Consider the following 144,179-nt stretch of genomic DNA (forward strand, 5'->3'; position numbering starts at 1 on the left):
GTTCTTTTTATCACTTCACGCTCGAACTAGAGGTAAGAAAACTGGACCATTTATGTGACATGCATAGTTATTGATGAAGCATGTTTAGTGCTCTATATATGGGCATTTATTGCATAGTAAATGCATAACAACTTTGCTTATATGTGTATGGTACTAACTTATTAGTCAGAAAACGACAATGGTGTTTAGTATTGATCGTGAAGCTGTGACTTATCAGTCAAGTTCAACGGTGATATGAGCACTGGTCGTACGGTATTGGCTTAAGATTCAAGAACGACATTAATGTGTTTAACACAGGCTGAAATGATTAGATCTAATCACCATGAGCATGAAATGCTTGACCGACCCCATGTTCGATGAAAACTAAAAGCGTTTGTCTAGCCTAAAGGCTAGTTATGTAGAGCCAGGGCTAAAAGGCTCAAGTGACTAAACATCACATGGCTTAGGGTGCAGATCCCTAGAGATAGACTTATTAGTCATCTATCCAAAGATAGATTTATTAGTCATCTATTCAGAGTATGACTTAATAATCGCTTATCTGATTAGGGTGCAGATCCCAAAGTGTGAATCACTATCTGATTAGGGCTGCAAGCCCCATAATGATTAGCAGAATCATTTATTGATATTACATATATGCAGTAATAAGTTTTCTTGTTGAGCCTTGGCTCACGGGTGCTATGTGGTGCAGGTAAAGGGAAAGAAAAGCTCACCCAGCCTTGAGTGGAGAGCTTAGGTGGTGATGTGTACATATGCGGCCGCTTGACCACCACGGCCAAGGTGTTTCTCAGAGGAACTAGGGATTAACCCTATTTTTGCCGCTTAGGTCGGCTAGTTGTAGCTTTTACACTGTAATTACCATTTTGGATTGTAAATAAATTTGTAAACGCCTTCTTTATGGACCCATGTACAGTTTTATGTTTTAAATAAAATATATCAATTCTTTTTTATCAAGATTTTTCACCTTAGCCTATTAATGATACCTAGATGCACGTTTATAACCAAATGACTCGTTTAGTGAGTTAAAGCAATGTTTAAAGTCCACAGTAACGGTCTTGGAGTAACCAGGGCGTTACAATTTCATTCAAAGTGCTATGATGATCAACTGTAATGATCAATGGATCTAATGGATTCTAATCTTTATCAAACTACTATGATGATCAAGGATTGGGTGGTAGATATTCTATTGAGGTACTACTATGATGATTATCTTTATAGTATTGGAATAACACTTTATCATGTAGAATTAGATCTTAATTATACCTTTTTGACAATCAGTCGTGAGTTTCGAAAATTTGCCTAAACATTTCAACAGGTAGTCTCAAATTTCGACAGCATGTCTAAACATTTTCACAGACTGTCCAAAAAGTTTGAAATGGACAAAAATGCTCCAATAACTATATAACGATATATATTAATTATAATATCCTAATTAACATTTTATAAAGTTAAACAAAACTTAATCTTTATGATATTATGATGATTACAGATTAAGTGGTATATATTTCAATCAAACTACTATGATGATCAATGATTGGGTGGTAGATATCATATTGAGGTACTATTATGATGATTATCTTCATAGTATTAGAACAACAATTTATCATGTAGAACTGAATCTTAATTATACCTTTTTGACAATTAGTCGTGAATTTTGACAACTTGTTTCAAATTTCGACAGATAGTCTCAAATTTCGACAGGTAGTCTTAAATTTCGACAGCATGTCTAAACATTTTCACAGGTTGTCCAAAAAGTTTGAAATGTACAAAAAAGCTCCAATAACTATATAACGATATATATTAATTATAATATCCCAATTAACATGTTATAAAGTTAAACAAACTTAATATTTATGAGATTATGATGATTACAGATTGAGTGATACATATTTCAATCAAACTACTATGATGATCAAGGATTGGGGGGTAGATATGCTATTGAGGTACTGATATCTTCATAGTATTAGAACAACAATTTATCATGTAGAATTGGATCTTAATTATACCTTTTTGGCAATTAGTCGTGAGTTTCGACAACTTGTCTAAATATTTTCGACCACCTGTCTATATATATCGATATGTTGTCTTATAATTCAACAACCTATCTAAAATTTTTGACCACTTGTTTGTATATTTCAATAGGTTGTGTTATGTTTCGACAATCTATCTAAAATTTTCGACCACCATTTAAAAATTTCGATATGTAGTCTAAGATTATCAACAACCAGTTTCAATATTCAAACAACCTAGTTAAAAACATTACATATCAAACCAAGTCCAAAATATGAAATCACACAATATTATCAAAACATTACATATCAAACCAAGTCCAAAATAAATATAAAAATAATCATTTCTTGCATGTGGTTTTGTTGTGTCCATAACATCCATAATTGGAACACTTCAGTTGCTTTTTTCCCCCATCAACATCAGAAACCTTACCCTTTACTTTCCTTGATGACGATTCAGGTGCAGAATTAGTCTTCTCCTTTGGAAACTCTCATCTCGAAGGAATTCGTTTATTCTTTGGTCTCCCTGGGGGAATTAACTTCATTGGTTTGATAACAACTTGAGACTTAACCTCTTTTGGAAGATGTCGTTCTATTGCAGGTGGTAAAGGGTAAATAGATATTGCATAAGCCATCCTCCAAAATTCGGTCGTGTATTTTGAGCATAGACTATATACATCTACTCCACGATACATTGTCGCAGCGACGCCGTGAGCACATGGAATCTTATCAATGGAAAACTCTCGACATGTACAAGAATGTTGCGATCATTGTCGTTATCTTGCAATTGCCATGTAAATAAACTAGCAATGTCTCTACTATTTTTTTATTGCAATTGGTTCAATTTCCACCATTGTCGTTATCTTGTAAGTTAATTTTATATCGAAGAGGTTGCAATCGATTTCTGTAACTTCATAAATGTGTTCAACTAACTCCTCATAAGTTAGGTTAGTTTGTACCAAACTTGATCTTAATCATGAGCCATTTGAAATCCATTTCCATGAGTCTTCATTCTTTTTCCACAATCCATCACATAATATTACAATATTTTTTAACGACATCTGAAAAAAAAAACAATAAACAAATATAAATTATTGGTATTACTTTGATTGAAAAGTTATATAAAAAAAATGAAAATCAAATTGAAAATCTAAAAATTTGACAACCTGTCTAAGAATTAGACAAGTTGTCTGATAATTAGACAACCTGTCTAAAAATTCGACTGGTGGTTGAAAATATGCGACGATCTATCTAAAAATTAGACTACTTGTCTAAATTCGACAGATGGTCTAAAATTTAGACAAGTGGTCGAAAAAATACGACTATTGGTCTGAAATTTAGAAAACTGGTCTAAAATATCAGACTCCTTGTCGAAAAATTTGACAAACTGTCAAAAAATTATGGGTTTCTCTATCACAATTCACGAAAATGGCCAAAACCACTATTAAATTTTTCAGATTTTCAAGTTTTAACCTCTATAAAACTCCAGAAATAAACCAAAACCCTTACTTATACTTTCAATATACTAAAACAATCATTTTTCATTTTAAATATACAAAAACAATATAAAAATTCTCATTTTTCATAAAAATATAAACCAACCTTGGGTGGTGGCCGGATTTGTGGAGAGACGGTGGCAGCCAACCGATGATGAGCAGTGTTCGCTGACGGTGGTGGCAGCAAGGGGCAATGGTCACCTGTAACATCCCAAATTTCCTAATAAGGCTTAGGGCCTTGATGAGGGGGCAGATTGGCAAATTACAGGTTTTATATGATTAAATGTGAATTAATTGTTATTTATGTGTATATGTGATATATATATGTATATCATTACTTGATTATGTGAGTTATATTATAATATGACTAGTTATGCATGCTTATGGGTATTAAATATTGTTGACCCTCGAAATGGTCAACGACACGGAGTCAGATAAAACGATAGAAAATAAGATGAAAATGAGATGAATTCAAGACGAAAAGATAAATAACACAAAATATTTATAGTGGTTCGACCCCAATAAAATGGTAATGACCTACATCCACTTAGTGTTCTTATTGATGTAGAATTCCAAGAACAGTGATCAATGAACTAGGGTTCACGAGTTTCACACACTCTCAGATGAATACAATTGTGATGGATCACAACACTCTTTTTCTCCCTTAGAATCTCTAAGCTCATGCGTACCAAAGCCAAAAGTCCAAAAGTCTCCTCTCTTGAGCCCTTCCATTCTTATTTATAGGCTCAAGGAGTTCAACATGGCCCAATGGGCCTTAATTACACTTAATGTAAACGTATCTAAATAATAATGGAAATTACAATAAATACGTAATTACAAGATCACATATCTTAATGAAATAAATGAATATATGCGACCAGGCTGGTCGTTTACAATTATGATGCCTGATAAGCCAATGATCTTCTGGTCGAGGGTCGAGCAGATTATACTCACTTAAAACTGCCACGTGCATCCCACGTGTAGACCAATCCTGCCACGTCATCAGGTAGTCCGTTTTTGGGTAAACATTTGCCCCCCAAGTTTATTTTACTGTGACCAGCATAAAGTAAACTTAACCGACTAACCCTCCGTGTGACTTGTCAGTGCCTTTTCAAAAAAGTTAACCAATCATGTCGTTGCATTTTCCCAAAAAGCATTTTGATGGCTAACACATTTCCCCATGTTTTGAAAACTCATCCCCCATCATTACCTTTTTATCCGTGCCTCGATCAATATAAATAATCCCTCATTTCACTTTTTACTTTTTACTCTTCCTTTTTTCCTCAAGAACACTGAAGAACGAAACACAAAGAACCCAGAAAACTCAGACAAGTTTGGTGATCCGGGGAGTATTTGTCCAGCCGACGCATCAACGCCTGTGAATTCGCTTCAACTTTTTTTTATCCAAGTAAGTTTCCTGAGCTTCGTTGTTTCTAATATGCCATGCAATAATTATCTCTTGAGTTTTATGGTATTTTGGTATCTGAGTTTCCGAATGTTCTTGAGAAAATTTGATTTAGGGTAATTGGGCTCGTAGGTAGTAGCATGATAGGATAGGAAAAAACACTAAATGAGGCTTAGGAATTGGCTTGTGAGTTAGGATTATTGATTTAGGGCGCAAAATCGAAGTAAAAATTCGATTTTTAGGTACTCGGAAAAATTTGGGTTTTTCTCGCCCTTTCTCATAGTCGAAAAGTTTTCCTTAAAAAAACTTTTCACTTCTGCTTTTTAATCATTTTTTCCAAACTGTTCGCAAAATTTAAGTGTTTTCGTTAGAATGCTACTGGTCGTATAAAAGCTTAACTTTTATACACGAGCAACGTTATCCCAACATCTCCACTTCTTTTGTCTGTTGGCCGTAGATTCTCATCTCCCCTTCTCTATTCGCAGATTTTCATGCACGACCCGTGGGGAGGTGATAGGCCGATTGACGACGACTTGCTCGCACTATTGTTCAAGGATCAAGAACAGCCGTCGTTGCCATTCTAAGAAGTTCATTTTTCTCAACACAACCCCATAAACAAACCTTCAACTAGCCCAACAAATATGGGTCGCGTAAAGTCCATTTCTCAAAGGAAAAAGAAAACAGCCAAGCTTTCTGCTAATCAGCCTGCCTCTCACACTGAAGCTCCTCCTACCAACCCTCAACCTGTAAACACTTCACCACTAGAATTTCAACCTAAAGCCCGACCTCGCGATGGCCTTAGGTCAGAGGTCGAATGGTATGTAGCGCCTTCTAGCAATATTTCAACTAGGATGGTAAACAACTATCTCAGGAAGTATGGCCTTCCTATGATAACCCTCATCAAACCCTCATCCAACCAGCAGGAAAATGTGCCTGGGGGCGCCTTCAACGCCTGGTCGAGGTATAACATCGAGGCAGGGGCAACCTTGCCTCTGCATTCATTCTTCCAGGGTGTGGCCAATTATTTCGAGGTCGCCCATTTTCAAATCACCCCAAACGAATATAGAGTACTTTATGCACTCTATATCCTCTATAACCATAAGAAGTGGCTCGTTCTTACGCCACATGAGATCAACTACTTGTTCGATCTCCAGTCTAACCCCAATCACAACAACACGGGGTTCTTCCACTTCTACCACCAGGAGTCTGCTCGCACCTTCCTGAGCGACATCACCCACAAGTCCAACGTAGGGAAGTGCTTCCAGGAGTGCTTTCTTACAATAGATCTGGTCGTTAATAACCTGGCATTCACTCAAGGAGGTAAATCTTTTATTCACTGGTTGCTTGATTTCTTTCAGCTTTTCCATACATTCTTTAGAACTTCGGTGTTGTTCAGTTCCATGGTATTGACCAGACCCTACTCCATAAATGGAGATAAGGGCAGCAGCCCTGGCTAGCATGACAAACATTGAGCAGAGTGTCAAAGAGCTGGTCACAGAGAACAACCTAAGGCTGGTCGGCCTTCTTGCACCTCACCCGGATGTGAGGGAGTCAACAGCGGGAAGTGCTACTGGGGGAGAGATCCCTGAGCAGTACCGGGATGTGTCCCAGCCCCCGAGGAGGCGGGCTACTTGAGTGACCATCAGGGAACCTTCCAACACTCCGCGAGTAGCTGCTATCCCTGCTCAACATGGGAAGGGCAGGCAAAAGCTTCCTGAACACCTCGAGCCCATACTTGAGTCCTCGGATGAGAACGGTACTGACTTCTCACTTTTAGACAGTTTGCCCATTCCCTGTCATTTATTTGACGGGGACGGCAACTTTAAATACGCGACTAGTTTAAATTCAGACTTCTTCAAGGCAGAGAGTGAGTGTAGCAAGTATAGATAATGTATCGACCAGTAATAAGGGCTCGAGTATATTACTTAGAATTTTCCCTACTCTTATTTCCTTGCTTTAGTAAGTGCCTCAATTTATATGGCCTGATTGTTTGTTTCTATCCTGCAGTCATGTCTGCCGAAGACCCATTTGATCTGTATAGCTAGCCCAAAACGACTGCTCCTGTGAGCAGAAAGAATGTGAGCAGGCAACATCCTAAGGAAAGCAGCAGCAATCCCTCAAGGAAAAGGACTCGGACTGAGAATCCTCATGTACCTGTTCTTTCCAAGGAAATGACACCTCCTCTAGCTCCCGTCGACCAAACTTCTCCACCAACACCCATCGACCAGACTCCTCCCCCAGTTCCTGCCGACCAGACTCTTCCTGATCAGACAAGAGATACTCAAGGAGAGGCCCTCATGAACATAACTTTCAACTCGGCCAATGATAAGCTGAAGAAGCTATCAAGGCACCGGCGCAGCCGAGAAGCCATCATCAATACTGGCTCCGTGAAAGTCGACCAGATCTTCAGCCGCACGCTGAACGAAGTACTCAACGTAAGTTGACATTTTTGTTGTGCTTTATTTGTTTACCTTGTCCTTTTATTTCCACTAACATCTTTATCTTTTTTCTGATCACAGGGAGTTCTAACCATGAGTACTGGTTGGCGCTGCTCGGAGGCGATGGCAACTGAATACGCCAAAGAGTTTAAGGAGATACTTAGTGAGCAGCTGAGGCCAAACATGCCGAGCAGCTCAAGGCAGTCGAGGAGAAAAATTTCGAACAACTAAGAGCTGCTGAGGAGAAGATTGCCAAGTTGGGCGAGGAACTAAAACAACATAAGGAAACCCTAGTCAAAGTTACGGAGTCTAAAGAGAGGTACAATGAGCCTTCATTGTTGAACTACAAAGAGGCCTCCAAACTCCAAGACGAGTTGATTATCAGCAGGAAAGAAACTGCTGAGTTGGAGGAGCGAGTTAAATCACTCGAAGAAACCAACGCCAGTGACTTGGAGAGGTTCAGGGGAGCAACATTTAACTGCTTTTATATGTTCTGGAAACACAACCGCAAGGCAAACTTTGACTATTTACCAGAGCGTATGAAATAGTTTGAGCTGACCAGGTGTGCTACTCGCCTTGAAGAGGAGGAGAAAGCTCAGGCATCCCCCGAAATCTCTTTGGCAACGGGTATTGACGACGTTGACGAGGAAGTTGGGGCCTCCATCGACCAGCAGGTCCAACAAGATCCTCCGGTTGCTCCATAATTTTAACTATTTTATTTTGTAACTTAGGACATATGAACCACGGTTCGTGATGTCAAGACAATTTTTTGTTGCGCGGGCAGCTTTTCCTTTTAATTAACAATTACATCTGAGCATAAACTGCTCGCGGTGTAAAAGATTTTACTTTTGATATTATAATATTTGCACTTTATTATAACATATGTTCGCATGACCGAAGTTAGCATAGTACTTTGTTTTGATTTAACAAAATTTAAACAAAATTTTGAAAAATACTCTAAGTACCGTAGTATGCTTTCCCTTATTTTGCTCGTGTATTTACATATACTTCTTGATACGCTTTGCTTACTTAGTACCTTATATGCCCCCCCCCCCCCCCCCCAAGTGATTGAGGAGCTTAAGGTCCTCGGTCACTTGCCTTGACCAAGATCTGTTCGAACATTACTGCTCGTCATAAATACTTATAAAAATGATAATATAGCAAAACAACACACGTGATGAGAAAATACTTGTAATAAATACAATAATTGGCAAGAATAACTGGCTGCGCACAGTTCCTTTTATTTCTCGTTATAAATGGACAATCGTGTCTGTACGAGTGATCAAAAATTTGATCTTACACTTATAAGCGATTAGTCATATGACTGACTAACCTCTTGTTCATAAACTTGTAAAAAGTAAAATTAATACAAGCTAATTCTTTAAAAAGAACTATTTATTGATAATACTTGCGCAGGTGTTCTCCATTCCAATAGTGAGGAATGAGATCTCCATTTAAGTGAGCAAGTTTATAGGTGCCTGGTTGAAGGACTTCTTCGATTTGGTACGGATCTTCCCAGTTAGGTACAAGCACTCCAGCAGCTTGATCGAGGGTGTTAAGAAAAACTCTTCTAAGTACCAAATCTCCCACATTAAAATTTCTTTCAAGTACTTTAGAGTTGAAATATCGAGCGACCTTTTGCTGATAAGCTCCTACTCGGAGTTGGGCCTGCTCGCGCCTTTCATCGACCAAATCCTGAGATTCCATCACTAACTGACTATTAACACTTTGATTGTATGCCAACCTTCGATGCAATGGTGGATCCAATTCAACAGGCAACATGGCTTCATATCCATAAGCCAAAGAAAATGGAGTATGGTCTGTTGTTGTTTGATTTGATGTTCTGTACGACCAAAGGACTTCAGGTAACTGCTCCGGCCATGCCCCCTTCGCTTCTTCAAGCCTTTTCTTCAGGGTATCTTTCAGTGTCTTGTTGACAGCTTCAAGGTGGCCAGAAATATTTTGCAGCGAGCATCATCTGACACCTTCTGGATATCCATTTGTATCTCGAATTTATTCAGATGAGATATTGGGTCTCCAAATCCATCAAAGTTGGGTAATACTGGCATCTTAAATTTGCTTGGCGTTTCGGCCACCGCTATTCTTTGTACGAACGGAGTGCCTCTTCTCCGATCATATTCAATGTGGGATTTTCGGCTCCCCACTAACTGATGGATTGCCTAATTTAGTGCATCGATCTGGGCCTGTACAGCGTCTGGCATCGTTGGGGTGACCGGTGCTGGAGGAGTGTAATCGTCGTGCCTTTCTCGCCTATCGTTGAGCATGTCCCTCAGGTCGTCATCCCTACGCCTTTGCTCGCTAGCGCCCAGTCGATCAAAGACGTTAGGTTGCCTAGGCTGCCCCCCAGCATTCTAGCTCGTCGGCCTATTTTCCCTTGGTGGGGGATTTTATTCTCCACCCCTCTCTCCTTGCCTTCGACCAGCATTTCCCCTGCCGGAATCAGCTTTATTGTAGTCATGGGCGTCCCTAAAATGCGATCAGCTATGACGCAACCAACTGATCGCACTGTTTCCTTTTCTTGCCCAGTCCCGAAGGCCTAGCCCCTCTCCTCCTCTCTTCGCGCGCCAGGTGGCTTGCCCATAGTGTGCCACACGGCACCCAAGCCAGCAGTTCCAGCCGTGTGACCCGCTTCCGACCCGGTTCGGCCCCCCTTCTCTTCCCCCAGCCAGCGCCTATGTGGCACGCTCCCATTGGCTGGGAATCGGTCAAACTTCCAGCTGCCAAAACCCTTTTCAGCCCAACCTTTGATGCACTTTGGGCCATGGACCTCCTATTTTGAGCTTCAAAACTCTTTTTCTTTTGGTGTTTTATAAAAATAGAAAATTGACCATTCAACAAAATAGATAGGTTAATATTAATAATAAGATTTGATTTTTTAAAATAATATTTTATTATTAATATTTGAGATTTATTGTGTAACCCCCCATTTGTTGTTTAATTTCCTTTTAGTCATTTATCTCTCTATAAATAGGGACTCTTTCTTTCACATAGAATGGAATTTTGAGAGTAAAGAAACTATAGCAAAATTTATACTCACTTTCTTCTTAGAATTTTATGAGAATCATGAACATAATGGCCTAATCTTCGTAGGAAGGTTAGGGATGATTCCATATGCTAGTGATGTTATTTTGCTACTTTGATTTACTATGTTCTTAATGTAATGTATTTGAGTTATTTATGTTCTTTCATCCTCATCTCTATTTTTTTATCTTTATTTACTTGTGCTAATAGTATATATGATTAGTCATGCTCTTTCTATGTGCTTCTAATTAGTAAAAGTTGTTGACGCCATTTTTTGTCAACTTGAAAAGGAGAGCAATTAAACTAGAATATATCAGAGGAAATAAAAGAAGATGAAAACATAAGGTTTTTACGTGGTTCAGTAGTTAAATCTGCCTAGTCCACGAGTCTGTGTTATTAGCATATTTCATAATTCCTTAAAAGAATAGTTGCCCAGAGTTTTTCCCTCAAGATCTCAGAATTTCGATCATTTACAAATGGAGCTTCCTTCTCTATTTATAGAGAAGGTTTCAGAATTCCTTCCCACATATTTCGGGAAAATATTATGCAAATTCAATAATATAATGCCACTTAATGCATTATTTGTTACGTACATGAAAATATCCCATTAAATGTGGGATTGGATAACAAATTATATAATATCCCTTAAACATGGGGATTTTACAACAATAAATACATTCACATTAACTATAACGCCCTGGTTACCCCAGAACAGTTACAGTGAACCGGAAATTTGACCCTCTACCCGAGTCCTTTGGTTAAAAACGTGCTTCTAAGTGTTATTAACAGGTTAAGGTGGAAAACCAATCAAAAGGAAATGATATAATTTATTAAATACATAAATCTGTTCATGGGCCCATAAAAACATTTACAAGTTGTTTACAACTCAAAAAGGTCACTACTGTTTCAAAATTACAAACCCGCCGACCTAAGCGGCAAAAATAGGGTAAACCCCCTAGTTCCTCTGAGAACTCCTTGGCCATGGTGGTCAAGCGGCCACATATGTACACATCACCACCTAAGCTCTCCACTCAAGGCTGGGTGAGCTTTTCTTTCCCTTTACCTGCACCACATAGCACCCATGAGCCAAGGCTCAGCAAGAAAAAACAATATAACATGATATAATATCAACAATGATCATAATAATCATTCAGGACTTTCAGTCCAAGACAGGTAAGTGATAGTCGCAAAAGTCACTAAGGTGGGTACAACTCCCTTTAGTCATGTAACGATAGGGTCACCGAGGCTTAACAGATAAGTGACTAGCTTAAACAGGATAGGTGCATGGTGACTAGTCACCAACATAACCTTCCTCATGACCATAGAGTCATAACCCTGGAACATCATTCCCTAGCCATGTGACAAACGGTCACCTATGCCTTAGGCCCTTACTCGTTGGACGTGGCGAGTCTGGCTAAGGCATCTGCATTTGAGTTTTGCTCTCGGGGAACCTGCTCTATCATATAGAACTCGAAATGTTCGAACGTCGCTTTCGCTTTTTCTAAATATGCGGTCATATTTGTGCCATGAGCCTGATATTCCCCTAGGATTTGGTTAACCACCAACTGCGAATCACTATAGTAATGTATTGCTTTGGCCTTGAGCTCTTTGGCTATTCAGAGTCCTGCCAATAGAGCTTCGTACTCAGCCTCATTGTTAGATGCTTCGAAGCTAAACCTTAAGGAAGAGTGAAATCTACTTCTAGTTGGAGTGATCAATATAATCCCTGCCCCCGATCCATTTTCGTTGGAAGACCCATCGACATAAAGTTTCCACAGCTCGCAGGCTGGGGTTACAACTTTGTCATCAGACAATCCCGTACATTCCACAATGAAGTCTGTCAGGTCCTGCCCTTTTATGGTCATTCTTGGATGATACGTGATCTCGAACTGCCCGAGCTCAACAGCCCATTTTAACAATCTGCCTGAGGCCTCTGGTTTGGACAAGACTTGCCGTAGTGGTTGGTCAGTCAGCACATGGATGGGGTGTGCTTGGAAGTAAGGTCGGAGCTTTAGAGATGAGTGGATCAGGCTAAGAGCCAATTTTTCCTTTATTGGGTATCTCGATTCTGCCCCCAGTAACCTCTTGCTGACATAGTACACTGGTTTTTGCACTTTTTGGCCTTCTCGGACGAGCACAACACTGATGGCGTGCTCGGTCGTAGCTAGATACAAGTATAAGACTTATCCTGTGATAGGTTTTGACAAGATCGGAGGTTCCACGAGGTGTTTCTTTAGGTCTTGGAATGCGTGCTCGCATTCTTCTGTCCACTCGAATTTTTTTCCTCCTCTCAAAAGATTGAAGAATGGAAGACAGCGGTCTGTAGATTTAGAAACAAACCTACTTAATGTCGCCATCCGTCCAGTTAAACTCTGGGCATCTTTATGCTTTCGAGGTGAGGGCATGTCAATTAATGCCTAGATCTTGTCAGGATTAACCGTTGTTCCTCGCGTGTTTACTATGAAGCCTAGGAACTTCCCCGACGATACTCCAAAAAAGCATTTTTTGGGGTTGAGCTTCATGTTGTACTTCCGTAGCACGACAAAGCATTCTTCGAGGTCGTCCACATGGTTATCGTTATGTTTAGATTTGACTAACATATCGTTAACATATACGCCCATGTTATTACCTATCTGCTTGGAGGACATCCTGTTAACAAGCCTTTGGTACGTTGCTCTAGCATTTTTAAGCCCGAAGGGCATAACATTGTAACAGTACAACCCTTTATCGGTTACAAAGCTCGTATGTTCTTGGTCAGGTGCACGCATGGCGATGTGGTTATATCGAGAATAAGTGTCCATGAATGACATATGACCGTGCCCAGCTGTGGCTTCTACAAGCTGATCGATTCGCGTTAGGGGAAAGTAATCCTTTTGGGCATGCCTTGTTAAGGTCGGAATAATCGATACAAGTTTGCCACATTCCGTTAGGTTTCGGGACCAATACCGGATTGGCAATCCAATCAGGATAAAAGGCATCTCGTATAAACCGATTTGCCTTTAACATATCAACCTCTTGCTTCAAGCCTTTCTTTTGATCATCGTCCAGGAGTGTAACACCCTCACTTATTTTAGTTAAAACCATATCTGAGGTGTTACGTTTTAAAACTATATCATAATTTCTTACTGCGGAAGTCTGGACATTTTTTTTTTTAAACTTGAAAACTTATTTCACATTATTTATATTAAACATAAAGTATGTCTCAAACATATTATACATAAGTATTAAATAACCCAATTTGTTTTCAAAACATAACTTCACACTTTATTATAAACATCACACTGATAACTGAAATAACCCACAAAAAGGTCGATATGTTCATATGTACAAATCAGGGTCAGGACCATGCTTCAGTTCTCCTCATGTCATTCACACATTTCTTTCTCTACCTGCAACACAAGACAACTGTGAGCCTAAAGCTCAGTAAGCAAAGTAATGCATGCAATGCTAATGATTTCCCAATATCAATGGACATACACAACTTCTTTTTAAATTTTGGGCCCCTTAATATTGTGCACACTGTTTGAATTGGTCAATGCCTGCAGGGCTTGTTCCACATATAATACAAAATCCCATGGGTTCTCCTCCGGCTAGCCATCACCACAGTAGGGCACATTAAAAACCTTATTCCATCGTTGCCCCGTCGGGCTCAAGAGTTAAGGCGGCCACACACTGTGGTGTCAATAGATATAACAATAACTCATATGGAGGAGAAATAAAAACGGAAACATTGCAAACAATATAATTGGCTCACTAAAACCTAGCCCAAATTATTGGGCAGCCACTATAAGCCTACTATAGGCCTCCGTTTACACTTATTAACACTTTCATTTGCCTTTTCAAAACAGTGGCACTGAACTTAAACTTCTTATTACAACTTTCTTTTATGTTGCACAAAACTTGCAAATGCATCATATAATTAATCATCATAATATCATGCATGGTCTTATATCATATAATAATTTACCACATCACTATTATGCCATGCATACAAATTTATGATGAAGTGTCAATGTATGTTAATACCACTTACTCACAAAATATTCATATAATGCATACTTTCACATAACATGTAACTCTTGTGTTGCAGTTGAGTACTTTACTTACCTTTTGTCCAAAATATATTTCACCGTGTGACAAGTGATGTCTTAGGTGTTGATATGCTTATCCTGACAATGGCATGGATTTCTCATCACAATGAAGGCAGTAAGATATTGAACTATCATTTAAAAATACTCATAAAACATCATATCAACTTTCATATCCAAATCATGCCTAAAATGCCTTAAACCACCTAGATCGAGCGTTAGATTTATCTTAAACACTTAGAGAAATTTTGACAGAGTTTCCCCTTAATTTTAGCTATCCTCAAATATCAAAATCATCCAATAATCAACATCAAATAGCCTGCCATAACCATATATCCCAAATACCAACATAATTCATCATAAAGTTATCATATACCGATTTTGATAAAATTCTAATTTCCTAGATCATCACCCAAATTAAATGAGTCTCCACGTCTATTCAAACATTTATAAACATATCTACCCTCTTATAAACTCAATAAAATAACCAAAAATCAGCTTGTACTCCAAGAACCCCAAAAACCTCATAAAACACAAAATTTCACTTACCGAGCAACTTTGCGGCGAAAACAATCTCTTCAAGCTTTTCTAAACCTCAAACCACTTGGAAACCACCAAGAAATATCTTAAAAAGGATAAAACACCATATATAAGCTCTCAGCAAAATTAAAAAACATAGTTTAACTTCCAAGTACAAGAACTTACCATAAAAAGACCAAAACTAAGCTTAATTCACTTCTTTGGCTTTGATTTCACTTGGATCTCCTTAGAATTTCTTCAAACCAGCCAAGAAATGGTTTTTGGTTTTCTTTTCTCTCTGTTTTTCAGAGTAATGGTTGTGCAAAGTGATAAGGTGGATGAAAATTCTTTATTTTCAATGATTTAGCCTTATTGTATCAAAATTTGACACCTTTCATCTCATCATTTCACCTTTTGACTTATGAAAAACCTTATCACTTCAATAATTTCGACTTAATCATCTGCTAGGCCTATTATCCTTATGTGTAAAACACTCACACCAAACCTTAGGTCCATATGACTTCATACCCAATAGTTATGCTTACCCGATCGAGCGTAGCGCACTTATGCTAAGCTCGTTTTGACTTTGCATCAATACCACTGATTATGTATACCTCCCATCAAGAATTGATCTAATGGTTCTAAAACCATTTTTACATCATCAATGAGACCTTAATCATACCTCGATTACATTTGGTAAATCCATAAATACTCAATTTTACACCGAAATACTAGTAATCGACATTGTACTATTTTTCACTACTTAGCCTATTTTGCCTTCTATATCTCACTTTCATCACTTAATTCCATGCCTTGTCCATATTTTTCATACTTTCTTATATCTTGAGCACATCAAACACCCATAAAAGACAACTCAAATGCCACAAGGTTAATAATATTGAGCATACATATAGACATCACATACACAACTTTTATACTTATACATGAAAACACTTATAAGAATATGCATATGCTCAAATTATACATATTGTATGATATGTAATGCAATGCAATCATGTGATTATTGGCTATATTATATCAAAATAATGTGGGTGCTACAAGGAGTCTTCATTTTTGTTGTTTTGGGGGGAAGCTTTTGTCGATATTAAGTGCGTGGCTCATTACATTTAGGCTTATCCCTACCATGTCTGAATGTGACCAAGCGAAAACATCCTGATTTCTCCTTAGGAAGCAAATTAATTACTACTTTGCTTTTTCAGGAAGGTTTCTTCCTACCTTCACAGTCTTTGGAGGGCCGGCTTCTTCGAGCTTGACCTCTTCGAGCTCTTCCAATGGCTTGAGGTCAGCCCTCTCCTCTACTCTAGGATCGATCACTTCGTCTATTTCAAAGATTGTCCCATCCTTATTCTGAACTACAACAAGTGCTTGTGCACTTGTTTTCTTTTTCCCTCTAACGAAAATGCTATAGAATTCCCTCCCTGCGAGCTCGTCCCCATTTAGAGTCCCGATGCCACTAGAAGTCAGGAACTTGATGGCCAGATGACTAACAGATGAAACTGCCCCCAGCCCTACTAGGGCGGGTCTCCCGAGCAGTACGATGGGAGATCCACTATGACGAACTCCATCATCTTGGTTATAGAGACTGGATAATCTCCCAAGGTTACAGGGAGTTTGATGCACTCCATATAGGAAATCCCTTCTCCTGAAAAGTCGTACAACGTAGTTGCACAAGCTTTTAGGACGCAAAGCGCGAGTCCCATATTTTCTAAAGTAGCCTTATAGAGGATATTCACTGAGCTCCTGTTGTCAATTAGGACTTGGTGCACCCTCTTGTTTGTGAGCTGAAGGGTGATGACCAGAGGGTCATTATGAAGGAAATGTACATGAGACGCGTCGTCCTCAGTGAAAGTTATGGGTTGAATTTCAACCCTTTGTTGTTTCGAAGCTCTAGGTTTGGGTTCGTAGGGAGACTCGTTGTAACACCCTACTTCCTTAGAGCCGTTACTAAGTGAGTTTAAAACGTGCTTTTAACTCGCTAATTGAGGTTTTAAGGCAAACGTGTAATCAAACCATAAACAGAGTCATAAACTTTGAAAATAATTCAATTTACTGAAAATCATAAAACGTTTAACATTTGGGATCCCAAAATACTGTTTATAAATATTTACAACTCAAAATATACTTAAAGTCGACTATACGACAAAATAGGGTTCTTTACAAGCAACTTCCAAAAATACCCCTGGCCGTGGCAACCAGGCAGACCAGACATGTACGCGTCACCTCACGCTCTCCATATTCATGGTCGGTTGGCTTTCTCCTTGCCCTTACCTGCACCACAGAGCACCCGTGAACCGAAGCCCAGCAAGAAAACTCCACATAAATAGATAACATACGCATATGAACCACTTAGCATATAACCAATTCGCCAACAAGCTAAACACATACAACCAAGTCGTCCCAGGCACTTTACCAGGCCCTGGGTTGCGGTCTACACAGTAAGGATATCCCAGGTATCCTTTAGGGTCTTACCCTGGCAACTCGCACTCCGCGTGCTAAACGCTGCTCCCGGCCCCTTGCCGTTCTCGGCTTTCGCCGTTCCCGGCCCTTGCTGATCATTCACATATATGCATACACAACATAATTAAACATAACTTAAGCATATACTAACATAATCAATGGGCTACACCCAACACATAATCATATAGGGCCGTGCCCTACAACACAACTAAGGGGCCTCACCCTGCTCTATGGGTACAACAACTTTCTTACCTGTGTCCCGAGCTTCTTGAGCACTGAACCCTCGAGCACGGTCCTCTAATTCGAGCCTCACTGAGAACCTAGTCACAACACATAAATAGCACTCCCATTACTAACCAATTCAAAAACATCTCCCAGAACCAATCCCGAGCTCTCGGGACCTCCCGGATCCCCACACAAGGTGGCGGAAGCGTCCCCCGAGCGCTCTGGGCAAAAGCCTAAAACCTGAAATTTTCCTCTGCCCAGAAATGGCCTAGCACCGCGGCACTAGCCCTTAAGGGCCGCGGCGCCCAGCGTGGCTCCCTTCCCCTGATGCAATCTAGCGCCGCGGCACGGAAGAACAGGGCCATGGTGCCCCTTCGCAAACCCAGAAATCTGGGTTTCTCCAAATGTTTTCCTCGAGCCAAAACACTCCCGAATCAATACCGATGCATACCTAAGTCCCAAATCCAATCCAAAACCCCATATAAACCATCTAACAACTCAAAAACATCAACAACAAGCCTAGACTCACAATCAAACCCATGATTCACAAATTGGTTTAAAACTTTATAAAACTTAAACCATAAACCAGAAACTTAAACCACAGCAACTCATACATATCAGAGATGCATCAAACCCTTACCTCAAGTAGAAATTCGTCCCTGAGCCTCCTCCAAATCCAACTCCAAGCTAATCCCTCTTGATTCCCAAGCTGAATTCCCACAATTATTAAACCAAAACCCAAATTTCAGTATTCAACCCAAACTCTAAAAAAAACTTGCAAGAACACCAAAATTCAGAGATGAAGCTTACCTCTGGATTAACCTTAACCTATGCTTGATTTTAGTTGCCCCCATTCAGCCTTGATTCTCCTCCTTAGCCTCAAAGATACCCAGCTCTCTCTTCCTCCTTTCTCTCTAGCTTCTTGGTTCCTATAGTCTTCCCAACACAAACATTCAGATTATGCCTAAGTAAAATAACATGAATGACTTTTCCCTCAGCCAAAGCTATCTTCTCCCAAGGCAAAATGACCCAATTGCCCCCCCTTCTAACCTATATTCTAACTAATCGTCAAGGGCAACCTAGACTTTTCCCTATCCTTTTGCAAGAATACCACTTCCACACCTAAAGTAACTATCCTCAAAAGTTACCTATAGTTGCCCAAGTTACCAAAGTGCCATTAACCATTACCCAAAAATTCCCAAACTCAAGTTATAATATTCCCGAGATACCCCTAGGCTTCTCCCGAGCCGGGTATCTGACCCTGTTGTGACTTTCTAGCTAATCAACTCCCTAGGACCGCCTCGGAACGTGCGTCACAAATATATCACCATTATATCACATATATCGCATTTATGCCCTCAACGGGCTAAAATTACAAATATGCCCCCTGACAACCAAATGGGGCCCACACGCATATTTAATCACCTAAACATGCATTCTAACCACATATTTGTTAAATTCACATATATTAATACAGTATAACAACTATTTCCTTCCAGGCACACTAATCAAGGCCCCAAGCCTTATTAGAAAATTTGGGTCGCTACACCCGTCACCAGTTTTTAGCTCATTCACATATCTTTTCTAGGCATTCCTGCCCGATCCTACGATATGGGGTCCCCCTGAGATGGTTATGACATCTTCTCTATCAATCGGAGGGGGTCGTTCATCCTCTCGAGCTCGGGAGTTACTGTTCTGGGCAGGTGGTGCAATTGCTGCCCTTTGGCTAGTGGAAGCCTGATTGGGGTATCAGTTTCTTACATACTGCCCGAAGTATCCTCTCGAGATCAATCCTTTGATCTCATCTTTTAATTGTCTTCATTCATCGGATGTCTGTCCGACATCTCTGTGGAATCTATAGTATCTGCTATAATCTCTTTTCGCCTTTTGGTTCCTCATGAGATCAGGTCGTCTGAAAAGGACCTGGTTTTCATTAGCCAGGTAGATATTCTCCCAAGACTCATTGAGCTCGGTATACACCTTGTATATGGAGAAGTATCTTTCCCCTTTCTTCTTCTTTCCCCAATCAGCCTCGAGATTATTCCCTTCATTTTTCTTTCTCTTGGACGAGTTGTCCCCAGGGGTTTTTGAAGTTGTAGGATCCGCCGAGCTCGAGGTAGAGTTAACGTTCGTTGTTGTAGTCGTAGGCTGAGGGGTCATATTCAATGCTAACCTTGCCTCTTCTACATTAACAAACCTCTGAGCTCTTCAATTGAACTCGGTTAATGTAACGCCCCAACTCCAGGGACCGTTACAGTGCACATTGCAAACAGTGCTAAACTCGCTAATCGAGTCATTTGTCCAAAATAGTGTAACTAAGTATGATTAGCGGTTTAGGGATTAAAAATTTTGGTTAAGATATAACGTTTCATTAGAACGTTTATTGTATACATTGGGATCCCAAAAATATAATTTAAAGGTCTATTACAAGAAAATATTTACAACCGGCCGATCTAAGCGACAAAACAGGGTTTAGCCCTAGTTCCTCTTTCAAACCTCGGCCAGGTATTGGTCGAGCAGCTGCATATGTACACGTCATCACCTAAGCTCTCCAACTCAAGGATTGTCCAGCTTTCTTTTGCCTTTACCTGCACCACATAGCACCCGTGAGCCGAAGCCCAGCAAGAAAACTCAATATGCTCATGAACAGTCATATCGTGATATCAAATCATAACTGGCATGCCTAGCAAACATAACTTTATTCAAGCATGCAAATAAGTTCAAACAATGCTGGGGTATCCAGGATAAGGAATCCTGCCCTTCTGATTGGATGGCTATCAAGTCAATCCTAATCAGATAAGTGTTTCAACACTTGAGGTTCTGGTAAACCATACTGAGTGACCAACAAGCAAGTCGCTACGGGGCTCAGCACCCAAAGCCATGCATATGATGATCAAAATGATCATACAGAGCTTATAGCTCTGAACAGATGAGTGAATATCACTTTGAGGTTCTGTTAACCATAATGAGTGACTGTCAAGCAAGTCACTATGGGGCTCGGTGCCCATAGCCGTGTAACAAAACCGTTACCTGGGATTTCCTGCAATGGCTCTAATCAGATGAGTGACTAATGGGTAGTCACTAGCTTAAACAAGTGAGAGACTGATGGGTAAGTCTCTAACTTAACAGATGAGTGACTGATGGGTAAGTCACACAAGCGCTTATAATATTCATCTAACTTGAGGTCGGTCCGGCATTAATGCTCTTTGAGTCATCCAATGCAGATTGTCGATTAGATCTAATCTTTGTTGGCTTGCGTTGAACACGCTAAGGCCATCCTGATTTATGAGTCAGCACTGTGTGACCAGTGCCCAGTACCACTGCCGAACATGACTAATGAGTCACAGCTTCACAGTTGATACTGACACCTTTGCTAATTCTGACTAATGAGTCAGTACCATGCACAAGTAAGCAATGCTACCAAGCATATGTCATATGTTGAATATTCAAACGTAGGGCATTCAGCATGCTTACTTAATAGTTGCTAGCATAATAATGATCATGCACAAACACAGAGACTCAAGCTCTGATCAATCTCATATTCGTCATCCATGGCATGCCCTAATCACATGTTTCTCGTGCATCACATGCACCACACTTAATCATCCAGTATGCCTCAATAACAATCATATGCAAATGAGCAAGATTGCTAAGCATTCATTATGCTATCAGTGTTTACATTTAAACATCCAACATGCATCAAACATAACCATGCATGTCACATATGGGGTGCAGTTTTCTTACCTTTGGTCCAAGCACAGGTTACCAACAAACGAGCCACAAGAACGATCCCGATTCCAAGCCTCTAGAGGTAATCTAGTCACAACCATAATATAAAACCTCATCAAAGTGAGTAAATAAATACTTCCAAACCCAACCCAAGCCTCCGGAACATCGAATCCCACTCAACTAAGTAGTAGGATCGATCCTAGGCCCTTAGAGTTAAGTTTCCATCACAAAAAACACACTTTTGGGCAACTTTTCCCTTAAGGGCCACGACCCTACAAGGACCATGCCGCGGCCCACCCCCCTGGCAAAGCCTCCTCTACCTTCTTCAAGCTAGGGCCGCGGCCCAACTTTGCACCAGCCACTTTTCTTCGTTTTTCCACTTTTAAAACCTTCCAAAAACCTATCCAAACATCTCCAAATCATCAAATCAAAGTTCCCAAACTTCCCAATGGTCCAAAACCACCAAAACCTGAAGCTCAAACAAACTAAAAGCTCAACGATTCACAAAGTCCAATTCAAGCTTAAAAACTTGTAAAACTTAAAACTTAAACTTGAATTACCTCCAATTGAGTTGTTTCTAACTAAATCCTTCGGTTAATAAGCTTCTAATCTTTCCTAGGATCTCTATGCCTCAATCCTCGCTTGAATCTGAGTCCTAGAACTCCAGATATCTTCGAAAACGCGATCGGGAGACGAAAAGGGAACTTTTTGGGAGAGAGAGCGTACATAACATTCTTTTATTCTTTTAAAAGGTTACTTCGAGCTTAAGTAGCTTCCAATAAAACCTAGTGCTCGGGGTCCCGAAAACACCCCCGGGGACATTATAGTCAAAACTTCCAGAATTTCCCCCTGATCTTACTAACTCCCAATTTATCACCAAATATTAATTCCCATTACCCAATAACCTGGTAATGCTCTAAATACCCCTTGACTTACTCCAAGTCAAGCTTAAATCCCATTGTGACTTTCCCACTAGCTTACCTCCTAGGATCGTCTTGTACTGGGTAACCCTGGCATAACCAAACAATAATAAAGCACCACACACATTTCACATATATGCCAAAAATGCCCGAAATGACCAAAATATGGAAATCACCCAATTAATCACAAATGGGTTCACATGTATATTTAATACACCTAAACATGCATATTATCATTTAATAACACAATAAATCAATTATGGCCCTCCCGACCTCCTAATCAAGGTCCTAAACCTTATTAGGAAATTTGGGGCATTACAGTTAAGGACCTTACAAGATTTCTTTGCAAGTCTTCCCAGAGAGAACTCCCAGGCATTACACCGGCTCGAACGACCATTAAGTGGCCACTGTCGCCGACATCACACGCTCGAGCGACTTCCAAGTTAAACCTTGTGAGATAACCTTTCAGAGACTCATTTGGTTGTTGTCGGACATTGGTCAAGGCCGAAGCCTCGGGCCTGATGCCGACCATGGCTTTGAATTGTTTTTTGAAATCTTTCGACAATTGATCCCAGGAGGCGATCGAATGTCTCTTGTATTTTTCAAACCAGTTTTTTGCTGGTCCCGTGAGAGAGGCTGGGAACATCATACACCTGAGCTCGTAGCCCACATTGCTGTCTCGCATAATTGTGTTGAATATGCTTAAATGGCTGTACAAATATGAATTTCCATCGAATGGCGGGACATGAGGAATCCTAAATCCTTGAGGAAATGGGGTGTTAGAGATATGCGGGGCAAAGGGCTCAAGTTCCTCGATGAACTTTTCGTCCCATTCCCAACGACGTTCGTTCTGCAAGAGCCTGAATGATCTTTCCAATTGCTCAATTCTTTCTTGGATTGGATCTACGGGAGGCCTGGCCTGAACCGGGGGGTACTGATTATCGTTGATTACAACTCCAGTTCCCCATCTTGGCGTGGGATTGTAAATCGTTTGCTTGCACCCGTTGAGATGATCTCTCAGATCTGGATTCGGGGATTATCACGTCCTCGATTATGGTTTAAATGCTTTCGTAAATCTGGGTGATCTCCTCGATTTCCGGTGTTCCTGGGCTCCGGGTTGTATATACTCACGGACCTAGAGTCACCCGAGCCTTCGCTGACATGGCTCGTTCCATGATTATTACGAGATAGGTTTCTTGCTGGTCTCCTTGTCTCAATAGTTTGAGATCGAGACATTTGGATTCTCGTGGGATGGGGACCCCTACGCTCCCTAGCAGTTTCTTCATTCCCATGTCTTCGTCCAACTTGCCTTTCCCTATCACGATGGGCCAGTTGTGCATCCCTCCGAACTGGCGAGGGGTGCCTTATTGTCGATGGTGGTTGCCGTCCATTATGGGGCCTAGATGGCCCTGAATTCGCTCGGTCAGGCTCTGGTACATTCTGTGTGGCACTAGGATTTCGGGTCCGAGCCTCTGAGGGGGCTCAGTTATTCCCTATTCCTGCTGGTGCCTCTACAGTTGGGTTGGCAGCACCATCAGCCTGGTTACCTCTCCGGGGTCTCGGTGGGATAAGCTGCTTTGCTGGTGGCGGAGGTTGCTCCGCTCTTTTGGTGGCCGCGTTTTTATGCGGTCGCCCCTGAGGCCTACGAGGTGGGACACGAACATCCCGCGGAGGCGGGGCCTGAGCCGCCTGTGCTTCAGCAGCTAGTCTGGCTAGCTCTTCGTTGCATTTTTTAGCTTCTACCAACTGTTTACGCAGTTGGCGATTCTCGAGTTCCATGATCGGGACATATCTCTCGGGATTGTAGTACATATCCTCGTCGGCCTTGGGAGCAGGTGGCCCCTGAGAGTTGGACGAATCACTCCTCTCATCAGGATCAGAATTCACCATAGGCTGCTTTCCAGGGCGTCGGGGGTACTCTTCTTCATCTAGAATTTCCTCCTCAGAAATATTGGGATCATTTGCAGCCATTGCTAATTTGAGAGGCTTTCTGACTAAACAGATTCACGCACGCACTATTTAATGGCTCTCAATGAAAGCACCAAACTGTTGACGTCGTTTTTCGTCAACTTGAAAAGGAGAGCAATTAAACTAGAATATATCAGAGGAAATAAAAGAAGATGAAAACATGAGGTTTTTACTTGGCTCAGCAGTTAAATCTGCCTAGTCCACGAGTCTGTGTTATTAGCACTTTGGAGTTTTTTGGAAAACCCTTAAAAGAATAGTTGCCCAGAGTTTTTCCCTCAAGATCTCAGAATTTCGGTCCTTTACAAATGGAGTTTCATTCTCTATTTATAGAGAATGTTTTAGAATTTGTTCCCACATATTTCGGGAAAATATTATGCAAATCCAATAATATAATGCCACTTAATGCATTATTTGTTACGTACACGTAAATATGCCATTAAATGTGGGATTGCATAACAAATTATATTATATCCCTTAAACATAGGGATTTTACAACAATAAATACATTCACATTAACTAACTATCTCAGATACGAAGTTGACTACATCTCCGAGACCATTTGCCAGTCGTGAGCTCGCCGTCTCACTTCGTCTACGCTGAGAACAAGTAACCATTGACGAAGTCACCACAGTCGAACTCACACACTTCGAGCTCGAACCATTACTGAAGGCAAGAGATGGTTCAGGGAAGTGTCAAACCATGCTATTGTGAGCTCAGAGCATATTCGAGGCTCCATACTTCTCGAGCCTTCGAGGTCGTTATTTACAACAAAGTGATCTGACTGAAGGATCATATGACGACAGCGCATATTTTGAGCTTACACCTAACGAGCCTAGATTTCAGGATCATAACTTCTCATGTTCAAAATCTGGGTGTAACAAACGTAATATTGATACATAATTTTATGTCTAATCTTCTATTGCATTATTACCCTTGGGTATTTTGTCATTTTTAGATTTTTCATAAGATTAACATCGTGCTTTCAAAGTAAAGAACTAGATAACTCAAATGGACCTTTGTTAGAAAAAATATGGACTTTAATGTTAGATTTTCCAAGTAAATATTGGGATGCGAATTATTTACTTGTGCATTTTTGTAAATCAAGTAACTAAGTAACTAAACAAGCATATGGATGATTCTTGAAACTTTTCTATTTCTCAAACTCTTGATTACCCTTACTTTTATTTCACTTATCTCATTTTATCATTTGATCAAAAAAACAATACCAAAATCTCAAACCCCTTTTCATTTACAATTTTATTTATTTCTTGTTACTAACTTTTTGTGTTACTTTCTACTAAATTTTTGATTTTAGGTTACCTCCTTGTGGATCGACTGCCCGATTATACTACAACCACCGCTTAGTGGTTGTCACGATTTGGGCGTTAAACAGCTGTCCTCGTGCTAACTGAATGGCTGCCTCTAGGGCGGCAGTGGCGTATCTATGTCGGCGGTCCATGTCGGCCTGCCGCTCATTCAACTCCTGACGTTGCCGATCAATTTCTCTCTGCTGCAACGCCATTTTTCAGCCACATTCTCTTGATTAACCCTTAGATTGGCTAACTCCTCCTGCAACACAATTAGTGTTGTCCTCAAGGTCTCAGAATCCATTTCCTCCTCTTCAAACTCCACTTGTGGCTCATCCTCAGCCACGTTTGGTGGAAGAGGCTGGGGTGGTGCTGCGCCAGAAGTTTGTCCCGTCTTTCTGGATGTTTTCGCCATTTGATCTTGTTGGAAGTCTTGAGTTCAACTCTCAATGAAAGCACCAAAATGTTGACCATTGAAATGGTCAACGACACGGAGTCAGATAAAACAATATAAAATAAGATGAAAATGAGATGAAATCAATACGAAAAGATAAATAACACAAAAGATTTATAGTGGTCCGGCCCCAATAAAATGGTAATGATCTATGTCCACTTAGTATTCTTATTGATGTACAATTCCAAGAACAGTGATCAATGAACTAAGGTTCATGAGTTTCACACGCTCTCAGATGAATACAATTGTGATGGATCACAACACTCTTTTTCTCCCTTAGAATCTCTAAGCTCAAGCGTGCTAAAGCCAAAAGTCCCATCTCTTGAGCCCTTCCATTCTTATTTATAGGCTCAAGGAGTTCAACATGGGCCAATGGGCCTTAATTACATTTAATGCAGACATATCTAAATAATAATGGAAAATACAATCAATACGTAATTACAAGATCACATATATGAAGGAAATAAATGAATATATGCGACCACGCTGGTTGTTTACAATTATGATGCCTGATAAGCCAATGATCTTCTGGTCGAGGGTTGAGCAGATTATACTCACTTAAAACTGTCACGTGCATCCCACGAGTAGACCAATCTTGCCACGTCATCAGGTAGTCTGTTTTTGGGTAAAAAAATATGCATGTAGGCCCGTTTCTTATTAGAAAGGCATTTCCGTAATTTTCTTTATCAAAATCGGGTTTAATGTTCTATTTTAACCATTTATAAAACATAGGGTCCCAAAAATAATTTGTCAAAATACATAGTCCAAACAATTAATGAGACAAAACACATAGTCCAAAAAAATATTGAAATTAAGCTAAAGTACAAATTGCACTATAAAAAAAAAAAAAATTGCCAAGGAGCCCTTTTTCTTAATACCCAACCAAAAGTACCGTGTGAGTTATCTCGAAAAGAAAGTCGCTTCATTTAGTTAACACATTAGCCGCCTGATTGGCATTTCGAGGAATCCACAGTCTCACATCAAAAACTAGAGAGTAATAAAATGAGAATTGAGTTAATTACTTTCTTGGTATTGCTTTGGTTGACAACTTTAGAAGGCTCCAATATTAATGTAGCACAGCACAAATTTGGGAATCTGATGACTTTTAATTTCTTGGAATATTCAAATTAAATATTTTGTATTATATAATGAGCATTAACAAACTTTCTACTTTGGTAAATTTCCCAAAGTACGTTTTTAATTTCTTGTGAAAAAGATGGTAACGATATAGAGCTATACCATTTTGGATATGGTATTGGTGTTGCCAGTTTATTAGATCAGGTTGGTTCATATTATTTGCTAAAATGAAATATTAATTGTATTCCATCAGAAGGCTCATTCTGTAATATTAATTAAAACAAAACAGTACTATTTTACGAAAACACGCGCATAAAAAAAATAAAACAAGTTGACTCGATCAAATCCAAATTAATTTGGAACTAATACATATATATATATATATATTGATGAGAATTTTACATTTTATGCTGGTTTTGCAAAAATCACTCACAAATTTTTATTTATAAACAAACCTTACCACATTATTAAAAAAATTCTGGACAAGATAATATACCTGTTAATTATTTTTTCAATTAATTATTTTTTCATAAATAGCTTCATTTTTTAACAATATTATTTCATATATATATATTTTAGTTACTTCCAAAATTTATTTGTAGAAAATTTATTATCTTAAGTATGGATTAATTATTTTTAAGTTATATTATAGTACATTTAAGTTGCATTTAAACACATTCTAGAAACTAATGATGAGTTACAATAAAGTATAACAAATACTTTTTAGTATGATTAACAAAAATTAATATTAAGAGACCAAAATATGTATTTTTTTTATAATTCAAAAATAATTTTTAACTTTTTTTTTATTAATAAAATACTACTATATTACTCCTATGTAGTATACTAAAATTAAAGTTTGCTGATAAGGTATATGTTAATTTGTTATAATTTATTGTGTATGCATACATATAGAAGTAAAATATTAAGTTTGTAAGTAATAATCGTTTTCAGGAGTATCTTAGGCGCACGGTCTCCGTTTCAATTTCTTTTAGCATTTATAGTCGAGCTATGCACAAGTTGGCCTGGACACCTATGGTTAAATGTATAAATATATTTATATATATTTATACATAAATATTTATATAAATGTTGTTATTGGTTTTAAAAATATAAATTCAAAAAAAAAGTTAAAGTTTAGTGTAAATGGGATACTCAGAAATTGCCAAGTACTTGTCACGTTGAATAACTTTAGTCCAAAATGAATAGTGTGTTTTTTAATAAACGGAGGAATATTCATTAGTTGGCTAAACAATCAGCCAAAATAGCAGACGCAATAGGACTAGGCATCCAAAAAGAGTAGCGATAATAGTCTCCCAACATAACAAATTAATAATATTTTAGAATGTACTGTAGAACTATGTGGTGACACCTTATAATTAGTTAGTGATATTTTATAATATTTATTAAATTCAAATGAATGAGACTCAATATTAGATAATACCAATAACGTAGGCCAGTTATTTTGTTGGACACCAATAATACCTCTTAATAATTCTAGACTCAAAGTCTCCAATAAGATATATCATATGCATTGAAAAACACTCTCGTCACTTTCCATGTTCATTCATGTCACTCCAAATATGTTAATTATAACTAGGGGTGGCAATTTGAGTCACGACACGACACGACATGATTAAGGTAAACACGAACACAACACATTTAATAATCGTGTCGTGTTCGTGTTTGAGTTTTTGACACGTTTAATAATCGTGTCGTGTTTGTGTTTACCTTAATCGTGTCGTGTCATAATCGTATTGACCCATTTAATAATCGCGTCATGTCATAATCGTGTCAGACACGATAACACGAATAATTTACATAGGTTTTATGATTTTTTTTCATATAGTTATGATTAATCGTGTTCGTGTCGTATTGACCCGTTTAATAATCATGTCGTGTTCGTATTCGTATTTTTGACATATTTAATAATCGTGTCATATTCGTATTTACCTAATCGTGTTATCGTATCGTAATCACGTGGACACGAATATGACAAGTTTACCCCAGCCCTAATTATAACCAAATGAAGCCGCTTAGATTGACTAAGTGGTGTATAGATATAGAAGAGTCAAGACAACTAGTACTGTAGCAGAAGAAGCCGCGCGCTTGGTTTGACTGACCTATCATATTCATAATCCATGTCCTATAAATATTAATATTAATGTATACATACAGAAGAACATAACATCATAATACCACAGAGAAAAGAAAATGGAGGCTAATAAGCTCTCCTTCCGATTACTGGTACCTTTATTCACAATCATCTTCATCATCATTCTGAAATCAACGGCGGCAGATGATCATGATCAGCTCGCTTTACCCGGCTGCCGGAGTAGATGCGGAGACGTGGACATCCCATACCCGTTTGGTCTCTCTGAAGATTGTTACCTCAACAGAAAGTTCAGAATCAAATGCGAAAATAACACTACTCCGATCAACGGCAAAAACGCCGTGGTCACCAACATTTCCGTCAAATTCAACGAGATAACCATCAACTTGCTCGCCGCCCGAAGCTGCTACAATGAGTCGGGCGACCAAGTGGACTATCACATATCCGGACTCAGAGCCAAGACCCTAACCATCTCCGGCTCCAAGAACAACTTCATCGTCCTGGGCTGCGACTCCTACGCCTTTCTCAACGGTTTCGAGAACGGAACCAAATACTCTATGGGCTGCATGTCCACATGCAACGCCCTCGGTGACGTGCCGGACGACGGTGGTTGCTCGGGAATCGGGTGCTGTCAGATAGATTTGCCTAAGGGACGACTCAAAAGGCTGATTATAAGACCTAAAAGCTTCTTCAATCATACGCGCGTGATGAGCTTTAACCCTTGTACGTATGCTTTTATCGTCCAAAAAAATGGTTTCAACTTTTCTCGGGAGTTTCTGGGCAATTTCCCGGCGAAAAAGCTACCTGTGGTGGCTGATTGGACGATCGAGAAGGACACGTCCTGTTCGACCACCAAAGCTAGAAACGATTCGTTTTGTGCTTGTGGCGGAAACAGCACTGTGGTTGAGCTCTCCGCCGTAAATGGGAGTGAGACTCAGTACAAATGTAGGTGTAAGGATGGTTACGAGGGCAACCCGTACCTCCCTACCGGTTGCAGAGGTACATACTTATAACTCATTATTTATATTACTGGATTTGAACTTTCCCTCGTCTCAGGCACTTACACCCCCCATATACTACTTTAACTAGCCCAAATAGAACACATTACAAAAAAAAAATGAAAATTAAACTAAATGAAATATGATCTTTTTATTAAAATAAATTTGATAAATTTCAACTTTGTGTATTTTTTATGACTTTTTATGGGTATTTTTCCATAAGCTTTTTTTTGTGGTAACAGATTAGTGTCGTATCAATTTTTAAAATGACTAACTCGACAATAGTAACCGTCTAAAAAATTTGATAGTAGAAACTGGTTACTTTTACATTAATTTTTAAAGAGTAATTGGTGAAAATAGCGTTATTTTGTACTTTTGCTTAGTTTTGATATTTTTTTCCAAAATGATCTCTGTCTAAAATTTCAACAAGCTGCCAACAAATTTAGACCAGCTGTCTACATTTTTTTTACGAGATGTCGACTGTCAAAAGTGTTGGAGGCATTTTGTAAAAATTTATCAAAACTAGGCCAAATGTTAAATTACTTCAAAATATATGTCATTTTTCCAAAAGTCTCATTTTTAAAATAACCAATTTTGACACTAGTAACTAGTTACGGTAAAAAATATATATAGGTAAACAAAAATAATATTACCAAAATATAAGAAAAAAAACTCATAATTTTTTTTAAAACATTAAAAGAAAAGTCGTATTTTAGTGGCATTATTATTTTGTACATATTTTGTAAATTTCTCCAAAAACAAATTTAGCCAGCCAAAAAATTGAATAATTATTTTCAAATATACACAAAATAAAAAATATGTATATATATAATAATAAGAAATCATCTAAAAAATATTCTTATCAATATGTAAATGAGAAACAAAACATAAAAATTATAAGAGGAATTTTCTTATAGGGGCTTCACTTTAAGCCTTACCGGTAAGGCTTTCAGTGTTTACAATCCGTGAACAGTTTTCGGTGCGATTTTTTTTATGACCGTGTATATTGTAGCTATTTAGAGCATCCTGCAAATTTTCAGAAAATTCCAAATAATTTACAGTACCGAAAATTAGGTTCAAACATGTTGTTGCACGCGTGACTAATTTTTTTTATGCGCGTGGAAAACAACATATTTCAACCTAGTTTTCGGTACTGTAAACTATTCGGAATTTTCTGAAATTTTGCAGGATACTCTAAATAGCTACAATATACACGGTCATAAAAAAAAATCGCACCGAAAACTGTACACGGGTCGAGAAACACTGAAAGCCTTACCAGTAGGGCTTAAAGTGAAGTCCTTATAGAAGAATTGTCCAAAAATTATATATCTAAAACATACTTGAAAAAAATTAACATAATGGTAAATTTATCCAAAAAAAAAACTTAAATCTAAGCACTTAAATTTTATAAAAAAAAATCTAAACACTAACATTGTAACATTAAAAAGATAGAACAATATTTTAATACTAAAATGCAATTAAGTACCAAGAAAAAAGAGTTTTAATTTCATATTATATTTTACATTTGTTTATTGAACAGATTCTGTCTCTCACTTCACACACCAAACTACTTGAGCTTACATTTTTTAATGATTTATATTTGAATAATTTGAGTTTTTTTATTTATTTAAAACTTTTTTTATGATAAAATATTATCTTTAAATTTTGCAGATATTGATGAATGCCTGAGCCTAGGACCAACTAATTGCACCAAAACTCAGCATTGCGTTAATAAACCAGAAGGAAGTTATACTTGCGTGGAACGAAGTCAATTCCCACTCATTAAAATTTGCATTGGTATGTTATTATGTTGAGATTAATTTAAATTTACTACCTAAAATAATACTAATATATGCGAGTCTATATTATTAGTACCTATTTTTTCTTTCCACACCTCGTAATTATTTAATTATTTTTAAATATATTATTTTAGAACATTAGCATAAATATCCTATTTAAATATTAAAAAGTAAAAATTGATTAATTAGCACATCCAAAATATATAATATATCACTTATATTTTAATTAATATTTATCATTTTTTATTTAAAAAATAATTGTTAGTATTAAATCTTTACAATTATAAAAATTTAATGTTGTAATTTTCTAAATGATTTTGATTCTAATAAGATCGTTTTTTTTAATTTGACTAATTTATATTTATATTTGTTTTTATTTTTAATTATAAAATTAAGAAAAATATTTATTTGGCTTTTCTTATCTTAAAAATATATTTTATTTAATTGAGTGTAAAAAATATTTTAAATAATAAATATTTATAGAAATATAATTTTTTACTATACATTTTTTAGGTGGTGTGTAAAAAACTAAGGGGAGCTATATTTGTACCTCAAAAACTTAGATTTACAACCCGAAACTAAGTTCACCCCATCTTATTTTATAAAATATTATTATTTATAATCACACCCTTCTATTTTTTCCAAATTAGGTGTTAAAATTTATAATTCTTTAAAAAGAAATAATATATTTACATTTTATGATTATATATATATACTGTATATGAACAAAACAACATGATGTGTAAAGGGGGTTTAATTTTAAAGATTTTATTTAGTTTATAATTATATTTTAATTTTGGTAGGTGAGGTATACATATTGAAAGTACAAATGGAATTAAAATTTTAAAAAATGGTGTGTTTATATTAATTACCGGTGTAAATATCACTCCCCAAAACTAAATAATTTTTTTTTTGTGAACAATGAAACAATTTATTGAAAATAATTAGAGTGTAATACATCAAGTTGGATGAAAAATTATCTAACAATGCAAGTTCATTGTACACCCTGAGTGCATACACAACTAATTCATGAGTACAAACATGAATTAGGGATGACTCGAGAAAGCTGGATGATTGGCTTACCATATCCTCTCATAACAAAACTAAATAAATCTTGAAACACTCATTTTCTAAATATTTTTACTTTTGTCTAGATTTCTGTTTCTAATGTTGCTTTATTAATTTTGGAATAAATAGGTGTAGCAATCGGCTTTGTTGCCTTGTTCATCAGCAGCTCTTGGCTCTACTTAGTTCTAAAGCAAAGAAAGCTAATGCAACTCAAAGAAAAGTTTTTCAAACAAAATGGTGGTTTGATTTTAAAGCAAAAGCTCTCTGGACAAGAAGGTAACTCATCATCAACGGCTAAAATCTTCACAGAAGAAGAGCTCATCAAAGCAACGCTTAACTATGACGAGAGCACGATCATTGACCGAGGTGGTTTCGGTACGGTCTACAAGGGTTTTTTACCGGACGAAAGAATAATAGCCATAAAAAAGTCAAAGCTCATTGACCAAAACCAAACCGAACAATTCATCAACGAGGTAGTTGTTCTCTCTCAAATCAACCACAAAAATATTGTCAAACTCTTGGGATGTTGTTTGGAGACCCAAGTTCCTTTACTTGTGTATGAATTTGTCCCAAATGGGACTCTCTCCGAACACATACATGATAGAGAAAAATCCATCAAGTTGAGTTGGGAAACTCGTTTGGGAATAGCAGCCGAAGCAGCTGAAGCTTTGGCTTATCTTCACTCGGCAGCCTCAACACCGATCATTCATAGAGATGTGAAGCCTTCGAACATACTTCTAGACAATTTCACTGCAAAAGTGTCTGATTTCGGAGCGTCGAAGTTGGTTCCCCAAGATCAAGTGGAGTTGGCCACCATGGTGCAAGGCACTCTCGGATACTTGGATCCCGAATACTTGCAGACAAACCAGCTGACTGAAAAGAGTGATGTTTATAGCTTTGGAGTTGTTCTTGTCGAGTTGTTAACGGCAAAGAAAGCAATCTCTTTCGATAGATTGGAAGAGGAGAGGAGTTTGGCTATGCATTTCTTGTGTTCATTGAAAAGGGATAGATTGTTTGAAATAGTTGAGGTTGAGGGTGATAGTGCAAATAATTATAAAGAGCAAGTTTTGAAAGTGGCTATGATTGCTAAGGGGTGCTTGAGTGTTAATGGTGAAGATAGGCCTTCGATGAAAGAAGTGGCAGTTGAATTGGAAGGGTTAAGAAAAGTGGAAAAGCATCCTTGGGCTAGTGAGGATGATCGATCGATTGATCATTTGGAAGAGACTGTATCTTTGCTTGCTCGTGAAGACAATGACAATGGAGGTAGCAATGCCAATTCTGTTTATGATAGTATAAGAGATCAAGTGTTACTAGATTTCAGTGGAAGGTGAAGGTACGTAGTATCAATATATATATATTTATGTACTATAGGTGAGAGGAGTGTGTAGTGCATATTTCCTTTTTTAAATATTTTTTGTTATATGAATAACTCTATAGTGTTTGTATAATTTTTAAACATTTAAACTATTTCATACATCATAAATAATATAGGGTCTGGTGCACCCTCCTCCAATTTTCGGTACCTAGAAGATTTTCCGGCGATTTTTTTATCAACGTGTATATTTTAATTTTTTAAAGACACCATCCATGCCTATGGTCGAAGTTACATTTTTGTGAGTGCTTGCACACTGAAAATAAAATAATTAAGTTTGCATTCACATCACAAAGCTCATTACAAAGCAGAGGGCAAGTCCGGAAAGGAGGAAACTCCATTTCACTCAAATAATAATTAAGTCCTATCCTAGGCATGTTAGCTAGACACATCAAACAATAAAAACAATTGACTATGTATTTGTTCACCAAACCAAACAAAACAAAACAAAGATGTGACTCTCCATCCTCCAAGTTAGGGATCCAAAGTGAGAAGATAAAGGAGCTACCAGGAAAAAAGAAATAACTTGGATTGGTTAAATATATAGTGAAATTAGCTAAGCACAAATAAGTGAAAAAATCATAACAATTTCACTAAAGTCAACCGATCGACTTATGGTATAGATATCTATAATTCTTTTTTTTTTGTTCAAAGTATTTCTTTCGAGTATATAAGAGTACCCAAATTTTTTTGATGCATTTGAAGACACTTTGGTGAGATATCTGAAGCAGCATTACAGATGTATCTGCTTTGCGTCGCATATGGCAGGTTATGTTCTCCTAATAATGAACAATAAATAGCAAGTATTTGAATCAATTTATACATGCTAGAATCTCACATTCAACCAGTAAAATCCATTATTCCATAAGATTGCAAACTTACTATTCTACTAATATGGATAAAACATACTCAAGAATCAAAAAGACTTTCAAAGTTTATAATGGAGGTAAAGGTAGATGATGACAAAGAATATTTTAAACTCAATTATCCTATGAGAACTCTGAGCCAAGAATTATTTTTTAATAGTTTTAATCAATTAAAATTTATTATTTTTAAAATTAATAAAATATAATTTAGAAATCAATCTTCAATAAAAAATAAGGGAATTTTAGTTATTTTAAAATAAATTGACCAAACTTATTTTTAAGGGGTTATTTTGAACTATTTGGTTAAACACAAAGCCAAAAATATATATTTAAAAAAAAATGGTATAAATAGATACCAAATGATATAAATAAATGAGGTTTATACTTTTTTAGACCATATGTTTTGTCTCATTACTTATTTGGACTCTATATTTTGATTAATTACTTTTAGGACCCTGTGTTTTGTAAACTATTTCAAATAGTGACACTTAAATATAAATTCAATTATTTTTTATTTTTATATTTATTTAATTTTTATTAGTTATTTATATGCTTTTATAAATTAAAATTTATTTTATATATTTTTTCCGAATAATTTAAGAAATATTTACAACAATAATACTAAATCTCTACTAGTATTTACCCTTAAATATAAATTCAATTTTTTTAATTCTTTCTATTTTTTCCATTTAATTTTTAGATTTTAATAATTTAAAATTGATTTTATAGATTTTAAATGTTATTCAAGGAATATTTGAAATAATTATTGTTACACCCAGATTTCGAGACAAGAGGTTATGGCCCTGAAAACTGGGCTCGTCGGGTGTGAGCTCGAAACGTATGAAAACATCATTTAGTCCAGCTATAAAATCTCTGAAGTAAAACTACGACCTCGAAGATGTATTGCCTCGGGATATTTTCTGAGTTCGAATGGCACGACACTGGGATACATCTGTTACCGTTTGTCTTCGGATAAAACAGTCTGAGCTTGGGAAGTGCAAGCTCGAGTGTGATAGCTTCGATAGTATCTATCTATTCCGAGCATGTTCCGAAGTTGGGTGACAAGTTCGTAACATTTCAATAATTCTTGACAGTTACAATGCCGATTGCTGATCTCGAAGACCTGATGAGTCACCTAGGATAACCCCTTACGTGTGAACATATTTAGTGTTGTGTAATCCCAATATTTAAGGGATACCATTTAATCTGTTATCCGTTCCTGATCCTTAGGGGACGTTTCCATGTATATAGGAGATATTGCATTTAATGTCATTATTTGAATTAATGTACATAATATCTTCCCGAAATATGTGGGAATGAACTCTATAACCTTCCCTATAAATAGATGAGGAATGACCACTTGTAGATGAGGGATTTTCTGATTGCTTGAGAGAAAGCTCTAGGTAATTCATCTCTAAAGAATTTCTAGAAAACTCTAAGTCTTAATAACATAAACTTGTGGACTAGGCAGAATTAACTGCTGAACTACCTAAAAAACTTCTTGTTTTTCTTTATTATTCATTCGCTTCATAGTTTATGTTGTTTAATTGCTCTACAATTTAAGTTGATGAAAAACGACGTCAACAGTTTGGTGCTTTCATTGCGAGCATTAAACAGTACGTGCGTAAGTTTATTCAATCGAAGAAGCCTCCCTGAATCAACTATGGTCGCGAATGATCCCAATGTTCCTGAGGAGAAAATCTTAAAGGAAGTTGACTACCCCCGACGTGCTGGAAAGCAGCCCATGATGAATTCGGACCCTGATGAGAGGAGTGGGTCCTCTGACTCTCGAGGACCACTGGCACCACCGGCCCCCAGGGACGATGAGGACATGTATTATAATCTAGAACGGTATGCCACTATTGTGGAGCTTGAAAATCTTCAACTGCGAAAGCAGTTGGCGGAGGCCAAGAAACGTAACGAGGAGCTGGCCAGATTGGCTGCCGAGGCGCAGGCGGCTCAGCCCCCACCTCCGCCAGAGGCCCAAGCTCCACCTCCACGAGATGTTCATGTTCCACCACACAGGCCTCGTGGGCGACCTCGCAAAAATGCTGCCACCCGAAGGACGGAGCAACCTCCGCCACCTGCGGAACAACCTGCTCCCTCAAGGCCCCGGAGAAGTACCCGGGCTGGAGCTCCTGCCAACTCAACAGTAGAGGTACCAGCCGAGATAGGGAATAACCGAGTCCCCACGGAGGCTCGGACCCAAAATCCTAGTAATACGCAGAACGTTCCTGAACCAGCTCAGGCAAACTCGGGACCTTCTATGCCCCGTAATGGATGGCAGCCACCATCACCCATAAGGCACCCACCATCACCGATAAGGTATCCCTCACCAACTCGGAGAAACACGCAACAGACTCCGGGTGATAGGGAAAGGCGAGCTGGGCACAAACATGGGAATGTGGAGACTGCTAGGGAGCATAGAGGTACTGTAATGACCCAACTACTCTAGACTTTTGGACCATTAACGAAAACTATTCATACTAATCCTTAATAAAACTTACAAGTGAAAATACCATAACTTTATTAAGAAACTTGTAAAAATAAGAGTTAAACTTACATAAAATCTCAAGTAGGATATGGGATCCCATTGTTTAAAAACAAAACATAACATTATTTAAAATAAAAAGGGATTACATAATAAGTGCGGAAAAATACATGTAAAACCATAAAAAAAAAAACAAGACTACATCCTCGAATCGTAGCGCTCGGCTCTTGAATCCATTCCGCCTCAATACACATTCTCCAAGCTTCCAAGAACCTTTCCCGCCAATAAGACTTTTTTCCTGCACATATAAACAAAAAGGAATGAGCCTAATGCCCAGCAAGGAAAATCTAGCACATAGTTCATATACATAAATTTCATAAGAAACATAAAAACTTAACTTAACACTTATATCATACACATACTATAATGGCCATTATTACTTGGGGTCCCATAGACTAAACAAGTCATATGCCCATTAGATTAGTGGGGTCCTACTAGCTAAGCAGGTCATATGCCCATAATCTATTTGGGGCTTGTTAGTCATATGGGTCATATGCCCAAGCCTACAAACATACATAACATAACATATTTCATAACATAAGAAAACATGAGATAACATATAAAAGCATATAACATATAAATTCTATCCTATTTTCCTTACCAAAAATACCGGGATAAGAGGACAGAGTTGGGACTTTGGAACACTCCTAAGAACCATTTGAAAAAGAGTGAGTATAGTGAAGAAGAGAAATGAAAGGAATGGAAGAACTAAACCATTGAGAAAATACTTACCAAAAACTTATGTGCAAGTTCTTAGATTTCCTAACCAAAATAAGAATAAGGTTAGAATGAGTAGAAGGCTACGAGAACTTTTAAAGAAAAGTACAGAAACGAACTAGAGTTTGGGTTACCTTGAAGACTTGTAAGACCAATCTAAACCTTGAACCGAAATGCTATAAAATCTTACTTCCCAAGTGTTTGATAGGCTTCTGATTTCCAACCCAAGTGTTTACACTCTCACACTCACCTAGCAACTTGCAGCCTCTGAACTTAGAGTACTAGGTCCTATTTATAGAGTTTAGGAATGAAAGGATCTTAATTTAACTTGAATAAAAATAATGGCTTTTTAAGTGAAAATAATTTGAATTATCGTTCAGCAGAGGCTGAAGACTCGTTCAAAAAGATGCTGGACTTATCAAGAGGTTGAAGGGTTGAATGGAAAACGATTTTGAAAACATTCAAAATATGCTGAAGGAGGCGATATATCGCCCCCTATAGGCGATATATCACCTGGACCATTATGCCCGAGGCAAACGTGCATCGTTTTGTGTTTTCCGTATCTACGTGCTGCGATATATCGGCATACGCTGATTATTTAAACACGAAATTACACATTTTTAGCTTAATTCAAATTGAGTAAACAGCCTTGACTAAGCCCTCAAACGTTTTCAAAGCTGCTGACTGACCTTAGAGCATTCAAACTTTACCCTTAATAAATTTAATCCTCAAAATACTTAATCATTAATCACCCATACATAACATGTGCTTAAAATCCTATTGGTTCTTATCTAAACCTTATAGTATAATAAATATTATCCTCAATATCAGTCATATTAATCAAACCTTAGGTTAAAATTAATATTCTTAAACTATAGGTTAAACTTAGAAAATCTACAAGTACTACTATGAGTGTCCAAATAAATCCCGGTCTGAACCAAAAATCCACAGTTATAAAGATAATACCATAATTACTATAATACTACTATCTAACTTAGCTAAGTAAAGTTCTTGGACTCTACAATTCTCCCCTACTAAAAAGAATTTCGTCCTCAAAATTTACTTACCAAATAATTCCGGATACCGGCCTTGCATGTCCTCCTCCAACTCCCACGTTGCCTCTCGTTCAGAACTATTACTCCATAGGACTTTTACTATAGGAAAGCTCTTGGACCGTAACTGCTTCATCCCCCTATCTAGGATGCTAACCGGTCATTCCTCGTAACTTAAGTCTTTCTGGAGTGCTAATGTATCGTACTTGAGGACGTGAGATGGGTCTGACACATATTTGCGTAACATCGAGATGTGGAACACGTTGTGACTATCGGCTAGTGCTAGCGGTAGGGCTAGTCTATACGCAACTGGTCCCACTTTGTCCAATATCTCAAAAGGACCTATGAATCAGGGACTAAGCTTGCCTTTCTTCCCGAACCGCTTGACACCTTTCATAGGAGATATCTTCAGGAAGACTTGATCTCCAACTTGGAATTCCACATCGCGTCGCTTGGCATCCGCATAGCTTTTCTGATGGCTTTGAGCAGCAAGCATACGCTGTCTAATAAGCGCTACTGCTTCTTGAGCTTGTCTAACAGCTTCGGGGCCTAGAAGCTGCCTTTCTCCTACCTCGTCCCAGTGCAACGGTGATCGGCACCTTCTTCCATATAACAACTCATAAGGTGCCATCCCGATCGTTGACTGGTAGCTGTTGTTGTAGGAAATCGCTATTAACAGCAATCACACAAACACATATTTGCATTTATACCCCAAATGGGTGAAATTACAAGAATACCCTTCTTATAAGAAACAAGCCCACATACACATACTTAATATTTCTAACATGCAAGCATAATTATAATACAATATAATATAATATAATATAATATAATTCATATAATAGCTCAACTATTGCCTCCCGGCCCCCTAATCCAGGCACTAAGCCACATTAGGAAATTTGGGATGTTACAAAAATCTTTTAACCTTAGTTCAACTGTGGTTTCAGTAACACGTTTCTAACTAATTGACTTGATTAGCAAGTGTTGCACCTTTATAAACACACAGTGTAACGATCTTGGCCATCCAGGGCATTACAAATCTACTCATCTCGGAAGCTCCGACCTTACTTCCAGGCGCACCCCATCCATGTGTTAAACGATCAACCACTAAGACAAGTCTTATCCAAGCCAGAAGCCTCGGGTCGGTTACTAAAATGGGCCGTTGAACTCAGACAATTCGAGATTACCTAGCAATAAGAGGACAGGCCTTAGCAGACTTCATATTGGAATGCACTGGAATGACTAACGATGAAGCAATAACCCCAGCTCGCGAGCTATGAAAATTTTATGTTGATGGGTCTTCCAATGAAAATGGGTCGGGGGCAGGAATAATACTGATCACCCCAACAGGAAGTCGGTTTCACTTCGCTTTGAGATTTGACTTCGAAGCGTCAAATAACGAGGCTAAATACGAAGCTCTACTGGCAGGACTTCGAATAGCCAAGGAACTATAGGCTAAGGCAATACATTGCTACAGTGACTCCTAGTTGGTGATCAACCAAATCTTAGGGGAATACCAGGCTCGTGGGACGAGAATGGTCGCATATTTAGAAAAAGCAAAGGCAGCACTCGAGCATTTCGAATTTTACACGATAGAACAGGTTCCCCGAGAGCAAAATTCAAATGCAGACGCCTTAGCCAGGCTCGCCACATCCACTGAGGTCGACGAGCTGAATGTCATGCCAATCGAACATCTATCGACACCCAGTATAAGCGAGCATGAGCAGGAAGATGTCATCCTGATTAACTCCGAGCCAACTTGGATGGCACCGATAATTGAGTACCTTGAAACCGGCATTCTCCCAGAAGAACGGACCAAGGCTCAAAAACTGATGTATCAGATTCCTAGATACACCATTGTGGATGGAAGGCTATATAGAAGAGGATACTCTATGCCATTACTCCGATGTGTGACTCCACCCAAGGCTAAGAAGGTCATAGAAGAAATTCATGAAGGATTTTGTGGAGACCACACTGGGGGGCATAGCCTATCCAAGAAAATCATATGCCAAGGGTACTTCTGGCCTACCATCAAAGCAGATTCATTTGATTACATACAGAAATGCGATAAGTGTCAACAGTTTGCCACAATCCCTCAAGCTCCACCTTCCGAGCTAACTATGATGACCTCTCCATGGCCATTTGCAGTCTGGGGAATCGACCTCATAGGCTCGTTGCCAACTGGCAAAGGCGGAGTCAAGTACGCAATAGTCCCAGCAGATTACTTTACAAAGTGGACAGAGGCTGAGCCTCTGGCAACAATTACCTCGAAAAAAGTCTTGGACTTCATGGAAAAGAGCATCATCTGCTGATATGGGATGCCAAGGAAGATAGTGTCCAATAACGGTACTCAATTCGATAGCGACTTGTTTACCAACTTTTGTGAGAAAAATGGGATAATAAAAAGCCTCTCTTCCGTGGCCCATCCCCAAGAAAATGGCCAAGTCGAGGCTGTAAATAAAACCCTTAAGAGTTCTCTGAAGAAAAAGTTGGAAGAAGCTAAAGGGAAATGGTCCGAAGAGTTGGCCCAAGTTTTGTGGGCATATCGAACCACAGCCCGTACTTCAACAGGACATACCTATTTTTCTCTGGCATATGGATGCGAGGCAATGCTGCCAATCGAGGTCGAAATACCCACCATCCGAACCCACGCTTATGATCAAGCCTCGAACCAATCCCAGCTCGAAGTAAGTCTAGACCTGATTGAAGAAAGAATGGACGAGGCTCAGCTAAAAAATGCTGAATACCAGCAGCGAGCTACCCGGTATTTCAATAAGAGGGTTCGACATAAAACATTCGGTGTGGGCGATTTGGTGTTGAGGCGTGTGTTCTTGGCTACCCGGGACCCAGCTGCTGGCGTGCTCGGGCCCAATTAGGAAGGACCTCATCAGATCGAATCGGTTATCTGACCTGGCATCTACAAGTTGGCAAGATTGAATGGGAATTTGGTACCACGAGCATGGAATGGCGAACATTTGCGACTTTACTATCAATAGTATAGGAACAATGACACCTGTAACCATGTTTGTTTATCTTTGCTATGTTTTTGTTGATAAATTGTTCAATTCGAATAAACCTTGTTTTTGTTTGATTATACTGTTGTTGACCCTGATTTTGGCCAACTGACACGGAGTCAAATATGCTTGAGGTGGACAAATGCGTTGAAATGAATGTGATGACAAAAACAATAAAGCACACAAGAGTTTATAGTGGTTCGGCCCCAGAATCTGGTAACAACCTACGTCCACTTGAACTGTTATTGATATAGAATTCAAAGGAGGGATCAAAGAACTAGGGTTCAATGAGTTTCACCAACCTCTGAAGAACCAAACAATATATCAGAATATGATAACTCTAATCTCAGATAATTCGAAAGCCAAAAGCCCCTTCCTTGAGCTATCTTTCTCTATTTATAGGCTCAAGGGGGATTACATTAATTTGTTACAGATATTATTTCCTAAATAATCGGATACTCAGGAAATCATGGGAGTCAATCTCGAGATTGACTAAGATCTTTATAAAATTATCGTGAGACACGCGGAATGTGCGACCATATTGTTCGCAGGTAAACCTCAACCGCCTTTTTCTTGCTATATCTTAACTGGTCGATACCCTAGCAGAATTCCGCCAGGTGTCAGCCACGTGTCCAGAAATCACTTGCCACGTCATCCGTGCCTGTTTTTTGGATAACAGCTGTATTTTTTGCAAACTCTCTTGATCTAATAACCTATGGATACACTCAAAGGATATTAAGGGGGCATTAGTGGTATATATACCGTCGACTTGATAAAATAAAATAGCATATACGAAAAGCATAAAAGTGTTTGGATATAACCAAATACGCAAGCTAAGATAGTTTGGACATAACCAAATTATTAAATATAAGATAATTTGGATATAACCAAATGCGCGAGCCAAGATAATTTGGATATAACCAAATACGTGATCTAGAAATAACTAGATCAAGAATATAAGTGTATGGATTACAAACCAAACATGACCTGAATAGGTTTGGAACAAACTAGCTAAAACTAATCGACAGTAAGTTGGAACATAACCTACTTCAAGCTAAGTCGAGATCGAGGCTGGAATATCTTGCAAGAAGATAGTTTCGACCTCATAACCTTAGGAAGCTACCCAAGGACGAGGAAAAGTGACTAAAAAAGCAAGATATAACTAAACCACCTACGTTACACGCCATATAAGTACTTTCGGGTGCATGGTAAAAGTAACTTTCGACCTTGAAAAATAACGAGATTGGACACGGATACGTCGAGTAAACTATGCATGAATGCATCAAACCTTGAGCTTTAAATCCACTACATGTTTGTATGAACAAAGAGACATAAGGACACTTAATATGAATTGCTTGAAATTTTTCGACTTAAGAAATAAAAAGCAAAAATATTAAAGTAAAGTCAAACACGAATATCATAAATAAAAGAAAAAATAGCTCTTAAGCAAGCTATAAATTGTCTTGGCCCCAGGGGCATAAAAAACAAAGGATAAAAGTTATTACAAAAGATTCAAAGGGACGCAGCCCCGGGTCAAGATTTAGGAGGGAGGAGCATCCTCCTTAGCCTTCTCAGCATCCTCCTTGGCTCTCTCTGCCTCGTCCCGAGCAGCGTCCTCCGCGTCGAGCCGAGCCTGCCACTTGGCCACGAGTTCTGCCTCGAAGGAGACTAGGAAGCTGGTATCGAGATCGACATTACTGGCCCAGATCCTATACATGGCCAGGTCGACCGCCCGATTCTTCTTCTCCTTAAACTCTGCAAAGAGATGAGCCTTTTCGCCCTCCATTATCTCGAAATTGGCCACCTTCTCCTCCTCAAGCTTGGCATTGATCCTCTCAAGTTCTGCGAGCAGGCATTCACCTTCTTGAGCTCCACTGTCTTGGCCTTTATTTGTTTAGCTTCAGCCTCCATCTTTGCCTTTGCGGCCTTGAGCTTGTCAGTAAGCTTGAGTTGGAGATCCTTCAACTCTTGGGCATAGGACATGCTCGAATGGACCTCATTGTTCAACTTATAATTAAGCTAAGCAGAGACAGCAAGAGCCTGACACACAAAGAAATCAAATTAGAACATACACTAAGTAAAAGTACAACTAATAATAAGATGAGGGAAATTACCGCAGCAGTGAGCTCGATACTCTTGTCATAAAGTGTATTGCAGTCCCAAGCATTGTTCAAAAACTGCCACTGAGGGGCGTCAAAGCCACCAAAGCTCTGGCCCACTCGGGACAGAATGTCCGAGCCAAGTGTAGCCCCATGGGGCCCGGCAGCATTGTCGATTACAAACTCATCGACGTGAGTAGAAATCGACAACATGCGTTTTGTGGAGGCTGAGGGTTTTTTCGGGGGTGGGCCAAGTGTTGAGTGAACCATTATCGGAGGAGGCTGGAGCTCGACCGTAGTGGACGCTTCGACCTGAGGAGTCAGATCCACAGCTAGGCTCATAACAGTTGGAGTTGATGGAGGAGAAGTCTTCTCAGTCCTCTTAAGGACCTTGGCAGGTCAGTCTGACTTTCGCGAGCCTCTCGGGCACTTACTCCTATGGGCGCCTCGCCATTGGCGAGCACGGTGTCAAGGTCGGAGTCCATAGCACTTGCACAAATACACCACATTATAAGATATTCCAAGACAAAAAAGTTAGCATGATGCAGACAGGCAAGGAATAAAAAGACAAGTAGAGAGAAACCTAACTGGAACTCTCCCCCGAGCTCGTGCTCGGCGACCACGTAATTCCCCCATCTTCAGAGGAGGCGGGGGGAGTAACTTCCTTATACGTGGAAGTCAACCTCGAAAGGTCTCTATAATCGTTTGTCCCGTATTGAACGACTATTCCGTTCCATACCTTGTTCAGACTATACATAGTGTCATACTTCCAAAGCCAACTATCGAACCTATGAACCCTCTCATCTACCCAGGACCATACATAAAAATGGTCCCTATCATCCTTACACAAGACTAATCTATCGGGCTTATGTTTAAGTAGTGAGGGAGACCATAAGTCCAAGCTAAGGATGACCATACCTCTGTCGCTTGAGCTCGAGGCCTCATCATTGGCCACGTTCCTCGATTGCGGACTCCTGTGACGTCGAGCTGGGGATTGTGGCTTAGCAATTTGCCTCGGAGGAAGGCTGCCAGTTGGGAGAGGCACGAACTCCAACTTGGTATATTTTTTGCTGGACTAGTCAAACATGGACTGATCCTTCTCTAGGAGGCCACAGGCTCGAAGCCTATCTTCATGAAAAAGATAGGAAAGGGAGCGACTGTCGTAGGGAAGTTGGAGCAAAGTCTCCTTATGCTCTTTCATCGTCTTGGTGGGAGTAATTCGACGGTAGTTGGCTGGAAAAATGAACATATTATGACTAGTACGAGCCTAAGCAAAAACTCGAGCACAAAAATAAGAAATTTTTTATGTACTTACGGATTCGCCTGAACGAGTAGTGTCTGGAAGGAGCCAGGCCATCCGTCCAAAAGAAAGCCTTCTTGAAATCCGGGGAATGGTTGGGTAGATCCTTAAAGATTTTATTCTCCTTGGGATAGCTCTAAAGGTAATAGAAGTCGTCTTCTCCTCGAGCTCGGGAGGGATTGCTTTTCAAGCAAAAGAGATACAAGATCTCCTTTGGCGAAGGTCCTACCCACTTTAGCTCGTGGAAAAGCGACCTCAGGGCAGACAAAACCCTGTACGAATTGGTGTTGAGCTGGAAAGGGGTGAGCCCAACAAAGTCTAAAAAGTCCTTGAAAAAGGACTTCAAGGGCAGTAGAGCCCCTGCCCTCATGTGTTCATGGCTCCAAGCCGCGTACTTCAACTTGTTGTCGGGGTTCTCATCTCCCAGGGCGAATGAATAATGAAGAAAGATAAAAGGGTTTTTACGTGGTTCAGCAGTTAACTCTGCCTAGTCCACGAGTCTATGTTATTAAGGCTTAAAGATTTCTGGAAATTCTTCAGAGATGAATTACCCAGAGCTTATTCTCCAGCCAAAAGAAATTGATCCCTTACAAGTGGTCATTCCTCCTCTATTTATAGGAGAGGTGACAGAGCTCATTCCCATATATCTCGGGAAGATATTCTGTATATCAATTTAAATAATGATATTAAATCCAATATCTCCTACATATATGGAAACGTCCCATAAGAATCAGGAACGGATAACAGACTAAATAATATCCCTTAAATGGTGGGATTATACAACAATAAATATGTTCATACGTAACGGGCTATCCCAGATGACTCATCGGGTCTTTGAGATCAGCAATCGACCCTGTGGCTGTCAAGACTTATGGTACTGCTACGAGCTTGCCACCCTACTTCAGGACATGCCCGGAGTAGATTGACACTATCGAAGCTATCATACTCGAGCCTGCACTTCCCAAGCTCGGACTATTTCATTCGAAGACAATCAATAATGGATGTATCCCGACGTCATGTCATTTCGAACTCAGAAAGCATCCCTAGGTTACACATCTTCGAGGTCGTTGTTTTACTTCCGAGATTTTACAGCTGGACCATACAATGTTTTTATACATTTCGAGCTCACACTTAACGAGTCCAGTTTTCGAGATCATAACCTATTGTATCGAAATCTGGGTGTAACAGTTTGCCCCCTCAAAAGTATTAGTTCAAATCCTATGAGAATGAAACTTTTGAACTGCTCCTCTTGGAAACTGTACCATAAAAAACACTCGAGTGTGGACACGCGTCAATCGGGTATTGATCAATCAAAGTACTTGAGTACCTTGGAAACCTGCCCACGTCCATCTGCCTGCCACTCTTTATGGTACTATCAACTCATAGGTCCCTGGCCGTTAGATCTGATACAAAATCTGACCAATGGCCCAGATTAATTCGGCCTTTTACACTCCCATGGGTTTATAAATATGTCTCCATTCGTCATCCCCATTTTATGTTCACGTTCAAGCCTTTGCAGAGAGAAAAGAAGAAAAAACCAGAGAATATCGCCCAGTTCTTGCATGTTCTCCAAGCCACGAAAACAAAGCAACGTTCACCTTTTCGACTCTGTGAGATCGTTTTTGCAACCACTTATTCGATCATCAATCTCTCTGTTTCCGCCAACCACATTGTGTAAGTTACTGTTCATAGCTTCGTATGCCCGTATATTTTTCATACATGTTTACATTGCTGCTGTAACGCCCTAAACTCCAGGGACCGTTACGGTGAGCATTTTAAACAATGCTAAACTCGCTAATCGAGTCATTTGGCCATAATCGTGTAACTAAGTATGATTAGCGGTTTAGGGATTAAAATTTTTGGTTAAGATATAACGTTTCACTAGAACGTTTACTATATACATTGGGATCCCAAAAATATAATTTAAAGGTTTATTACAACAAAATATTTATAACCAGTCGATCTAAGCGGCAAAATAGGGTTTAACCCTAGTTCCTCTCCTTCAAACCTTGGCCGTGGCAGTCGAGCAGCTGCATATGTACACATCGTCACCTAAGCTCTCCAACTCAAGGATGGTCCATCTTTCTTTTGCCTTTACCTGCACCACATAGCATCGTGAGCCGAAGCCCAGCAAGAAAACTCAATATGCTCATGAACAGTCATATCATGATATCAAATCATATCTGGCATGCCTAGCAAACATATCTTTATTCAAGCATGCAAGTAAATTCAAATAATGTTGGGGAATCTAGGATAAGAAATCCTGCCCTCCTGATTGGATGACTATCAAGTCAATCCTAATCAGATGAGTGATTTAACACTTGAGGTTCTGGTAAACCATACTGAGTGACCGACAAGCAAGTCACTACGGGGCTCAGTACCCAAAGCCATGCAAATGATGATCAGAATGATCATACAGAGCTTATAGCCCTGAACAGATGAGTGAATATCACTTTGAGGTTTTGTTAAACCATAATGAGTGACTGACAAGCAAGTCACTATGGGGCTCGGTGCCCATAGCCATGTAACGAAACCGTTACCTGGGCTTTCCTACAATGGCTCTAATCAGATGAGTGACTGATGGGTAGTCACTAGCTTAAATAGATAAGTGACTGATGGGTAAGTCACACAAGCGCTTTTAGTTTTCGTCGAACTTGAGGTCGGTTCGGCATTAATGATCTTGTTGAGTCATCTAATGTTAGGGCTGCCCATAAATCACTGTGGGCCGACAACCCAACCCAACCCACATCGAAAATGGGCCGATTTGGGCCGACCCCTATTAGGCCGAAGTCCATTTGGTGGTATATATACTAAACCGAATTAATTCGGCTCAGCCACAGGCCCATACAATGATAGCCCAACCCAACCCAATATACCTGTGTATATATATATATAAGGTAGCTGTTATATATACATATATATATTATATTATATTATTTACTTTTTTGTTTTTATTATTACACACTAAAAATTAAAACCCTACAGAGTACATATAAAACCTAAATATCTAAATCTCTCTCTCACGCAGTCATGGTCTCACCTTCTTCCTCCGCCGCACCCCTTCATCACTTCACTTCACTCTACTCAGTGAGAGTCACTCTAAAATACACCACCAGCAATACAATAGCAAGCATTTGCCCCCTCATTCTCTCTCAGTCACTCACGGCAGTTCATAGCAGCTCACCTTCTTCCTCTGTCGCACCCCAGCTCACAGAAGCTCACTCACTGCAGCGCCAGCGACAGCACCAGCCACTGCCCACCAGTTCACAGCAGCTCACTCACGGCAGTGCCAGCAACGGCACCAGCCACCGCCCACCAGCTCACAGCAGCGACGAAACCAACCAACCTCTCCACTCTCAGGTATATATATATATTATATGATCAATACGTATATATATATATGCTAATATATTTATCATAAAGAAAGAAAGTCATATAGATAATATGTGTATATATCTGCTACCTGCTATTGCTAATATGTCACTCACCTTCTTCCTCTGTCGCACCCCAGCTCACACAAGCTCACTCACGGCAGCGCCAGCGACGGCACCAGCCACTGCCCACCAGCTCACAGCAGCCACGGAACCAGCTTATCTCCACTCTCAGGTATATATATATATTATCTAATCAATATGTATATATATATCATATAGGAAGTTATTGATTGTGATCATATTCATATGTGTATATATATGCTAATATATGTATATATGTATCTTCTAATATATATGCTAATATGTGTGTATATATATACATATTTATCGTATAATATATATATGTGTACGCCCTGATTTTCCTACGGGCTGATTAGCAGGCCGAGCTTCGGACTAATCGTGGTTAGTCCATAAGCATCCTCTAGGTCGGAGCTCCTGTCTTGAGGTCGTCCCCCCTTATCTCGAGGAATCCTCAAGGACTCGCCAAGATTCCCAAGACAGGGGGCAAGGAATCGGAAGGCCGAAGGTCAGGTCAGGTGCACAGCTCATGGTACGAGCTGGATATGGAGGCTACGACCCCTTGTAAAGTCAACACACGCAAGATAAACGTGCATATATCTGACATCACGTGTTCGATATCTCCCTGACTTCTCGGACACGCTGCAGGAACATGCGTGTTCAGACACCCACGGCTAGGTTGGGCCGTGCGGCCCATTATCTCCTTACCTATCGATTTGACCATACTTATGTGTCAGGTTTAGGAATTAATCATGAATGTCACAGAGTTGATATGATAAATAAGAAGGTCACCGCATGACCCCCTTTACCAACTTCCAGGTGCCTTCTCCTATAAATATGGAGACCCTAGGAGTTGATAAGGGTTGGAACAAATAGTCCCTGGAGAGATACTTTGTAACCAAATACCCAGAATATATCAATAATATTGACTAGTGGAGTAGAAGGATTTTAACCTTTGAACCACTTAAAAACATGTCTCGAGTCACCTATTTCATTCACTAAGATCTTATATCTATTACGGTTCTATATTTGGCACTAATCCTCTTCTCCCTTTCTCTTAATTACCTGTTGGCGAAGAACTGCGTCAACAGTTTGGTGCTTTCATTGAGAGCAAGTTCGATTAGTGCTGCTACAAACATCCAACTATGGTGACTACTCGATCCAGGCATGGCAACGAGACAGAACAACATGATGGACAGGAGGCTCATCACACCGCCATCCCTGATGAATAAATTCCTGAAGTCCAGCAGCGGCCAGGAAAGCAGCTGGCGGGCCAAGACGATACTGGTAGTTCGGCGCCCCGGCCACCTAATCCGAACCCGTATTATTATACTGCGGTGGAGATGGAGAACGCTCAGCTGAGGATCCAGTTAGCAACTGCTAGTCAGCAAATCCAGGATATCCTGTCCCGACTACCCCCTCTCACAACCAACGTTAACGTTGGAGAGAGGCACGGTGAGGCTCCTAAGTCTCGCCGGGATAATCGGTCCAGGCATAGCCGTTCGGATAGACTTCCAGTAGCCAACTCCACCCCTTCATCGTACCATCGAGACGCAAACTTCGAGGAAATGCCTGGGAACGGACAACGGCAGTACAGCTATTCGGTTAGGACGTCAACTCCTAGCTCTCAACCATCCTCGAGGACGCCCAGGAGAGTTCGAGGAAATTACCGGAGGAGATCCGGGGAGGGCCCACGACGTCAACCCGTCCCCGAAGACCGTCCTGCGCCTCATCCAGATCGCCCGGCGCGGGACGAGCAAATTGGCAGGGCCGAAAGGCCCCCACCAAATTTGATCCGTCCAGACGGAACCAGGATCGCTTCTCCAGTCAGGCATCCTCCATCTCCGATCAGATATCCGTCTCCTCCTCGGCCCGTCCGAGACATCCCAGCTTTCGGGAGTAGTAGGAGAAACCCACCATCAGCGGGACCTTCCCGGTGTAGCAGGGCGCCGAAAGAAAGCTCAGGTCCTCGCCACCAAAGACGGACTCCAAGCCTATCCAGCAGGAGTCATTGGACCGGCAGTCGCCGGAGTGATCTCTCTGGAGGAGACCTACGTCAGCGACTAAGTTCGGCACAAAGTCACCAGACCACCCAGGGAGGCGACCTTCGAGATCGCCTCAACTCTCACAGAGAGGATCGGGCCAGGGATGGTAGTCAGGCTCGCTCGGGGGGGGGGGGGGGGGGGGGGGTCCGATCCGAAGTACGTAACGGAGGGAATGTCCCAAACAACCTATCTCAAGATAGGAGGGGCAATAACCCACCTAATATGTACAACGGATCCGGAGCTGTTGAGCAGCCCCGGAATAACCAAGGATCTCAGGACCAAACCCTCGAGCGCCTAACTCAAATGGAGGAACTAATGAGGAAGCTCCTGTTAGAAAAAGAAAAAGACGAATATGATTCGGGAGACGAGATGGAAATCTTCACCCCCAACATAGCAGTGACGGCATACCCATCTGGCTTCCGTATGCCTCACTTGTCGAAGTTCAACAGGGACGGAGATCCGTCGGACCATTTAGGGATGTTCAACACCCTAATGATGGCCCATAATATTGGCCCAGAGCTGAGATGCTTGATCTTCCCCTCCACACTGACCGGACCTACCAGACAGTGGTTCAAGCAAAGTAAAAGACAGTCAATCAGCTCCTGGAAGACCTTCTCAGCTGACTTCAAAAGGGCATTCCGCGCCTCCCACGCCGCCCGTGTTCAGGCTGACTCCCTGGCCAATGTGAGACAGCAGCCCAGTGAGACGCTGAAGGCCTACCTGAGCAGATTTGCGAACTTCGCTGCCCGAGCTAGGGACGCGGATGAAAGCTCCAAGCTCATGGCCATGAGAACCGGAATCCTTGTTGGAGGAGATCTCTTGAAGGATATACAAAAGAAGGGAGTCAGTTCAGTCAACGAATTCCTTAATAGGGCCAAAGAATGGATAAACTTGGAAGAAGCTGAAGCCTCAGCCGCGGGAACCAGCCAGGTTCCCAAGCAGCCCGCTGGAGTGGGGACGGAGGTCATGGTAGCGACCCCAGACGTCACACAGAACAACCAGCCCGGTGGAGGCAAAAGAAAGGGGAATGGCGAAAACAATCAGCACGGCCAAAAGAAGAATAAGTCTGTAGACAAGTTCAAGCCCGTGTTTACGACATATACCGAACTCACCCAATCCAGGGAAAGTATCTTCCTGGCCAACTCTACTCGGGTCCCCTGGAAGAGGCCGGAACCATTGAAACACCACAAGGGAAAGAGAGACTTCCAAATTCTGTCGTTTTCATAACGACGTCGGACACAATACCGACGATTGCAGGCATCTCAAAGATGAGATAGAGACTCTCATCCGACCAGGCCCCTTGGCTCAATACTCACGAAACAGGGTCCCAGCGAGTCGGCCTGCCCCAGACGCCCCAGCCAGTCAGCCCGGGACTCGGGTAGATCAAGACGTCCATCGTCCCGTGGTCGGAGGAGAGATATCTACCATCTCTGGAGGCCCGCACATGGCTGGCATGAGCAGAGGCGCCCAGAAAAGATACGTGAATGAACTAAAAGCTCACAACAGAGTGGAGTTCGTCCCGGAGCAGCGTCAGTCAAAACAGCAACGATTAAAGAAGCAACCGATCACTTTTACGGAGGAAGATACAGGCCATGTCTAGTTCCCTCACAATGATCCCTTGGTTGTAGTAGTCCAGCTCGCCAACCGGAAAGTAAGAAGGGTGCTGATAAACAACGGGAGTTCGGTGAACCTTTTATTCCGATCCACCTTAGAGAAGATGGGTCTGACTGTCGCCGATCTAAAGGCAACCTCCATGACGCTGTATGGTTTTTCGGGGGAAGGATCGGCAGCGATAGGGACGATCGAGCTGGTGATCACCCTAGGAGAAGAGTCTCGGACAGTCTCTAAACTACTTGAGTTCGTGGTCATTGACTGCCTACAATGCCATTTTGGGCAGACCTACGCTCATAGCTTTCAAGGCTATCACTTCCATTCGACACCTCGCCATGAAATTCCTTACTTCAACAAGGATCTACACCATCAAGGGAGATCAGCTCGCTGCCAGGGAATGCTACATCATTTCCATGAAGGGAAAATCTAAAGTCGGGCAGCTGGCTATGGCCATTCTGAGTGAAGAGGAATCCCAGGAACCCTTGGCGGCTCCTGAGGTTGAAAAACCTCAAATCGCCAAAGGGGAAAGTGTCGCCCTTAGTGAGGACATTGACCCCCGAATAGGCGAAGACAAGTCCGAGCTCCAGGCTATTGAGGAGCTCGAGGAGGTGAACCTTGATCCACAAAATCCATCACGGATGGTCAAGCTCGGGAAAAACCTCGATAGCAAGAGGAAGACGGAGCTGATTACATTTCTCCGGGCTAATTTAGATGTATTCGCATGGTCGCACGAGGACATGGTAGGGATCAGCCCGAGTGTCATCATGCACACGCTCCACCTGGATAAAAGCGTTCCTGCCAAGTCTCAGAAACAAAGACGTTTAGGAACAACCCGAGCTGAAGCCCTAGAAGAAGAAGTGACCCGACTAAAAAAATGTGGCTTTATCCATGAAGCCAAGTTTCAAATTTGGGTCGCCAATCCCGTGCTAGTTCCAAAGCCCAACGGGAAATGGCGGACCTGCATTGACTTCTCTGACCTGAATAAGGCCTACCCCAAGGATTGTTTTCCATTGCCAAGGATCGATCAGCTGGTAGATGCCACGGTGGGGCACGAGCTCATGTCCTTTATGGACGCGTACTCAGGCTACAACCAGATCGCGATGAATCCGGCGGACAAGGAACACACCAGCTTCATGACCCCGACTAATGTCTATTGCTACAAGGTCATGCCGTTCGGTCTGAAGAACGCCGGAGCTACCTACCAAAGGCTAGTAAATAGAATGTTTGCGGACCAGATCGGAAAAAACATGGAAGTGTACGTTGATGACATGCTTGTTAAGTCAAAGACTGTCAACAACCATGTTTCCGACCTGGAAGAATGTTTTAACATACTACAAGAATATGGCATAAGGCTCAATCCCCAGAAATGCACTTTTGGTGTTGCATCCGGGAAATTCCTGGGGTTCATAGTTAATGCCCGAGGAATCGAAGCAAACCCCGACAAGATCAAGTCACTGCTCGAGCTTCCTTCGCCTAGGTCGCGGAAAGATGTCCAGGGCTTGACAGGGAGAGTGGCCGCACTGAACTAGTTTATTTCCAAGTCAACCGATAAGTGTTTGCCCTTCTACAACCTTCTCCGAGGAAACAAGAAGTTTGACTGGACAGTAGAGTGCGAAAGCGCATTCCTCGACCTGAAGGTGCATCTGGCTGAACCGCCTGTGCTATCCAAGCCCAAGGCCGGCGAGCCCCTTTTTCTCTACCTAGCTGTCACTCAAGATGCAGCTAGCACCGTACTGGTACGAGAAGAGGACCAAGCTCAGAAGCCAGTCTACTACATTAGCAAGAGACTCCTCGGGGCAGAATCACGATACCCGCTGATGGAAAAACTGGCATTCTGCCTAATTACGGCCTCGCGAAAGCTCAGGCCGTATTTCCAATCTCACTCGGTACACGTCATGACCGATCAACCTCTAAGGCAGGTTTTGCAAAAGCCTGAAGCATCGGGACGTTTGTTAAAGTGGGTGGTCGAACTTAGTCAGTTCGAGATTTTCTATACTCCACGAACTGCCATAAAGAGTCAGGCCTTGGCCGACTTTGTGGCAGAATGCACGGGATTCCAGGAGAATCCAGCGGAGGACTCATCTCAGCTCACCTCGCCCCAATCGTTATGGAAGATCTTTGTAGATGGTTCATCCAACGAAAATGGCTCCGGGGCCGGAATCATTCTGATATCCCCCGAGGGACATAGGTTCCACTCGGCGCTAAGGTTCGGGTTCAAGGCCTCCAACAACGAGGCGGAATACAAAGCTTTGCTGGCCGGCCTAAGGATAGCCAGGGAGTTAAAGGCGAGCTCCGTCCAGAGCTTCAGTGACTCCCAGCTCGTGGTTAACCAGGTCTTGGGCGAATACCAGGCGCGGGGACCCAAAATGGCCGCCTATTTGGCGAAGGTAAAAGCCGAGCTATCCGCATTTGAGCGAGGATCGATCGAACAGATACCTCGAGAGCAGAACGCCAATGCAGATGCTCTTGCCAAGCTTGCCACCTCGGGAGAGACAGAGACCCTGGGGTTGGTGCCAATAGAATTCTTGGAGAAACCAAATATAGAATGAGATCGGGTAGAGGTCGAGATGATTGACGCTAGGCCGACCTGGATAACCCCCATTCTTGAATATCTCGTCGAGGGCAAGCTGCCTGAGGGACGTAATGACGCGCGACGAGTCCTATATCAAGCTCCGAGATATACGATAGTCGATGGAGTGTTGTACCGACGTGGGCACTCTTTACCTCTCCTCCGGTGCGTTCTTCCAAGTGAAGCGAAGGCCATCCTGCAGGAAATTCACGAAGGATTCTGCGGAGACCACACAGGGGGGCAAAGCTTGGCCTTAAAGGTTCTCAGGCAAGGTTATTATTGGTCGACTCTGTCCAAAGACTCAATCTCATATGTGAAAAAGTGCGACAAGTGCCAGCGATTCGCTGCAGTTGCCCGAGCTCCTCCAGTCGAGCTAAAAATGATCTCGGCCCCTTGGCCGTTTTCCGTTTGGGGAATAGACTTAGTGGGCGCCCTGCCCACTGGAAAGGGCGGGGTCCGTTACGCCGTGGTCGCCATCGAATACTTCACTAATTGGGCCGAGGCAGAGCCGTTGGCAACGATCACGTCTAAAAAGGTGCTTGACTTCGTGATTAAAAGCATCATCTGTCGCTTCGGCCTGCCCAAGAAGATCGTCTCCGATAACGGCACTCAGTTCGACAGCGACCTGTTCACCGAGTTCTGTGATAGGCATGGAATTGTGAAGAGCTTCTCTTCCGTGGCCTATCCTCAGGCGAACGGCCAGGTCGAGGCTGTCAACAAGACTCTAAAGGCGAGCCTTAAGAAAAGATTAGACGAAGCAAAGGGAGTCTGGCCGGAACAGCTCCCCAAGGTCCTATGGGCATACCGGACCTCGCATCGGACTCTTACGGGTCATACTCCTTTCTCCCTAACCTTCGGGAGTGAAGCAGTCCTCCCCGTGGAAGTTAAGGTTCTGTCGCATAGAGTCCACTCCTATGACCAAGGTCGGAACCATGAGCTCCTATGCCATTCCCTAGACCTAGTTGATGAAAAGTGAGAGGATTCGCAACTCCAGCTCGCCCATTATCAGCAGAAGATCACTCGCTACTTTAACACCAAGGTCAGAAAACGCGTCTTTGGCGTTGGCGACTTGGTCCTAAGGAGAGTTTTCCTGGTCGAAAAAGATCCCAAAGATGGAGTCTTGGGACCGAGCTGGGAAGGACCATACCAGGTCATCGAAGTCATCAAGGAGGGAACTTATAAGTTATCTCGACTTGATGGAGGGACCGTCCCACGGACTTGGAACGCCATCCACTTGAAGAAATATTATCAATGATCCACTTGTAAGGCCTGGAAAACCACTTTCTATGTATTAATAAAAATCAGCTTTTTACGCATATTTGCAATTGTAATCTTAAAGTAACCACGAAATACCCTTTCCCAGTTACTTGGGGGGCATATGGTACCTGGATATAACCAGGTCTCCTTAACGACTTAGATGTTGATCCTTATCTATGGATCGTTGCTCTTCTTAAAGAGCTCGAGATATGGATAAGGGTTAACGCTGACTAAGTCCTAGCCTGGTTTTAACTGGGTCATAAAACTTAGAAGTTGATTTAAATCCATGTTTCGTTGTTCTTCTTAAAGAGCTCGAGATACGGATAAAAGTTAACACGAACTAAGTTTTCCAAATAAGTTCCTGGTTTTAACTGGGCCATAAAACTTAGAAGTTGATTTAAATCTATTTCTCCTTGTTCTTCTTAAAGAGCTTGAGATATGGATAAAAGTTAACACGAACTAAGTTTTCCAAATAAGTTCCTAGTTTTAACTGGGTCATAAAACTTAGGCGTTAATATAAATCCAGGTTTCGTTGCTCTTCTTAAAGAGCTCGAGATACGGATAAAAGTTAACACGAACTAAGTTTTCCAAATAAGTTCCTGGTTTTAACTGGGTCATAAAACTTAGGCGTTGATGTAAATCTATTTATCGCTCGCTGTCCTTTTCAAAGAGCTCGAGATATAAATAGCGGTTAACACGAACTAAGTTTATCAAAAAGATATATATATATATTGCAGCCAAAAGCATGAAAAATATAAGTTAAAGGTGTAAGGCAAATTGTCTCGAGGTGAAAACACCTCATGCAAAGGTTACATAAAATACTTCAAAATATTCAAAGGCAAGAAAAGAAAAAGAAGAGAAAAAGCGCCCTAAGCTCCGTCAGTCGGCCCTTTGGAGGTCGCCGTTTCACCCTGCTCCGCCGCACCAGAGGCTTCCCCAGTCTCCGAAGGCGGCGCCTCTTTGTCGAGGCGAGCTTGGAACTTCACCAGCAAGCGCGCCCAGAGACCCGATGGCATGAAAGAGAAGTTAGCCTCCGGATTGTAGGCCCAACAGTGATAGAACAGATCCTGCATGGACTGCTCCGAGATGGTCCGTTCGGCCTCCAGGGCGGCCTGAGCGGCCTGGATCTCCGTCTTCGCTGCCTCGAGGTCTGCCTGTGAGGTGGCAAAGGAGGTCTCGAGCTCCTGGACCTTCAGGCGGGTCTTCTCCAAGCCGACCTGAGTCTTCTCCAACTCGACCTTCGAGGTCGCCAAGGCATCCTTAGCCACCTTAACCTCCTGAAGGGTGGCCTGGTGCTCGGTCCTCATGTCATCGAGTTGAGTTCTGGCCCTGATGATGCTTCGGTGAAGGGCGACGACACCCTGCGAGGAATGAAAGATAAACTGGTTCAGAGGAAAAATAAGGCAGAGCGTAATGGTAAAAGCTTTAAAAGAATAGGGCAGCTTACCGTTAGGGTCATGCTCATGGAAGAGTCCATAACGTCAACCGGGCTCATTGTCTCAATAGTCTGGAGTTCCTTCTCGGTGAACTTATAGATATGGCTAACGGCGTAGTTCGCCAATTCGTACACCGTTCCCCGGAAGGCCTCTGGGATCTTCTCCAGGTCCTGGGGATTGACCGGGATGCGTACATCGGAGGCCGCCGTAGACGGAGTCCCGATCTCCATTCCCACGTCCTGGGCGGCAGGCGGAACTCGCTGAGACGGTGGAGGCATTCGTCCTGCTCCGGCAGCAGGAAGGATCGCCCCCGCGACCTGGGCTGACGGGGTTTTATTCTTCTCCTTTGCCGGAGATTTGGTGGAGACCCCAGCAGTGCTCTTGGAACCCTGGAGCCTTTTCTGTCTTGGCCCGGCTGAGGGTTCCCCCCGAAGACCACACCCCGCAAGCTATCTTCGGGCTGAGACATCTCTTCTGTCAAACAAAAAAAAACATGGTTATTACAAGTTAGCAATCATACAGAGATAAAGACAAAGGGTTAACGCTAAAAAGTATACGAATACTAAGGGAGCCCTACCCCCCGAGCTGGAAGAGCCTAAGACGATTATTTCCCGAACTGGCGCAAGTTCTGGGTCCGGTTCTGACTCGGGGCTAGATTCTTCTACATACTGCCTAAGCCCCGGAGCATAGGTACCCCTCTGGAGTGATGGCCATGTGCGTAGGTTGGTCCCATACTCCTCGAATAGGATCAACCTAAAAGCTAGGGTATTATCTACTACTACGGTACCCATAGGCCGGCTCTCTTGGTGATCCAGCACGAGCCGGTCGACACAATCGAGCAGAAGTGTGTTCAAGTCCGGATCGCTCCTGTGACGATGGACGAGCTGCCTAGGATTGAACCTAGCCAGCCGGGGGTCTGCAGGGGCCCTATCTAGACTCCTAAACAAGTAAGGGTTACCTTGGCCAGAAGGACCCGCGGCTGCTCCGAATTGGATCCTCTCCTCGCCCGTCCCCTGGGCGACCTCCAAAGTCCTCTTCCTGTTCCTCACAAGCGGAACTTCCTCGCCCTCGTCCTCCTCGTCTTCATCTTCCGCGACCTCCACCATGTTGATAGGTCTGGTGTCCCGAGCTGGAGGCGGCCCCCGGGACCTCTTTAGGTTCAGTGTTTGGTTCGGAAAAACCAATTTGCAGGCCACCATCGTCTCGTCCGTCACGAGCACGCGATAATCCTTCTCACTGGGGGCAAGCCCGCCAGTGTTTCATACTGTGCCCCGAGGGTCACAGATTTCTCTGTCCTCGCGAAGATGGTTGCGTAATGAGTTTAAGTCAGAAAGGGGTGCAGGAGGAGCTAAAGTGATATTTAAACACACGGGCTAGGGTCAGAAAGCACTTACGAGGACGAGTGAAGTAGTGGTGCTCATAGTTCCGGAACCCAGTTGACATGAAGAACTGGTCCTTGAAATCATTAGGGTGGCTAGGCAGTTCGATGACCGCCGCCGTGTTGGGAAATCGGGTTAGATAGTAAAACCCGTCGCCTCGCCCCCGCTGGTCCGGGCTGGCTTTGAGGCAAAAGAAATATAAAATATTCGCAGGAGTGGGGACCTCCCACTCATGCTTCTGGAATAAGTACCTCAATCCTGCCAGCAGACGGTAGGAGTTGGGGGGGAGCTAAAATGGGGCCAACCCCACGAAGTTCAGGAAATCAGCAAAGTACTGATCCAGGGGAAGGAAGGCCCCTGCCTTAAAGTGTTCACCGCTCCAGGCCGCGAACGTTCATCGAGCGGTGCGCAGCTCCGCTCGTCGTCGAAGGCAGGTCGGGCAATGACGGAGGCTTTCCCCAGCGCGATGTTGTGAGTGAGGAAGAGTTTGTTGATCTTTGTCTGATCGGTTATCTTCGAGACGATTCTCTCCGCCTCAAAGAATGCGTCAGGGGCCACCTCGACCTCCTTCTCCACTGCCGGCCCGAAACGGGGGATTGGGGAGCTAGGCATCACCGCCTTTCCTTTTTCCTGCTGGGAGGCCGAGCTTCCAACGATCTTCTGGGGGAGATTCTTTTTTGGAGCCATCTGGTCGCCTAGCAAACAAAATAAAACACTTTAGAAAAGGCGACCCAAGCAGGAGGAAGAAGCAATTATTATTTGCACGAGCTGAGGTAAGCCCAGCTCGTGGAGAGTGGAACCACGCGGTTCAGCGAACACGCGCATATACTCCCAACAGATCCCAGATTACTCGGAATTCGTGTGTCAGGGGGTTCAGAATAGAATTTTCCTTGGGGGGAAAGTTTCAATAGGCAGAAAATTACAAAACCGCTTATGAGGCGTGTTCCCTAAGCTACCCGGTTTTGCACCCAAAATTCCCAAAACTCCTACCCAGAAATTTTCCCCAGAAAAAGTATCCTGAAATCCATACTCTAAAGCGATTTCCTACAACAAATATACCCTAACCTAAAAAAAGGGCTGTCACCCTCCATATCCACAAAACCCTGAAAACCCTTGCATGCGGCTACAGTAAATTTTTTTACCTAAGCTACAGTAGCATGTTTTCAAAGTGCGCAGGGTCAGGAAACTTACTGTGTATGACTGGGAGATAGACGGGAGTGTTGCGTTGGTAGGAGCTTCATCGATGTAGTAGCTTCCAAAGCTTCGGAGAAATCCGTGCGCCTAAGCTTCTTGAACGATGAAAATGGCAGCAACAGAATCAAGGGTTTCGTTCTTCTGGAATATGGAGAGGAAAGAGGAAAAGAGGTTTGAAAAAATTCGAATGAAAGGGTGGCCCGTGCGTAGAGTAGCCACCCCCTTTTATATGCGTGAAGGATCACGTGTAGAAGGCTCTTGGATGGCCCTGATGAGGGATCCGAGGCCTTCCACTCAAAATACGAAACGACGGCTGGGCATAGGCTAGGCCATTAAACGCAGTTCTCGTAAAACGTACCGTCACCACCCACGATGTGCCACGTATCAGGCGCCTACATAATGTGTATACATTGGATGATGTATTTTACCAACAAAAATGTAAAAAATAGCTAAAACTAACAAAAATGTGTATACATTGGATGATGTATTTTACAAATATTTTTACATAAAGCTACAGTACCAAGCTATATTTAATGTATACTATTCATCCTTTAACCCAATATTATAATATTAAAATATATTATGATATTATTGATAGTTATAAAAAATATTTGAAATGAATAAAAAATGTTTGAAAATATAATATTTAAATGATATAGAGAAAAAAATAGAGAATCTGATGTATGGTAAAATGTAAAACTTAGAGGTAAAATAGAAAAATGTGTGTTTTTGGGAGGTATTTTAAAAGTTGAAGTAGAGCACCGAATGAGAGTGCTCTTACACCCCCCCATATACTACTTTAGCTAGCCCAAATTAAATAGAACTCATTACAAAAAACAAAAATTAAACTAAATGAAATATGATATTTTTTAAAAATAAATTTGGTAAATATGGGGATTTCAACTTTGTGTATTTTTTATGACTTTTTATGGGTTTTTTCATAAGTTTTTTTTTTGTGGTAATAGTTTACTGTTACATTAATTTTTAAAATGACTAATTCGACACAAGTAATTGGTTAAACATTTTGACAGTAGGAATCGGTTACTGTTACATTAATTTTTAAAGAGTAATTGGTGAAAATAGCTTAATCTTTTTAAGTTATTTTTGTACTTTGGCATAGTTTTGATAATCTTTTGCAAAATGACATTTGTCTAAAATTTCGACGAGCTGACAAATTTTTTTAACTAGTTGTCTGAATTTTTTGACAAGATATCTGAAAATTTTCCATCGGCTGTCAGAAGTGTTGGATGTCATTTTAAAAACACTTATCAAAATTAGATCAGAGTTAAATGACTTCAAAAAATATGTCATTTTTCCAAAAGACCAATTTTTAAAATAACCAATTTTGACACTAGTAACCGGTTACAACGTAAAAAAAACTATGGGTAAACAAAAATAATATTACCAAAATATGAGAAGAAAAAAAACAAAAATAATATTACAAAAATATGAGAAAAATAACTCATAAAAATATTAAAAACACTAAAAGAAAAAAGTCATATTTTAGTGGCATTATTATTTTGTACATATTTTGTAAATTTCTCCAAAAACAAATTTAGCCAGCCAAAAAATTGAATAATTATTTTCAAATATACACAAAATAAAAAATATGTATATATATAATAATAAGAAATCATCTAAAAAATATTCTTATCAAATATGTAAATGAGAAACAAAACATAAAAATTATATATCTAAAACATACTTGAAAAAAATTAACATAATGGTAAATTTATCCAAAAAAAAAAACTTAAATCTAAACACTAACATAATAACATTAAAAAGATAGAACAATATTTTAATACTAAAATGCAATTAAGTACCAAGAAAAAAGAGTTTTAATTTCATATTATTTTTACATTTGTTTGTTGAACAGAGTCTGTCTCGCACTTCACACACCAAACTACTTGAGCTTACATTTTTTAATGATTTATATTTGTATAATTTGAGTTTTTAATTTATTTAAATTTTTTTATAATAAAATATTATATATCTTTAAATTTTGCAGATATTGATGAATGCCTGAGCCTAGGACCAACTAATTGCACCAAAACTCAGCACTGCGAAAATAAACCAGAAGGAAGTTATACTTGCGTGGAACGAAGTCAATTCCCACTCATTAAAATTTGCATTGGTATGTTATTATGTTGAGATTAATAATTTACTACCTAAAATAATACTAATTTATGCGAGTCTATTACTAGTACCTATTTTTTCTTTCCACTCCTCGTAATTATTTAATTATTTTTAAATATATTATTTTAGAACATTAGCATAAATATCCTATTTAAATATTAAAAAAATAAAAATTGATTAATTAGCACATCCAAAATATATAACATATATCACTTATATTTTAATTAATTTTTTATTTTTTATTTAAAAAATAATTGTTATTATTATAATCTTTACAAATATAAAAATTTAATGTTGTAATTTTCTAAATGGTTTTGATTCTAATTAATAAGATAGTTTTTTTTATTTGACTAATTTATATTTATATTTGTTTTTATTTTTAATTATAAATTAAGAAAAATATTTATTTGGCTTTTCTTATTCTTAAAAATATATATTTTATTTAATTGAGTGTAAAAAATATTTTAAACTATTTTAAATAATAAATATTTATAGAAATATAATTTTTTACTATACATTTTTTAGGTGGTGTGTAAAAAACTAAGGGGAGCTATATTTGTACCTCAAAAACTTAGATTATTCTTAAAAATATATATTTTATTTAATTGAGTGTAAAAAATATTTTAAACTATTTTAAATAATAAATATTTATAGAAATATAATTTTTTACTATACATTTTTTAGGTGGTGTGTAAAAAACTAAGGGGAGCTATATTTGTACCTCAAAAACTTAGATTTACAACCCGAAACTAAGTTCACCCCATCTTATTTTATAAAAATATTGTTATTTATAATTACACCTTTCTATTTTTTCCAAATTAGGTGTTAAAATTTATAATTCTTTAAAAAGAAATAATATATATACATTTTATGATTATATATATATATACTGTATATGAACAAAACAACATGATGTGTAAAGGGGCCTAATTTTAAAGATTTTATTTAGTTTATAATTATATTTTAATTTTGGTAGGTGAGGTATACATATTGAAAGTACAAATGGAATTAAAATTTAAAATATATTTTAATCATTATACATAAAGATAAATTTGTAATTTAGCTTTGTAAGAAAAAATATAGCGTGTTTATATTAATTACGGGTGTAAATATCACTCCCCAAAACTAAATAAATCTTTTTTTTAACACATTTATTGAAAATATTTAGAGTGTAATACATCATACAAGAATAATGGAAAATTATTTAACTATGCAAGTTCACCGTCTACCTTGAGTGCATGCGCAATTAATTCATAAGTACGAACATGAATTACGGATGCTATATACTCTAATAACAAAACTAAATAAATCTTGAAACACTCATTTTCTAAATAATTTTACTTTTGTCTAGATTTCTAATGTTGCTTAATTAATTTTGGAATAAATAGGTGTAGCAATCGGCTTTGTTGCCTTGTTCATCAGCAGCTCTTGGCTCTACTTAGTTCTAAAGCAAAGAAAGCTAATGCAACTTAAAGAAAAGTTTTTCAAACAAAATGATGGTTTGATTTTAAAGCAAAAGCTCTCTGGACAAGAAGGTAACTCATCATCAACGGCTAAAATCTTCACAGAAGAAGAGCTCATCAAAGCAACGCTTAACTATGACGAGAGCACGATCATTGGCCAAGGTGGTTTCGGTACGGTCTACAAGGGTTTTTTACCGGACGATAGAATAATAGCCATAAAAAAGTCAAAGCTCATTGACCAAAACCAAACCGAACAATTCATCAACGAGGTAGTTGTTCTCTCCCAAATCAACCACAAAAATATTGTCAAACTCTTGGGATGTTGTTTGGAGACCCAAGTTCCTTTACTTGTGTATGAATTTGTCCCAAATGGGACTCTCTCCGAACACATACACGATAGAGAAAAATCCATCAAGTTGAGTTGGGAAACTCGTTTGGGAATAGCCGCCGAAACAGCTGAAGCTTTGGCTTATCTTCACTCGGCAGCCTCAACACCGATCATTCATAGAGATGTGAAGCCTTCGAACACACTTCTAGACAATTTCACTGCAAAAGTGTCTGATTTCGGAGCGTCGAAGTTGGTTCCCCAAGATCAAGTAGAGTTGGCCACCATGGTGCAAGGCACTCTCGGATACTTGGATCCCGAATACTTGCAGACAAACCAGCTGACTGAAAAGAGTGATGTTTAAAGCTTTGGAGTTGTTCTTGTCGAGTTGTTAACGGCAAAGAAAGCAATCTCTTTCGATAGATTGGAAGAGGAGAGGAGTTTGGCTATGCATTTCTTGTGTTCATTGAAAAGGGATAGATTGTTTGAAATAGTTGAGGTTGAGGGTGATAGTGCAAATAATTATAAAGAGCAAGTTTTGAAAGTGGCTATGATTGCTAAGAGTTGCTTGAGTGTTAATGGTGAAGATAGGCCTTCGATGAAAGAAGTGGCAGTTGAATTGGAAGGGTTAAGAAAAGTGGAAAAGCATCCTTGGGCTAGTGAGGATGATCGATTGATTGATCATTTGGAAGAGACTCTATCTTTGCTTGCTTGTGAAGACAATGACAATGGAGGTAGCAATGCCAATTCTGTTTATGATAGTATAAGAGATCAAGTGTTACTAGATTTCAGTGGAAGGTGAAGGTATGTAGTATATATATTTATAGGGGAATTCTCCTATAGGGTTTCACTCTAAGTTTTAACGGTGGGGTTTTCAGTGTTCTCGACCTGTGATAGTTTTCAGCGCGAATTTTTTTTATGATCGTGTATATTGTAGCTATTTAGAGTATCCTGCAAATTTTCAGAAAATTCTGAATAATTTACAGTACCGAAAACTAAGTTCAAACATGTTGCACGTATGACTAATTTTTATTATGCACGTGAAAAGCAACATGTTTGAAACTAGTTTTCGGTACTGTAAATTATTCGGAATTTTCTGAAAATTTGCAGGATGTTTTAAATAGCTACAATATACACAGTCACAAAAAAAAAATTCGCGTCGAAAACTATTCACGGGTCGAGAAACACTGAGCCCCACCGATAGAACTTAAAATGAAGCCCCATAAACAAAATTATCCTATATTTATTTATATACTATAAGAGGAGTGTGTAGTGCATATTTCCTTTTTTAAATATTTTTCGTTATATGAATAACTCTATAGTGTTTGTATAAATTTTTAATATTTAAACTATTTCATACATCATAAATAATATAGGGTGCTTTTTTGGTGCACCTCCTTCTCTTTTCTCTTTTCGGTACCTAGATAATTTTTCGGCGATTTTTTTATCAGCGAGTATATTTTAATTTTTTAAAGATACCATCCATGCCTATGGTCGAAGTTACAAAATGGTTCAAATTCAAGTTACATTTTTGTGAGTGCTTGCACACTGAAAATAAAATAATTAAGTTTGCATTCAAATCACAAAGGCCATTACAAAGCAGAGGGCAAGTCCGGAAAGGAGGAAACTCCATTTCACTCAAATAATAATTAAGTCCTATCCTAGGCATGTTAGCTAGACATCAAACAATAAAAACAGTTGACTATGTATTTGTTCACCAAACCAAACAAAACAAAACAAAGATGTGACTCTCCATCCTCCTAGTTAGCGATCCAAAGTGAGAAGATAATGGGGCTAGCAGGAAAATAGAAATCATTAACTAGGATTGGTTTAATATATAGTAAAATTGGCTAGGCAGAAATAGGTAAAAACATCATAATGATTTTACTAAAGTCAACATGAGCGGTTTGACTTGTGATATATGCATCTATAATTCTTCTTTTTGGGTTTAAAGTATTTCTTTCGAGTATATAAGATTACTAAAAAAGTTTTAAGGCATTTGGAGACATTTTGGGGTGATATCCGGGGCAAATATTACATATGTATATGCTTTGTATCGCTTGTGGCAGGTTATGTTCTCCTAATAATGAACAATAAATAACAAGCATTTGAATCAATTTATACCTGCTAGAATCTCACCTTCAACTAATAAAATCTATTATTCCATAAGCTTGCTAACTTACAACTCTTTACTAATATAGAATAAAACTTGCTCTCATCTAAGAGATAAGGTAGAAGACTTTCGAAGCTTATAATGAACGACTTAGATAAAGGTAGATGATGACAAATAATATTTCAAGCTTGATTATCCTATTGAAACTCTGAGCCGAGAATTATTTTTTAATAGTTTTAATCAATTAATATTTATTATTTTTTAAATTAATAAAATATAATTTAGAATTCAATCTTTAATCAAAATTAAGGGAATTTTAGTTATATTAAAAAAAATTGACCAAAATTATTTTTAAGGGATTATTTTGAACTATTTGGTTAAACAAAAAGTAAAAAAGAATATATATATTTTTTAAAATGGTATAAATAGATACCAAATGATATAAATAAATAGAGTTTAAATTTTTTTTAGACCATGTGTTTTGTCTCATTACTTATTTGGACTTTATATTTTGACAAATTACTTTTATGACCTTGTGTTTTGTAAAATGGATCAAATAGTGGCACTTAAATATAAATTCAATTATTTTTATTTTTATATTTATTTAATTTTTATTAGTTATTTATATGCTTTTATAAATTAAAATTGATTTTATATATTTTTTCAAAATAATTTAAGAAAAATTTACAACAATAATACTAAATCTCTAATAATATTTACCCTTAAATATAAATTCAATTTTTTTTATTTTTTCCATTTAATTTGTTTAGATTTTAATAATTTAAAATTGATTTTATAGATTTTAAAAGTTATTCAAGGAATATTTTAAATAATTATGTTTTAAAATTAGCAAATATTTGGTATTATTGCCATGACAAAAAAAAAAGAATTAATACTTAAGTGCAACTATTAATAAAGATTTTGTATTATTGTTGCCAAAATAAAAAAATTGATACTTAAGTAAATTATTAATAAAAATTTGGTATTTTCGCCACTCACCAAAAAACATTTTGTATTTTTCCCCCTACCGCGTATATATAAATATATATATATTTACGAGAACAACATGTAATAATTTAACCAAATTTAAACTTAAGAAGTATTTTTATACTATTTTGTCAAACGTGTGTGGGTCCAAATGTCCTAAACAAGTACTATAGTTTCAAAGTAAAACAATATGTCCCTTTAAAAAAAAAATAGCTTCCAAATGTCCGTACAAATTGGTATATAATAGGCATAGTGAAGTGTGATGCCACTATTGTCTTTTTTTATTTTATCAAATGTGATTCTTTTGCTGTTGAATTCTATGGATTATAATTTGTGTCATATTCTATTTGACACACTTGCTACTTCTTTTTAGGAAATTATTTAAAACTTTCCCATATTCTTTTAAATTGGGTACCATTATTTCCATTTTGGAGTAGATAACTTGTGAGCACTCGCTATAGGTATTGTATAACTAAAATTTTAAAAAAAATTCCAAAAGTTGTTTACCCTTCTATTAGAAGAGCTAAAGCAATGCTCTATTTTACCTCAACACATTGATTTCTATGTCTACAAATAGAGATAGTTCACTTCTACTTTAAACAATTTGATTTATTTTTTTATTTCTTGAATTTTTTTTCTCTAAATCAATTATTTTTTATATTATTTTAATTAATAAAAATATAATATTTAAAAAATATAGAGTAGCTAATGTATAGTATTATACAAAAATTTGAGGTAAAATAAAAAAAAGAGTAAAATTTTAATGAATTAATTTGAATGATGAAAAGTGTTCTCAGACTTTAAATAAAACTACTGTAAGAAATTAACTCAACCCATTTCTTCCAATCCCAATCCAATTATTGATATTATATGTTGTCTTGTAATCTTAATCAAATCTGGATCTATATAGTATATATACTTACTATTATATGCCATATGAGACCCATTTTTATTGGATTTTGTTGGTGTAAAATTTTCCTTTTTAGTATATTGGTATTCTTTCACCATCAAACAATTGTAAATAAATAATACTTAGTACCAACAAATTTTTTTAATAATTTTTTCAGAGTAATGTCAATCATTAGACTAGGGGTACTTTTTTACATATTGATCACGTTGAATAGTGAAACTGAATAAGATTGAATTAAAACATATAAAACAAAAATATAATAGATTGAATAAATTAAAATAAAATAGGTTAGAGGCAAAGTAACAAGTTTTTTTTTTTTACCATGAAAATACATAAGGATGAGAATTTGATAGGATAAAACTATTTCAAATTTTTTAATGGGGATTAAGTTAATCCTAAACTAGAGGATTATTTAAGTTGTTGAATTAATGTTTTCAATACTCTTTCTAATTTAATAACAAGATAATATATCTAATTATATTCAATCTAATCCCACTCTCAAAACGTGAGTACTACTAATATTAATCACTTTTTTTTAATCAAGAACAAAAAAAAAATTATTAGATTACATAAAGGAGTTTGATAACCATGGATATGTTCTATTTCCATTCAATTAATTTATTTGGTTGTTTTATAATGGATTGGAATACGACTTAATGGTAGGACAAAAGGGGCCTGGCCCACAGCTCCAAAATTTAGTCCAATTTTTTCCTTATAAAAAGCCTTATTCTTTGAAAAAAATGCATTTTTTTGTGATTGGGCTGGCCCAAATTATTTTTTAAAAAAGTCCTATTTTGCCTAAGGCCTCTAAAATGGTTGCAATGACTCTAATTGGATTGTTATTCCAATGAAACGACTTTTCCAATCATGCACAAATAAAATATTTATTTTTTTTACTTATATTAAATTTATTCCATTTAACTCCTATTCTCTTCACCATCTCCAATTTTTTAATATTCCCAACCAAGATACCATCAGAGTTATCTCCCAAAGAAAGTATGCTAGAAGACTAGAAAAGAAAAAGTAAAATTCCCATAATACACTTAATTTTGCTAAAAATTACATTTTTACGGACTAACAAAGTTTTTTTTTTTCAATTTTATGTTTTTAAGGCAATTTTTACATTTTAGCCTGCATGTTTTTTTTATTTTGTATTATTTTTTAGTTGTTTAGGGTTTATGTATAGTTGTTTTTGTGTTGTTGCTTAGTTGTTTAGATATATGTATAGTTGTTTTGTTATTGTGTTGATGTCTGTTGAAAATAATGGAATTGCTCAAAAGGAATCTGATGATGACCACTACCATGAGAGCTAGCAATGATTAGGCATAGTACATTTCTGTTGTAACCGTTTGCACAAAATCAGGAATTTCGTACCCTGAATATTTCTTAGTTATTCCCTCTGTCTCCTTACCAATTGTATATAAATACCAATTGATATCAGTCTAATGAATGTAACAGTGGAGCAATCAATACAGTCAATATACATTCAATATTTCAGTCATTTTTTTTCTCTGTTTTTATCCTTTTTATCTTGGTATCAGAGCAGCTGACCTCTGTCCATGACGACTCCTGGTGAATCCACCCCAGTCACAAGTGCAACCTCTGCTGTTGCTGATGCTCCTGTTCCGACCGCTTCAGTCGCTGCTCCTGCTGCCACCAACCCTGTATCAATCTTCCAAAGCCTTGCTCCCCCGACATTGAAGCTTGACAGAGGGAACTACTCACTCTAGAAATCTCAGATTCTTCCAGCCCTTCGTACACACGATTTAGAAGGCTTCATTCTCGGCATCAAAGTCTGTCCTCCTCAGTTCGTAGACAACACCACTGGCGGACCTGTTCCTGATGAACCACGCCAACTAAACGTTGGTTATGTTTTATGGCGGCGCACGGACCAATCTATTCTCTCCTGGATGCTCAACTCCATTTCAGAGACCATGTTTGGTCATGTTGTAAGGTGTACAACTTCCTTTGAGGTTTGACACACCCTTGAACTTCTTTTTACTACACAGTCAAAAGCTAGGACTCTCCAGCTTCGATTCCAACTTCAGTCCCTCAAGAAAGGAAATTTGTCTATTCATGATTACATGTTAAAGATGACTATCATTGCTGAAAATCTCTCTGCTGCAGGGCAAACTATATCTGATGAAGATCTAATTCTGTACATCTTAGGTGGTCTTGGACACGATTATGACCCTGTTGTAATTACTCTTACCTCTCGACATGATACTATAACCCTGCAGGAAGTTCAGTTCCTTTTACAAAGTCAGGAGATGCGACTTGAGTAGCTCAACACCCTGTTTCTGGAGATCTCACCTCTCCTAGTGCTAACCTTGCTGCACAGTTCAAGAAATCTGTTAACTTCAATGGTAATGCAGGACCGAATGGCATTCAAGGAAGAGGATACTCTCCCCGTGGTCGTGGTCGTGGCCGTGGTCGAGGAAGAAGCAATCGCCCTGTGTGCCAGCTTTGCAACCGTGTTGGTCATGTTGTGTCCAAATGCTATCATCGCTTTGACATCAACTTCCAAGCTGCTCCCACACCAGGCTCAAATCAGCCCAGTTCAAATGCCTATGCAAACCAGCAATCCCTTGGTCAAGGTCAATATGCCTTTTACTCTTCCTCCTCCAATGGTGCTCATCTTGACAACTCATGGTACATAGATAGTGGAGCAAAAACCTGCAATACAAGGTTGAAAACAAAGGTATCACTCAACTTCTCATTGGTAATGGGCACCCCCTTTTGATAACTGAGATTGGCACTAATACCTTGCATCTGCATAAGTCATCCTCTCATTTGCAGCTCAATAATATACTTTATGTCCCTCAAATAACCAAAAATTTATTATCAATATCCCAACTAACCAATGATAACCTTGTTTATATTGAGTTTTATTCTGACTATTGTGTGATAAAGGATCTGGCTACGAGGAATGAGCTAGCTCAGGGAATGCTTAGCAATGGCCTTTATCAACTTCAACTTACTAAGTCATCTTTTCAATCCAGTCCCTCAAGAAATCAACACTCGTGTTTCTCTGTTATGTCTCTAAATTCCAAGAAGAGTTCAGTCTCAGTGTCATGTTGTGAGAGTCAATCAAATGAACATGTTAGTCCAGTCCTGTAATGCCCCGGATTCCCTATTATGGTTAATGGCTGGATTAGTAGGCCGGGAGGGCCATAACTGTTTAATTATGCTATTAAATGTGTTTATGAGAATTATATTATAATATGATGTTAACTGCATGCATGTGAGTCCACATTTGTTTACAGGGGTGTTTTGGTAATTTGGCCCGTTGAGGGTATAATTGAATATTTGTTTGCATGCTTATGATATATTGTGAGACCACATTATAATGTGGATTGGTTCGGGTATTTCGACATGAGACGATCTTTAAACATGATTTATCGGTTTGGTCATAACAGGTTTGAGCTCGGGGCTCGGGGTGAGTCTCGGGGTGGTATTGATGATTATAGCGTTATCGGGGATTTTAGGGTAACGGGATATGAAATATTGGTGTTTGAGGATATTGAGATTAGCGGGAATTGGGAAGTGTTAATTATGATTAACGGGATAAGTGGAATGTGCCAAAATTACCCTTGAAGTGGTTTTAGAAGCTTTAAAAGACCTAGGGGTATTTTAGTCTTTTGGCTTGGATATATATGATGTTTGAAGGCTGTAGAATAAACAGAGTAAAACAGAGGCATTTCCTTCTTCTTCCCGTACCTTCTCTTTCCTTCATCTTCCTTGTGAGATTTTGTGATCTTGTTGAGGATTTGAGCTTGGGAGCTAGGCCTTGGTACTTTGGGAGAGTGTTCCACTGTTGAAGAGCACCATAACCTGAACTTGAGGTAAGCTTTTAGCCACTAGTTTCCATGTATGCTCTGTTTTCCCTTTTAGTTTTCAGTTCATGATTTTGATGTGGGAAGTGAGAATCAAAGGGAGTTTTTGTGTTGGTTTGATTGGGATTTGATGAGGGTAAGCTATGGGTGTTGTCTAGAGGTTAAATTGAGTGTTTGGAGGAGGTTTGGAGTTAGTTCGAAGGGTTGGTTCCAAGGGGAAACGCAGGGGAGAGTTGGCTGGTGCGTGCTGGTTTCTTGGCTGGTTTGCGAAATGAGCCGCGGCCTGTCTATGGTGTGCCGCGGCCTGTGTTGGCTGTAAAGGTGAAAATGGCTCTGTCAGGAGGGTGAGTCGCGGCCCATCAGGGAAAATTTAGCCAAAAACATGTTTTTAGCTTGGGGATTCAAACCTTAGGCCTCGGGGTTGAACCTAGTACCTAGTTGAGTTATGTTTGATGTCCCGGAGGCTAGATCTTGGTTTGGGAATCCTCAGTTATCATTTTTATTGATGAATCCTATATTTTGGTTATGACCAGGTGACTGTCAAGGAATTTAAAGGTTGATCGTTCTCAGGGGTCGTTCATATAATAATTCTCACTCGAACCAGAGGTAAGAAAACAGTGTATGAACACAGTTGCACCCTGTATAGGTATATGACATGCATGGTTTGATATTGAGGCATGTTGGTTGATTTATGTGGACATGGATTGCATATTAAATGCTAGTGAACGCTGATTACCTGTTTGAGACACTGACTAGTGAGGGACCGACTCTAAAGTCGATGATCACGCATTGAATGGCTCTATGGCATTAATGCGGGACCGACCCTAAGGTCGAAGAACTTATAAGTGCTTGCCTGGTCTACGACCAGATGTCTATAGCCAAGGTATATGACCCCGGTGACCGTTAGTCACGTGGCTAAGGGACGTTGTCCATAGTTTCGACTCTAGAGTCGTGAGGAAGGTTATGTTGGTGACCAATCACCATGCACCTGTCCTGAACAAACTTATGAAAGAATCACTTATCAGTTAAGCCCTGGTGACCCTATCGTCACATGGCTAGAGGAAGCGATGCTCATTATTGTGAATTTTGGCTATTGTCACCTATTTGTTTGGACTGATAGCCCTGAATGGTTATTATGATCGTTGTTGATATTATATCATGTCTTATTGTGTTTTCTTGTTGGGCCTTGGCTCATGGGTGCTATGTGGTGCAGGTAAAGGAAAGGAGAAGCTTAACCAACCCTGAGTGGAGAGCTTGGGCGATGTTGTGTACATACAGGGCCGCTTGACCGCCACGGTCAAGGAGTTCTCAGAGGGACTAGGGGTTTACCCTATTTTTGCCGCTTAGGCCGGCGGGGACTGTAAATTTGAAACAATAGCGACTCTTTTGTTTTACGAACTACTTGTAAACATTTTGAAAGGCTCATGAGCAGTTTATTTACGTAATGAAATGTACCCTTTCCTTTTTACTGGTTTTTCACCTTAACCTGATAATTGCACTTAGATCACGTCTTTAACCAAAGGACTCGGGTAGCGAGTCAAATTTCCGGTTCACTGTTCACTGTAACTGTTCTGGGGTAACCATGGCGTTACAAGTCCAAACCTTGTTTGTTCAATCTGCTAATACCAGCAGCCTCAATGCTTGGCATATGAGACTTGGTCATCCAAATCTAAATGTAATGAAAAACATGTTGCAAAAAGAAAAAATTTGTTTCAAAAATCTTCCCACTTTTTGTGATGCCTGTCATATTGGCAAATCTAAGCATAAGCACTATCAATCCTCTACAAAATCTACCAGCAGACCACTTGAACTCATCCATTCGGATGTATGGGGACCCTCACCAATATTGTCTAAAGATGGATATAGATATTATGTCCACTTTATAGATGATTTCAGCAATTTCACTTGGATATATCCACTAAAATTAAAATATGATGTTAGAGAAACTTTCATAAATTTCCAAAAATTTGTTGAAAGAAAGTTTGATCATAAAATAAAAACTCTCCACTCCGATTGGGGTGGTGAGTATAGAAGTCTTGTGTCATTCTTAAACTGCTTAGGAATACATTTCAGTCATCCTTGTCCCCATACTCATCCACAAAATGGCAAATCGGAAAGGAAACATCGCCACATAGTTGAAATAGGATTAACATTACTCACACAAGCCTCCATGCCTCTTCATTACTGGTGGGACTCATTCAGTACTGCCACCTTCCTCATTAATCACTTGTCTACTCCAACTCTTATTCAAAAATCTCCCATTGAAGTTTTGTTCAAAGTAAAACCAAATTTGAATTTTCTGCATGTGTTTGGATGTGCTGCATTTCCTCATCTCAGAGATTATAACCAACACAAATTAGACTTTAGATCTACAAAATGTGTTTTCCTTGGCTACAGTCACAATCATAAGGGATACAGATGCCTACATCCCTCCGGACGTATTTATATTGTTCAAAGTGTCAAAATTAATGAATTAGACTTCCCTTTTGCAGTTGGTTTTACTGTCTCTAACTTCAAAAATTCTGAAATAAATACCTGCTCTAACCAAATTAAATACAATCAATGGCTTCCATTTGTATCTCAGTCTATGCAGGAAAATGATGGCTTAGTAAACACTGATGTTGATAGTGGCCAATGCTCACCAGTCCCCAACTTATCTCCTGCTGCATCAACTTCAAGTTCAGCACCTTCACTCAGTCATGGTAAAACTCAAAATTCCTCTTCATCTCTCTCACATTTTTCATCAGATACAGATCACTCTTACTCGACCTTGCCACTCGAAATTAATCTGCCTATCTCTGCCTCTCCACTCCCACAGCCTATTCAACCCTCAGCAGCACCAGAAACTGTACCTAAACCCATCCAACACATCGGCCATTCCATGACAACTCGCTCTAAAGCCGGTATATTCAAACCAAAAACCTTTCTCACCACTTCCTTTCAGTCCCAAATTGGCTCCACCTCTGAAGACACTGTACCAACCTCAGTAGCTCAAGCTTTAAACTCTCCAAAATGGCACGCTGCAATGGAAAATGAAAACACAGTTCTTGTGAAAAATCAAACTTGGCATCTTGTACCTCGACAGTCTCATATGCACATAGTTGACAATAAATGGGTTTTTCGAATCAAATATAATGCAGATGGTACTGTCAATCGTTACAAAGCTCGTCTTGTTGCCAAGGGCTTTCAACAACAATCCAGTATTGACTTCTGTGAAACATTCAGCCCGGTTGTCAAGCCTTTCACTATTCGTGTCATCCTTTCTTTGGCTGTTACCAACAGCTGGGATATCCAACATATCGACATAGACAATGCTTTTTTGAATGGCACTATTCAGGAGGAAGTTTTCATGGACCAACCTGCTGGTTTTATTGATCCCAAGAATCCAACAGCTGTGTGTAAGTTAAACAAAGCTCTATATGGCTTAAAACAGGCACCCCGGGCATGGTTTGATAAACTCAAAGGTTCCCTTGCTGCTCTTGGTTTTAAAAACTCCGTGGCTGATACTTATTTGTTTTTCTACAATGATGGTGAAACTGTTGTTTATGTGCTAGTGTACGTTGATGACATTTTGCTTACAGGAAATAATGCAACTCATGTCTCCACTATAATCTCAAAACTTCAGTTCTTATTTGCTCTCAAAACTCTCGGCTCTATCACATACTTTCTTGGTTTTGAGATAACTAGGGGGCATCATGGTCTCCACTTATCTCAAACCAAATACACAATTGATCTCCTTCAAAAGACCAACATGATTAGTGCCAAGCCTTGCCCCACTCCCATGAATCAATTATATTTTGAATTTTTTTTTTTTAACGTATTAGTATGTAATGAGTTGACTTTTAGTTATTGTCCAATTATTGCTTTTGAACGTATTAATATACAGTGAGTTGCTATTTAATTGTTGTTTAATTATTATTTTTTAATATATTACTTTTTTATACTGTATTTTTTAAAATAAAAAATTTTGAAAATAGTAATTTTTAAAACATAAGCTAATATTTTTCTAAAAAAAAATCAGTGGTAGTAAAAAAAAAAACAAATAGAAAATCCCCATTTAGCTAATACATTAGCCGCATCATTGGCATTTGGAGGAATCCACATAATCTGACAACAAAAGTTAGAAACAGTAACAAAAAGAGAATTGAGTCAGTTACTTTTCTTGGTATTGCCTGGTTGAAAACTTTAGAAAGTTCCAATATGCAGCAGTAGCACATCACAAATTTGGGAACCTGATGACTTTTAATTTCTTGTAATATTCAAATTAAACATTTTATATTATAATGAGCATTACAAAACTTTCTACTTTGGCAAAATTCCCAAAGTTTTTAATCCTGGAGTGAAAAAGATGGTATTTCGAGTAACGTATATAGAGCTATACCATTTTGGATATGCAATGACACGTACTAACAATAAATTAGGCATAATTAATCTGATCTTTGCTAATATATACGACATGTGTTGCCAGTTTATAAGACCAGGTTGGTTCATATTATTTGCTAAATGAAATATTAATCATATCTTATATATGCATGACCTTTCCATCAGAAAAGAAAAGAATTTGACTCGATCAAACACTCTAGTTATCAATAACTTTTCAAATGTATCTCTCTCCGGCTTCATTTATATATATATATATATACACACACACGAGAAATCGGTAAAAATTGTAATTTTTTAAGTAATTTTTTACTTTGTCTACTTTTGATTATTTTTTACCAAATAATTTCGGTCTAAAATTCTATCAATTTTCTAAATTTTTCTATTGACTCTTTGAATGTTTTAGACCACTTCTCTAAATTTTAACAGGAAAATGAATTGAATATATATATAAACCCGATCAACTAAGTTGTTGTGTGTGTATATATATATATATATATTATATATATAGTTATATACAAGACAAGACAAGTAGTAGTACTGTAGCAGAAGAAGCCACGTAATTTGACCGATCGACCATATCCATGTCCTATAAATATTGATATTGTATACAGAAGAGAAGAAGAACATAACACACAACGAAAATGGACGCTAATTATAAGCTCTCCTTCTTCCGATCGGTACCTTATTTATTCACAGTCATATGCATCTTCATTGCCATCGTAAAATCAACGGCGGCAGATGATGATCAGCTCGCTTTGCCCGGTTGCCGGAGTAGATGCGGAGATGTGGACATCCCATACCCGTTTGGTCTCTCTGAAGATTGTTATCTCAACAGAAACTTCAGTATCAGATGTGAAAATGATAACTCCACCGGACGACCTACTCCGATCTACGGCAGAAACCTCGTCGTCACCAACATTTCCGTCCAACTCCACGAGATAACCATCAACTGGTTCGTCGCCCGAAAATGCTTCAACGAGTCGGGTCATCAGGTCCGGTCAAACACTCCCAGCCTCAACGTCTCGACCCTCACCGTCTCCGGCTCCAAGAACAACTTCGTCGTCCTGGGCTGCGACTCCTACGCCTTTCTCAACGGCTTTGAGAACGGAACCAACTACTCCATGGGCTGCATGTCCATATGCAACAACCGCCGTGACGTGACGGACGACGATGGTTGCTCGGGAATCGGGTGCTGTCAGACAGATTTGCCTAAGGGACGACTCAAAAGGCTGACTATAAATCCTAAAAGCTTCAACAGACATCAAAGCGTTATGAGCTTTAACCCTTGTACGTATGCCTTTGTTGTAAAGCGAAATCATTTCAAGTTTTCTCGGGCTTTTTTGGACGATTTCCCGGAGAAACAGCTGCCGGTGGTTGCTGATTGGACGATCCAGAAGGACGCGCCCTGTCGAACCGAAGCTCGAAACGAGTCGTTTTGTGCTTGTGGTGGAAACAACACTGTCTTCGAGCCCACCGCCGTTGATGGCAGTGAGACTCAGTACCAGTGTAGGTGTGCGGAGGGTTACGACGGCAACCCCTATCTCCCTACCGGTTGCAAAGGTACACATTTTTAACTAGCCGGCTGAAAAGTTAAATAATTATTTTACAATATATTTATTTATTAAAAAAATATCTAAAAATTATACAAAATAGTGTCTAGCAATTTAAATACTTATTGGATCGAAAAATTCAAATAACTAGTAGAACTTTTAGACGAAGTTTATTTTTAAAAAAAAAATAATTAAAATTAGGTAAGTGAGAGTACAAAATTATTTAAGTAGTTTCCACTAATTTTTCATAAGTACCAAAATATAAAAATTATATTTAAAAAATAACATAATTATAAATTGATAACAAAAAGTTAGGGGAGAAGTAGAAAAAAATAAGTTTTGATATAAGAAATTAAGAATATATTACTGGTGTTTCCAAAAAATTCGTCTGCAATTAATTATTCATATATACAAAATTTTAAATAAAAAGTTCTATAGGATAAATATTTCAATATCAATCATTGATCATCCTTCACTTTCTTATGGTTGAATTGAATCTAATGGAAAAAGATATATAAATTGGTAAAGAAATAAATTATAAATGATTCTAAAATACTTTAATTTAAACACGGCCAATTCAAAGCAAAGATATATAACATTTCTCTTTTGAAAAAAGAAAAGGTTTTACTTTCATATCATATTATATAGCTTGCAAATTTATTTAATATATAAGAATTTGACAACTCATATAATTTATTGGTATACTAGGAAAAGTAACCTATATGATTTTAATTGGTTATTTATTTCTTTAGAAAACTATCCTATAATAAATATTATTTTTACATATCAAAAGGAAAAATATATATGAAGAAATAAATTATAAAAGATGCTAAAATTATTAAATCTAAACACTAATTATTCGAAACAAATAGAACAATACTTTAATAGTAAAATACAATAAATTACCAAGGAAAAAAATATTTACTCTCATATTTATACAGAGCAACGAGCGAAATAGCCCGCAAAACAATCATTATTTAGATAAATGTCTCAGTTTTTAAAAAGATCAACAAACGACCCAATACAATAAATTAGTATAGCAAAATTCAACATTTACCCTTACCATCTTTAACATTTTTAGCTTGCTGTGCAAAAAATCCAAAACACCGAATAAACCGCTCAAACCGACTGTCCAAACACTGAAAAAACAGATTCTGACGGAACCGAAAACCGCTGAAACTATCTTGGCGAAAACCGACATTAAGCGGTCGGTTTATAAGTTGGTCGCAAACTGACCGTACAAACCGAAACCAACCGAATATAGTTAGGTTCCGAATTTGTAGATATAACATTGTAACCATGTATTTAGGTTTTCAAATCATAAAGTTAAAATCTTTAAGTTAACAAATTAAATGAATCAAATTCATATTAAAAATAAAAGCTAAAAAATGGATTCCAAATAATCTACATTTTTTAACTTAAATTTCCTTAAAAATTATTTAAAAAATAAATAAAAAAAATCAAGTTCGGTTTGGGCGGTTTTAACCGACCGAACCACGATCTAAATCGGTCGGTTTTTTTTTTGTAAACCTTAATATTCACTTGGGGCATGACATTAGCTTTTTTATACCATTATTTTTTGTCATTCACTATAATTCCTCTATTTTTTTATATTAATGATTATTTACTTAAAAAATTGTAAATTATTTGTACAATACCATTTACTTTTTTAAGGGGTTATTTATATTTATTTAGAACATTATATATTAATCGTATTAATTTTTTAATTTTATTTTTATTGAATTTGCAGAAACAAATGAATGCCTAGGCCCAGGACCAATTAATTGTACCAAAAGTCAGTACTGCGAGAATATACCAGGAGCTTATATTTGCAAGGAACGAAGCCGAAGCCAATTTCCACTCATTAAAATTTGCATTGGTACGCTATTAATTACATATTAACATTAATTTAGTACATAAATAAAATTAATATATATATAAATGATTTTACTTTTAACTAGATTTCTAATGTTGCTTATAGTTAATTTTGGAATATATAGGTGTAGCAATTGGCTTTATTGCCTTGTTCATCAGTAGCTCTTGGTTCTACTTAGTCCTAAAGAAAAGAAAGCTAATGCAACTCAAAGAAAAGTTTTTTCAACAAAACGGTGGTTTGATTCTAAAGCAAAAACTGTCTGGACAAGAAGATAACTCATCATCAACGGCTAAAATCTTCACAGAAAAAGAGCTCATCAAAGCAACAAATAACTATGATGAGACCACAATCATTGGCCGAGGTGGTTTCGGCACAGTCTACAAGGGTTTTTTACCAGACAATAGAATAGTAGCTATAAAAAAGTCAAAGCTCATTGACCAGAACCAAACCGAACAATTCATCAACGAGGTAGTTGTTCTATCCCAAATCAACCACAAAAATATTGTCAAACTCTTGGGATGTTGTTTGGAGACCCAAGTTCCTTTACTTGTGTATGAATTTGTCCCAAATGGGACTCTCTCCGAACACATACACGAAAGAGAAAAATCCATCAAGTTGAGTTGGGAAACTCGTTTGGGAATAGCAGCCGAAGCAGCTGAAGCTTTGGCTTATCTTCACTCGGCGGCCTCAACACCAATCATTCATAGAGATGTGAAGCCTTCGAACATACTTCTAGACAATTTCACTGCAAAAGTGTCTGATTTCGGAGCTTCAAAGTTGGTTCCCCAAGATCAAGTGGAGTTGGCCACCATGGTGCAAGGTACTCTCGGATACTTAGATCCAGAGTACTTGCACACAAACCAACTGACTGAAAAGAGTGATGTTTATAGCTTTGGAGTTGTTCTTGTCGAATTGTTAACGGCAAAGAAAGCAATCTCTTTTGATAGATTGGAAGAGGAGAGGAGTTTGGCTATGCATTTCTTGTGTTCATTGAAAAGGGATAGATTGTTTGAAATAGTTGTGGTTGAGGGTGATATTGCAAATAATTATAAAGAGCAAGTTATGGGAGTGGCTATGATTGCTAAGATGTGCTTGAGTGTTAATGGTGAAGATAGGCCTTCGATGAAAGAAGTGGCAGTTGAATTGGAAGGGCTAAGGAAAATGGGAAAGCATCCTTGGGCTAATGAGGATGATCCATTGATTGACCATTTGGAAGAGACTGAATATTTGATTGCTCGTAAAGACAATGACAGTGGAGGTAGTAATGCCAATTCTGCTTATGATAGTATAAGAGACCATGTATTACTAGATTTTAGTGGAAGGTGAAGGTATGTAGTATATATATTTATAGGGGAGTTCTCCTATAACGGACTTCACTTTAAGCCTTATTGGTGGGGCTCTCAGTGTTCTCGACCCGTGAACAGTTTTCGGCGCGAATTTTTTTTATGACCGTGTATATTGTAGCTATTTAGAGCATCCTGCAAATTTTCAGAAAATTCTGAATAATTTACAGTACTGAAAACTAAGTTCAAACATGCTGTTGCACGTGTGACTACTTTTTTTTATGCGTGTGGAAAGCAACATGTTTGAATCTAGTTTTCGGTACTGTAAATTATTTGAAATTTTCTGAAAATTTGCAGGATGCACTAAATAGCTACAATATACACGGTCATAAAAAAAATTCGTGCCGAAAACTGTTCACGGGTTGATAAATATGAGAGCCCCACCGATAGGACTTAAAGTGAAGCCAGTGTAGAATAATTGTCCTATATTTATATACTATAGGTGAGAGGAGTGTGTAGTGCATATTTCCTTTTTTTAAATATTTTTGGTTATATGAATAACTCTATAGTGTGTGTACAATTTTAAAGAGGAAATTACATGAATTATGGGATTTTTTTTAAAACTTTGATAAATATGGCATTTTTTTTCTCTTAAGTTTTGTATGGCATAATTTATTTATTTACATTTTTATGGGATTCTTTTCCCATATTTTTGTAATTTTATTAAAATATACCATATAATTTCAATATTGATTTTTTTTAATTGTGGGATATTTTTATTACTATATTTTTTTAATCATATTTAAGTTAATAATATATATACATATATATATACAATTAGTCGTATACATTAAACTATATAATTTTTTCCATTATATATATACATATATTATTGCTATTATTATTTTTATATGTATATATACAAGATTATAAAATAGTACACATTTATATATATATGGATGTATTATTATTGTTATTATATTAATTTTATATATACATTCAAATATGAGGTGATGAGAATGACTTTTAGTGGTGATGATGATGATGATGCCTGGGATATGTCATTATACATATGTATGTTTTGGATTATTGTTGGAGATGTATATATGTCATTTAATTTCATTTTAAATAATAACTGGTTACCACTATAAAAATAAATTTAGATTTTTTAGTAATGTGGCAGTAAACGGTTACTACTATCAATTTTAACTGTCATGGCAACAAGTACTCGAGTGAATTGTAACTAGTTACTGACAGATTTGGAAGAAAAAAAAACAGATCAGAATACATTCAGTAAAGAAGAAGAAGGTAACCGGTTACCCCTATTAAAATAACTGATTGATAACTAGTTACTGAGCCAAACCTAGGAAAAAAAAAACTCAGAAAATAAAAAATTAATCTGAGAAGTAGTAGTAGAAGAAGAAGAAGAAGGTGGTAACTGGTTACCCCTATCAAAATAACAATTAATTAGTAACTAGTTACTTAGCCAAATCTTTAAAACAAAAAAAAAACAACTACATCTGAAAAACAAAATTAGATATGAAAATAACCAAGAAGAAGAAGATCGAAGAAGGAAACTGGTTACTTAGGTAGTTTTATAAAGAAAACCAAATCTGAAAAATAAAATCATATTTAAAAATAACACAAAGAATGAGATTAAATAAGGTAATGGTTACTACTAGGTCCACAAAAAAACTCAGATCCGAAAAATAAAATAAAATCGTGACAGTAACTGGTTACTTAAACCAGATCTAAAAAACAAAATCATATTTAAAAACAACCATGAAGAAGGAAATTAAATAAGGTAACTGGTTACAGCTAACTCTACAAAAAACTCAGATCTGAAAAACAAAACAGAATTATGACAGTAACTAGTTACTTAGACAGATTTAGAAGAAAAAAAACCAGATTTGTAAAAGAAAACCAGATCTGAAAAGAAAAGAAAAAACAGATCTAAAACAACAAAGAAGATGCAGAAGAACGTAAAAAAGAAGAAGAAGAAGAAGAAGAAGAAAACGAAGAAGAATGCGAAGAGGAATACGAATCGGAGATGGCGTCGGCGGTGACTGGAGAAACGTCGTCCATTTGCTGGTGTGAGAGAGCTCCTATTGTTGTGAGAGAAAATGGCTGGCTGTCATGGTTGGCTGCCATTGTTGTGAGAAAAATGGAGAGAGCAAGTGAAGAATACGTGAGGGATGGAGAGAAAGAGGAAAGTAAGAGAGAGAGTGTGTGTATTTTTTTATTATTTTGTTCATAGTATTTTGTGGGATTCCCATATTTATTTTTTTTTTTGTTGGAATTACCATATTTTGTGGCATAACTTTAATGCCCACAAATATAAAAAGTAATGTATTTTTTCCCATATTTTTGTAAAGTTCTCAATTTTAAAATATTTAAACTATTTCATACATCATAAATAATATATGCTTCTTGGTGCACCCAGTACTTTGATGAATTTTCGGCAATTTTTTTTATCAACGAGTATATTTGAATTTTTTAAAGACATCATCCATGCCCAGGGCCGACCCTGAAAAAAAGTGGGCCTAAGACGGTTTTAATAAATTTGAAAAAAATAGGCCCTTTTGTATATGTAATTTTTTTTATGTAATTTTAAATAAAATTAAACTAATATTTAGTAATATAAATACATTCCAAACCAATAATTCATTACATAAACTTATAAATTTCAATATAAGGAAAGGCTGCTGGGCCTTATTTAAATTTTTTTTTTCTTGAACACCAGCTGGGAAGGGGAAAGGCTGCTGGGCGGACCTTATTTAATATTTTTTTTTCTTTGAACACACTTAAGAGTTTACATGATATTTTTGGGCCCTGGGTAGGGGTGGGTGTTAGAAAAACTTTAATCTGTATTTAGCCCTAATTAATTCAAGAGAATCAAACAATAAATAGCCAAAGATTAGCGGAAGCGTACCAGAGTCCATAGAATCGATTTTAGAGTGGTATGATCTTCCAATTTTGCATCAAAACTTTCTCTGAAACTTTTGTCTCTTGATGATGGGGATTCAAGAGTGAAAAGATACGATGCAAATTGGGGACCATTACTTCTTTATTAATAACTGACAAATCAGTAACTAATCTTTATTTACTATTTCTAATTTGACCCCTCATTAAATCAGAAATTGCCTTTATGGTATCCACATATTAAAATCATGACAATCATGCCCTTAAGTCATAAACTTTATTCCAAAATAGACCACATAAATTTGACTCATTTATATGATGACCCAACACACATTTATATATACAATTGTGGCCCTAAATAAATTCCCAACAATCTCCCACTGGGCCACATATGTATACATATAAATGTGTTAACCTTATTGAGCTCATAACTTTATCATCATAACCATAGGCATGTGCAATCTCGTCCATTAACTATATCAACATAGGATCAAAGCGATTTTCGTTGTATCAATCACAACTAAACCCATCAATGGTCACATATATCGATACAGTTAAATGACATAGATCAATCATGATAATGCGGTATGAAAATTACATGCATGGTGATCTATTCATGTCAATTTTCAATTGGTCCTACTTTACTTTATAGAGATCAAAACTTTAGCTTAATGTACAAAGTGAAATAAACTGAATAACATAATTTCTGATCAGAAAAATATCCAATTATACAAGTTTCATGAAACACATAAAAAACACAAAGGATAATAAAGACAAACTCCCACTGAATCTAGATATCCTCATACTCTAAAACACCCATACGAGCAGTATGCTCATGAAAGACCTTGGGCGGCAAACCCTTAGTAAGGGGGTCTGCAATCATGGAGTTTGTACCTAAGTGTTCTATACAAATCTGTCCACTCTGTACCCTTTCTTTTACAACAAGGAACTTGATGTCAATATGTTTTGACTTTGTCGAGCTCCTGTTGTTGTTTGAATACAATACAGCTGACTTATTGTCACAATACAACTTAAGTGGTCTTTCAATTCCATCCACAATGCGCAGCCCGGTGACAAAGTTTCTCAGCCATATACCTTGGTTGGATGCCTCATAACATGCAACAAACTCTGCTGCCATGGTGGATGAAGCTATGAGTGTTTGTTTTGCACTCCTCCATGATATAGCTCCACCACCTAACAGATATATGTAGCCCGAAGTGGATCTCCTACTATCTTGGCATCCCGCAAAGTCGAAGTCAGAATATCCAATGATCTCAAAGTGATCTGACCTCCTATATGTGAGCATGTAATCTCTTGTTTTCTTCAAATATCTCATAACCTTTTTGGTTGCTTTCCAGTGATCAATTCCTGGATTGCTTAAGTATCTGCCTAACACTCCAACAATGTACGCTATATCCGGACGCGTACAAACTTGAGCATACATTAGACTCCCAACAGCTGAAGCGTAGGGAATCTTTTGCATTTCTTGAATTTCAAGGCTTGCTTTAGGGCATTGCTTAAGACTAAATTTGTCTCCTTTAACGACAGGGGTATCACCTGGTCTACAATCTTGCATGCCAAACCTTTTGAGTACTTTATCGATATAGCTCTTTTGTGATAATCCAAGAATACCCCGAGAACGGTCTCGATGTATTTGAATTCCTAAAACAAAAGAGGCGTCACCAAGATCTTTCATCTCAAAATTTATTGACAGAAATCTCTTGGTTTCGTGCAACATGCCTATATCATTTGTGGCAAGCAGTATGTCATCAACATACAAAACCAGGAAAACGTGTTTACTCCCACTGAACTTGTGATACACACAATCATCAACAACATTGATCTCAAAACCAAACGAGAGAATCACTTGATGAAATTTGTGGTACCATTGATGGGAAGCTTGTTTGAGCCCATAAATGGATTTGGTCAATTTGCAAACCATCTTCTTTGGGTCTCCTGACACAAAGTTTTCAGGCTGCATCATATATATTGTTTCATCAATGTTTCCATTGAGAAATGCTGTTTTCACATCCATTTGATGAAGCTCTAAATCATAATGTGTAACAAGTGCCATGATTGTCCTAAAAGAGTCCTTTGATGAAACTGGAGAAAAGGTCTCCTTAAAGTCAATCCCTTCCTTTTGAGTATATCCTTTTGCTACAAGACGAGCTTTATACCTTTCCACATTACCTTTTGAATCCCGTTTTGTCTTAAAAATCCATTTGCAACCAATCGGTTTCTTTCCTTCTGGTAATAGGACAAGCTCCCAAACTTTATTGTCTTGCATAGACTTATACTCTTCATTCATTGCTTCATTCCACTTTTGAGAGTTAGAACTTTTCATGGCCTGATGAAAGTTGATTGGATCATCTTCCATCATTCCAATGTCATCCTCATGTTCTTGAAGATACACTATGTATTCATCTGGATTAATAGTATTTCTTCTTTCTCTAGTGGATCGTCGCAAAGGCACTTGTTATTGAGGTTGTTGAGTTTGTACCTCTGGGGTTTGATTGACTATGTTTGGTTGCTCTTGATCTAAAACTTGATCAATATCAGGATTGGAATCCTGAACATTGTCAAAAGCAACTAATGGAATAGAAATCAACTCATCTTCAAGAAGAGTGGTTGATTCTAAATCCTCCTCAAAAACAAAGTCCTTAACCGTATTTCTCCCCCCAAACTCAATATCCTCAAAAAACTTTGTAGTTCCCGTTTCAAATATATTCCTTACTATGGGATCATAAAACTTGAAACCCCTAGATCGCTTAGAATATCCAATAAAGTAGCTGCTCACAGTTTTGGGTTCCAGCTTCTTTTCATTTGGCCTATAAGGCCTAGCTTCAGCTGGACATTCCCAAACATGAAAGAGCTTAAGGCTAGGCTTTCGCCCCGTCCAAAGCTCATAAGGTGTTTTTGCAGCTGCTTTAGTTGGTACCCTATTCAAAATGTAGGCTGCTGTCTTAAGTGCCTCTCCCCAGAGTGATTCTGGTAAGGTTGAATGACTGATCATACTCCTTACCATATCTTTAAGAGTACGATTTCGTCTTTCAGAAACACCATTCATGCTAGGAGATCCCGGCATAGTGTACTGTGGGACAATTCCACACTCCTCTAGATATCTGGAAAAAGGTCCTGGACGTTGTTCACCTGATCCGTCATATCTACCATAGTACTCACCACCACGGTCAGACCTGACTTGCTTTATTCTTTTGCTAAGTTGATTCTCAACTTCAGCCTTAAAAGATTTGAACACGTCCAAGACTTGAGACTTTTCATGAAGTAGAAATAGGTACGCATATCTCGAGTAATCATCTATGAATGATACAAAATATTGTTGACCATTCCAAGAAGGTGTAGGAAATGGCCCACAAATGTCCGTATGTATCAACTCTAAGACGTCCATAGCTCTTTTCGCACCTAATTTCTTTGTTTTGATCTGTTTGCCTTTGATGCATTCAATGCAAACATCAAAGTCTGAAAAATCAATTGAATCCAAAATTCCATCAGACACAAGTCGCTCAACTCTATTTCTAGAGATGTGACCTAACCGTTTGTGCCATAAGGAACTTGATTTTTCATTATCTATTTTACGCTTAGTACCACGTGATTCCACATTTAAGGTTTCATTATAAGAAGCAACGGTGTCAAGCAAATATAAGTTGTCATAAACCATAAGAGAACCGGTTCCAACAGTATTTGAATTAATAGATAAACTAAAGCAGTTGTTTCCAAATGAACAACAATAACCTAATTTGTCCAAACAAGAAACAGAAACCAAATTCCGCCTAAATGACGGTACAACAAAAGTATCTATTAAGTCCAAATAGTAACCAGTACTTAACAACGACCTAAAATGCCCTATTGCTTCCACATTCACCGACTTGTCGTCTCCCACATAAATGCTTCTTTCAGCATCACTTGGCTTTCGGTAACTCAGGCAACCCTACATTGAAACACTGATGTTAGTAGTAGCACCAGAATCTAACCACCAAGTGTTTCTTGGTACTGAAGCTAAATTTACCTCAGAACAGACCAAAGTAAGAAATGTACCTTTCTTTGCATGCCATGCGTGATACTTGGTACAATTTTTCTTCACATGTCCAGGCTTGTTACAAAAGAAACAACCATCTGAATCCTTCTATTGTTTCTTTTGGGTTGGACCCTTAGCAGCTTCATTCTCAGATTTCCTTTTCTTGCCCTTATCTGTAGAGGTGCTTGCCAAATGAGCACTTTCAGTCTTCTCTTGCTTCAATCTTTCTTCCTCTTGAACACAAAATGAAATGAGCTCATTAAGAGTCCACTTCTCCCTTTGACAGTTGTAACTGACCTTGAATTGACTGAATTGTGGAGGAAGAGAGATAAGCACTAAATGCACAAGCAAGTCATCCGAAAGCTCAAGCTTTAGTGCCTTCAACTTTGAAGCAAGGTGAGACATTTCCACAATGTACTCCCTTATGTTTTCCTTGCCCTTAAACCTCATGGAAATAAGTTTCTTTAAAAGAGTACTTGTTTCCGCCTTATCGCTTTTTGCAAAGCGTTTCTCAATTTCAGCAAGGAAAGTTGTGGCATCGGTGACCTCCTCAGACACCGCACCCCTAAAAGCCTCAGGTATGCCGCGCTTGATGATCATAAGACTCATGCGGTTTGAACGATCCCACTTCTCATAAATCCTCCTTTGCTCGGAGGTACTAGCATCTGTAAGAGAAGCAGGTCGATCCATCCTTAATGCAAGGTCAAGATCCATGCAGCCAAGAACAATAAAAATGTTCTCCTTCCAGTCCTTAAAGTTACTACCATTAAGGACCGGCACTGAATTAAGATTAGCAGATACAGTAGCAACAGCTGAAAATAGAACAATACAATTACATAAATAACATGCTCATATAAGAATCCAAATAAAACAATAAATTCAAATTATGGTTAATCCCATCTCAAGATACCAAACACATCATTAATATCAAGTCTTTGGACAATAATATTAATTGTAAGCGGTACTCTTGTTATAGCGATCAAACATTGACAATAAATTATGTCAAATAATATGCAATCTTTGGACTAACATATTATTCACACAAAAAATACCTTATAATTGTCACACATTTATCACCATATGTATGTATGAAACTCTGTCAAATATTAACTTACCTTTGGGTCAATTAATAAACACATGAATTACATACATACAATTATCTTGATATTTTTATTAAATTAATCTACACAAAAGAGATCACTTTGGTGATATTTTGTTTCAATTAATTGAACTAAATATTAGATATCTTTAATAAATTCTTAAAACCAAAATTTGAATTCAATTATTACTGTATTATTATTATTATTAAAATAATAATAATAATGAAAACCCAATAAAAAAATATATATATCCATATACAAAACAAAAAAAAACAAAACAAAATAAACTGTAGTTGGTATTTTGTTTTATTCTTTTTATATATATATATTTATATAAAAAACAAAAAACGTAATCTGTTTTGTAAACAGATTAAAGCATATCCATATAAGAACAAAACAAAGCCATTGATTAACCACAATATAGTACACCAATACTGATTTCCATGAAGTTATGCAATCAACAATAATATACTGAATCGTAATGGGTATTCATATATATGTATATGCCCTTGATTTATGAATACATATATGCCACAGAACATAATTGCCAAACGTAAGTATATATATAAGAACTTCATTCCAGTAATCGCACGCATAATCGCACAAAGAACCATAATCGCACGCATATATTCCTAACAATGCCGATTCAAAGTCTGATATATCGCACGCATAGTAATGGAATGAATAACTCATTGACAAATTTAATCTCAAATAAAAATATACATATGCACAACTGCAAAAAGAATTTCATGGAAGACCAATAATACCATAAATTCTCAAGAACTAATTTAGGGATGCTCTTGATACCACATGTTAGAAAAACTTTAATCTGTATTTAGCCCTAATTAATTCAAGAGAATCAAACAATAAATAGCCAAAGATTAGCGGAAGCGTACCGAAGTCCATAGAATCGATTTTAGAGTGGTATGATCTTCCAATTTTGCATCAAAACTTTCTCTGAAACTTTTGTCTCTTGATGATGGGGATTCAAGAGTGAAAAGATACGATGCAAATTGGGGACCATTACCTCTTTATTAATAACTGACAAATCAGTAACTAATCTTTATTTACTATTTCTAATTTGGCCCCTCATTAAATCAGAAATTGCTTTTATGGTATCCACATATTAAAATCATGACAATCATGCCCTTAAGTCATAAACTTTATTCCAAAATAGACCACATAAATTTGACTCATTTATATGATGACCCAACACACATTTATATATACAATTGTGGCCCTAAATAAATTCCCAACAGTGGGCCCTAGGCACGGGCCTAGCCCGCCTATGCCCAGGGCCAGCCCTGTCCATGCCTATGGTCGAAGTTACAAAATGGTTAAAATTCAAGTTACATTTTTGTGAATGCTTGCACACTGAAAATAAAATAATTAAGTTTGCATTCACATCACAAAGCTCATTGCAAAGCAGAGGGCAATTCCGGAAAGGAGGAAACTCCATTTCACTCAAATAATAATTAAGTCCTATCCTAGGCATGTTAGCTAGACGCATCAAACAATAAGAACAGTTGACTATGTATTTGTTCACCAAACCAAACAAAACAAAACAAAGATGTGACTCTCCATCCTCCAAGTTAGTGATCCAAAGTGAGAAGATAATGGAGCTAGGAGGAGAAAAGAAATCCATAACTAGAATTGGTTAAATATATAGTGAAATTAACTAGGCACGAAAACATAATAATTTCACTAAAGTCAACCGGTTGACTTATGGTATAAACATCTATAATTTTTTTTTTTTTTGTTCAAAGTATTTATTTCAAGTATATAAGAGTACCCAAAAAGTTTTGAGGCATATGAAGACACTTTTGTGAGTTATCCGGAGCAATATTACAAGTGTATCTGCTTTGCGTAGCATATGGCAGGTTATGTTCTCCTAATAATGAACAATAAATAACAAGCATTTTAATCAATTTATACATGCTAGAATCTCACATTCAACCAGTAAAATCTATTATTCCATAAGCTTGCTAATTACTATTCTTTACTAATATAGATAAAACATGCTCAAAAATAAAAAAGACTTTCAAAGCTTATAATAAACGGCTTAGATAAAGGTAGATGATGACAAATAATATTTTAAGCTTGATTATCCTATGGGAACTCTAAGCCAAGAATTATTTTTTAATAGTTTTAAGCAATTAATATTTATTATTTTTTAAATTAATAAAATATAATTTAGAATTCAATCTTTAATAAAAATAAAAAAAAAATTAGCTATATTAAAAAAAAATTGGTCAAAATTATTTTTAAGGGATTATTTTGAACTATTTGGTTAAACACAAAGTCAAAAAGAATATATATATATATATATTTTTTAAAATGGTATAAATAGATATCAAATGATATAAATAAATAGGGTTTATACTTTTTAGACTATGTGTTTTGTCTTATTATTTATTTGGACACTGTATTTTGACAAATTATTTTTAAGATCCCGTGTTTTGTAAAATGGTTCAAATAGTGGCACTTAAATATAAATTCAATTATTTTTATTTTTATATTTATTTAATTTTTATTAGTTATTTATATGCTTTTATAAATTAAAATTGATTTTATATATTTTTTCATAATAATTTAAGGAATATTTACCCTTAAATATAAATTCAAATTTTTTTTATTCTTTCTATTTTTCCATATAATTTTTTAGATTTTAATAATTTAAAATTGATTTTATAGATTTTAAAAGTTATTCAAGGAATATTTGAAATAATTATCTTTTAAAATGAACAAATATTTGGTATTATTGCCGTGCCAAAAAAAAGAATTAATACTTAAGTGTAACTATTAATAAATATTTTGTATTATTGTTGCCAAAATAAAAGAATTGACACTTAAGTAAATGATAACTCTATAAAATAGAATTATTTTACCACTTTTTATGTGCTAATTGTTGCTTAATTCTTGAGTTTTTAATTGATTTATTAAGTTTTTAAGTAATGTTGAAATTATTAGGTTTATTTTAATTTTATAGATTTTTGTGTATTTTTATTGTTATATTATTGTAAAATGTTATGGCTTAATTGTTTAAAATTAATATTGTTAAGTTAGGAGTAAAAAGATGCAATTTTGAGCTTAAATGTTTAAGTAAATTAAATTTTAATTAATATTTTCATTGAACTTTTGTTGTATATTTCATTATTGAAAATATTTAGTTTTAATTTAATTTATATTTATTTTGTAGGGAATTTATGGTATTTTTGAGAAAGAAAATGAGAGAAAAGTGGTATTTTTGGGAGAAAATATAGAAAAGTTGGCATTTTGGAAACACTTTCAGCCTAGCCACCTTGGGCTCTGCCAGGCCCATTCAGCCCAAGCTCCAGCTTGCCCAGCCGCCTGATGCTCCCTTCCCAGCCGTGCTTCCCCCTGCACTCCAGCTACGTGACCAAGCAGCTCCCCAACTCAGCATATAGCATCAATCACTCTCCATCTCATTTCAGCGAAGCAACTTCAAGGCCCAAGCCTGGGCTCGATTCCAACGCCTGGCAGCAGTTGCACTCCAACGTATCACACTCCCAACACCTTCGGACCAGCAAGCCCAATTTGCCTCTCAGCCCAATCAGGCCCAACACCATCCCATGCCTAAACCAGCTGCCAAATAGCCACAAAAATGCCAAAAATCATGTTTTTCATTCCCAATAGTTTTAACTTAAATATCAATTCACTTTTTCCTATTTTTCTTACCTAAATAAACATTCATAATTTATTTTTTTTACCCTAGCTTTTCACTAATCTTTTACCCAACCAAACATTTCATCTTTCCAATACCTTTACACTTACTCTATTTATCCTACCACTTCCCAACACAATTAAATTAATCAATTTATTTATTTTAATTTGATTAATTTAATCTCCACATTTTGCCTATAAATAGAGTCTTGTAAGACCATTTGGGGAGCTCTTCTTCTTCATCTTTTCAACATCTTCTACACATATTTTTCTCTCTTTTCTCTACCATTTTCATCTTTTGAAGAGCATGTCAAGTATGTTATTTTGTAATTTTTATCTAGTTATGAGCTTCTAATCTTTTTCAAAGGTTATTAAGATGATGATGAAGCAAAATGTAACTAGATAGTATTTTTTTGTTGCATGTTGATTTCCCATTTGTACAACATTGTTTATGGATTTTTCTATCAAAGATATGCATTTTTCATCTATTATTGATTGTTAAAGCATATTACACTTAGTTCTTCATTATGCAAAAATATGATATTCTTTGATTAAATGTTTTTCATTAAATTGTTCACATCTAATTCTTAGAGCATAAGTATCATATTTTGCCTAAACATAATCTCTTTGATTTTTTGTAGTTTCATTAGATTGTAACACAACTAATGCTTAGAAATTATATCTTATATAAGTGAAGAAAAATCCTACATTTTTGAAAGAGTAACTTGTGCTTGAATAAGAAAATATATTTTGAAAAAAAAGTATAGTGTGATTTATTTCAACTATATCTAAACTTGGGAATCAATATACTTGTAAATACTATTGAACTTGCATTTTGTGGATTCTAACATCTTAATAATCTTATTTTACTTATCTCATTTGAAAACTATTTTTCTATTTAATCTTAAATCATTTTATTACTTGTCTTTTATTTTTCTAAAACAAAATCTCATCAAATATTTGGAACTAGGTTAGAATATTATTGCTTTGTTTGAAATAGTTTCTTTTGATGTTAGTCAACTCCCATGGGTTCGACCTCGTACTTACATGAACATTATATTCCGAAACGATTCGTGCACTTGCGAGTTTAAATATTAAAACATACCCCGTTTTGGGTCCAACAGTAAACTATTAATAAAGATTTGGTATTTTTAGCACTAAAAAAAATTGATATATAAGTGAAAGGATTTAAAAAAAAATTGTATTTTTTTCCCCAATATCACATATTTATATATATATATTTAAGAGAACAACATGTAATAATTTTGTTACACCCAGATTTCGAGACTTGAGGTTGTGACCTCGAAAGTTGGATCCGTCAGGTGTGAGTTCGCGATAACTAAAATACATGCTTGTAATCTAGATGTCGAATCTTCAAAGCAGGTGGCAACCTCGAAGATGGGCAGCCTCGAAGTCCTTACAAGCTCGAAAGACAGAACATCAGAGTATGTCCATTGTCGGGTGACCTCGGATCAAGTGACCCGAGCTTGGCATGAGTGTGAGCTCGGGGTAAGGCGGCCTCGGTGGTATTTACCCTTTCCGAGTTGATCTCAGGAAAATAAGGCAACTTGTAATTTACTTAGAGATTTAGACGGGCATGATGCTGATTGCTGATCTCGAACGACTTAATCACTTGAGGAGATACAGTCTATGCATTCAAGAGATATTTATTGTTGTAACTTCCCTACAATAAATGGATATTAACTCCTCTATAAATAGAGAAGTCATGTACCATTGTAAAAGACCGAAATTTTGTGATCTTGAGAGAACCTCTGGAGAATTCATCCCTGGAGAATTCCCAGAAATTTCCTAAGTTCTAATAACAAAGACTCGTGGACTAGGCAGAGTTAACTGCTGAACCACGTAAAAAACTCTCCTTGTTTTATTGTGTTATTCTGGCCATAATTCTTTACTGTTTACGCGCTCTACATTTTAAGTTGACGAAAAACGGCGTCAACAGTTTGGTGCTTTCATTGAGAGCCTTAAGCAGTACGATCCCTGAACAGTTATGGTCGTGGATGATCAAAACATTCCTGAAGAAAACTATCCAAGACGCCCTGGGAAGCAGCCAATGGTAAATCCAGAAACTGAGGAGAGAAGCGAGTCCTCCGATTCTCGGGGACCTCCAGCACCTCTAGCCCCAAGGGATAAGGACATGCACTATAATCATGAACGGTACGTCCCCATTGTGGAACTTGAAAACCGACAGCTGCAAAAATAGTTGGCCGAGGCCAATAAGCGGAACGAGAAGTTGGCTAGGTTAGCCGTAGAGGCCCAGGCGGCTCAGCCCCCACCTCCGCGTGAGAACCAAGCCCCACCTCCAAGGGACGTGCATGTTCCTCCTCACAGGCCTCGTGGACGGCCTCGAAAAAATGCTGCCACAAGGAGACCAGAGCAACCTCCGGCACCAGCAGAGCAATCCGCTCCCTCGAGACCCCGAAGAAGTACTCGAGCTAGGGCTCTGGTTAATTCAACTGCGGAGGTACCAGCGGGAACTGGGAATAACCGAGCCCCTACAGAGGCTCGGACTCAAAACCCTAGTAACACGCAGAATGTTACCGACCCAACACGGGCGAACTCCAGACCGTCTAGGCCTCGAAATGGGTGGCAGCCACCGTCACCCATACGATTCCCTCAATCGCCTATAAGATACCCTTCACTGCCTCGCAGGAATGCTCAACCAGTTCGAGATGATGAGGAAAGACGTGTGGGAGGGAGACGAGGTAGTAGAGAAGCCTTCATGGAGCGTAGAGGCACCCTGCCTACAAGAAGTCAAATGTCCCGGTCCCGCACTGCAGAGACGAGGCAGAATGAAAGAGACCCATCTCTGAATAATCATGCGACAAGCCTTGCCAGTGACGACTCGGGAGATACTAGATCAGTCAGTATGCATGATCGAGGTCGAAAAAATACTGGGAACCACAGGAACCGCTTTGACCTGCGGGAACACTTGAATCAGAATCGAGGTAATGGTAACCCATCGAACCCGGACCTAAGAGATCGTCTAAACGGGCGTAAAGATCCCCTGCGAAGGCGCGAGCCTAGAATTGTGATCAATGATAGCCAATTTCAGGCAAGGCCCCTTGCGGACCCGGTTCAAGAAAGAATTGATTTGCAAAATGAGCGAGGTCGGAGTCGGGATGAGGATTCTGATGAGGAGCTCGAACCGTTCGCTCCCCATATTTCCAACACTCCGTTTCCTCAAGGGTTTCGGATCCCTTATGTCCCACCTTTTGAGCGGAAGTCTAACCCATACAGCCATATGAGTACATTCAATACTATAATGAGATCAAGTAAGGTGGGTTACGAGCTCAGATGCATGTTATTTCCAGCATCACTTACGGGACTAGCAAAAAGCTGGTTTGAGAAATATAAAAGACATTCGATTACTTCTTGGGATCAACTATCAAAGGATTTCAAGAAGCAGTTCAGAGCCATGATCGGGGTGAGACCCGAGGCATCAACTCTGACTAACGTTCGGCAACAGCCAGGCGAGACGTTGAAAAGCTACCTTGCGAGGTTTAATTTGGAAGTTGCCCGAGCTCGAAATGTGGATGACAGTGGTCATCTAATGGCTGTCCAAGCTGGAGTAATGCCAGGAAGTCCTCTCTGGGACGATATGCAGAGAAAACCGGTGAGGTCCTTAACCGAGTTTAATAAGCGAGCTCAGAGGTTTGTCAATGTAGAGGAAGCAAGGTCGACACTGAATATGACTTCTCAGCCCATAAATACAACGATAAACGTAAACTCTGCCTCAACCTCGGCGGACCCACCAGTTTCAAAGCCTACTGCAGAAAACCCTTTCAAAAGAAAAAAGAACTAAGGGAGTAACCCCGAGGCCGAAGGGGGAAAGAAGAAGAAGGGGGAGAGGTATTTCTCCGTGTACAAAGTGTACACCGAGCTCAACGAGTCTCGGGAGAATATATACCTGGCTAATGAAAACCAGGTCCCTTTCAGACGTCCAGACCCCATGAGAAATCAGAAGTCCAAGAGGGACTCCAGCAGGTACTATTGTTTTCACCGAGACACTGGGCACACTACTGATGAGTGCCGGCAGTTGAAGGACGAGATCGAAGGATTGATCTCGCGAGGTTATTTCAGACAGTATGTCAAAAACCATATTAATAATCAGGCGTCTACTAGCCAGAGGGCAGCTGCACCATAACCTGCCCAAAACAACAATTCCCGAGCAAGGGAAGAAGATAGGCCCCCTCCAATTGATGGAGAAGACGTGATAACCATCTCTGGTGGGCCTCATCTCGCAGGAATGGGCAAGAATGCCTAAAAAAGATATGTGAGCGAGCTAAAAATTGGGGATGGGTCTCCTTATGAACCCGAACCTAGAGCTCCAAAATGCCAGAAGATTGAATCTCAACCGATAACCTTTATTGAGGACGATGCATCCCATGTTCAGTTCCCCCACAATGACCCACTGGTCATCACTCTCCAGCTCGCGAATAAGAGAGTTCACCGAGTTCTGATTGATAATGGGAGCTCCGTGAACATCCTCTATAAGGCCACCCTAGAAAAGATGGGACTCGCGCTTCGAGACCTAAAGGCATGTGCAACAATTTTGTACGGTTTTTTAGGAGAGGGGATTGCCTGTATGGGGTCCATTGAACTCCCAGTAACATTGGGAGACTACCCGGTCTCAGTAACCAAGATGATGGAGTTTGTAGTAGTGGACCTGCCATCGGCCTACAACGTGCTGCTCGGGAGACCCGCCCTAGTAGGGCTGGGGGCAGTCTCGTCTATAAGGCATCTGGCCATCAAGTTCCCGACTTCTAGTGGCATCGAGATGCTGAAGGGAGACCAGTTAGCCGGAAGGGAATGCTATAGCATTTCCATAAGAGGAAAGAAACAGGCGAGCGAACAAGCACTCGTTGTTATCCAGAATAAGGATGGAATGATCTTGGAGATAGATGAAGAGATCGATCCAAGAGTGGAGGAAAAAGCTGATCTCGAGCCATTAGAAGAGCTCGAAGAAATCAAGCTCGAAGAGTCAGATTCCTCAAAACGGTAAAGGTCGGGAAGAACCTCCATGAAGAAACTAAATAGCAATTAATTTGCTTTTTGAAGAAAAACCAGGATGTCTTCGCGTGGTCACATTCGGACATGGTAGGAATAAGTCCAAATATTGTGAGCCACGCGCTAAATATCGATAAAAGCTTCCCACCGAAGCAACAAAAGCGAAGACAACTGGATGACAATAGAAAAAAGGCACTAAAAGAGGAAGTCGACAAGTTAAAAGCAAACTGATTCATTAGGGATGCTTTTTACCCCGATTAGGTAGCCAATCCGGTACTGGTCCCGAAGCCTAATGGGACGTGGCGAACCTGCATTGACTATTCGGACCTCAACAAGGCCTGTCCAAAGGACTGCTTTCCCTTGCCGCGGATTGACCAGCTCGTGGATGCCACGGTAGGGCATGGCCTGATGTCATTCATGGATGCCTATTCTGGATATAACCAGATTGCCATGCATGCCCCTGACCAGGAACATACGAGCTTCATAGCGAACAAAAGGCTGTATTGTTATAACGTCATTGTTGGGGTTTTATGCCCTAATTAAAACTCAAATTCTTTGTAATCTCATTTTATTATCAATAAAAGAATAGAAATCATTTTTTGACTTGGTCAATTACTTTGCTTACATATTTTATTTTCATGATTATTTGTTTAATATAAACTTCTATTAAATCCCGAGCATATAGCTAATCTTATTTATAGTGACGTAATCACAGTGGAATATAAATATGATTATATGTTCAAAATAAGTTAGTCCTAAGATTAGTCAGTGCACTGGATTTACACTGACTTGCCAATCTACGATATGATCTACTTACACATTACAGTGTTATGTTCTTTCCAGAACATTAGCAAGGTAGATAAGATCAGATGTATTTGTTACATCGGACTGGACCGATATTGACAGTTGATAAGATAAGTAAACATACCGTTATTATCTATTCTAGTCATATCATATAGTTGACCATAGGTCAATTCAATCTCAATTCTGAGTGGTTAGTATTCTAACTGATTGTATTATTTGAGTTCTTTGACTTGTTCGTTACCAGCTTACCCTACGGACTAGCCCATACTTACATCTTGGGAACTCGGTAGTATAATTGAGTGGGAGTGTTAATCATAGATATGAACATCTATAGCTTCTGATGAAGAAGTGAAATGATGGTTTCCTTTTAGTTTGGTTCAAGGTGTTAAATGATAGAGATCTCATTTAAGTAATTAAATTAGTTTACTGAAATATCATTTACAAGGAACTAAGTGTTTTAAGGATAAAATACAATGAGGGGTAAAACGGTATTTTAGTCCTATCTCATTGTAGACCGTCTATAGAGGATTGAATGACAATTATGGTTGTAACAATGGATAATTAATAGCGTATCTATATTTGTTATAGAGCGTTCTATGAAATCAAGAGTGCAATTCCGAGTCTATAGTGGAGTCACGAGGAATTAATAAGTTAGTAAATTTATTTGTTAGATTTATGATAACTTATTGGAGCTTGATTTCATAGGCCCATGGTCCCCATTGTACCTTGGATAAAATCATCTAGATAGTCTCAATTAATTGATTTAATCATCAATTAGAATTATCAAAGCTGACCAGGTCAATTTTGGATAGTTTCACAGAGTTGTGTAATTTTGAGAAGAAAAGATAAATTATGGCAGATTTATTAATTAAGATAAATTGCTATCTGTTGGCTGTGATTTTAGCCAACGACGTAAGAACGTCAAATATGACAAGCCTTCAAGAGAATTATAAACGACAACAGACAGTTTTATCAATGCAAATAAATAACACGAGATTTTTATAGTGGTTCAGCCCCGATAGTCGGTAATAGCCTAATCCACTTAGAGATTTTATTATATATTCACACTCAAGATCAGATGAACCAGTGTCAACTGAGTTTCTTCAGTGCAAATATTCCAGAATACAAAAAAGGGGTTTTTTCAGGGAAAAACACTTTCTCTCTCTAGAACACAAGTTTAACTCTCAATTTTGCCAAAAGTCCTTTTACGATCCTCCCAACCCTCTATTTATAGACCTGAGATTCCCAACTGATATCCCCTTTAGATAGGGATATTTTATTATTCACCTTATATTTATATTACAATAAATGTTTAAAATACAACTGATCCTACATTCGAGTGAGGAGTGAGAGATTCCCGGATGCTTAGACCAATTCTCACTGAAGTCGTTTCGGGAAGTTTGACGTAGTCTCACATGCATGTTGATTACTCCTTCAAGCTTTCCGTGGGTCAAAGGTGGTATATGCATGGCTCTCCTCGGACCAAAGGTCATGTAAGTTTGGCTCTCCTCGGACCAAGGTGGTCCGAGCCCACCTCCTTTGCTCCTTACCTCGGGCAAGTCCGAGGTAAGCTCCTCCACGACTTGTCCGATCGGACACAATGGTCTTCTCCTTAGCTTAAGGTGGTCCGAACCACCCTCTTTGGCATCTCACCTCGGTCAAGCCCGAGCCCATTTCCTTCAATCAAGGTCCGATCGGACCTTGTAGTTTTCTCCTCGGACCAAGGTGATCCGAGCCATCTTTTTCATACCATCTCCTCAGACCAAAAATGGTCCAAGGCACCTCTCCCATGGGCATGTCCGATCGGACATGATGCCCCTCTCCTGGGACCAAAGTGGTCCGAGCCTATCTCTTTCAACCAAGGTCCGATCGGACCTAGTAATCTTCTCCTCGGACCAAGGTGGTCCGAGCCAACCTTCCTCCTTCTCACCTCGGACAAGCCCAAGCATACCTCTTCCATGGCATATCCGATCGGCCATTATGTGACCTTCCCTTTGACTGAAACTTAAGTCCCAAACTTTGGCCTGCACGGGACCTCTTTCTCTTTGTCACTCTCTTTGGACACGTCCAAGCCAATACCTAGGAAACCTTGAGAGGTTTACCTCGGACACACTCGAGCCAAAATATCAAGAGGCTCCTCAAGCTTAGGTCCGATCGGACCTGTTGCTTTTATCCCTTGAACCAAAATCCAAATCCCTCCTTCAATCTTCTTGGACTTGGCTTCAAATCAATTACTAGGGTCTTCAAACTGGGGTCTGATCCAAGCAACCCTTAGACCAAATATTCTCTTCGGTCGGGTGTATTTGACTTGACTATCTGTCCAATTTCTTAATTGGTGCATTGGGCCACTGCTAAGCCAGATCACCCCACTAACTCATGCCATGTGCTAATTTTATTGCCACATCATTCTTTTCAAATTTTTGGGATAACATTTTCCCCCCAAGTTTATTATATGATTCATTCACATAATAAACTTTTTCTCCAGCTGGCGTCATTATAAAAAATAATACCTGTTCATCTCCATGCAGCAGACCCACGATCACTGCAAAAATCCACCCATGATCGTGGAGAGAAAAATAGTCCCAGAATGCCAAAGGTCCAAAAATAAATAAAAACCCACTTTTTTCCCTTTAAATAACCCCACTCTACACACTTTTCCTCACACATACAAAAATCACTCTCAAAAACCTATCATCTTCTTCTTCTCTTTTGGCCGAAATCCCCAAGGATTTCCTTCTCCTTGCCGATTCCACAAGCTTCAAGGGGAGCTCTTCATCTTCAAGCAATCTTCAAGCAAACCAAAAGTCCTCCAACCTTGAGTAAGTCTTCTTCTCCATGCCTTTTATATTGTTATATATATTTTTCTTTTCAGAAATTTTCTAAGCTATGGCCGAAACCCCCATAGCCTTGCTTGTTCTTGAAATTCTTGTGAATGTTTTGTACAATGTGTTAGCTTGTTGTCTTGATGATGTTTGTGGCATGGGCAACCCGAAATTACCTCTAATTTCATAGGAATTTCAAGACAAATAAGCTATTTTGACATGAATATGAATATGGGTCTTAGGGGTTTTGATAGTATAATGGGTTTCCAAGAACATGAAGAAAAACCTTTCATTTCTATGCTTTGATCTTGTTTTTGTATGTGTGAATGAAGGAATGTGTTTAAAATAGGGATTTTAGGGCTTTGCCCATTTGATTTGGATTTGGGGTAGGCAAAGTGTACAATTAGGGGCTTTGTCTACATGGTTTTGCCAAAAATTCTGGGTATACGTGTGGTCCGATCGGACCACACTTTATCCTCCTCGGGAGCACACGTCCGATCGGAGCTGGTGGGCTGTGGCTAAGGCTTGAGGCGGGCATTTCTTTGAATGAGGCAAGTGATCACTTCCGATCAGGCAATGAAAACCTTAGGCAAGTGTGTAGTCCGATCGGACCACACTTACCTTTCTTTGCATTGAAGTGCTCAACTCACTTGGCAGCAAATTTTGAACCCCCTTAGACGCCCATGCCCGATCGGACATAAAGTGTTGCTGCTGGCTAGGAGCCTCGGAGGCACAAGGCATACCAGTCGCTGGACACTCGGACCATGGGTGCGTATCCTCTCCTCGGGCATGCTACGTCCGATCGGACATCCTGGGGAACTTCACGCTGTGCTCGCGCGGAGGCAAAGCTGGACGTCTCCTTGGTCAGGCTGTGTCCGATCGGACCTCTTGTGAATTGTTTGGTGCTGGGCTCGCATGGATGCATGGCTCCTTGGCTCCCTTGGCTGCTGAACGCCCTTTTGGTCACGCGCATTTGGTGGGTCTAGGCATCCGATCGGATGCATTAGGTAAGACCATTTCCTTGAGCCCAAAACGTGGTCCGATCGGACCACACCTAATCTTTTAGGCCTTGGCCTTCTTTCCTTCCAAATGCATACCCAACCCTTTAGCATGTTAACTTACACGCATAAGGAATTTTAGCCTCATAGGAAAACCTCAAAAATGCGCATTTCTATAAACTTTAATAAGTTCAACACCTCAAGTACTTTTTAGGCACTCTTGAGCATTAAAATTATTTTTTTCCATATGTGTTATATTTTTATAACTTAGACAAAATTTTCTAAGTATAAAAATAACTTTTATTTTCGATGAATTTTTCCTGTATGGTTACTCACCTCCCCATGTTTTATTCATTTTTGTAGATGAATCGCTCTGACTATAGGGGAGGTGACAATCATACGGACTCCGACACATCCGTCCCGCAAACAATCGAGACTCCCTTAAATAGTGATTCCTCACCAGACTCGTCTACTGGTTGCACTTCAGAGGACCGTCTTCGCCGCTTCAAGCAGATCCTCCCTCGCTCAGCCTTGTATCTTCTCCACGAGGAATAGTTCCTTCGACAAGTTTCTCAGTCGATGATGAGGGTGAAGCAATCCAACAGACTTCCTCAGGAACATGATCCACAGGTTGCCCGCAGAGCGGTGCAGAAGGTGGTAAAGCGCAATCATACTCGCACTACCACAGCTTCAAGAAAACCTTCTCAGGAATTTGCTACGGCGATCCAGGATTTGGCTGTCCAGAAGCCACGTAATGAGGGAGAAGAAGAACCCTCCTGGTTCATTGCTGATGCTTCAAAACTTAATCCCGCGCTATTTCAAAAACACATTGAAGCTTTAGGCTTGAGTGGGGCAAACGTGATATGTCCGGGCTCGCACCAAAGAGCCAATAGGCCCGGTGGAAGATACTGCGCCTGGTCCAGGCATCATGTGCACGCTGGAGCAACACTCCCGCTACACATCTATTTCCAGTCTGTAGCAGATTACTTCAACGTCTCCCCATTCCAGATCGCATTGAATGGGATCCAGGTACTCTCGGCGTTGTACATCCTTTACTTCCTGCACGGTTGGGACGAGCCCACCCCTCATGAGGTGCATTACCTGTTTGATCTTAGGACCAATCCTTCCCACAATAACTCAGGCTTCTTCCACTTCTATCATAGGCAAAGGGGGATTACATATCTCAATGGTATTTCTCACAAATCAAACCCCGGGAAGTATCATAAAGAATACTTCCTTACATTAGACATTGAGGCCAACAACTTGGCCTTTACACGCTCGGGTCCATTCGAACGACCACTGCCTACTAAAGGGATGTTTAAGCGGGCCCAAAAGTTAGCTAATATGAGCCTTAAAGAGAAGGATGTGAAAAAATTTGTCATCTTGGACCTCCTTTAGATGGTGGGCCTGGTGCCGTGTGACCAAGATTTGGCGGTGGAAAGTACCACCGGGGAGAACGACACTACCGATCAGTCCAACGCGGGAACGAAGCTAGTGACCGATCAGCTTTCTCCTGGACCTTCTCCGCTTTCTCGTACACCTGGCGACTTAGTCATTAGAGAACCCGAACCTCAGCGCAGATCTACTATTCCTGCTCAGCCTGGGAAAGGAAAGGCTATCCAGGTTGAGGGGGAACTTAGCTCATCCTCGGACGACGAGGATGAGTACCTTGATCAGATCCTCAACGCAGGTAACACATGTCTAGTGAACATAGAAATTTTTTTTATAGCTTGGTGATTCGAGAGTAACAAAATTATAGTATACACTTGTACACATTTCGTTATGTTTATATCTCTAACAACCTCGTGTTTTCCTCCTTTGCAGATTCAGACATGTTCAGAGAGTGCGTTGCTTCAAAGAGGAAAACTGGTGATGGAAGTGGCTCTATGCCTCCGCAGAAGGTTCAGAAGGTAGTACCGCCCAGTCAAGGGAGGCAAACTGAGGGGCCGACTACACTTCCTCCCCTGACTCCCTCTTCGCTTCGTCCTTCTGCGAGCCTAACTCCTACTCACCAGGGTAGCTCGAGTGAGGCCTTTCGTGCTGTTAGTGACCTAGGCAAGGGACTTCTTGAGGAGATCGGCCATGATGCTTCAACGCTCCAAAGCTTAGAATCCTACCCTCGGCTTAGCGTTGAAGTCGTCTTGAAAAGAGGGCTTGCTCAACTAATGAAGGTAAGTATTTTCTCTTAAGACAATTTATTATTAGTATTTTTGCATGTAATAACCTTTTGTCTTCCATGCAGTCACTTGTCACCATTGGTCACGCTCAGCTCCGAGCCGTAGACTACAAGGAGTTGATCAAGGTGCTGAACGATCAACTGGAGGAGGCCAAATCCAAGCTGGAGCAAGCAGAGAGAACCGTAGCTGAACGGGATGAGTCTCTCAAGAAGCTTTCTGATGAGAACCAGAAGCAGGCTCAAAACAACGCTTCCTTGACAACTCAATTGGAGAAGCAGTCCCTCGAGAACAAAGAGTTAGCTCGGGACAATGAGAGGTTAATCAGCGAAAACGAAGAGTTGAAACAAGAAAAGGAGCTTGACTTGATTCGCTTTGAGGAGGCCAATTTTGACTGCTTTTATAAGGTCTGGAAGTTGAACAAACCTCTCAATCTTGATTGTTTCTCCAAGGAAGCCCAGGCAGAGGAGCTTGCCAGATGTGAAGCAAGGGCCGCTGAAGAAGCTGCCAATCCTCCTGCACTCACTCCCGCCTCCTCTGCTTTATCATTCCGAGCGAGAGGGACAGCTGATGCCGAGGAGGGGGTCGATCAACCCATTAGAGGAGCACGCCAGTGACTCCTTCTCGTAGTTCATCATAGTTTACTTTACTTTGTATTTTGTTGCTCGAACTAGTGAGCTATTTTGACACTTAGCACTTTACTCTTTCTTTTTCGACAACTTTAAACTCTTAAGTTTTTATTGTACATAGCAAAGTTCTTAGATGCCTTTAATTTCACATGAGTATTTAGTTTTCTAACTTAGAAATTTTTACCATTCCATAAGTCCATACTAAATATACTTCCTCATGCTCTTATTGCTCTAACTTTTTATGAGCCTAAATTTTATATTACACGAATATCCGTTTCTAACTTAAAATTTGAAAAATTCTAAGTTACTTAAGCTTTGTAAAACAAGTTAGCTTAATGGCTCTTTTTTTTAGACTTCCAAACTTACAAGTCAGCCCAAAAACAAATATATTTGCTCGTGCTCTTATTGCCTGTGTTGAAATACATATCAGTATACCCTATGTGCCCCCCAAGTGATTGAGGGTTGATAAATCCTTGATCACTTGCTACTTGACCGAATTTGTCCGAGTAGTTACTACTCGTGAAACACATAAAATATATGAACATATTTCAGTAGTTGAGCACTACAAAAACATTATTTAAACGTTGGTTCTTCATGTCATGATACCGACCAGTTGAACATTGTCTGGTATACATTTACACTTAGCTTTTAGAAGACCTGCCAAGCAAAAATAATCAACACATATGCAAAATTTGTAGCAAGATTCGATCACGCTGCGCGTGGTCTCTTTTATTGCTCGTAATAATAAGTGACAAAACGTGTCTAACAACGAGTTCCAAACAAAATAACATTGTTCAAAATAATGTGACTGGGTAGCAAATAACCAGTTCACAAACAAAAAACTTAAATAACAAGTTAAGCACTTGATACAAAGCTACTACTCTGCAAGTAGTATTTATTGATAATATTTTCTCAAGTGCTCGCCGTTCCAGTAGTTCCTGATTAGCTCCCCATTCAACCGAGCGAGCTTGTAGGTGCCAGGTGGTAAGACTTGACCAATTTGATACGGTCCTTCCCAGTTTGGTCCTAGCACACCAGCTGCTGGGTCTCTAACAAACACCTTTCTTAGGACTAAATCTCCGACCTGGAACTTTCGATCTCGCACTCTGGAGTTGAAGTAGCATGCCACTTTTTGCTAATGAGCGGCTACTCTGAGGTTTGCCTCCTTTCTTCTTTCCTCGAGGAAGTCCAATGATTCTACTAACAACTGATGGTTCTCCTCTTGGTTGTACATGGTCCTTCTATGAGAAGGTGGGTCTATCTCCACAGGTAACATGGCTTCATACCCATATGCTAAAGAGAATGGGGTATGACCAGTTGCCGTTCGAGCAGTAGTCCTATATGACCAAAGGACCTCTGGTAACTCTTCTGCCCAAGCACCCTTAGCTTGCTCCAGGCGCTTCTTTAGAGTGTCCTTCAATGTTTTGTTCACCACTTCAACCTGCCCATTGGCTTGAGGATGGGCTACCGAGGAGAAAATTTTGGTGATGCCATGCCGAGTGCAAAAATCGGTAAATATGTCGCTGTCAAACTGGGTGCCATTGTCAGACACTATCTTTTTAGGTAGACCATAGCGACATATTATGTTTTTAACCACAAAATCTAATACTTTCTTCGATGTGATCGTGGCTAATGGCTCGGCCTCAGTCCACTTAGTAAAATAATCTACCGCGACCACCGCAAACTGCACTCCTCCTTTTCCCTTGGGCAACTTCCCAATCAGATCAATGCCCCACACTACAAAAGGCCATGGACTTTGCATTTGCTTCAAAACATTTGGGGGCGCTCTGGGCACTTTAGAAAATCTTTGGCATTTGTCACACTTTTTCACATATTCCATAGAGTCCTCGTTCATAGTAGGCCAAAAAAAATCCTTGCCTCAAGATCTTTTTAGATAGACTCTGCCCCCCGGCATGATCTCCACAAAACCCCTCATGCACCTCAGCTAATAAGTTCTTTGACTGGTCGGGCGTTATGCACCTGAGTAGAGGTAAGGAGTATCCTCTCCTATACAACACTCCATCCACCATGGTGTATCTAGCAGCTTGCCTCATAACCTTCCTTGCTTCATTACGACCATCTGGGAGGGTCCCTTGCTCAAGGTAAGCAATGATGGGAGTCATCCAGGTGTCGGCTATCGTAATTGGCATGGCCTCTTGTCTATCAATGCTCGGCTCAGCCAAGTATTCCACTGGTATATATTTAGAGTTTCGGCATCCTTTGCACTAGCAAGCTTTGCTAGAGCATCAGCATTGGAATACTGCTCCCTTGGTACTAACTTGATGGTATACTCCTCGAACTGGGCTAGCAAATCCTTGGTTTTGTTTAAGTATGCCACCATGCGTAGGCCCCTTGCCTGGTACTCCCCCAATACTTGACAAACCACCAATTGGGAATCATTATTTATCTCCACTGACCGGGCACGCACATCTCTTGCCAGTCGCAAACCTGCTAAGAGGGCCTCATACTCCGCTTCATTTTTAGAAGCATTAAATCCGAATCTTAGTGCACAATGAATTCGGTGCTTCTCTGGTGTGACTAGTATAATCCCAGCTCCTGAATGGTGCTCATTCGACGATCCATCAACAAAAAGTTGCCAAGTAGGAATTTCTTCTTTTAGCCCAGTAACACTCTTCTGCTGGTCGGGGACCTCAACGATTCCGGTACATTCAGCGATGAAATCTGCCAAAGCTTGACCTTTAATAGCAGTCCTTGGTTGGTACTTGATTTCAAACTGGCCTAGCTCAACCGCCCATTTAAGTAGCCGACCAGACGACTCCGGCTTCTGTAAAACTTGGCGAAGAGGCTGGTCAGTAAGGACCTTGATGGGGTGTGCCTGAAAGTACGGCCGCAATTTTCGTGATGCAAGTACCAAGCAGTAAGCCAACTTCTCGATCATGGGGTATCGAGACTCCGCTCCTATCAAATGCTTGCTAACGTAATATACCGGGTGCTGCACCTTATCTTCCTCACGTACTAAGGCAGCACTAACAGCGTGTTCCGTGACTGCTAGATACATGAATAGGTCTTCTCCATCAACTGGCTTAGAAAGAACAGGAGGTTGGGCCAAATGCTCCTTTATCGCCTGGAAAGCTTGTTCACACTCTGCGGTCCACTCAAACTTCTTGCCTCCTTTAAGCAGGTTAAAAAACGGGACGCACTTGTCCGTTGATTTTGAAACGAACCTGCTTAGAGCCACAATCCGCCCAGTCAAGCTTTGCACATCCATTATTCTTGTCGGAGACTCCATCTCTATGAGAGCCTTGATCTTCTCTAGGTTTGCCTCTATTCCTCAGGAGTTAACAATAAACCCAAGGAATTTTCCAGAACCCACTCCAAATGAACACTTGAGGGGGTTTAACTTCATGTTATACCTCCTTAATATTGCAAAGCACTCCTCTAAGTCTCCCACGTGCCCCTCAGCTTCCTTTGACTTCACCAGCATATCGTCTACGTATACCTCCATGCTCTTGCCGATTAAGTCACGAAACATACCATTCACCAAGCGCTGGTAGGTAGCTCCTGCATTCTTCAATCCGAAGGGCATCACTTTATAGCAATACAGCCCTATATCCGTTCGGAAGCTGGTATGCTCTTCATCAGGAGGATGCATGCTGATCTGATTGTACCCCGAATACGCGTCCATGAAGGACAAAGTCTCGTGACCAGAGGTTGCATCTACCAACTGGTCTATTCTTGGTAAAGGAAAGCAATCCTTCGGGCACGCTTTGTTTAGATCAGTAAAATCTACACAAGTCCTCCACTTTCCATTGGGTTTGGGCACCAAGACTGGGTTTGAAACCCAAGCTGGGTAGTATGTGTAATGCCCCAGATTCCCTAATGTGGTTTAACGGCTGGATTTGTAGGCCGGGAGGGCCATAATGTTTAATTATGCCATTTAATGTGTTTATGTATGTTTATGATAATTATATTATAATATAATGTTAATTGTATGCATGTCGGTGATATATGTTGAGACCACATTATGATGTGGGTTTGTTCGAGCTGTTCGACATGAGACGATCGTAGATTATTGATTAGCGGTTTAGTCACAACAGGTTTAAGTGTCGGGACTTGGGTTGAGTCTCGGGGTGATTTTGATGGTTAGAACGTTACCGGGAGATAAAGGGTAACGGGAGGTGAGTTATTGGAGTTTATGATTTTTTAGAATAGAGGGAATTGGAGAGCGTTAATTATGATTAACGAGATAGGAGGAAAGTACCAAATATGCCCTTGGGAGCCTTTCGAAAGTATTAATTGACCTAGGGGTAAAATGGTCATTTCACCCCTAGGATAGTTATATCACTTGTTGGCTGAAGAAAGTAGTGAAAACAGAGTATGCAAAAAGGAGTTCTCCCGTACCTTCTTTTCCTCACTGTTCTTTGTGGTTTCTGAACCAATTTTGAGGATTCAAGCTTAGGAAGCAAGCCTTGGGAGTTTGGGAGTGTGTTCCACTATTGAAGAGCTTCATAAGCCGAGCCTTGGGTAAGTTTTTGACCATAGTTTCTCTGGTTTGCTCTGTTTTGGTTTTGCTTTGCAGCTGAAATGTTTAGGGTGAATTCATGGGTTTTGTTGGGAGTTTTGGCTAGGGTTCCCATGCTTGTGATGTTTGGGGTGTGTTGGGATGGTTTTTGGGTTCATTTGGCATCAAGAATAGGCTTTGGAAGATTGGAAATCGAGTTAGAAACGAAGGAGATGAAGAAGGTCGGTTCAGGGATGTTTTGGGCTGGAGGTAGCGCTACAGCGCCCACCCTAGGGCGCTATAGCGCTCCTCAGGAGGCTTTCTGGCGCTTGGGAGGTTCTGAGTAGAGCGTTGTGGCGCTAGGGGTTGAGCGCTGTAGCGCTACCCTGTTCCTTCCAAACCCCGTTTTGAGTGTTTTTAAGGGTTTTTGACTTGGGGTTTCAATCCTTAAGGCCCGGGATCGATTCTACTCACCGTGTGGGCATGTTTTGAGGTCCCGAGAGTGGTGCTTAGGTTAAGACCCTATTATCGTGGATTCTTATTAATTGAGGTTATAATTGGTTGTGATTAGGTAACCGCTAAGGAACTAAAAGACCGATCGTTCTCAGGGGTCGTCTTTATCATACTTCTCACTCGAACTTGAGGTAAGAAAACAGTGTATGGATACAGTTGCACCCTGTACAGGTATATGACATGCATGGTTTGATACTGAGGCTTGTTGGTTGATATATGTGAACGTGGATTGCATATTAAATGCTAATGAATGCTGATTACCTGTTTAAGACATTGACTAGTCAGGGACCGACTCTAAAATCGACGATCACGCATTGAATGGCTCTATGGCATTAATGCGGGACCGACCCTAAGGTCGAAGAACTTATAAGCGCTTGCCTGGTCTACGACCAGATGACTATAGCCAAGGTATATGACCCCGGTGACCATTTGTCACGTGGCTAAGGGACGTTGTCCGTAGTTTCGACTCTAGAGTCGTGAGGAAGGTTATGTTGGTGACCAATCACCATGCACCTGTCCTGAACAAATTTATGAATGAAACACTTATCGATTAAGCCCTGGTGACCCTATCGTCACATGGCTAAAGAGAGCGATGCTCATTATTGTGACTTTCGGCTATTGTCACCTATTTGTTGGACTGATAGTCCTGGATGATTATTATGATCGTTGTTGATATTATATCGTATTTTATTGTGTTTTCTTGCTGGGCCTTGGCTCATGGGTGCTATGTGGTACAGGTAAAGGAAAGGAAAAACTTGGCCAGCCCTGAGTGGAGAGCTTGGGCGGTGTTGTGTACATACAGGGCTGCTTGACCGCCACGGTCAAGGAGTTCTCAGAGGGACTAGGGGTTTACCCTATTTTTGCCGCTTAGGCCGGCGGAGTTTGTAAATTTGGAACTGTAGCGACTCTTTTGTATTACGAACTACTTGTAAACATTTTAAAAGGCTCATGAGCAGTTTATTTACTTAATGAAATGTACCCTTTCCTTTTTGCTGATTTTTCACCTTAACCTGATAATAACACTTAGATCACGTTTTTAACCAAAGGACTCGGGTAGCGGGTCAAATTTCCGGTTCACCGTTCTCCGTAACTGTTCTGGGGTAGCCAGGGCGTTACAGTATGCCTCTCTAATAGACCCGTTCTCCTTCAATCGCTCTACCTCCTCCTTAAGAGCCTTTGCTCGATCCTTGTCAAGTAACCTCCTCTTCTGCTGTACCGCTGGATATCTTTCATCCACGTTGCGCACGTGGCTGATCACAGTTGGTGAGATACCCACCATATCCTTGTGAGACCAGGCGAAGACATCTTGATTTCTTCGCAAGAATTCTATCAGCTGTACTCTCACCTCAGCTTTCAACTTCTTCCCAATCTTGACCCCTCTTGTCGGGTCATTCTCATCTATAGGGACCTCCTCTAACTCCTCGGACAGTCCCACATCACTCTCATAATCCCCAAAGCGAGGATCAATATCTCTTCCCTCGCTTTGGGCAACGCCCTATTTGGTGACTTCATCACCTGATGGGGTCTTCTGCTCTTTTAAACTAGGAGTGCTCTCCTGGCCACACTCCTCCAACATCTCTTCATCGTTCACTACTACAAGACTCTGGTCTACATCCATCTCATCCGCCTCCTCTTTTTCAACACTCACAATCATGTTGTTCTCCTTGGCACCTTTCTTCGCCTTAGCTATCGAGGCATTATAGCACTCTCTAGCTTCCCTTTGGTCTCCTTGGACGCAGCCTATGCCAGCGCTGGTCGGGAACTTCATAGATAGGTGCCAAATTGAAACTACTGCATGCAAATTGGTGAGTAGTGGTCGACCAATAACCACATTGTAGGCAGACGGGCAGTCAACAATCAAAAACTCAGTCATCACAGTTTCATGCTTGGGGGCTTCCCTCGTGGTGACTGGTAACTTGATTGTCCCAGCTGGTGACAGTCCCTCTCCAGTGAACCCATAAATGACGTGAGAGCATGGCTTCAAGTCATTGATGGATAGCTTCATCTTTTCAAAAGAGGACTTATAAATAATGTTTACGGAGCTTCCCGTATCAACTAGACATCTTTTTACCTTCATATTAGCTATTTGGACTGTCACAACAAGAGGGTCATTGTGAGGATACCTCACGTGTTTAGCATCTTCTTCAGTGAAAGTGAGGGACCCACTTTCATACCTTGGGTTCTTGGATGGTCGCTCCTCCACTGTCATAACCTCGGAGGTGGATGCCGCACCCAACTCATGACGAAGGGTGCGAGCATACCTCTCTCTCGCCTTGTTGCGAGCATAATCAAATCTGGATCTATATATACTTACTATTATATGCCATATGAGACCCATTTTTATTGGATTTTGTTGGTGTAAAGTTCTCCTTTTTAGTATTGGTATTATTTCACCATCAAACAATTGTAAATAAATAATACTAAGTACCAACAATTTTTTTTAATAATTTTTTCAGAGTAAAGTCAATCATTAGACTAGGGGTACTTTTTTACATATTGATCACGTTGAATAGTGAAACTGAATAAGATTGAATTAAAACATATAAAACAAAAATATAATAGATTGAATAAATTAAAATAAAATAGGTTAGAGGCAAAGTAATAAGTTTTTTTCTTACCATGAAAATACATAAGGATGAGAATTTGATAGGATAAAATTATTTCAAATTTTTTAATGGGGATTAAGTTAATCCTAAACTAGAGGATTATTTAAGTTGTTGAATTAATGTTTTCAATACTCTTTCTAATTTAATAACAAGATAATATATCTAATTATATTCAATCTAATCCCACTCTCAAAACGTGAATATTGAGTACTACTAAAGTTAATCACTTTTTTTTAATCAAGAGCAAAAAATATTATTAGATTACATAAAGGAGTTTGATAACTATGGATATGTTTGGTTAGTAGTAATAAAATGAAAACTATTTCCATTGGATTCATTTATTTGGTTGTTTTATAATGTATTGGAATCCGACTTAAGGGTAGGACAAAAGGGGCCTGGCCCAAAACTCCAATATTTGGTCCAATTTTTTCTTTATAAAAAGCTTTTTCTTTGAAAAAAATGCATTTTTTTGTGATTGGGCTGGCCCAAATTATTTTTTTTAAAAAGTCTTATTTTGCTAAGGCCTCTAAAATGGTTGTAATGGCTCTAATTGGATTGTTATTCCAATGAAACGACTTTTCCAATCATGCACAAATAAAATATTTATTTTTTTTACTTATATTAAATTTATTCCATTTAATTCCTATTCTCTTCACCATTTCCAATTTTTTAATATTCCCAACCAAGATACCATCAGAGTTATCTCTCAAAGAAAGTATGCTAGAAGACTAGAAAGGAAAAAGTAAAATTCTCATTCTTCACTTAATTTTGCTAAATATTATATTTTTACGGACTAACAAAGTTTTTTTTTTTCAATTTTACGTTTTTAAGGCAATTTTTACATTTTAGCCTGCATGTTTTTTTTATTTTGTATTATTTTTTAGTTATTTAGGGTTTATGTATAGTTATTTTTGTGTTGTTGCTTAGCTGTTTAGATATATTTATAGTTGTTTTGTTATTGTGTTGATGTCTAATTTGTGTTTAATTGTTTTCAGTTATATTTTGAATTTTTTTTTAAACGTATTAGTATGCAGTGAATTGCTATTTAGTTGTTGTTCAATTATTATTTTTTAATATATTACTATTTTATACTGTATTTTTTTAAATAAAAAATTTTGAAAATAGTATTTTTTAAAACATAAACTAATAATTTTCTAAAAAAAATCAGTGGTAGTAAAAAAAACAAAAAAAAAATCCCAAAGAAAATCCCCATTTAGCTAATACATTAGCCGCATCATTGGCATTTGGAGGAATCCACATAATCTGACAGCAAAAGTTAGAAACAGTAACAAAAAGAGAATTGAGTCAATTACTTTTCTTGGTATTGCTTCGTTGAAAACTTTAGAAAGCTCCAATATGTAGCAGTAGCACATCACAAATTTGGCAAAATTTGTTGACTTTTAATTTCTTGTAATATTCAAATTAAACATTTTATATTATAATGAGCATTACAAAACTTTCTACTTTGGCAAAATTCCCAAAGTTTTTAATCCTAGAGTGAAAAAAGATGGTATTTCCAGTAACGTATATAGAGCTATACCATTTTGGATATGCAATGACACGTACTAACAATAAATTAGGCATAATTAATCTGATCTTTGCTAATATATACGACATGTGTTGCCAGTTTATAAGACCAGGTTGGTTCATATTATTTGCTAAATGAAATATTAATCATATCTTATATATGCATGACCTTTCCATCAGAAAAGAAAAGAATTTGACTCGATCAAACACTCTAGTTATCAATAACTTTTCAAATGTATCTCTCTCCGGCTTCATTTATATATATATATATACACACACACGAGAAATCGGTAAAAATTGTAATTTTTTAAGTAATTTTTTACTTTGTCTACTTTTGATTATTTTTTACCAAATAATTTCGGTCTAAAATTCTATCAATTTTCTAAATTTTTCTATTGACTCTTTGAATGTTTTAGACCACTTCTCTAAATTTTAACAGGAAAATGAATTGAATATATATATAAACCCGATCAACTAAGTTGTTGTGTGTGTATATATATATATATATATTATATATATAGTTATATACAAGACAAGACAAGTAGTAGTACTGTAGCAGAAGAAGCCACGTAATTTGACCGATCGACCATATCCATGTCCTATAAATATTGATATTGTATACAGAAGAGAAGAAGAACATAACACACAACGAAAATGGACGCTAATTATAAGCTCTCCTTCTTCCGATCGGTACCTTATTTATTCACAGTCATATGCATCTTCATTGCCATCGTAAAATCAACGGCGGCAGATGATGATCAGCTCGCTTTGCCCGGTTGCCGGAGTAGATGCGGAGATGTGGACATCCCATACCCGTTTGGTCTCTCTGAAGATTGTTATCTCAACAGAAACTTCAGTATCAGATGTGAAAATGATAACTCCACCGGACGACCTACTCCGATCTACGGCAGAAACCTCGTCGTCACCAACATTTCCGTCCAACTCCACGAGATAACCATCAACTGGTTCGTCGCCCGAAAATGCTTCAACGAGTCGGGTCATCAGGTCCGGTCAAACACTCCCAGCCTCAACGTCTCGACCCTCACCGTCTCCGGCTCCAAGAACAACTTCGTCGTCCTGGGCTGCGACTCCTACGCCTTTCTCAACGGCTTTGAGAACGGAACCAACTACTCCATGGGCTGCATGTCCATATGCAACAACCGCCGTGACGTGACGGACGACGATGGTTGCTCGGGAATCGGGTGCTGTCAGACAGATTTGCCTAAGGGACGACTCAAAAGGCTGACTATAAATCCTAAAAGCTTCAACAGACATCAAAGCGTTATGAGCTTTAACCCTTGTACGTATGCCTTTGTTGTAAAGCGAAATCATTTCAAGTTTTCTCGGGCTTTTTTGGACGATTTCCCGGAGAAACAGCTGCCGGTGGTTGCTGATTGGACGATCCAGAAGGACGCGCCCTGTCGAACCGAAGCTCGAAACGAGTCGTTTTGTGCTTGTGGTGGAAACAACACTGTCTTCGAGCCCACCGCCGTTGATGGCAGTGAGACTCAGTACCAGTGTAGGTGTGCGGAGGGTTACGACGGCAACCCCTATCTCCCTACCGGTTGCAAAGGTACACATTTTTAACTAGCCGGCTGAAAAGTTAAATAATTATTTTACAATATATTTATTTATTAAAAAAATATCTAAAAATTATACAAAATAGTGTCTAGCAATTTAAATACTTATTGGATCGAAAAATTCAAATAACTAGTAGAACTTTTAGACGAAGTTTATTTTTAAAAAAAAAATAATTAAAATTAGGTAAGTGAGAGTACAAAATTATTTAAGTAGTTTCCACTAATTTTTCATAAGTACCAAAATATAAAAATTATATTTAAAAAATAACATAATTATAAATTGATAACAAAAAGTTAGGGGAGAAGTAGAAAAAAATAAGTTTTGATATAAGAAATTAAGAATATATTACTGGTGTTTCCAAAAAATTCGTCTGCAATTAATTATTCATATATACAAAATTTTAAATAAAAAGTTCTATAGGATAAATATTTCAATATCAATCATTGATCATCCTTCACTTTCTTATGGTTGAATTGAATCTAATGGAAAAAGATATATAAATTGGTAAAGAAATAAATTATAAATGATTCTAAAATACTTTAATTTAAACACGGCCAATTCAAAGCAAAGATATATAACATTTCTCTTTTGAAAAAAGAAAAGGTTTTACTTTCATATCATATTATATAGCTTGCAAATTTATTTAATATATAAGAATTTGACAACTCATATAATTTATTGGTATACTAGGAAAAGTAACCTATATGATTTTAATTGGTTATTTATTTCTTTAGAAAACTATCCTATAATAAATATTATTTTTACATATCAAAAGGAAAAATATATATGAAGAAATAAATTATAAAAGATGCTAAAATTATTAAATCTAAACACTAATTATTCGAAACAAATAGAACAATACTTTAATAGTAAAATACAATAAATTACCAAGGAAAAAAATATTTACTCTCATATTTATACAGAGCAACGAGCGAAATAGCCCGCAAAACAATCATTATTTAGATAAATGTCTCAGTTTTTAAAAAGATCAACAAACGACCCAATACAATAAATTAGTATAGCAAAATTCAACATTTACCCTTACCATCTTTAACATTTTTAGCTTGCTGTGCAAAAAATCCAAAACACCGAATAAACCGCTCAAACCGACTGTCCAAACACTGAAAAAACAGATTCTGACGGAACCGAAAACCGCTGAAACTATCTTGGCGAAAACCGACATTAAGCGGTCGGTTTATAAGTTGGTCGCAAACTGACCGTACAAACCGAAACCAACCGAATATAGTTAGGTTCCGAATTTGTAGATATAACATTGTAACCATGTATTTAGGTTTTCAAATCATAAAGTTAAAATCTTTAAGTTAACAAATTAAATGAATCAAATTCATATTAAAAATAAAAGCTAAAAAATGGATTCCAAATAATCTACATTTTTTAACTTAAATTTCCTTAAAAATTATTTAAAAAATAAATAAAAAAAATCAAGTTCGGTTTGGGCGGTTTTAACCGACCGAACCACGATCTAAATCGGTCGGTTTTTTTTTTGTAAACCTTAATATTCACTTGGGGCATGACATTAGCTTTTTTATACCATTATTTTTTGTCATTCACTATAATTCCTCTATTTTTTTATATTAATGATTATTTACTTAAAAAATTGTAAATTATTTGTACAATACCATTTACTTTTTTAAGGGGTTATTTATATTTATTTAGAACATTATATATTAATCGTATTAATTTTTTAATTTTATTTTTATTGAATTTGCAGAAACAAATGAATGCCTAGGCCCAGGACCAATTAATTGTACCAAAAGTCAGTACTGCGAGAATATACCAGGAGCTTATATTTGCAAGGAACGAAGCCGAAGCCAATTTCCACTCATTAAAATTTGCATTGGTACGCTATTAATTACATATTAACATTAATTTAGTACATAAATAAAATTAATATATATATAAATGATTTTACTTTTAACTAGATTTCTAATGTTGCTTATAGTTAATTTTGGAATATATAGGTGTAGCAATTGGCTTTATTGCCTTGTTCATCAGTAGCTCTTGGTTCTACTTAGTCCTAAAGAAAAGAAAGCTAATGCAACTCAAAGAAAAGTTTTTTCAACAAAACGGTGGTTTGATTCTAAAGCAAAAACTGTCTGGACAAGAAGATAACTCATCATCAACGGCTAAAATCTTCACAGAAAAAGAGCTCATCAAAGCAACAAATAACTATGATGAGACCACAATCATTGGCCGAGGTGGTTTCGGCACAGTCTACAAGGGTTTTTTACCAGACAATAGAATAGTAGCTATAAAAAAGTCAAAGCTCATTGACCAGAACCAAACCGAACAATTCATCAACGAGGTAGTTGTTCTATCCCAAATCAACCACAAAAATATTGTCAAACTCTTGGGATGTTGTTTGGAGACCCAAGTTCCTTTACTTGTGTATGAATTTGTCCCAAATGGGACTCTCTCCGAACACATACACGAAAGAGAAAAATCCATCAAGTTGAGTTGGGAAACTCGTTTGGGAATAGCAGCCGAAGCAGCTGAAGCTTTGGCTTATCTTCACTCGGCGGCCTCAACACCAATCATTCATAGAGATGTGAAGCCTTCGAACATACTTCTAGACAATTTCACTGCAAAAGTGTCTGATTTCGGAGCTTCAAAGTTGGTTCCCCAAGATCAAGTGGAGTTGGCCACCATGGTGCAAGGTACTCTCGGATACTTAGATCCAGAGTACTTGCACACAAACCAACTGACTGAAAAGAGTGATGTTTATAGCTTTGGAGTTGTTCTTGTCGAATTGTTAACGGCAAAGAAAGCAATCTCTTTTGATAGATTGGAAGAGGAGAGGAGTTTGGCTATGCATTTCTTGTGTTCATTGAAAAGGGATAGATTGTTTGAAATAGTTGTGGTTGAGGGTGATATTGCAAATAATTATAAAGAGCAAGTTATGGGAGTGGCTATGATTGCTAAGATGTGCTTGAGTGTTAATGGTGAAGATAGGCCTTCGATGAAAGAAGTGGCAGTTGAATTGGAAGGGCTAAGGAAAATGGGAAAGCATCCTTGGGCTAATGAGGATGATCCATTGATTGACCATTTGGAAGAGACTGAATATTTGATTGCTCGTAAAGACAATGACAGTGGAGGTAGTAATGCCAATTCTGCTTATGATAGTATAAGAGACCATGTATTACTAGATTTTAGTGGAAGGTGAAGGTATGTAGTATATATATTTATAGGGGAGTTCTCCTATAACGGACTTCACTTTAAGCCTTATTGGTGGGGCTCTCAGTGTTCTCGACCCGTGAACAGTTTTCGGCGCGAATTTTTTTTATGACCGTGTATATTGTAGCTATTTAGAGCATCCTGCAAATTTTCAGAAAATTCTGAATAATTTACAGTACTGAAAACTAAGTTCAAACATGCTGTTGCACGTGTGACTACTTTTTTTTATGCGTGTGGAAAGCAACATGTTTGAATCTAGTTTTCGGTACTGTAAATTATTTGAAATTTTCTGAAAATTTGCAGGATGCACTAAATAGCTACAATATACACGGTCATAAAAAAAATTCGTGCCGAAAACTGTTCACGGGTTGATAAATATGAGAGCCCCACCGATAGGACTTAAAGTGAAGCCAGTGTAGAATAATTGTCCTATATTTATATACTATAGGTGAGAGGAGTGTGTAGTGCATATTTCCTTTTTTTAAATATTTTTGGTTATATGAATAACTCTATAGTGTGTGTACAATTTTAAAGAGGAAATTACATGAATTATGGGATTTTTTTTAAAACTTTGATAAATATGGCATTTTTTTTCTCTTAAGTTTTGTATGGCATAATTTATTTATTTACATTTTTATGGGATTCTTTTCCCATATTTTTGTAATTTTATTAAAATATACCATATAATTTCAATATTGATTTTTTTTAATTGTGGGATATTTTTATTACTATATTTTTTTAATCATATTTAAGTTAATAATATATATACATATATATATACAATTAGTCGTATACATTAAACTATATAATTTTTTCCATTATATATATACATATATTATTGCTATTATTATTTTTATATGTATATATACAAGATTATAAAATAGTACACATTTATATATATATGGATGTATTATTATTGTTATTATATTAATTTTATATATACATTCAAATATGAGGTGATGAGAATGACTTTTAGTGGTGATGATGATGATGATGTCTGGGATATGTCATTATACATATGTATGTTTTGGATTATTGTTGGAGATGTATATATGTCATTTAATTTCATTTTAAATAATAACTGGTTACCACTATAAAAATAAATTTAGATTTTTTAGTAATGTGGCAGTAAACGGTTACTACTATCAATTTTAACTGTCATGGCAACAAGTACTCGAGTGAATTGTAACTAGTTACTGACAGATTTGGAAGAAAAAAAAACAGATCAGAATACATTCAGTAAAGAAGAAGAAGGTAACCGGTTACCCCTATTAAAATAACTGATTGATAACTAGTTACTGAGCCAAACCTAGGAAAAAAAAAACTCAGAAAATAAAAAATTAATCTGAGAAGTAGTAGTAGAAGAAGAAGAAGAAGGTGGTAACTGGTTACCCCTATCAAAATAACAATTAATTAGTAACTAGTTACTTAGCCAAATCTTTAAAACAAAAAAAAAACAACTACATCTGAAAAACAAAATTAGATATGAAAATAACCAAGAAGAAGAAGATCGAAGAAGGAAACTGGTTACTTAGGTAGTTTTATAAAGAAAACCAAATCTGAAAAATAAAATCATATTTAAAAATAACACAAAGAATGAGATTAAATAAGGTAATGGTTACTACTAGGTCCACAAAAAAACTCAGATCCGAAAAATAAAATAAAATCGTGACAGTAACTGGTTACTTAAACCAGATCTAAAAAACAAAATCATATTTAAAAACAACCATGAAGAAGGAAATTAAATAAGGTAACTGGTTACAGCTAACTCTACAAAAAACTCAGATCTGAAAAACAAAACAGAATTATGACAGTAACTAGTTACTTAGACAGATTTAGAAGAAAAAAAACCAGATTTGTAAAAGAAAACCAGATCTGAAAAGAAAAGAAAAAACAGATCTAAAACAACAAAGAAGATGCAGAAGAACGTAAAAAAGAAGAAGAAGAAGAAGAAGAAGAAAACGAAGAAGAATGCGAAGAGGAATACGAATCGGAGATGGCGTCGGCGGTGACTGGAGAAACGTCGTCCATTTGCTGGTGTGAGAGAGCTCCTATTGTTGTGAGAGAAAATGGCTGGCTGTCATGGTTGGCTGCCATTGTTGTGAGAAAAATGGAGAGAGCAAGTGAAGAATACGTGAGGGATGGAGAGAAAGAGGAAAGTAAGAGAGAGAGTGTGTGTATTTTTTTATTATTTTGTTCATAGTATTTTGTGGGATTCCCATATTTATTTATTTTTTTGTTGGAATTACCATATTTTGTGGCATAACTTTAATGCCCACAAATATAAAAAGTAATGTATTTTTTCCCATATTTTTGTAAAGTTCTCAATTTTAAAATATTTAAACTATTTCATACATCATAAATAATATATGCTTCTTGGTGCACCCAGTACTTTGATGAATTTTCGGCAATTTTTTTTATCAACGAGTATATTTGAATTTTTTAAAGACATCATCCATGCCCAGGGCCGACCCTGAAAAAAAGTGGGCCTAAGACGGTTTTAATAAATTTGAAAAAAATAGGCCCTTTTGTATATGTAATTTTTTTTATGTAATTTTAAATAAAATTAAACTAATATTTAGTAATATAAATACATTCCAAACCAATAATTCATTACATAAACTTATAAATTTCAATATAAGGAAAGGCTGCTGGGCCTTATTTAAATTTTTTTTTTCTTGAACACCAGCTGGGAAGGGGAAAGGCTGCTGGGCGGACCTTATTTAATATTTTTTTTTCTTTGAACACACTTAAGAGTTTACATGATATTTTTGGGCCCTGGGTAGGGGTGGGTGTTAGAAAAACTTTAATCTGTATTTAGCCCTAATTAATTCAAGAGAATCAAACAATAAATAGCCAAAGATTAGCGGAAGCGTACCAGAGTCCATAGAATCGATTTTAGAGTGGTATGATCTTCCAATTTTGCATCAAAACTTTCTCTGAAACTTTTGTCTCTTGATGATGGGGATTCAAGAGTGAAAAGATACGATGCAAATTGGGGACCATTACTTCTTTATTAATAACTGACAAATCAGTAACTAATCTTTATTTACTATTTCTAATTTGACCCCTCATTAAATCAGAAATTGCCTTTATGGTATCCACATATTAAAATCATGACAATCATGCCCTTAAGTCATAAACTTTATTCCAAAATAGACCACATAAATTTGACTCATTTATATGATGACCCAACACACATTTATATATACAATTGTGGCCCTAAATAAATTCCCAACAATCTCCCACTGGGCCACATATGTATACATATAAATGTGTTAACCTTATTGAGCTCATAACTTTATCATCATAACCATAGGCATGTGCAATCTCGTCCATTAACTATATCAACATAGGATCAAAGCGATTTTCGTTGTATCAATCACAACTAAACCCATCAATGGTCACATATATCGATACAGTTAAATGACATAGATCAATCATGATAATGCGGTATGAAAATTACATGCATGGTGATCTATTCATGTCAATTTTCAATTGGTCCTACTTTACTTTATAGAGATCAAAACTTTAGCTTAATGTACAAAGTGAAATAAACTGAATAACATAATTTCTGATCAGAAAAATATCCAATTATACAAGTTTCATGAAACACATAAAAAACACAAAGGATAATAAAGACAAACTCCCACTGAATCTAGATATCCTCATACTCTAAAACACCCATACGAGCAGTATGCTCATGAAAGACCTTGGGCGGCAAACCCTTAGTAAGGGGGTCTGCAATCATGGAGTTTGTACCTAAGTGTTCTATACAAATCTGTCCACTCTGTACCCTTTCTTTTACAACAAGGAACTTGATGTCAATATGTTTTGACTTTGTCGAGCTCCTGTTGTTGTTTGAATACAATACAGCTGACTTATTGTCACAATACAACTTAAGTGGTCTTTCAATTCCATCCACAATGCGCAGCCCGGTGACAAAGTTTCTCAGCCATATACCTTGGTTGGATGCCTCATAACATGCAACAAACTCTGCTGCCATGGTGGATGAAGCTATGAGTGTTTGTTTTGCACTCCTCCATGATATAGCTCCACCACCTAACAGATATATGTAGCCCGAAGTGGATCTCCTACTATCTTGGCATCCCGCAAAGTCGAAGTCAGAATATCCAATGATCTCAAAGTGATCTGACCTCCTATATGTGAGCATGTAATCTCTTGTTTTCTTCAAATATCTCATAACCTTTTTGGTTGCTTTCCAGTGATCAATTCCTGGATTGCTTAAGTATCTGCCTAACACTCCAACAATGTACGCTATATCCGGACGCGTACAAACTTGAGCATACATTAGACTCCCAACAGCTGAAGCGTAGGGAATCTTTTGCATTTCTTGAATTTCAAGGCTTGCTTTAGGGCATTGCTTAAGACTAAATTTGTCTCCTTTAACGACAGGGGTATCACCTGGTCTACAATCTTGCATGCCAAACCTTTTGAGTACTTTATCGATATAGCTCTTTTGTGATAATCCAAGAATACCCCGAGAACGGTCTCGATGTATTTGAATTCCTAAAACAAAAGAGGCGTCACCAAGATCTTTCATCTCAAAATTTATTGACAGAAATCTCTTGGTTTCGTGCAACATGCCTATATCATTTGTGGCAAGCAGTATGTCATCAACATACAAAACCAGGAAAACGTGTTTACTCCCACTGAACTTGTGATACACACAATCATCAACAATATTGATCTCAAAACCAAACGAGAGAATCACTTGATGAAATTTGTGGTACCATTGATGGGAAGCTTGTTTGAGCCCATAAATGGATTTGGTCAATTTGCAAACCATCTTCTTTGGGTCTCCTGACACAAAGTTTTCAGGCTGCATCATATATATTGTTTCATCAATGTTTCCATTGAGAAATGCTGTTTTCACATCCATTTGATGAAGCTCTAAATCATAATGTGTAACAAGTGCCATGATTGTCCTAAAAGAGTCCTTTGATGAAACTGGAGAAAAGGTCTCCTTAAAGTCAATCCCTTCCTTTTGAGTATATCCTTTTGCTACAAGACGAGCTTTATACCTTTCCACATTACCTTTTGAATCCCGTTTTGTCTTAAAAATCCATTTGCAACCAATCGGTTTCTTTCCTTCTGGTAATAGGACAAGCTCCCAAACTTTATTGTCTTGCATAGACTTATACTCTTCATTCATTGCTTCATTCCACTTTTGAGAGTTAGAACTTTTCATGGCCTGATGAAAGTTGATTGGATCATCTTCCATCATTCCAATGTCATCCTCATGTTCTTGAAGATACACTATGTATTCATCTGGATTAATAGTATTTCTTCTTTCTCTAGTGGATCGTCGCAAAGGCACTTGTTATTGAGGTTGTTGAGTTTGTACCTCTGGGGTTTGATTGACTATGTTTGGTTGCTCTTGATCTAAAACTTGATCAATATCAGGATTGGAATCCTGAACATTGTCAAAAGCAACTAATGGAATAGAAATCAACTCATCTTCAAGAAGAGTGGTTGATTCTAAATCCTCCTCAAAAACAAAGTCCTTAACCGTATTTCTCCCCCCAAACTCAATATCCTCAAAAAACTTTGTAGTTCCCGTTTCAAATATATTCCTTACTATGGGATCATAAAACTTGAAACCCCTAGATCGCTTAGAATATCCAATAAAGTAGCTGCTCACAGTTTTGGGTTCCAGCTTCTTTTCATTTGGCCTATAAGGCCTAGCTTCAGCTGGACATTCCCAAACATGAAAGAGCTTAAGGCTAGGCTTTCGCCCCGTCCAAAGCTCATAAGGTGTTTTTGCAGCTGCTTTAGTTGGTACCCTATTCAAAATGTAGGCTGCTGTCTTAAGTGCCTCTCCCCAGAGTGATTCTGGTAAGGTTGAATGACTGATCATACTCCTTACCATATCTTTAAGAGTACGATTTCGTCTTTCAGAAACACCATTCATGCTAGGAGATCCCGGCATAGTGTACTGTGGGACAATTCCACACTCCTCTAGATATCTGGCAAAAGGTCCTGGACGTTGTTCACCTGATCCGTCATATCTACCATAGTACTCACCACCACGGTCAGACCTGACTTGCTTTATTCTTTTGCTAAGTTGATTCTCAACTTCAGCCTTAAAAGATTTGAACACGTCCAAGACTTGAGACTTTTCATGAAGTAGAAATAGGTACGCATATCTCGAGTAATCATCTATGAATGATACAAAATATTGTTGACCATTCCAAGAAGGTGTAGGAAATGGCCCACAAATGTCCGTATGTATCAACTCTAAGACGTCCATAGCTCTTTTCGCACCTAATTTCTTTGTTTTGATCTGTTTGCCTTTGATGCATTCAATGCAAACATCAAAGTCTGAAAAATCAATTGAATCCAAAATTCCATCAGACACAAGTCGCTCAACTCTATTTCTAGAGATGTGACCTAACCGTTTGTGCCATAAGGAACTTGATTTTTCATTATCTATTTTACGCTTAGTACCACGTGATTCCACATTTAAGGTTTCATTATAAGAAGCAACGGTGTCAAGCAAATATAAGTTGTCATAAACCATAAGAGAACCGGTTCCAACAGTATTTGAATTAATAGATAAACTAAAGCAGTTGTTTCCAAATGAACAACAATAACCTAATTTGTCCAAACAAGAAACAGAAACCAAATTCCGCCTAAATGACGGTACAACAAAAGTATCTATTAAGTCCAAATAGTAACCAGTACTTAACAACGACCTAAAATGCCCTATTGCTTCCACATTCACCGACTTGTCGTCTCCCACATAAATGCTTCTTTCAGCATCACTTGGCTTTCGGTAACTCAGGCAACCCTACATTGAAACACTGATGTTAGTAGTAGCACCAGAATCTAACCACCAAGTGTTTCTTGGTACTGAAGCTAAATTTACCTCAGAACAGACCAAAGTAAGAAATGTACCTTTCTTTGCATGCCATGCGTGATACTTGGTACAATTTTTCTTCACATGTCCAGGCTTGTTACAAAAGAAACAACCATCTGAATCCTTCTATTGTTTCTTTTGGGTTGGACCCTTAGCAGCTTCATTCTCAGATTTCCTTTTCTTGCCCTTATCTGTAGAGGTGCTTGCCAAATGAGCACTTTCAGTCTTCTCTTGCTTCAATCTTTCTTCCTCTTGAACACAAAATGAAATGAGCTCATTAAGAGTCCACTTCTCCCTTTGACAGTTGTAACTGACCTTGAATTGACTGAATTGTGGAGGAAGAGAGATAAGCACTAAATGCACAAGCAAGTCATCCGAAAGCTCAAGCTTTAGTGCCTTCAACTTTGAAGCAAGGTGAGACATTTCCACAATGTACTCCCTTATGTTTTCCTTGCCCTTAAACCTCATGGAAATAAGTTTCTTTAAAAGAGTACTTGTTTCCGCCTTATCGCTTTTTGCAAAGCGTTTCTCAATTTCAGCAAGGAAAGTTGTGGCATCGGTGACCTCCTCAGACACCGCACCCCTAAAAGCCTCAGGTATGCCGCGCTTGATGATCATAAGACTCATGCGGTTTGAACGATCCCACTTCTCATAAATCCTCCTTTGCTCGGAGGTACTAGCATCTGTAAGAGAAGCAGGTCGATCCATCCTTAATGCAAGGTCAAGATCCATGCAGCCAAGAACAATAAAAATGTTCTCCTTCCAGTCCTTAAAGTTACTACCATTAAGGACCGGCACTGAATTAAGATTAGCAGATACAGTAGCAACAGCTGAAAATAGAACAATACAATTACATAAATAACATGCTCATATAAGAATCCAAATAAAACAATAAATTCAAATTATGGTTAATCCCATCTCAAGATACCAAACACATCATTAATATCAAGTCTTTGGACAATAATATTAATTGTAAGCGGTACTCTTGTTATAGCGATCAAACATTGACAATAAATTATGTCAAATAATATGCAATCTTTGGACTAACATATTATTCACACAAAAAATACCTTATAATTGTCACACATTTATCACCATATGTATGTATGAAACTCTGTCAAATATTAACTTACCTTTGGGTCAATTAATAAACACATGAATTACATACATACAATTATCTTGATATTTTTATTAAATTAATCTACACAAAAGAGATCACTTTGGTGATATTTTGTTTCAATTAATTGAACTAAATATTAGATATCTTTAATAAATTCTTAAAACCAAAATTTGAATTCAATTATTACTGTATTATTATTATTATTAAAATAATAATAATAATGAAAACCCAATAAAAAAATATATATATCCATATACAAAACAAAAAAAAACAAAACAAAATAAACTGTAGTTGGTATTTTGTTTTATTCTTTTTATATATATATATTTATATAAAAAACAAAAAACGTAATCTGTTTTGTAAACAGATTAAAGCATATCCATATAAGAACAAAACAAAGCCATTGATTAACCACAATATAGTACACCAATACTGATTTCCATGAAGTTATGCAATCAACAATAATATACTGAATCGTAATGGGTATTCATATATATGTATATGCCCTTGATTTATGAATACATATATGCCACAGAACATAATTGCCAAACGTAAGTATATATATAAGAACTTCATTCCAGTAATCGCACGCATAATCGCACAAAGAACCATAATCGCACGCATATATTCCTAACAATGCCGATTCAAAGTCTGATATATCGCACGCATAGTAATGGAATGAATAACTCATTGACAAATTTAATCTCAAATAAAAATATACATATGCACAACTGCAAAAAGAATTTCATGGAAGACCAATAATACCATAAATTCTCAAGAACTAATTTAGGGATGCTCTTGATACCACATGTTAGAAAAACTTTAATCTGTATTTAGCCCTAATTAATTCAAGAGAATCAAACAATAAATAGCCAAAGATTAGCGGAAGCGTACCGAAGTCCATAGAATCGATTTTAGAGTGGTATGATCTTCCAATTTTGCATCAAAACTTTCTCTGAAACTTTTGTCTCTTGATGATGGGGATTCAAGAGTGAAAAGATACGATGCAAATTGGGGACCATTACCTCTTTATTAATAACTGACAAATCAGTAACTAATCTTTATTTACTATTTCTAATTTGGCCCCTCATTAAATCAGAAATTGCTTTTATGGTATCCACATATTAAAATCATGACAATCATGCCCTTAAGTCATAAACTTTATTCCAAAATAGACCACATAAATTTGACTCATTTATATGATGACCCAACACACATTTATATATACAATTGTGGCCCTAAATAAATTCCCAACAGTGGGCCCTAGGCACGGGCCTAGCCCGCCTATGCCCAGGGCCAGCCCTGTCCATGCCTATGGTCGAAGTTACAAAATGGTTAAAATTCAAGTTACATTTTTGTGAATGCTTGCACACTGAAAATAAAATAATTAAGTTTGCATTCACATCACAAAGCTCATTGCAAAGCAGAGGGCAATTCCGGAAAGGAGGAAACTCCATTTCACTCAAATAATAATTAAGTCCTATCCTAGGCATGTTAGCTAGACGCATCAAACAATAAGAACAGTTGACTATGTATTTGTTCACCAAACCAAACAAAACAAAACAAAGATGTGACTCTCCATCCTCCAAGTTAGTGATCCAAAGTGAGAAGATAATGGAGCTAGGAGGAGAAAAGAAATCCATAACTAGAATTGGTTAAATATATAGTGAAATTAACTAGGCACGAAAACATAATAATTTCACTAAAGTCAACCGGTTGACTTATGGTATAAACATCTATAATTTTTTTTTTTTTTGTTCAAAGTATTTATTTCAAGTATATAAGAGTACCCAAAAAGTTTTGAGGCATATGAAGACACTTTTGTGAGTTATCCGGAGCAATATTACAAGTGTATCTGCTTTGCGTAGCATATGGCAGGTTATGTTCTCCTAATAATGAACAATAAATAACAAGCATTTTAATCAATTTATACATGCTAGAATCTCACATTCAACCAGTAAAATCTATTATTCCATAAGCTTGCTAATTACTATTCTTTACTAATATAGATAAAACATGCTCAAAAATAAAAAAGACTTTCAAAGCTTATAATAAACGGCTTAGATAAAGGTAGATGATGACAAATAATATTTTAAGCTTGATTATCCTATGGGAACTCTAAGCCAAGAATTATTTTTTAATAGTTTTAAGCAATTAATATTTATTATTTTTTAAATTAATAAAATATAATTTAGAATTCAATCTTTAATAAAAATAAAAAAAAAATTAGCTATATTAAAAAAAAATTGGTCAAAATTATTTTTAAGGGATTATTTTGAACTATTTGGTTAAACACAAAGTCAAAAAGAATATATATATATATATATATTTTTTAAAATGGTATAAATAGATATCAAATGATATAAATAAATAGGGTTTATACTTTTTAGACTATGTGTTTTGTCTTATTATTTATTTGGACACTGTATTTTGACAAATTATTTTTAAGATCCCGTGTTTTGTAAAATGGTTCAAATAGTGGCACTTAAATATAAATTCAATTATTTTTATTTTTATATTTATTTAATTTTTATTAGTTATTTATATGCTTTTATAAATTAAAATTGATTTTATATATTTTTTCATAATAATTTAAGGAATATTTACCCTTAAATATAAATTCAAATTTTTTTTATTCTTTCTATTTTTCCATATAATTTTTTAGATTTTAATAATTTAAAATTGATTTTATAGATTTTAAAAGTTATTCAAGGAATATTTGAAATAATTATCTTTTAAAATGAACAAATATTTGGTATTATTGCCGTGCCAAAAAAAAGAATTAATACTTAAGTGTAACTATTAATAAATATTTTGTATTATTGTTGCCAAAATAAAAGAATTGACACTTAAGTAAATGATAACTCTATAAAATAGAATTATTTTACCACTTTTTATGTGCTAATTGTTGCTTAATTCTTGAGTTTTTAATTGATTTATTAAGTTTTTAAGTAATGTTGAAATTATTAGGTTTATTTTAATTTTATAGATTTTTGTGTATTTTTATTGTTATATTATTGTAAAATGTTATGGCTTAATTGTTTAAAATTAATATTGTTAAGTTAGGAGTAAAAAGATGCAATTTTGAGCTTAAATGTTTAAGTAAATTAAATTTTAATTAATATTTTCATTGAACTTTTGTTGTATATTTCATTATTGAAAATATTTAGTTTTAATTTAATTTATATTTATTTTGTAGGGAATTTATGGTATTTTTGAGAAAGAAAATGAGAGAAAAGTGGTATTTTTGGGAGAAAATATAGAAAAGTTGGCATTTTGGAAACACTTTCAGCCTAGCCACCTTGGGCTCTGCCAGGCCCATTCAGCCCAAGCTCCAGCTTGCCCAGCCGCCTGATGCTCCCTTCCCAGCCGTGCTTCCCCCTGCACTCCAGCTACGTGACCAAGCAGCTCCCCAACTCAGCATATAGCATCAATCACTCTCCATCTCATTTCAGCGAAGCAACTTCAAGGCCCAAGCCTGGGCTCGATTCCAACGCCTGGCAGCAGTTGCACTCCAACGTATCACACTCCCAACACCTTCGGACCAGCAAGCCCAATTTGCCTCTCAGCCCAATCAGGCCCAACACCATCCCATGCCTAAACCAGCTGCCAAATAGCCACAAAAATGCCAAAAATCATGTTTTTCATTCCCAATAGTTTTAACTTAAATATCAATTCACTTTTTCCTATTTTTCTTACCGAAATAAACATTCATAATTTATTTTTTTTACCCTAGCTTTTCACTAATCTTTTACCCAACCAAACATTTCATCTTTCCAATACCTTTACACTTACTCTATTTATCCTACCACTTCCCAACACAATTAAATTAATCAATTTATTTATTTTAATTTGATTAATTTAATCTCCACATTTTGCCTATAAATAGAGTCTTGTAAGACCATTTGGGGAGCTCTTCTTCTTCATCTTTTCAACATCTTCTACACATATTTTTCTCTCTTTTCTCTACCATTTTCATCTTTTGAAGAGCATGTCAAGTATGTTATTTTGTAATTTTTATCTAGTTATGAGCTTCTAATCTTTTTCAAAGGTTATTAAGATGATGATGAAGCAAAATGTAACTAGATAGTATTTTTTTGTTGCATGTTGATTTCCCATTTGTACAACATTGTTTATGGATTTTTCTATCAAAGATATGCATTTTTCATCTATTATTGATTGTTAAAGCATATTACACTTAGTTCTTCATTATGCAAAAATATGATATTCTTTGATTAAATGTTTTTCATTAAATTGTTCACATCTAATTCTTAGAGCATAAGTATCATATTTTGCCTAAACATAATCTCTTTGATTTTTTGTAGTTTCATTAGATTGTAACACAACTAATGCTTAGAAATTATATCTTATATAAGTGAAGAAAAATCCTACATTTTTGAAAGAGTAACTTGTGCTTGAATAAGAAAATATATTTTGAAAAAAAAGTATAGTGTGATTTATTTCAACTATATCTAAACTTGGGAATCAATATACTTATAAATACTATTGAACTTGCATTTTGTGGATTCTAACATCTTAATAATCTTATTTTACTTATCTCATTTGAAAACTATTTTTCTATTTAATCTTAAATCATTTTATTACTTGTCTTTTATTTTTCTAAAACAAAATCTCATCAAATATTTGGAACTAGGTTAGAATATTATTGCTTTGTTTGAAATAGTTTCTTTTGATGTTAGTCAACTCCCATGGGTTCGACCTCGTACTTACATGAACATTATATTCCGAAACGATTCGTGCACTTGCGAGTTTAAATATTAAAACATACCCCGTTTTGGGTCCAACAGTAAACTATTAATAAAGATTTGGTATTTTTAGCACTAAAAAAAATTGATATATAAGTGAAAGGATTTAAAAAAAATTTGTATTTTTTTCCCCAATATCACATATTTATATATATATATATTTAAGAGAACAACATGTAATAATTTTGTTACACCCAGATTTCGAGACTTGAGGTTGTGACCTCGAAAGTTGGATCCGTCAGGTGTGAGTTCGCGATAACTAAAATACATGCTTGTAATCTAGATGTCGAATCTTCAAAGCAGGTGGCAACCTCGAAGATGGGCAGCCTCGAAGTCCTTACAAGCTCGAAAGACAGAACATCAGAGTATGTCCATTGTCGGGTGACCTCGGATCAAGTGACCCGAGCTTGGCATGAGTGTGAGCTCGGGGTAAGGCGGCCTCGGTGGTATTTACCCTTTCCGAGTTGATCTCAGGAAAATAAGGCAACTTGTAATTTACTTAGAGATTTAGACGGGCATGATGCTGATTGCTGATCTCGAACGACTTAATCACTTGAGGAGATACAGTCTATGCATTCAAGAGATATTTATTGTTGTAACTTCCCTACAATAAATGGATATTAACTCCTCTATAAATAGAGAAGTCATGTACCATTGTAAAAGACCGAAATTTTGTGATCTTGAGAGAACCTCTGGAGAATTCATCCCTGGAGAATTCCCAGAAATTTCCTAAGTTCTAATAACAAAGACTCGTGGACTAGGCAGAGTTAACTGCTGAACCACGTAAAAAACTCTCCTTGTTTTATTGTGTTATTCTGGCCATAATTCTTTACTGTTTACGCGCTCTACATTTTAAGTTGACGAAAAACGGCGTCAACAGTTTGGTGCTTTCATTGAGAGCCTTAAGCAGTACGATCCCTGAACAGTTATGGTCGTGGATGATCAAAACATTCCTGAAGAAAACTATCCAAGACGCCCTGGGAAGCAGCCAATGGTAAATCCAGAAACTGAGGAGAGAAGCGAGTCCTCCGATTCTCGGGGACCTCCAGCACCTCTAGCCCCAAGGGATAAGGACATGCACTATAATCATGAACGGTACGTCCCCATTGTGGAACTTGAAAACCGACAGCTGCAAAAATAGTTGGCCGAGGCCAATAAGCGGAACGAGAAGTTGGCTAGGTTAGCCGTAGAGGCCCAGGCGGCTCAGCCCCCACCTCCGCGTGAGAACCAAGCCCCACCTCCAAGGGACGTGCATGTTCCTCCTCACAGGCCTCGTGGACGGCCTCGAAAAAATGCTGCCACAAGGAGACCAGAGCAACCTCCGGCACCAGCAGAGCAATCCGCTCCCTCGAGACCCCGAAGAAGTACTCGAGCTAGGGCTCTGGTTAATTCAACTGCGGAGGTACCAGCGGGAACTGGGAATAACCGAGCCCCTACAGAGGCTCGGACTCAAAACCCTAGTAACACGCAGAATGTTACCGACCCAACACGGGCGAACTCCAGACCGTCTAGGCCTCGAAATGGGTGGCAGCCACCGTCACCCATACGATTCCCTCAATCGCCTATAAGATACCCTTCACTGCCTCGCAGGAATGCTCAACCAGTTCGAGATGATGAGGAAAGACGTGTGGGAGGGAGACGAGGTAGTAGAGAAGCCTTCATGGAGCGTAGAGGCACCCTGCCTACAAGAAGTCAAATGTCCCGGTCCCGCACTGCAGAGACGAGGCAGAATGAAAGAGACCCATCTCTGAATAATCATGCGACAAGCCTTGCCAGTGACGACTCGGGAGATACTAGATCAGTCAGTATGCATGATCGAGGTCGAAAAAATACTGGGAACCACAGGAACCGCTTTGACCTGCGGGAACACTTGAATCAGAATCGAGGTAATGGTAACCCATCGAACCCGGACCTAAGAGATCGTCTAAACGGGCGTAAAGATCCCCTGCGAAGGCGCGAGCCTAGAATTGTGATCAATGATAGCCAATTTCAGGCAAGGCCCCTTGCGGACCCGGTTCAAGAAAGAATTGATTTGCAAAATGAGCGAGGTCGGAGTCGGGATGAGGATTCTGATGAGGAGCTCGAACCGTTCGCTCCCCATATTTCCAACACTCCGTTTCCTCAAGGGTTTCGGATCCCTTATGTCCCACCTTTTGAGCGGAAGTCTAACCCATACAGCCATATGAGTACATTCAATACTATAATGAGATCAAGTAAGGTGGGTTACGAGCTCAGATGCATGTTATTTCCAGCATCACTTACGGGACTAGCAAAAAGCTGGTTTGAGAAATATAAAAGACATTCGATTACTTCTTGGGATCAACTATCAAAGGATTTCAAGAAGCAGTTCAGAGCCATGATCGGGGTGAGACCCGAGGCATCAACTCTGACTAACGTTCGGCAACAGCCAGGCGAGACGTTGAAAAGCTACCTTGCGAGGTTTAATTTGGAAGTTGCCCGAGCTCGAAATGTGGATGACAGTGGTCATCTAATGGCTGTCCAAGCTGGAGTAATGCCAGGAAGTCCTCTCTGGGACGATATGCAGAGAAAACCGGTGAGGTCCTTAACCGAGTTTAATAAGCGAGCTCAGAGGTTTGTCAATGTAGAGGAAGCAAGGTCGACACTGAATATGACTTCTCAGCCCATAAATACAACGATAAACGTAAACTCTGCCTCAACCTCGGCGGACCCACCAGTTTCAAAGCCTACTGCAGAAAACCCTTTCAAAAGAAAAAAGAACTAAGGGAGTAACCCCGAGGCCGAAGGGGGAAAGAAGAAGAAGGGGGAGAGGTATTTCTCCGTGTACAAAGTGTACACCGAGCTCAACGAGTCTCGGGAGAATATATACCTGGCTAATGAAAACCAGGTCCCTTTCAGACGTCCAGACCCCATGAGAAATCAGAAGTCCAAGAGGGACTCCAGCAGGTACTATTGTTTTCACCGAGACACTGGGCACACTACTGATGAGTGCCGGCAGTTGAAGGACGAGATCGAAGGATTGATCTCGCGAGGTTATTTCAGACAGTATGTCAAAAACCATATTAATAATCAGGCGTCTACTAGCCAGAGGGCAGCTGCACCATAACCTGCCCAAAACAACAATTCCCGAGCAAGGGAAGAAGATAGGCCCCCTCCAATTGATGGAGAAGACGTGATAACCATCTCTGGTGGGCCTCATCTCGCAGGAATGGGCAAGAATGCCTAAAAAAGATATGTGAGCGAGCTAAAAATTGGGGAAGGGTCTCCTTATGAACCCGAACCTAGAGCTCCAAAATGCCAGAAGATTGAATCTCAACCGATAACCTTTATTGAGGACGATGCATCCCATGTTCAGTTCCCCCACAATGACCCACTGGTCATCACTCTCCAGCTCGCGAATAAGAGAGTTCACCGAGTTCTGATTGATAATGGGAGCTCCGTGAACATCCTCTATAAGGCCACCCTAGAAAAGATGGGACTCGCGCTTCGAGACCTAAAGGCATGTGCAACAATTTTGTACGGTTTTTTAGGAGAGGGGATTGCCTGTATGGGGTCCATTGAACTCCCAGTAACATTGGGAGACTACCCGGTCTCAGTAACCAAGATGATGGAGTTTGTAGTAGTGGACCTGCCATCGGCCTACAACGTGCTGCTCGGGAGACCCGCCCTAGTAGGGCTGGGGGCAGTCTCGTCTATAAGGCATCTGGCCATCAAGTTCCCGACTTCTAGTGGCATCGAGATGCTGAAGGGAGACCAGTTAGCCGGAAGGGAATGCTATAGCATTTCCATAAGAGGAAAGAAACAGGCGAGCGAACAAGCACTCGTTGTTATCCAGAATAAGGATGGAATGATCTTGGAGATAGATGAAGAGATCGATCCAAGAGTGGAGGAAAAAGCTGATCTCGAGCCATTAGAAGAGCTCGAAGAAATCAAGCTCGAAGAGTCAGATTCCTCAAAACGGTAAAGGTCGGGAAGAACCTCCATGAAGAAACTAAATAGCAATTAATTTGCTTTTTGAAGAAAAACCAGGATGTCTTCGCGTGGTCACATTCGGACATGGTAGGAATAAGTCCAAATATTGTGAGCCACGCGCTAAATATCGATAAAAGCTTCCCACCGAAGCAACAAAAGCGAAGACAACTGGATGACAATAGAAAAAAGGCACTAAAAGAGGAAGTCGACAAGTTAAAAGCAAACTGATTCATTAGGGATGCTTTTTACCCCGATTAGGTAGCCAATCCGGTACTGGTCCCGAAGCCTAATGGGACGTGGCGAACCTGCATTGACTATTCGGACCTCAACAAGGCCTGTCCAAAGGACTGCTTTCCCTTGCCGCGGATTGACCAGCTCGTGGATGCCACGGTAGGGCATGGCCTGATGTCATTCATGGATGCCTATTCTGGATATAACCAGATTGCCATGCATGCCCCTGACCAGGAACATACGAGCTTCATAGCGGACAAAAGGCTGTATTGTTATAACGTCATTGTTGGGGTTTTATGCCCTAATTAAAACTCAAATTCTTTGTAATCTCATTTTATTATCAATAAAAGAATAGAAATCATTTTTTGACTTGGTCAATTACTTTGCTTACATATTTTATTTTCATGATTATTTGTTTAATATAAACTTCTATTAAATCCCGAGCATATAGCTAATCTTATTTATAGTGACGTAATCACAGTGGAATATAAATATGATTATATGTTCAAAATAAGTTAGTCCTAAGATTAGTCAGTGCACTGGATTTACACTGACTTGCCAATCTACGATATGATCTACTTACACATTACAGTGTTATGTTCTTTCCAGAACATTAGCAAGGTAGATAAGATCAGATGTATTTGTTACATCGGACTGGACCGATATTGACAGTTGATAAGATAAGTAAACATACCGTTATTATCTATTCTAGTCATATCATATAGTTGACCATAGGTCAATTCAATCTCAATTCTGAGTGGTTAGTATTCTAACTGATTGTATTATTTGAGTTCTTTGACTTGTTCGTTACCAGCTTACCCTACGGACTAGCCCATACTTACATCTTGGGAACTCGGTAGTATAATTGAGTGGGAGTGTTAATCATAGATATGAACATCTATAGCTTCTGATGAAGAAGTGAAATGATGGTTTCCTTTTAGTTTGGTTCAAGGTGTTAAATGATAGAGATCTCATTTAAGTAATTAAATTAGTTTACTGAAATATCATTTACAAGGAACTAAGTGTTTTAAGGATAAAATACAATGAGGGGTAAAACGGTATTTTAGTCCTATCTCATTGTAGACCGTCTATAGAGGATTGAATGACAATTATGGTTGTAACAATGGATAATTAATAGCGTATCTATATTTGTTATAGAGCGTTCTATGAAATCAAGAGTGCAATTCCGAGTCTATAGTGGAGTCACGAGGAATTAATAAGTTAGTAAATTTATTTGTTAGATTTATGATAACTTATTGGAGCTTGATTTCATAGGCCCATGGTCCCCATTGTACCTTGGATAAAATCATCTAGATAGTCTCAATTAATTGATTTAATCATCAATTAGAATTATCAAAGCTGACCAGGTCAATTTTGGATAGTTTCACAGAGTTGTGTAATTTTGAGAAGAAAAGATAAATTATGGCAGATTTATTAATTAAGATAAATTGCTATCTGTTGGCTGTGATTTTAGCCAACGACGTAAGAACGTCAAATATGACAAGCCTTCAAGAGAATTATAAACGACAACAGACAGTTTTATCAATGCAAATAAATAACACGAGATTTTTATAGTGGTTCAGCCCCGATAGTCGGTAATAGCCTAATCCACTTAGAGATTTTATTATATATTCACACTCAAGATCAGATGAACCAGTGTCAACTGAGTTTCTTCAGTGCAAATATTCCAGAATACAAAAAAGGGGTTTTTTCAGGGAAAAACACTTTCTCTCTCTAGAACACAAGTTTAACTCTCAATTTTGCCAAAAGTCCTTTTACGATCCTCCCAACCCTCTATTTATAGACCTGAGATTCCCAACTGATATCCCCTTTAGATAGGGATATTTTATTATTCACCTTATATTTATATTACAATAAATGTTTAAAATACAACTGATCCTACATTCGAGTGAGGAGTGAGAGATTCCCGGATGCTTAGACCAATTCTCACTGAAGTCGTTTCGGGAAGTTTGACGTAGTCTCACATGCATGTTGATTACTCCTTCAAGCTTTCCGTGGGTCAAAGGTGGTATATGCATGGCTCTCCTCGGACCAAAGGTCATGTAAGTTTGGCTCTCCTCGGACCAAGGTGGTCCGAGCCCACCTCCTTTGCTCCTTACCTCGGGCAAGTCCGAGGTAAGCTCCTCCACGACTTGTCCGATCGGACACAATGGTCTTCTCCTTAGCTTAAGGTGGTCCGAACCACCCTCTTTGGCATCTCACCTCGGTCAAGCCCGAGCCCATTTCCTTCAATCAAGGTCCGATCGGACCTTGTAGTTTTCTCCTCGGACCAAGGTGATCCGAGCCATCTTTTTCATACCATCTCCTCAGACCAAAAATGGTCCAAGGCACCTCTCCCATGGGCATGTCCGATCGGACATGATGCCCCTCTCCTGGGACCAAAGTGGTCCGAGCCTATCTCTTTCAACCAAGGTCCGATCGGACCTAGTAATCTTCTCCTCGGACCAAGGTGGTCCGAGCCAACCTTCCTCCTTCTCACCTCGGACAAGCCCAAGCATACCTCTTCCATGGCATATCCGATCGGCCATTATGTGACCTTCCCTTTGACTGAAACTTAAGTCCCAAACTTTGGCCTGCACGGGACCTCTTTCTCTTTGTCACTCTCTTTGGACACGTCCAAGCCAATACCTAGGAAACCTTGAGAGGTTTACCTCGGACACACTCGAGCCAAAATATCAAGAGGCTCCTCAAGCTTAGGTCCGATCGGACCTGTTGCTTTTATCCCTTGAACCAAAATCCAAATCCCTCCTTCAATCTTCTTGGACTTGGCTTCAAATCAATTACTAGGGTCTTCAAACTGGGGTCTGATCCAAGCAACCCTTAGACCAAATATTCTCTTCGGTCGGGTGTATTTGACTTGACTATCTGTCCAATTTCTTAATTGGTGCATTGGGCCACTGCTAAGCCAGATCACCCCACTAACTCATGCCATGTGCTAATTTTATTGCCACATCATTCTTTTCAAATTTTTGGGATAACATTTTCCCCCCAAGTTTATTATATGATTCATTCACATAATAAACTTTTTCTCCAGCTGGCGTCATTATAAAAAATAATACCTGTTCATCTCCATGCAGCAGACCCACGATCACTGCAAAAATCCACCCATGATCGTGGAGAGAAAAATAGTCCCAGAATGCCAAAGGTCCAAAAATAAATAAAAACCCACTTTTTTCCCTTTAAATAACCCCACTCTACACACTTTTCCTCACACATACAAAAATCACTCTCAAAAACCTATCATCTTCTTCTTCTCTTTTGGCCGAAATCCCCAAGGATTTCCTTCTCCTTGCCGATTCCACAAGCTTCAAGGGGAGCTCTTCATCTTCAAGCAATCTTCAAGCAAACCAAAAGTCCTCCAACCTTGAGTAAGTCTTCTTCTCCATGCCTTTTATATTGTTATATATATTTTTCTTTTCAGAAATTTTCTAAGCTATGGCCGAAACCCCCATAGCCTTGCTTGTTCTTGAAATTCTTGTGAATGTTTTGTACAATGTGTTAGCTTGTTGTCTTGATGATGTTTGTGGCATGGGCAACCCGAAATTACCTCTAATTTCATAGGAATTTCAAGACAAATAAGCTATTTTGACATGAATATGAATATGGGTCTTAGGGGTTTTGATAGTATAATGGGTTTCCAAGAACATGAAGAAAAACCTTTCATTTCTATGCTTTGATCTTGTTTTTGTATGTGTGAATGAAGGAATGTGTTTAAAATAGGGATTTTAGGGCTTTGCCCATTTGATTTGGATTTGGGGTAGGCAAAGTGTACAATTAGGGGCTTTGTCTACATGGTTTTGCCAAAAATTCTGGGTATACGTGTGGTCCGATCGGACCACACTTTATCCTCCTCGGGAGCACACGTCCGATCGGAGCTGGTGGGCTGTGGCTAAGGCTTGAGGCGGGCATTTCTTTGAACGAGGCAAGTGATCACTTCCGATCAGGCAATGAAAACCTTAGGCAAGTGTGTAGTCCGATCGGACCACACTTACCTTTCTTTGCATTGAAGTGCTCAACTCACTTGGCAGCAAATTTTGAACCCCCTTAGACGCCCATGCCCGATCGGACATAAAGTGTTGCTGCTGGCTAGGAGCCTCGGAGGCACAAGGCATACCAGTCGCTGGACACTCGGACCATGGGTGCGTATCCTCTCCTCGGGCATGCTACGTCCGATCGGACATCCTGGGGAACTTCACGCTGTGCTCGCGCGGAGGCAAAGCTGGACGTCTCCTTGGTCAGGCTGTGTCCGATCGGACCTCTTGTGAATTGTTTGGTGCTGGGCTCGCATGGATGCATGGCTCCTTGGCTCCCTTGGCTGCTGAACGCCCTTTTGGTCACGCGCATTTGGTGGGTCTAGGCATCCGATCGGATGCATTAGGTAAGACCATTTCCTTGAGCCCAAAACGTGGTCCGATCGGACCACACCTAATCTTTTAGGCCTTGGCCTTCTTTCCTTCCAAATGCATACCCAACCCTTTAGCATGTTAACTTACACGCATAAGGAATTTTAGCCTCATAGGAAAACCTCAAAAATGCGCATTTCTATAAACTTTAATAAGTTCAACACCTCAAGTACTTTTTAGGCACTCTTGAGCATTAAAATTATTTTTTTCCATATGTGTTATATTTTTATAACTTAGACAAAATTTTCTAAGTATAAAAATAACTTTTATTTTCGATGAATTTTTCCTGTATGGTTACTCACCTCCCCATGTTTTATTCATTTTTGTAGATGAATCGCTCTGACTATAGGGGAGGTGACAATCATACGGACTCCGACACATCCGTCCCGCAAACAATCGAGACTCCCTTAAATAGTGATTCCTCACCAGACTCGTCTACTGGTTGCACTTCAGAGGACCGTCTTCGCCGCTTCAAGCAGATCCTCCCTCGCTCAGCCTTGTATCTTCTCCACGAGGAATAGTTCCTTCGACAAGTTTCTCAGTCGATGATGAGGGTGAAGCAATCCAACAGACTTCCTCAGGAACATGATCCACAGGTTGCCCGCAGAGCGGTGCAGAAGGTGGTAAAGCGCAATCATACTCGCACTACCACAGCTTCAAGAAAACCTTCTCAGGAATTTGCTACGGCGATCCAGGATTTGGCTGTCCAGAAGCCACGTAATGAGGGAGAAGAAGAACCCTCCTGGTTCATTGCTGATGCTTCAAAACTTAATCCCGCGCTATTTCAAAAACACATTGAAGCTTTAGGCTTGAGTGGGGCAAACGTGATATGTCCGGGCTCGCACCAAAGAGCCAATAGGCCCGGTGGAAGATACTGCGCCTGGTCCAGGCATCATGTGCACGCTGGAGCAACACTCCCGCTACACATCTATTTCCAGTCTGTAGCAGATTACTTCAACGTCTCCCCATTCCAGATCGCATTGAATGGGATCCAGGTACTCTCGGCGTTGTACATCCTTTACTTCCTGCACGGTTGGGACGAGCCCACCCCTCATGAGGTGCATTACCTGTTTGATCTTAGGACCAATCCTTCCCACAATAACTCAGGCTTCTTCCACTTCTATCATAGGCAAAGGGGGATTACATATCTCAATGGTATTTCTCACAAATCAAACCCCGGGAAGTATCATAAAGAATACTTCCTTACATTAGACATTGAGGCCAACAACTTGGCCTTTACACGCTCGGGTCCATTCGAACGACCACTGCCTACTAAAGGGATGTTTAAGCGGGCCCAAAAGTTAGCTAATATGAGCCTTAAAGAGAAGGATGTGAAAAAATTTGTCATCTTGGACCTCCTTTAGATGGTGGGCCTGGTGCCGTGTGACCAAGATTTGGCGGTGGAAAGTACCACCGGGGAGAACGACACTACCGATCAGTCCAACGCGGGAACGAAGCTAGTGACCGATCAGCTTTCTCCTGGACCTTCTCCGCTTTCTCGTACACCTGGCGACTTAGTCATTAGAGAACCCGAACCTCAGCGCAGATCTACTATTCCTGCTCAGCCTGGGAAAGGAAAGGCTATCCAGGTTGAGGGGGAACTTAGCTCATCCTCGGACGACGAGGATGAGTACCTTGATCAGATCCTCAACGCAGGTAACACATGTCTAGTGAACATAGAAATTTTTTTTATAGCTTGGTGATTCGAGAGTAACAAAATTATAGTATACACTTGTACACATTTCGTTATGTTTATATCTCTAACAACCTCGTGTTTTCCTCCTTTGCAGATTCAGACATGTTCAGAGAGTGCGTTGCTTCAAAGAGGAAAACTGGTGATGGAAGTGGCTCTATGCCTCCGCAGAAGGTTCAGAAGGTAGTACCGCCCAGTCAAGGGAGGCAAACTGAGGGGCCGACTACACTTCCTCCCCTGACTCCCTCTTCGCTTCGTCCTTCTGCGAGCCTAACTCCTACTCACCAGGGTAGCTCGAGTGAGGCCTTTCGTGCTGTTAGTGACCTAGGCAAGGGACTTCTTGAGGAGATCGGCCATGATGCTTCAACGCTCCAAAGCTTAGAATCCTACCCTCGGCTTAGCGTTGAAGTCGTCTTGAAAAGAGGGCTTGCTCAACTAATGAAGGTAAGTATTTTCTCTTAAGACAATTTATTATTAGTATTTTTGCATGTAATAACCTTTTGTCTTCCATGCAGTCACTTGTCACCATTGGTCACGCTCAGCTCCGAGCCGTAGACTACAAGGAGTTGATCAAGGTGCTGAACGATCAACTGGAGGAGGCCAAATCCAAGCTGGAGCAAGCAGAGAGAACCGTAGCTGAACGGGATGAGTCTCTCAAGAAGCTTTCTGATGAGAACCAGAAGCAGGCTCAAAACAACGCTTCCTTGACAACTCAATTGGAGAAGCAGTCCCTCGAGAACAAAGAGTTAGCTCGGGACAATGAGAGGTTAATCAGCGAAAACGAAGAGTTGAAACAAGAAAAGGAGCTTGACTTGATTCGCTTTGAGGAGGCCAATTTTGACTGCTTTTATAAGGTCTGGAAGTTGAACAAACCTCTCAATCTTGATTGTTTCTCCAAGGAAGCCCAGGCAGAGGAGCTTGCCAGATGTGAAGCAAGGGCCGCTGAAGAAGCTGCCAATCCTCCTGCACTCACTCCCGCCTCCTCTGCTTTATCATTCCGAGCGAGAGGGACAGCTGATGCCGAGGAGGGGGTCGATCAACCCATTAGAGGAGCACGCCAGTGACTCCTTCTCGTAGTTCATCATAGTTTACTTTACTTTGTATTTTGTTGCTCGAACTAGTGAGCT

At 38.6% G+C, this 144,179-nt stretch overlaps 5 protein-coding genes and 1 pseudogene across 5 annotated transcripts; 4 read left to right on the forward strand and 2 right to left on the reverse strand.

The window, feature by feature from the left end:
• The first annotated feature begins 29,293 nt into the window (after positions 1-29,293).
• Positions 29,294-34,634, forward strand: LOC133822033 (putative wall-associated receptor kinase-like 16). Its single transcript, XM_062254233.1, has 3 exons — positions 29,294-30,264; positions 31,935-32,060; positions 33,260-34,634. Exons 1-3 carry the CDS (start codon positions 29,367-29,369, stop codon positions 34,459-34,461), a joined length of 2,226 nt encoding a protein of 741 aa, XP_062110217.1. The 5' UTR covers positions 29,294-29,366; the 3' UTR covers positions 34,462-34,634.
• Positions 34,635-49,131: 14,497 nt separating this feature from the next.
• Positions 49,132-65,807, forward strand: LOC133823612 (putative wall-associated receptor kinase-like 16; annotated as a pseudogene).
• Positions 65,808-77,838: 12,031 nt separating this feature from the next.
• LOC133822036 (putative wall-associated receptor kinase-like 16) lies at positions 77,839-81,964 on the forward strand. The gene is made up of 3 exons (XM_062254235.1): positions 77,839-78,757; positions 80,498-80,626; positions 80,748-81,964. The coding sequence occupies exons 1-3, from the start codon at positions 77,839-77,841 to the stop codon at positions 81,947-81,949; spliced, it is 2,250 nt and encodes a 749-aa protein (XP_062110219.1). The 3' UTR covers positions 81,950-81,964.
• A 7,005-nt stretch (positions 81,965-88,969) lies between these two features.
• LOC133823613 (uncharacterized) lies at positions 88,970-91,420 on the reverse strand. The gene is made up of 2 exons (XM_062256475.1): positions 91,315-91,420; positions 88,970-89,673 (listed from the first exon to the last, which is right to left on the reverse strand). The coding sequence occupies exons 1-2, from the start codon at positions 91,418-91,420 to the stop codon at positions 88,970-88,972; spliced, it is 810 nt and encodes a 269-aa protein (XP_062112459.1).
• A 24,442-nt stretch (positions 91,421-115,862) lies between these two features.
• On the forward strand, positions 115,863-119,988 carry LOC133822035 (putative wall-associated receptor kinase-like 16). The gene is made up of 3 exons (XM_062254234.1): positions 115,863-116,781; positions 118,522-118,650; positions 118,772-119,988. The coding sequence occupies exons 1-3, from the start codon at positions 115,863-115,865 to the stop codon at positions 119,971-119,973; spliced, it is 2,250 nt and encodes a 749-aa protein (XP_062110218.1). The 3' UTR covers positions 119,974-119,988.
• Positions 119,989-126,993: 7,005 nt separating this feature from the next.
• LOC133823614 (uncharacterized) lies at positions 126,994-129,444 on the reverse strand. Its single transcript, XM_062256476.1, has 2 exons — positions 129,339-129,444; positions 126,994-127,697 (listed from the first exon to the last, which is right to left on the reverse strand). Exons 1-2 carry the CDS (start codon positions 129,442-129,444, stop codon positions 126,994-126,996), a joined length of 810 nt encoding a protein of 269 aa, XP_062112460.1.
• Positions 129,445-144,179: the final 14,735 nt, after the last annotated feature.

This window comes from Humulus lupulus, chromosome 3 (assembly GCF_963169125.1).
Source record: "Humulus lupulus chromosome 3, drHumLupu1.1, whole genome shotgun sequence".
In the NCBI taxonomy this organism is placed as follows: Eukaryota; Viridiplantae; Streptophyta; class Magnoliopsida; order Rosales; family Cannabaceae; genus Humulus; species Humulus lupulus.

Excerpts from the sequence above, each read along its gene's own strand:
- LOC133822033 (XM_062254233.1), top strand. The coding sequence starts at position 29,367 with ATGGAGGCTAATAAGCTCTCCTTCCGATTACTGGTACCTTTATTCACA. Across the intron at positions 30,265-31,934 it reads CCTCCCTACCGGTTGCAGAG|ATATTGATGAATGCCTGAGC; the intron begins GTACATACTTAT and ends TAAATTTTGCAG. Across the intron at positions 32,061-33,259 it reads ACTCATTAAAATTTGCATTG|GTGTAGCAATCGGCTTTGTT; the intron begins GTATGTTATTAT and ends TGGAATAAATAG.
- LOC133822036 (XM_062254235.1), top strand. The coding sequence starts at position 77,839 with ATGGACGCTAATTATAAGCTCTCCTTCTTCCGATCGGTACCTTATTTA. Across the intron at positions 78,758-80,497 it reads TCTCCCTACCGGTTGCAAAG|AAACAAATGAATGCCTAGGC; the intron begins GTACACATTTTT and ends TTGAATTTGCAG. Across the intron at positions 80,627-80,747 it reads ACTCATTAAAATTTGCATTG|GTGTAGCAATTGGCTTTATT; the intron begins GTACGCTATTAA and ends TGGAATATATAG.
- LOC133823613 (XM_062256475.1), bottom strand. The coding sequence starts at position 91,420 with ATGGAGTTTCCTCCTTTCCGGAATTGCCCTCTGCTTTGCAATGAGCTT. Across the intron at positions 89,674-91,314 it reads GTGCAAGCATTCACAAAAAT|CTGTTGCTACTGTATCTGCT; the intron begins GTAACTTGAATT and ends TTCTATTTTCAG.
- LOC133822035 (XM_062254234.1), top strand. The coding sequence starts at position 115,863 with ATGGACGCTAATTATAAGCTCTCCTTCTTCCGATCGGTACCTTATTTA. Across the intron at positions 116,782-118,521 it reads TCTCCCTACCGGTTGCAAAG|AAACAAATGAATGCCTAGGC; the intron begins GTACACATTTTT and ends TTGAATTTGCAG. Across the intron at positions 118,651-118,771 it reads ACTCATTAAAATTTGCATTG|GTGTAGCAATTGGCTTTATT; the intron begins GTACGCTATTAA and ends TGGAATATATAG.
- LOC133823614 (XM_062256476.1), bottom strand. The coding sequence starts at position 129,444 with ATGGAGTTTCCTCCTTTCCGGAATTGCCCTCTGCTTTGCAATGAGCTT. Across the intron at positions 127,698-129,338 it reads GTGCAAGCATTCACAAAAAT|CTGTTGCTACTGTATCTGCT; the intron begins GTAACTTGAATT and ends TTCTATTTTCAG.